We start from the raw sequence: 140,032 nt of genomic DNA, 5'->3' as shown, positions 1-140,032 counted from the left end.
CTCGTCTAAACCGCTATAGGCATGAGTTATCCAGGAAGACAGACAGGACAAATCAGAGGTTGATGTGTTTGATAAGGCATCAGATCAGTGTCCGCTTGGGGGGACCAGTAGAGACCAGCCTTCACAGGGAAAAAGACGCTGCGGGGCCAGGCCGGGGAGGAAGGCGCTCGGTAGGCTGGCAGCGAGAGGGTTAGCCGAGCGAGCTTCCTCCCAGCCTCCTTGGAGTCTCTCTCGGGAGGCACTGGCACTGCTGTTTGTTACCCAACCCTCGAGAAGACGCTGCAGGGGGGAGGGAGAGAGCTGAAAGCCTTCTCAATTATTCAACAGTTGGAGCTTCCTGCTGCTCCTGTTGGAGCCAGGGGAAGGCCGGCTAGAGCCCCCGGGCTGGGTCTGGCTGGCTTGGGGGGAGGGCTGGCTGTCGGAGGGACAGGCAGCCTGGACCTGGGCCGCAGCCCTCACGGTCCCACTCCTGCCCGCCCAGCACCGTCTGTGGGGAGAGGCGGAGGGGGCAGCCGCGCCTGGCAGGCAGGCTTGGAGCTGTCTCCTGCCCTGCAGACTCAGACTGTGCTGTGGAATGGAGGCAGCGTGTTGGCCAGGTTCCCAGAGCCAAGGTGGGGTGTCCGAGGGAAGCCAGGGAGGAAGGGCACGTCCGCTGTCCGCAGGAGAGGGCCAGGCAGCTTAGCCGGCACCTGCGTCCTGGGCACCCTGTCCAGCCCCCCTGTATCTCAGACACGTGGGGCTCTGAGCTACCCAAGAACATACTGGCCAAGCTGCTCCCTGTGGCTGGAGCATGCTCCCCCTTCTGGTTCATCCTACAGAACTCTGCTCAGGCATCACCTCCTCCGTGAAGCCCTCCCAAACTTCCACTGGCGGAGGCGCCTCTGCAGTGCTCCCAGAGCCTCACCCTGAGATTCCCACCCTCAGTGTTTACCTTGCTCTGTTGTGACCATGTGCCCCCTGACCTGGTGAGGGCTATCTAAGGGCAGGGACTGGGTCGTGTCCATCTTTGCGCCCCTATTGCCCAGCACAGAGCTTGTCACAAAGCAGCCATCTGTGAGTATTTGTTGAAACCCAGCCTTGATGGGGAGCTCACTACTTGTTTTTTTTTTTTTTCTTTTTTTTAACCCCTTCCATCTCTGGGGACCTCAGTGGCAAAGGTTCCTGGTTACCACTCTCATTATGCCCAGATTTTACATGTGTTTATATTTGCAAAGGCCACATGGTCACGTCCTTGGGAAGCCCTGGAGTCCAGCTCTGTCACTGAATGGATAGGAAGGCCCTGCCTGGCATGTAGGCTCCTGCCCATCAGCCCTGGGCCCTGTCTTTGCTCCTGTTGGCTCTGATTTGAGTTCCTAGAGCAGAGGGCCTGGATGGCAGGTCCCCAGGGACAAAGAGGCCTCAGCTGTCTGCTCCTTACAGAGCGACCCACAGTAAAAGCAAGATAGCCTAAATGAGACCGCTGCAGACCACTGTAACCCAGGACAGGCCATAGAGGAACCAGGAGTTCAGGTTAGATGCTTGTTCCTTGGAAGAAAAGCTATGACCAACCTAGACAGCATATTAAAAAGCAGAGATATTACTTTGCCAACAAAGATCCGTGTAGTCAAAGCTATGGTTTTTTCACTAGTTGTGTATGGATGTGAGAGTTGGACCATAAAGAAGGCTGAGCACCAAAGAATTGATGCTTTTGAATGGTGGTGTTGGAGAAGGCTCTTGAGAGTCCCTTGGACTGCAAGGGCATCAAACCAGTGAATCCTAAAGGAAATCAGTCCTGAATATTCATTGGAAGGACTGATGCTGAAGCTGAAACTCCAATACTTTGGCCACCTGATGCGAAGAACTGACTCATTTGAAAAGACCCTGATGCTGGGCAAGATTGAGGGCAGGAGGAGAAGGGGATGACAGAATGTGAGATGGTTGGGTGGCATCACCGACTCAGTGGGCATGAATCTGAGCAAACTCCAGGAGATAGTGAAGGACAGGGAAGCCTGGCGGGCTGCAGTCCATGGGGTTGCAAAGAGTGGGACACAACTTAATGACTGAACAACAACAAAAATGCAGGGAACCCAGAGACCAATGCAGACCAGTGGAACAGAGAGCTCACAATACTGGTCACTGAAAACAATACAGACCAGTTCAACCCAGGAAGCAGCCCGTATAGACCAGTACTGGTATCAGACAAGCAAGCTGTGTTTTAGTCTCCCCTCCCCTGTGTTTTAGTAGAACAAAGGAATCCCTGCCCCCACCCAGCCCGCTCTATTTCTTTTCACGGCCCTCAGTGGCCTTCAGAGAACTGTAGACTTCCAGACAGGGAACAGAAAGCCACAGATTCCCTGTGGCTGCCTGAGCGCGAATGGAGATTTGGGGTTGCAGGGAGGAGGCTGAGAAAAGAACCTTATCATGGCTGAGCTGTCACTGGTGGCCTGGGCTGCCAGGGAAGTGGTGACGTCTGTGTCCTGGGGAGGGTTCAAGCCAGATGGCCTTGGGGTAGCGTCCTAGAGAGAGCCACCTAAGGTGTCAGGACACCATGTTCTCCGAGGACTCTCCCAAGCTGGCCTCTGGGGCTGAAAGTGAGAGTCGCTCAGTTGTGTCTGAGTCTTTGAAACCCTATGGACTAGACAGTCCGGGGGGCTCTCCAGGCCAGAACACTGGAGTGGGTAGCTGTTCCCTTTTCCAGGGGATCTTCCCAACCCAGGGAGCGAAGCCAGGTCTCCCGCACTACAGGCAGCTTCTTTACCAGCTGAGCTACCAGGGAAGGCCTGGAGTAAAACCAGAGGTGCCCCGAGTTGTCATCAGCTTCATTATTTCCTTAACCCGCTTCTTCTCCCCACAAAGGTCAGACCCACCCTGGTTCACACCTGAGAGCTAGGTTAAGGAAAGGGAAGATGGGCTAGAAGCTGCATGACCAGATCTCTTTCCCTTTTCAGGCTTCAGTTTCTCCATCTGGACTAAGCACTGGGGCCTGGATACTGGTGGGGCCAGGGCAGGGCTGGGCTCTGAATTCTTGGCAGCCCAACACTTGGAAGAGTCCAAGCTGGGTGGTGATGTACCCCATGCCCCTGTTGGAGCTATCAGTAGGAAGGGTATGTGCTGGACAGACAGACAAGCCCCTTCCACCCACTGGGGAGGGTAGAGCAGGGAGACAGGGCAGCTGCCTCTGCTGCCCACACAATCTCATTATGGAAAATTCCCTCTATTGACTCAGCTTTAATCAGGCAGGCTGCCCTGGGCATCCCCCCCAGGTTTCTGCTGGGCCGGGTGAGATCAAAGAGAGAGTCGGGCTGGGGGCTGGAGCCTCGTCTGCCATTCCCATCGATCCAGATGCACCTCTCGTTGCTAGGCAACCGCCTCCAGTCTCTTCTGGTCCTTCCTTCCCCAGGGGCTGCAGGATCGGGCAGTAAAGGGGGAGAGAGACCCCACATTCATTCTCTAAGTCTTCTTACCATGCTCGAGACCTCTGTCATCAAGCCAAGAGCCTTCCTCATGCCCTGAAGGACCCCTCATCCTGGGAGCTTGACTCTCCCACCAAAATGGACCTCCTTTCTCCCCTCACATTTGTATTCGTCTCCAGACTACTCGAAACCCACACCTCCTATGCCCCCCGTAAGCACATCAGGAAGCTAGGCCAGGGATTCACCAGAGAGGGGAAGGGACCCTCTGGAGTTGAGGGGGTCAGTGAAGAAGTCCAGACATGGCTGCAGGCTACCGTCTTCCAGCCCAGCATTGGACTAGATGTGGGAGCCATTTAATCTTGAGAGAATGGCTTTGAAGACAAATTCACACTTTCAGTTTTGAGTGGGTTGCCTTTTTTTTTCTTTTTCCAAAATGTAGGATGCATTTCATAGTAGTTTTTTCTTTTTTGTTTCAAGTGCTATAATTTAAAACTGTAAGTTGTGTTTTAAAACAGGTATAAAAATGTACTGTGGGTTTTGGGGGCTGTCATTGACTAAATAATGCAAATCGGATCATTTTATCGCAGTTTAATATTTTATATCGTTGATCTACCCTATACTGCTTCATCTTTCCCTTCTTAAAAAACCGAATGTGTGTACATCATCCCCACAGTTGTTAGGTGGTGACCTACTTACATCACGGCTTATTTAGGATTTTAAGGTCTCTCTCCGCTCTGACGGAAAGTACTCACTCTTGCCTCTGGTACTTCATCAGACTTTTTTTTTGTTTGTTTAAATGCAACTATGGGAAAGGAAGTGGTAATGCAGTTCCTAAAGCATGAAGACCCAGGACTCAGGTGTCCGAGGACCGTCCCCCTGGGCTGCCGGGAGAGGCACCACCTGGGCAGCCGTCCTGTGCCCTCCATCCTGCCCCTGCCTGCTGCCTGCTCCCCCAGCTCCGCAGGGCACTGACAACTCCGCCCCACGCCCCTGCCCAGACCCAGTCACACGCTTCAACTCTGAGCGGCACTGCTTTCCAGGGTCCTTGACAAATGCTAGCCAATTAATGTCAATTAATCTGATTAGCCTAAATAGTTAATTAAGCAGTTAATTAACAACATCATTGACAATAACCTATGGCTCCCGAGGGATGGTGGGTGGGAGGCAGGGATGGCAGGGGGGCAGGGGGGCCCTCCTTGCTCTGGGAAAAGACAAGCCGGGTAAGTTCACAGGGAGAATGGGGGGTCACTCTGGCAGCTGTGGCCTCTCCGAGTCCCCACCCGGCTCTGCCTTGGGCCCCAGAATCTTCATCAGGGGGTTCGACCCCACCCCGGCCACAACCCCTTCCCCGGCCCCCGGCCAGATCTGAGAGAGTCTGATTCTACGAGAGGCTGAATCTCAGCACAGCAGAGGAGGCAGAAAGGCATCCTATCCGGGACAATGGTTCCACCCCAAACTCGGAGCGAGGAGTTTCCCCCGCCCCCAGGCCCTACAGTCAGGCTCTACATGGGCGGGCCCCAGGAACCTGCTGTTCACGGACGGTTCTGGAAATACCGAGGCCGGTACTCTGCACCTGGAGACCATGGCTGCCGCGGTTCTGGGTGTCCCAGCTGCGGCAGGGGCGGTCCCAGGCCACGTGACCTGTGTCCTGAAAGCATACCGCTGGCCCCCCTGTTCACTCCATCTGTCCAGTCCTGCCTGCCCTTCAGAGATGACCTTCCCGAAACTGCTCTGGCCATGTGCTTACCTGCGGGAAACCTCCCTTGGTTTCTCTGCTGCCTGCCAGAGAAAGGCCAGACTCCGCAGCCTGGCATTAAGGCTCCTCATGAGGTCTCCCTCTCCAGCCTGGCCCCACGTTCCTTAGCCTCTCCGGCCACCCTCTTCCCCAAGTGTCTGGGGCTCTTCCCTCCTCCAGGGCTGTTGTTCAGGCTATTCCTTCTGCCAGAAATGCCCTTCCCCTTTTTCTCCCCCTGGAAGACCTCCTCTGGGGACCATCTGTGAAGCTGGCTCCAACATCAACCAGGTGGGCCACCCTGGCCCCAACACCAGTGCCCCAGCAGCTCTCTGGATGGTCCCACGTAACCCATATTCCATCTCCAAATATTCACCAGCTCTCGGGCCTGACTCCCCACTAGACGGAGGGCGGCTCCTCCCTTTCTCCAGTGCTGAGCACGGGGGCTTGGGGATGACAATGATAACTGAGTGTTTTAGTTCAGAGGGGCTGCTGAGCTCATGTTTGATGAATGAATGAATGACCGTCCCTACTTTCTGATGTATGAGGAGCAGAGGAAGAGAGAAATTGGGAGGCAGGGAAGAGGGGTGTTCTGGGGTCAGTAACGGATGGGTCATAAGGACAAGGAAGCACGAGAGACTCTGTCAGGCAGGGAGGGGGGACAAGGCTGCCTGGAGGCAAGACCTGCTGCAAGTCCCAGCTTCCACTCCATCCCGCTCTGGCTGCCCGCTGGGAGAAGAGGTGGCTGGGCCCCTCTGCCCAGCCTGAAGCCCACTTCCCCATCCTGGTTCTTCGGTGCTGACAGCTGTGTCAGCCACTTCCCCCCACCCCTCACAACCACTCTGACCCTACCCAGACCCCTGCCCCCTGGTGAGCCTGGCCTAGATCCACCCCTGTCAAACCTCCTGGGGGCACATCCCCCACACCCACCCCACTGCAGCTGTGCCCCACCCTGACCCCGACCTCCTATCCTTGGTCTCTTCTCTCCATTGTCCTCCCCGCCAAGGCAGCCAGAGGGGGCTTCCTTAAGTGTGGGTCTGATCATTTCATGACCCTGCTCCAAAGCCTTCCCTGAATCCCATCCCTTTCCAAGCCAACTCCCAGCACTAACAGTGGTTTTCAAGGTCCTTCAAGACCTGAGCTGTCTGGCCACACCCCTGGGGTTGCCCTCTACCTTCAGGCATGCCATGGCTAGGTTAGATCATCGGCTATCCTCTTAGTTCACTGGGACTTCTCATCCCTGGGGGCGTGGCCCCGCTGTGATCAGGAGTGCCTTACCTTTACTTCTTCTGTCTGGCACCTTTTCTGTTTCTCTCCAAAGCCTAACTTCAAAGTCTCTCTCCCTAGCACCTCCTCTGACTGTCCACATCTCTGTCGACATCTTAGTCCCTAGCAGAACCTCAACGGTCATCACTCAGTTACCTCACCCCTCCCTTGCCCCCTAGCGTGGGAGCTCCTCAAGGTGAGGGTGGGTGTTGGCTTCATGGCTAAGTCCCCGGTGTTCATACGATGCCGGGAAAATAGGAGGCACTCGGTGGCTGCTAACGGAGTGGTCTCACACACTCGAATGACCGCCACCTCTGGGCCGTGCAGTGGGCCTTGTCCCTCCTTGGGTGCCTTCACACTCACCACCCGAATCACTTAGCAGTGTGCACCTGGTGTTATTAGGCCCATTTCACGGGGAAGGGAAACAGACCTGATTGTGGAGGTGGGGGTCAAGATGCGATCAGAGCCCAGGAGATTGGCAGTCACCTGATTCCCAGTTCTGAGCTCCCTCTTCTAAGGTCTGAGTGGGTCCAGGTTCTCACCCCACCCAGGGGATGTAGGACTGTCTCCTGCTCCACCTCCCCCAGCAGCCTTGGCCCTCCCCCACCGTGGTCCCTGGCAGAGGGAGGCAGCACCCCCCACCCCCACCGCCCCAGTCCCCAGCTGACCCTGGCACAGTCCCCAGAGTTATCCTCCCCAAGGGAAACCCATGACCAGCAGCCCCCCAAGGTGTGCCCCACCCAAGAGGGTAGAAGAGCAGGTCCCCCACCCCACCACCGCAGCTCTCCCTGGCTCCCCGGGAAGCTGCGCGACCTGTGCCCAGTGTCCATCTGGCCTGAAAAGTAGGCTTTTTGCAGAATCTTTAAGGATATCAGAGAATTCTCACTATAGAGTGAAAAATAGCATGTCAAGTTCGCTCAACAGGGTGTTCCCAGTTATTTAATGCTATGTATCTGTGAACACACGGACAAAATCCTGGTAGGAAGGACCCCTTTGTTCACTGTGGCTGCCTCTGGGCGGTGGGACCGCACGTGCCCTTTCTCTCCTCGGTTTTTCTATCTCCTGAGTCTAACCCGATGAGGATGCACCATTCTTAACATCAGAAGAATTCAACGAAAGTTACTTGTCTCCATCCTAGGGAGTTTGGGGGGTATGGGGGTGGGGAGGAGTCTCAGTCCTAGGAGAGATCTCAGAGCCACAGGCCATTCTGGATGCTAGAAACAGGCAGGCTAAGAGCAACCCCCCCACCCCACCCCACCCCAGCTCAGTAAGGTGCTGGGGCCTCAGGGTCCGGTTCCCTGGGCTCAGGGCCCCCTCCAGTCCTCCCAGGCCCCGGCAGGATGCTCCAGCTGGCGCGGCAGCCTCTGCAGTGGGCAAGAGGCCAGGGCGGGGGCGGCAGGATGCTGAGGCCAGGCTGACTGCCGGGGAAGCAGCGACGCAGACGGATGGGCGGGCGGCTTTGGGCTATAAGCGAGGAGCCCCTGGGGGTTAGGGGACTGCTCTGGAGCCCAGGCACTTGTGGCCACCGAGGTCTCTCTCCTGGGCACAAGGGGCAGCGGGGGCCTGCCTGGCTCGCTTGCCCAGGCCCCCTAAGAACCCTGTCCTGGATGATACAGAGTCAAGAGAGCTGACGCCCTCCTGTTCTCATGATCCAGAAGAAGGTGAAGGGAGGGGAACCCAGCGGTGTCAGCAGGCACAAGGCCCCAGTGAAGACCTCGGCTGGGCCAGGCTGGGGTCTGTAACTGTCGGTAACGTCCCTCCCCATCACGGGCTCCTCCTGTGCTCTCACTCCGCCCCCTCCCTTCTCTAACCCCCTCCTCCTCTCTGATCTCACTCCCCTCTCCTGAGCCCCCCTCCCTTCTTCTAACTCCTCTCCACTCATGGTTGCCCTCCTTTCTCTGACTCCCACCTCCCTGCACCGCCTCCCCCTTCCTGAGCCTCCATGACCCACGGAGTTGCCTGCCTTCAGCCGGGGCCTCTTCCTTTCTCTCCTCAATCCCTTTCCCCTCTCGCTGAGCGCAGATGTTGGAATTGAGAAGGAACTCCCCCGTGTCTTGCCTGGCTGTTCCTCCCCCAACACAGCCTGAACCAGAACCAGTGGCCCTACCAGCCCACTCCCCCGGCAGGGTTCTGCCTCCTTTCTTTAGAGCATCAGCTGCAAAGTCTCTTCCTCTCCCCAACACTCTAAGAATAAGCCTCCACCACTGTACCCCAGCTGCTCCCCTGGATGTACGACCCATGTACATGTGGTGGAGCCTACTTTGTGAACAACTCCGGGAGGAGTGTGGAGAGCATCTTTAGTGTCTCTGCAGGTCACCTCAAATCTCGGTCCGGGAGGGCTCCATCCTGGCTTGGCCATAGAAGCACAATCTCCTCATGAGCCACTGGGCCTCTTCTAGCCACATTTTCCTCTTTTGAGTTAAGACCCCAGGTTTGTAGTTAGGAGAGATGTGGGTGCATGGGCTAAGTCACTTCAGTCATGTCCAGCTCTTTGCAACCCTATGGACCATAGCCCACCAGACTCCTCTCTCCATGAGATTCTCCAGGCAAGAATACTGGAGTGGGGTGCATGCCCTACTCCAGGGGATCTTCCCAACCCAGGGATAGAACCCACATCTCTTATGTCTCTTGCATTGGCAGGCAGGATCTTTACCACTAGCACTACCTGGGAAGACCCCAGGAGGGGGATGGGTGAATTTTAAATCTCAGTTCCAATGAATAAACCAAACCTTCATACACTGGGGATGGATTCTACCTCTGCTGATGGAAACACAGGCTTCCTGACACACAGATTTATGGAGCAGAGAGATCTTAAAATCCTAGTGCTGGCAGGGCCTTCAGTGGGGGGCCGGGGGTGGGGGTCACCTAGTCAAACCCTTTTATTTTATGGTTGAGGACACTGAGGCCTGGAGACAGGAAGGGACCTGTTCAAGCTCACACAAGGAGCAGAGATGGGCCCAGAAGGAAGATCCTTGAACTCCATCACATGCCCCTCTCCCCCGTCCCCCCATCCAACCCCTGCCAACCCCCAGTGCCCTGGCTGATCCTCACGCAGGAGAGCCTGGGGAATAGAGGACAGAGTGGTATTGTGGGAGCCACAGTGGGCCCCTGAGGCAGTAGCCTAGGATTGCCCCGAGACCTTGCTCTGTGACCTTGGGAACATCACGTCCCTTGCAGGTCTCGTTTTGCTCCTCTGTGAAAGGGAGACGGTGGCAGCTTTGGCACCCGGTTATGTGAGGATGAAATGAGATAATGCGTGAGAAGTGACAGGCCTGTGGCAGGGGCTCAGAGTGTGTGTAGGAGTTAAGGAAGGCGATGGGGGGGGCTCTCCCCCATCACCTCAGAGGCACCTGGCTGGCTGCTGGGACGGGAGGAGCTACAATTCTGCCCCACCAGCAGCAAGAAGCAGGCAGAGGAAAAGCCCGTGGGGGAGGCCGACAACAGCAATGCTGGCAGTTGCTCTGGACCATGGCCTCATCACAGGGGTGAGGGCTAACTGCCCAGAGAGGAACAGGCGGCCACCAGCTTGCCGAGGTCAGCAAGAGGCTGGCAGGCAGAGAAGGTGAGAGTGGGTGGGGCGGTGAGCAGATGGGCCTGCCAGACCCAGGCTCCCCCTCTGGCAGGTGTGGCGGTGGTGGGGCTGGGTTGTGGTGGGGGCACCCAGCTGGACAATTCAAAGCAAGTTCCACCTCCAAATATCCCAGTGACCTTGGGGGAGTCGGCTCCTCACTGCATCACACCTCCTCACCCATACGCCTCATGCTTCTCACCTGGAAAGCTGGCATCATGAATCAAGAAACTGACATTTAACTGGGTCTTGATATCAAGGGGCCATGACAGGATATCAGCTCCACTCCTGTTCCAGGGAAGACAGCTTGGGTGGCTTCATGACCTTGTGAAAGTCATTCAAGTCTCATTTCTCAGTTGTGAAATGGGGACATTGATGGCTTCCTTGTTAAGTTTTCATGAGGATGAACTGAGTTAACTGTAGCCTAGTATGGAGCCTGGTATGAGACCCTCAGCCAATATCTACCCACTCTGAGAAAAGAAAGATGTGCTTCAAACAATACTGAAAACATTCCCCCTTTGCGTAGCTTCTCCTTAAAAATTCTTACTTGTGTTTGATTTACTAAAACTTGCCCAGCATTGCATAGCTTAAAATTAGTTTCCTAGCCAATAAATAATTGAATTATTTCTTTGACCACCAAAGTAGATACTGTTAATGCTATACCTGTTTTACAGATTGGGAAACAGGCTCAGAAAGGTTAAGTGGTTTACCTGAAGTCACACAGCTTAGATGTGAACCCATGTCTCTCACACTTCAAAGTCCATGACTTTCTACCCACTCAACTCCACCTTTTAAAATCCAAACAACTCTTTATTCACTCTTCAAGAATTCCTCCTCCATTGCTCACAGGAGAGTGGGATGGGGCATAAAGTTAGGGAACCGAAAAGCTGATGTTGTGTGGGAGCAATTTCTGAGCCAGCTTGGTCCTATTTCTGGCTGGGTAAGGATCTGACACCTGCTGAGACCATGACCTTAAGATGCCCCCTCTACAGAGAAATTCTCCAAACCCTGCTCAGGTCTCTATCAAAGTACCTGCCTTTTCTCTTGTCATGGGACAAAAGGTCAACCCAGGCCTCTTGAGCCAGAGGTGGATGAGTGAGTGAGGTCTTGGGAAAGTGAGAAGTTATGGCTGGGATAGAGCACAGACACTGGAGTACCAGGTCAGACCTGGGTGCCCTTCTCTTGCTCCCCTTCAAACACATCCCCACAATGGACCTGCCGCCAGGAGCAGGAACTGCAGGAGGCTTCACACTGTCCAGGCAGGAGCTCTGGGAGGGAGGGTGAGGAGGAGGCAAGAAAGAGGCTGCGTCTCTTCTCTCTCTCTCTCTCTCTTTTTAAACCAAGAATTTGTTGTGGGGTTGGTTGGACTCACTGTGAGCCCCAAAAACCCTCCCTGGGAACCCAGAGAGACCACAGAGAACCACCCCCCCAACTCCTAATGGTTATTATCTCTTCTGTGTCCTTCATTTTCTCCCCAGTGAGAGAGTAAATGCCATCCTGTGTGAGACCCAGTTCTTGTTGCCAGCTTATGCCTCCCCAGGGGCATTTGGGCAGCTGGGAAAGGGGCCAGACTGTCCCTGATGCTGCCAGCCTGTGCTGGACAGAGGCCCAGCACTCAGGTGGGGGCCTGCTCCCTTCATCCCTCCCAGCGACCAGCATCTCCACAGAGTCTCTTCACTGGTCTTTCCCTTCCCTAGGGAGCAGGTCCTTCTTCTCAATTGCAAGAGGGCAACTGGACTGCAGTTGGGTGCTTCTCTAGCATCCTTATGGACCGGGCCGTGGTCATTTAAGCTCAGTGGAGTCCTGCCCGTGACCCGGCAGGGTTCTCACTTTCTCCATCCCTCTCAGTGAAATGAACAATGTTCCTCATCTCTGTTCCCCAGGTGCCTCGCACCCCCCGACAAAACACACAGACAGTCCCCCACCCGCTACCGTCCTCTCTGGGTTCCGTGGACTCTGGGCCCTGGCCCAGCTGGGGAGGCCCAAGATCCAACCCAGCCCCAACCCCTCTGGGAAATGCCCCCGCCCCAGCCGGGGCTCTCACCTCCCTGCTGACTGCTGCTCCCCGCCGGGTGCTGGAGCCAGGCCCTCTGGTCCCGCTTGTCTGGGTGGCCTCCGGGCCGCCTCCTCGGCTCGGCTCGGCTCGGCAGGGTAGCTCCGCGGCCCCCGCGGCCCCGCGCCCTCCGTCTCCCCGCGGGCGCCGCCGCCTATTGCTGAAATGCTGGACAGCGCACCACCATGGAGGCGGCCTCCCAGCCCGCCGCTTGCCGGCCAGAGCGGCCCAGCACCTATAGCGCCCTCCACAGGCCTGGAGGTCGCCCGCAACCGAGGCAAGGGACTGGGCGTCTGTCGTGGAGGAGGGGGTTGGGGGAAAGAATCTCCACTGCAGTGACCTGTTCCACGACTTAGGGGTCGGGGGCGGAGCAAGAGATCCCGCTGGGATGCCCCCTTTCATCGTGCATCCTGGTAGCCTGACCGAGCCCAGGCGGGGTGGTGGGAGACATCCCAAAGGAGGGAGATTTTTGAGAACGGAATCGCTGGACCTTCCGTGGTGCTGCGTCGGCTGTCTGGAGTCCTGAGTTCAAGTCCCCCTTTGGTTATTCTCTTCGTGAACTTGGAAGCCTGTCGTCCTGCAGCTCCCACCTGCGTTTCCTCTGCTGGACAGTGAGCCGGCTGAGTGGAGGGAATTCAGGGGTGGGGCAGACTCTGCAAGGAGCACTGGAAACACAGAGACCTTTCTGTCGTGGGAGGAGGCCAGGGAAGAAGAGGCGTTTGCTTGGAGCCACGAGCAGTGACCCTGTGCTGTCTTAGGAGGCAGGGCTGAAGTCCCAGAGCAGGTCGGAGGCTGCGGAGGGATGGGGTGAGGCAAGGGAGGAACCTGGGGTGCAGATTATAAGAAGGCCTTTGCGGGACTTCCCTAGTGGTCCAGTGGTTAAGAATCCGCCTCACGGTGTGGGGGACCCGGGTTTGATCCCTGGCCAGGGAACTAAGATCCCACATGCCCTGGGGCAGCAAAGCTGGTGTGCTGCACCTAGAGGCCGCGGGCCACAGTGGAAGATCATCGTGCTGCAACTAAAACCTGATGCAGCCAAAATTTAATAAATATTAAAAAAGAAGAAGAAGAACACCTTTGCATGACCCTGAGAGTCATCCAAGTAAATGTTTGTTGTGAATCTTACAAACCCATCTGTATATATGTGTGTCTGTTTCTATATTCCGTCTGTACCCTCCTCCCCTCCCCTCTCCTTTCCCCCAAGTTTCTTCACCTACTGTATGTCTTTGGAGTGTATGTCGGGGTCTGTGTGTGAGTGGTTGGGATCCAGGCACTGCAGGCCCATTGGGTCTGCAGAACAAAGCTTGGGGGTGGGGGAGAGGGGTGGGGGAGAGGAGGGGTGGGCTACAGCTGCTGCCGCCAGTGCTGCAGCCTCATAGCCCCAGGGGCGAGTCCTCTGCTGGTCTCCTGCCTTCTGGCAGCATGAATATTTCATACGCTGGGGCCTTGAGCTGGCCTAGCACCAATGTGTTTGCTTCCCCTGCCTGGAAGGAGGCTGACCCCTTTTGCCTGGTGGGGACTCCCAAGACAGAGCCGGGAGTAGGCAGATCAAGGGCTGGGAGAGGGCCCCTTGCCTGGGGAGCATGGCTGAGTGTGTGGAGGGGCGAGGGTGAAGGAAGCCATAGGAGGAACAGGGGGGCGGCACCCTCCCGGGTTAAAGCCCGTGCCTTAAATGAAGTCACGTTAGTATTTTGAAACGTCACTGTACTGATTCGGTTCCTGACCAGCCCCAGCCTCAGCTCTGTTTGGGGCTAGTGCCTGGGAACACACTGCCCCAAGCTGGGCACCCCTCTTCCTGCCCTCCCTCTTCTGCCTCTGCAACCCTGCCCCGTGGATTCACAGTGGGAACTGCTTTAGTGAGAAGGGCAAAGGGGCCTGCAAGCTGGCTGCAGGCAAGCCTCCCCCGCTGCCTTGGGCCCTCTTTTCTACCAGACCTGGGATGAGGGAGCCCTGGAAACCTAGGCAGCCTCTTAGCCTGAGTCACCCCCTCACCCCTTGTACTCCCGTGCCCTGGTTCAGAAGAATAGACCTCTGTCTTGGTTTCCCTACCAGCCTGCCAGTTTTCCAAAAGGAGCTCCTTCCCTTGTGTTGCTTATTTTATCAGTGGCATCACCATCTGCGCTGGTTTTCCTCCGCTCACCCCTCTGGTCCATGCTTCTCCTTCTCTGCCCTCTTCTGGGTCTTGGGAGGCTGACCTCTGCAGATTGATTACCAGGTTCCCTTCTTCGCTACCGATTGGGTTCATCCGAGGGGAAACATCACTAGCAGAACGAAGGGTGGGAGGAGAGAAGTTAGGTGTTTATTCCCCTGCCCAGTTCCTCTCCAGCTCTGGTCCAGCATCCCCACATCCACGGCTCCATTTTCCTGGGCAAGCTCTGGCATTAAGTTCCCTCCCGGTGGCACTTCAGGCCTGGAGGTGCTAATGGCTCCCGCTGTGAGAAGTTGCTGGGTGCTTCTCTGTCCCTCACTGGTTCATTCTCCTATCCCCACCCCCATCTCTGTGTATAGTCTCTTCATCAGATTCTCTTCCATTAAACTTTTGGAAGTGCTGGCGACTTCATTCTGGGTCCCTGGCCCATCACCTTCCCTCTTAAGTCCAGTCTCTAAGTCAGAATCCTGTGAGTCTTTGAGCTTTCCAATTCCCCCTTCTCCCTCCCCCTTCTACCTCCTGGAACTATGTCTTTTCTTCACCCCCAGGGTGTCTACATGGCCCAAGCCTGGGCCCTGGATGCCAGCTAGTGCCTGTTCCCTCCCCACTCACTCTCCCCAGAAACATACATCTTTGCTTGGCTAGCACTCAATCAGTGAACCCTTCCAATGAACCTCATAAAATAGCATCTCCCAGTCCCACACTATAGTTCATTCTTATTCTCCTTTAAAAAAGTTTATTGTGGTAAAATATTCATGACATCAATTGGCCATTCTAAGTGTTTACAATTCAATGGTGTTAAGTATATTCACATTGTTGTACAACCATCGTCCAAACCCAAGCTGAAACTCTACCCATCAAACTCACCTGGTACTCACTGTTCTGCTCTCTGTCCCTGTGACTCTGACAACTCTGGGGACCTCATGTCAGTGGAATCATACAGTGTTTGTCTTTTTGTGACTGCCTTATTTCACTCAGCAGAATGTCCTCAAGTTTCTTCCATGTCGTAGCATCAATGGACTTTTGGGTTGTTGCCACTTTTTGGCTATTGTAAATAATGCCACAGTGAATATGGGTGCACAAATGTCTGAGTCCCTGCTTTCAATTCTTTGGCTTCATACCTAGATGGAATTATTGGATTATATGGTAATTCTCGGTTTAATTTTTTCAGGAACCACCATACTGTTTTCCATAGCAGGAAAGACCCTGAGATGAGAGGCCGGGCTGGGCCAGGCTCTGGTGTTTCACTCCCCAAAGTTCCAAGGCTCAGAGAAGGACTTACAGTGGCTTTGACCTCAGAATTGGCCCTGTCCTTTCTCTCTTATGGTTCCCGGGTGGCTCAGATGGTAAAGAATCCACCTGCAATGCAGGAGACCCAGGTTCAATACAGAAGATCCTCTGGAGAAGGGAATGGCTACCCACTCCAGTAACCTTGCCTGAAGAATTCCACGCACAGAGAAGCCTAGCGGGCTGCAATCCATGGGGTCGCAAAGAGTCGGACATGATTGAGTTACTAACGCTTTCTCTCTTACTCTGCCCTGTCTCTGACACCCTCTCTCTGTGCCAAGCTGCGTCTGGAATGTGAATTCCATGACGGTGCGGCTGTGTTGTGCCCACCTCCCATCACCCACTCTAGCCTGGAGGAGGCAAGAATCATTGCTTACTGAGTTGTGTTGTCTGGTTTTCTGTCTATCTCCAAGCTGCTCTCTGTTCCCCACGCCCATCTCCCACTTTAGTTTTTTGTTTGTTTGTCTCTCTACTCCTCAAACAATGGAGTCCTCCCTTTCTCTCTGGGTCTGCCTTGTCTCTTTCCATTTATCTTTCTGTACGATGTCGCAGATGAGCCCCCTGGGGGCACTTGACTTAGGAGTCAGCCCCCTCCCTTCTGGCACTTCTCAGAGCGTTTCTTCCACTCTCTGCATCGAAACCACCTTAAGTGCTTGTTGAAAGTGTTGGTATCAGAGTCTCTCTCCAGATCTACTCTAATGGTTATCTACTGCTGTGTAACAAACACTCCAAAGCTTAATGACTCAAAACAACAACCCATATTTCACAAGTTTGTGGGTCAGAAATTTGGGCAGTTCTTGACTACAGGATTCTTCTACTCCACGAGGCATTAAATGGGGACACTGGGTGGTTTTCAGCTGATGGGTGGGTTGCGGACTGGAAGGTCCAGAATGCCTTCATTCACATGTCTGGGGCCCTGGTGGGGATGGCTGGCAGGGATGAGCTCAGCTTGACTCCTCTCCTTCTGTGAATCATCTCAGGATTCTCCATATGGTGTCTCCAGCAGAGTCGTCAGACTTCTTACACAGCGGGTGAGGGCTCTGAGAACGAGTGTTCCAAAAGACAGGAAGGAGAAATTAGAGAGGAAGTAGAAATGAACTGAACTTCTAAGGCAGGTCAAGGCTCAGCAGACACAACATCACTTTCCCCATTTTCTACTCGTCAAAGCAGCTACAGAGTCCACTCCATTTAAAGTAGTGCTTCCACAGGCTTCCCTGGTGGTCCAGTGGTTAAGAATCTGCCTGCCCATGCAGGGGACGTGGGTTCAATCACTGGTCCAGGAACTAGGATCCAACAGGTGCATGCATGCTCAGTCGTGTCTGACTCTTTGCCACTGTATGAACTGTAGCCTGTAAGGCTCCTCTGTCCGTGGGGTTTTCTAGGCAAGAATACTGGAATGGGTGGCCATTTCCTACTCCAGGGGATCTTTCCTACCCAGGGATCAAACCCACATCTCCTGCGTCTTTTGCATTGGCAGGCGGATTCTTTACCACTGAGCCACCTGGAAAACCCCGAGAACCCACATGCTGCAGGGCGACTACGCCTGTGCGCCGTAACCGCTGAGCCCATGTTCTAGAGCCTGTGCGCTGCAACAAGAGAAACCATCGCAGTGAGAAGCCCGCTCATTGCAACTACAGAGGAGCCCCTGCTTGCAGCAACTAGAGAAAGCCCAGGCTTTCCAGCAGCAACGAAGAACCAGCGTGGCCAAAAAGAAATAAATAAAGATTAAGTGGTGGTGCTTCCTCACTCATAGCCACAGGTAGGGGACAGAGATTGCCCCTCGTGATGGGCAAGGAGTTGGTGGCCTTCTTTAATCTGCCAAACCTATGAGTCACACCCTTTGGGGGTAGACCCACAGTTGCGCTCCTGAACTTGAAGAACCAAAGCTATGACCCTCATCTGCCCGAGACCTTGCCCTCCTCATCCCCTGGGTTGTTCCTTTGCCTCAAGGCAGCTGGAGCACCCTGAGAGGGAGAGTCTTGAGCTGAGTTCAAAGGGTAGGTAAGGTGCGACCGACCCAGTAGGGGGAGTGGGGTCTGGAGTCAGACCCAGGCCCAAAGCCCCGGTGTGCTGCTGACTAGCTCTGTGGATCTGGGAAAGTGATTTAAGCCTCACTGAGCCTCAGTCTCCTCATCTGTCAAATGGGGCCAGCAATACCTGTCTCTGAGCATTATGCTCCTTTCCTAATTAGAGATCATCTCATGGCCACAGGCTGCATCGAACTGGTGATGCAGGTGGCTGGCCAGCGATGTTTTGCTGTCTTTTATCTGGAAAATGACAAAAACCTGGGCATCAGGATTCCGATACCATAGCTGTTCACTCTTCTCCTGATCCAACCCCAAATGCATTTCCCCGCCCCTGTTGTCCTTTCTGTCTCCTTGCTCCCTTCCTTGTCGCATGGCTGCCCCCTTGGAGCCCAGCACTCTGCTGGGTCCTCTCTGCGTTCGGGGACCACCATGTCTCTTTCTCGGTGCCTCTCTGCCTGGCCCGCGCCAGGCCTCTTCCTCTTGTCTCCCTCCCCTCCTCCCAGCGCATCACTGTCTCATTCCCTCCGCAGAGCCTGGGAAATTGAGGAGTCCCTTGCGGCAGACGGGCAGGGCTGACCTTGAAGCAGATCTTTAATAAAAAATGAGCAGAGGCGACAGCCTCCCTCCCACTCTCCCGCCTGCTTCCCCTGCGCTCCCCTCCTCCCTCCAGCATGGGCTCTCCTGTCCTTCCCCTGTAAGTCTCCCATAAGGGGCCACTGCTCTGGGTTAAGCATTGCCCTCATTATGGTCCTTTTTGCTGTTATTCAGTCGTTCAGTCGGGTCTGACTCTTTGCGACCCCATGGACTGCAGCACGACAGGCTTCCTTGTCTGTCCATCACCAACCCCCAGAGCTTGCTCAGACTCATGTCCATCGAGTTAGTGATGCCATCCAGCCATCTCATCCTCTGTCGTCCCCTTCTCCTCCTGCCTTCAATCTTTCCCGGCATCAGGGTCTTTTCCAATGAGTCAGTCCCTCTCATCAGGTGACCAAATCATTGGAGCTTCAGACTTAGCCTAAGTCCCTCCGGTGAATATTCAGGACTGATCTCCTTTTGGAGGGTGCAAGTCCCTGGGCTGTGGGAGTGTGAAAGGAAGGAGGTTTTGTTAGAATGGGTGAGGAGTCAGGGTGGGACAGGGGTAGAGGGGTAGTGTAGAGGAAGGGGGCTATGCTCTGAGTCTGTGGGCCCTGCCTGTCTCCGCCTTAGAGTCTTTCATGAGAATTCCCCTCCCTGCCGAGGCCTCACAAGCAGTGGTTCAGCCCCATCCTGGGCTGGAGTTGGGGGCCTGTCGCCAGCAGCCGAGGCCTCACCCGCAGACCCAGGTCCCACTCGGCCTGGGCGCAGGACTGAGAGGGACCTGACTTTGAGCACTGCCGTATCCCAGCGTTTGGCCTCATTACCTCTGAAGCTCCCAGTGAGCCCCTGGGCCAGGGATCACCGGCCCATCTCACAGATGACAACACGGGCTCAGAGAGGTCCAATGCTGCTCACGGCCGCCCAGCCCACGGGTGACCTGGGCGATGACGTGGGCCACCGGCCCCGCCACTCAGCTGCTGCAGAGATGCCTCCTCCTCGGTCACCCCCTTCTCCGGCCTTCAGTCTTGCCCAGCGTCAGGCTCTTTTCCAGTGAGTTGGCTCTTCCCATCAGGTAGCTAAGTATTGGAGCTTCAGCTTCAGCATCAGTCCTTCCAGTGAATATTCAGGGTTGATCTCCTCCAGAATGGGCTGTACCATGCAATGTGTAGGATCTAACCAACAACCCCTGCAGTGGAAGTGTGGAGTCTTAACCACTGGACCACCAGGGAAGTCCCTATGTATATTTTATTTTAATAAAAAATTTGTTTTAGATGCTTAGGGGAAGGGAGAGTCAGGGTGAGGAGATAAAGAGAGTAAAGGAAAACAGAAATGGTAGCAGAGGGACAAAGAAAGGGGACGGGTGGGCAGAGGACAGCCCTGCCCCTTCCCCCGTCACTGTGGCCTAGGATGTACATTTCCTGTTTCCTCAGCAGGACACCGTAGGCCCTTAACTCATCACCTGTCATCTCACCATCCCACACTTGGCGCCGACTGCATCCAGGTCCAAAAAGAATCCAGGTTATACCCGGGGGCGGGTGCCCTGGCCTGGGGTCCCTCATCCCCAAGGAGTGTGTAGTGAGCTCTTCTTAAAGCCCTTGAGCGCCACACCTGGGTCCACGTGTTCACACCAGGACAGGGTGGGTGGGCTGGGGGTGGGGAGGGCAGGGACGGATGCGGCCGCAGAGATGGCAGCTGAGGCTGTGACCCAGTTTCATCACCAGCATTTCTCTGCCAGCAGAAGTGATCCCCAGTCACCTGAACCCACCGTGCACGTCCACACAGATAAGATACACACACATCAGATACACATCTCACACGTACCCCATGTACATGCCACATGCATGCAGTCCCATACATAGCCCATTACACGTGCCCCATACACACACACACACACGCACACTCATGAACAGTTACATCTCTACACCTGGATGACCCAAACGTCAGACACACACATCACACAACTCCTGGAATACACAGCACACACATACTCCCACATCCACATGGGACCCGCCCACATATGTCCATGCATAAACATACACACAAACACTTCAGACCCTGGGACAGATGGCTAGAGCTGGCCTGTAGGATAGGAGAGGCACACCCACACTGAATCTGACACCCCTCCCCACCCCCTGGAACCCAGAGGTAGGAGGGGATCCACTGAGGGCCTCTTTTTCTTTCCATTTTATTTATTTATTTCTTAAAATTTATTTTTCAATTAATTTTTTTAATTGAAGGATAATTTCTTTACCGAACTTTGTGGTTTTCTGTCATACATCAACAAGAATCAGCCACAGGTTCACCCATGTCCCCTCCCTCCCGAACCTCCCTCCCATCTCCCTCCCCATCCCACCCTCACTGAGGGTCTTTTGATGGGGTGGGGGGCGGTCCTTAACCCAGGCCCCATTTATTTCATGGGGCCTTTCCTGGCTGTTCAGTGGCCCAAGAGAAGGCCGCAGGCCCCACCCCAGCTGGAGCCCAAGTCAGGGTGAGCTGGGGGCCGAGCGGGGAGGCAGAGCCAGGGGCCTGGACCCCTCCACATGCCCCTGCGCTCTGGGGAGGGGGCCGCTGGCCTGGGAGCGGCTGTCTGGGTGGGACAGGCGAGAGGGAGGTACTTGGGAACGACCTGCTTGCGTGTGTGTGTGTGTGTACACACAGTGGTGTGTATAAATGTGATGCATTTAATTGCACACCACCCAAAAGCCTCCCTTTTTCTCCCCCTGGCCCTGCTTTAATGATCCCTCCAGGGACCCCCGCAGCCTGAACCTACTTCCCGAATCCCGAATCCCGGCAGCTCAGACAAAGCCAGGCTGGCCCAGCCCTGCGGGGTGGCGGGGTGGCGGTGGGGGGGCCCTGCTCCTGTGCCCTTCCTGGGACTGTCCCAGGCCCCCAGCTTCCCCTCCTCCCAGCAGTCCCCACCCTCAGACCCGGAGACTCACCCCTGGGCCCCAGGAGAGCCCTGACCTCCAAGTGAGTAACATGGCAAGGATGATCACCATTTACTGAGCGCCCACTGTGTGTTGTGGGTTTATTTATTTATTTTTAATTAAAAAAAATACATGTTATTTTTTGGTCATGTTGTGTAGCATATGGAATCTTAGTGCCCTGACCAGGGAAAGAAACCATGCCCCCTGCAGTGGAAGGGCAGAGTCCCAACCGCTGGTTCCGTTCAGTTCAGTTGCTCAGTCGTGTCCGACTCTTTGCGACCCCATGAACCGCAGCATGCCGGGCCTCCCTGTCCATCACCAACTCCAGGGACCGCCTGGGAATTCCTCAATGAGGACTTTAGACACTTAATCCTCTCAGCAAGCAGGGGAATGGCCACAATCATTTCCATTTTACTAGTGAGGAAGCTGATGCCCAGAGAAGTTAAGTAATTTGCTCCAGGCACCACAGCTTTGGGGGTGGAGCGTGGAGAGGAGATTTGGGGTCTGGAGTGAGGCAACCCCTTCTTGGCCTCCAACAGCCTCATCTCCCAGGCTGTCCTTCCAGACGACACCAGTCCTGTTGGACTCTCCTTCTGGAAGGCTCTGTCACACTGGGAAGCTTGGAGTCAAATTTACAGCGTAGCAAGATGCCAGGGAAACTTCTGCAATTCTGGTCCCAGCTCCACATTTCTGTTCCTCCGAGAACCTTCTGTGCTGCTATTTAACTCCTTCTTGAAATCACTTCCTGTTTGTGCCGCGCCTCGTCTGAGCCGTGCTGTCCAGGGTGTGGCAGGCTCGACGCGCTGGTTTCCCATCTTGAGATGCTCGTCACGATAAATGTCCGAAGTCCCGTCAGGGTCCCTTGGAGGGGCCTGGCCTGGATGGTGGCCTCCTCTGTGGCCTCTTCCGCAGTTGCTGGGACAGCCCCCCTCCAGCAGCCACGGATGACCCTGCTCCTCGCCGTGGGAAAGCACCCCAGGGCTGGGGTCTCCTCACGTGTCAGGGGGGACTCGGTCCCACCTGCCAATCAACACCTGCAAGGTCACATGACTGAAGCCTCAGTTTACTGATCGTCCCACATTGTATCTGTGCCCAGGAGGTGCCCGGCACAGAGGAGCTGGCCCGTGCGTGCTGTCACTTGAGTCGTGTCCAACTCTTTTGCGACCCCAGGGACTGTAGGCCACCAGGCTCCTCTGTCCATGGGATTCTGCAGGCAAGAATACTGGAGTGGGTTGCTAAGCCCTGCTCCAGAGAATCTTCCTGACCCAGGGATCAAAACTGCACGTCCTACATCTGCAGCATTGGCAGGCAGGTTCTTTATCATGAGCGCCACCGGGGTAAAAGGGGTCTAAAGCTGCACTGGGCTTTCATCAGGGCGGGGGCTCCTGGGCAGCCCCTCCCTGCTTCCCCGATTATAACGGGGGCCTCCTCACGGCTGTGAGATGGCAGACGTGGAAGGTTCTGGGTGAGGACAAGATGCTTGGTGATGCAAGCAGGCACTGCCTGGTCAACATCAATGGGCAGTGGGAGGGGCTTGAGGGTCCCATCGCTTCCCCCTCCCCCACCCCTCCATTCCTGAGCCAGACATTTCCTCCCCCCACACCCTCCCCCAGCTGGGGCCAGGTGCACCTGCTCTCACAGGTCTCCGCTTTCACATCTTATATAGTGCCTGCCACTCAAAACACACACCCCACGTATACACACACCAGACATCTACATACGCACACACACACCACACGAAATCACCCAGGCCTGTGAAAGAAGCACTCCCAGTCACCCCTACCCCAGCCCCAAGCATCCGATCGCCATCCCTGGCAGGAGTGGAGTTAACCTAATTACCTTCCCGCAGTCTGCCTGGCACGGGGCTCCGCCTGGCTGGGAGAGCATTAGCACCAGCAGGAGCCCGGGAGGGAGCAGCCCGGCCTGGAGGAGTTATTTTTAGGCAATAGAGGTGGGGTTTGTAGTCAATCTGGGCTGGAGGCTTCAGGAGGAGGGGGCTTCACAGAGTGATGGTGGGGGGTGGTGCTTAGATTAGGGGGCGGCCTTTCCTAAGAGGGACCAGGCTGGCCCGGGGCTCTCTTGGGAAGGAGGGGAGGGGGCCCAGAGAAGGAGAAAGAGACTTGCCAAGATCTTTTACTGAAGCCGTCCCTCTGGGCCGGGTTGCCAGCTGGGAGAATGTGAAATGGCTCTAAAGTGGGGAGAAGGCTCTGTGGGAGCTGACGGCTCCTCCCCCCACCGACAGACAGACAGACAGACAGACGCACAGGGTGCGAACAGGGTGGTGCTTTCCCATCAGGCCTCGCAACAACCAGCTGGGCAGTGGCAGAGTGGGTGACTTCCCGAGGGCACACCAGCCCCTCTGTGAACGGGCCAGTCCCCTCCATCAGCCCTTGATCCCGGGTCAGTGTTCCCCCCATCCTCTATGGAGTGCCCCCAAGATCTTGCCTCCTGGGGTGGGGGTGGACATCGGGAACCCCCCCCCCCCAACTCCCCATAGGGGACATCAGAGCATGGGGAGTCAGCAACCCAAGAAATCCAAGGGTCTGGTGTCAAGACACGGAACCAGACTTCGTGTTCTAGACAGTGAATCAAGCTAACGGGCATTTACACTCAAACACAAATACATTTGGGGGAGCGGTTGTTGGTGGTAGGTTTTTTTATGGTATATGAAATCATATAATACCCATTCGTTTTCATGTAATAGGTTGTGGACCCACTCTAGTATTCTTGCCTAGAGAATCCCGTGGATGAGGGCTGCTGTCCTTGGGGTCGCACAGAGTCAGACGCGACTGAAGTGGCTTAGCAGCAGCAGCAGCAGCAGCAGCAGCAATAGGTTGTGGAGAGGCTTTTTTCCTCTCTTTTTTTTGGTCAGATCAGGGCTTCCTTGGAGAGGAAGTGTGTGCATGCTAAGTTGCTTCAGTTGTGTCCGCTTTGGACCCCACCAGTCTCCTCTGTCCTTGGGATTCTCCAGGCAAGAATACTGGAGTGGGTTGCCATGCCCTCCTCCAGGGGATCTTCCTGACCCAGGGGTCAAACCTGCATCTTTTACGTCTTCTCCTGCATTGACCTGCAGGTTCTTTACCGCTTGCATCACCTGAGAGGCCCTGGAGAGAAAGAAGGGGCAGGTAAAACTGCTGGGAATCACCCCTAGCCCCACCTCTGGACCCTGCTCCCCTGGCTGAAGCCAGGCTGCAGTGGGGGGCTGTGGGTGGCTGTCGGGGGGAGGGTGTCAGGCCTGCCGGCTCTGCTGGGGGTGGGAAGCTTGTGCTCTGGGAATGCCTCCCCCAGTCCCGCGGAAGGCGCCTCATACCACAGTGGTACTGAAGTATGTAAGCGTTGGCTAATGGATTTGGGAGACGCCAAGCTGCCAGGTGGTACCCCTTTACCATGGGGCCGACCAGAGGGGCCTGGGGTGAGCAGCAGCTGTGGATTACGTGGTCTAAGTGTTTTCCGACCAGGTCAGCTGTACTGCGGCAACCTGTCAAAGATCAGCCCGCCTGGCTCTGCCTTTCGGCGCCCAGTTCTGGGTGACCCTGTTTGGCTTCGTGAGGGAATTTAATTAGGCATCTACACCCGGGCTGCCTTAGGGAGGTTGCCCCAAGCCGTGAGCCCGCAGGCCCGGAAGACAGGCAGTGGGAGGATGTGGGTGGCCTCTTAAAGTGGGTTAATTGAAGAGATCCATCTCAAGCCCTAGGGGATTAGAAAGTGGAGCCGTTGAGAAAGGACTCTGCGGGAACTCAGAGGCAGGCAGGGTCCAGCTGCCCTTGGCACGCTGGAGGTGTCCACAGGCTAAGCCTTCCCTTCCGGCTACCCAGCGGCTCGGCCCACCCTGGGTTTGGGTTACTTAATCCCCACCCCCTCGGGGTGTTGGACGGAGTGGCCTGTCCCTACTGTCCACTCAGGGCACTGGAGATAGGTCACTTGGTTAGCGTTAAGTGGGAAGTTATCCTCGGCCTACTCCTCTGGTGGGGTGCGTGGCCTTGAGTTATGGGGTTATGGTTATGGGGAGGTGGAAAGTAGTGAAAGTCGCTCAGTCATGTCTGACTCTGTGCAACCCCCATGGACTGTATGTAGCCCACCAGGCTCCTCTGTCCATGGGATTCTCCAGGCAAGAATGCTGGAGTGAATAGCCATTGCCTTCCCCAGGGGATCTTCCCGACCCGGCGTAGAACCTGGGTCTCCTTCATTGCAGGCAGATTCTTTACTGTCTGAGCCACCAAGGGCGGGGCTGGGTATGGGTTTTCTTTAGAAACTACCCCGCCTCAGCCCTTCTGTGTCTCCAGGCTGGTTTCCAGACCTCCCTGGGCTCTCTCCCACCTCCACTACCCCTGCCCGAAGGTGACTGCCCCCTCCCGTCGGGGTGAGCAGAGCCCAGACCCACGTCGAAAACTGACCCTCCAGCCACCGCCTGACCCACAGTCCCCAGGACCAGCGCTGCAGCACCAGCCTCCAGCTCCCTCTGCTGGCAGTTTGGGAGAACTGCCTGGGAGGTTTGGCCTCTCTCCTGAGAGGTCAGGCTCATTCTGAACTAAGCTGTCACCCCCTCTGCCTTAGCAGTGGGGAGGCAAGACTCCGTTTTCCTTCTAATTACCCCACGTGGCTGGGTCTACCCGGGACTTAAAGGGCAGCTTCTTTGCAGGACCGTGCCTGTCGCCATCTAATGACCCCCTAGTGGGTGCCCCAGAGCTTCCTCTCTGCTCTCTACAGGCCGGCTGTTGGCTTCCCCCAGCAAAGACTCAGCCAGCTCATCGTGGTCATTAACACCATCCACTCAGTCCCTGGGTTTTGTTCCTTGCTGAGCCGGACGGGAGTCGTGTGTCAGGAGGCGACCAGAAGGCAGGGGCTGGCAGCCAGTTCACAGACTGCAAGGCGGATAATTGGAGCTTGAAAGCGGGGAGTGTGGTTAGTTGAACCTACGCCGCCAACGGCTGATGAACTGCTGGAGGGTGGAAATAAGGCTGGGAGGTGCTGGTGTTTCCTCCATGTCCCCGTCACCCTCTGCCTCCCTGCCACACTGCTCCGGTCCTTGCCTATTGTGCTGCCAAGTGTCACATGAGTGGTCCTTGTGGCATGTCTTTTCTTCTTAAGTGTGGCCGGCTTCAAAGACATCACCTGGATCCCTCTCCAGGCTCCTGGGCCACAATCTGTATGTTGACAAGCCTCCTCCTGGAACCCTGTCACCAGCCTACTCAGCGCCTTTGACATCCTCCCAGTTTCCACACCCACAGGACAAGGTCCGAGCTCTGCAGCCTGGCATTCAAGACTCCCCGACTCCACCCTGGTTGGCCTCACTCCCCTCGTTGTGTGAGCACTGGCCATACCTCGAACCCATCTTAAGCCCATTCTCTTCAGCCCAGGCGGCTCCTGCTGCTGCCTGCCGTGTCCAGCCTGCCCTTCCGGCCAGCTGGAATCCAACCCCCACTGCAGGGCCATCTCTGATGGCATCTCCTCCTCCTCCTGGCTATCTTGATGGGCAGTCTCCTCTGGTCCTGGCCTCTACCAAGACGTCCCTGTTCTCTTTGGAGTCATCTGGTACTTGATCTGCACTTTTCTCACTGATTCTCTCGTCCCTGACTTATCTGTAAGCCCTGAAAGGCAGGAGCCTTATTGTGAAATGCCTTAGTGAAAAGAGCTCTGGGGCAGCCATTGTCCAAAATGTGTTCACTGACCACCCCATCCCCTCAGAGTAATCTGGAAGAATCTGGAATATTATAGGTTCTTGGTACTTGCTCTCAGAACTTCTGAGGGGCGGGCACAGGAACCTGCTTTTTTTTTTTTTTTAACTTGACAGACTTCCTCAAGAATCTGTCTGCCAATGCAGGGGACACGGGTTCCACCCCTGGTCCGGGAAGATTCCATGTGCTGAGAAGCAACTAAGCCCGTGTATCACAACTACTGAGCCTGCATGCTCTAGAGCCTATGCTCCGCAACAAGAGAGCGGCCCCCGCTCGCCCAGCTAGAGAAAACCTGCATGCAGCAACGAAGACCCAGTGCAGCCAGAATAGATAAATAAAAACTTGGCCACAGTGTGTCTGGGCTCTTAGCTCCCTGACCAAGGAGTGAAAGCACCAAATCCTAACCACTGGACTGCCAGGAAATTCCCTTAATAATTATTTTTAAAAATTAAAATATAGTTGATTTACAATATTGTGTTGATCACCGCCGCACAGCATAATGACCCAGTCATACATATGCATACATCCTTCTCATATTCTTTTCCGTTATGGCTATTCACAGGATATTGAATATATTTCTCTGTCCTGTATAGTAGGACCTTCTTGTTTCTCCATCTTATATATAATAGTTTACATCTTCTGCTGTAACCTATAAAACAGTTTACATCCTAATCTCCTACTCTATCCTTCCCCCCTGGCAACAACCACCGGTCTGTTTTCTATGTCCCTGAGTCTCTTTCTGTTGTAGATAAGTTCATTTCTATCATATTTCAGATTCTGCATGTAAGTGATGTCATACGGTATTTGTCTTTTTTAGGAGGATAATCTCTAGTTGCATCTATGCCACTCAAATGGCATTATTTCATTCTTTTTTATGGTGGAGTACTATTCCTCTGCATATACATACCACATCTTCTTTATCCATTCCTCTGCTGATGGACATTCAGGTTGCTTCCCTGTCTTGGCTAGTGTGAATAATGTGGCTATGAACACAAGGGGGCATGTATCTTTTTGAATTACAGTTTTGCCTGGATATATGCCCAGGACTGGGATTGCTGTAAAGTGAAAGTGAAAGTTCCTCAGTCATGTTGGACTCTTTGCGACCGCATGGACTATACAGTCCTTGGAATTCTTCAGGCCGGAATAATGGAGTGGGTAGCTGTCCCTTCTCCAAAGGGTCTGCCCGATCCAGGGTTCAAACCCAGGTATCCCGCATTGCAGGCAAATTCTTTACCAGCTGAGCTACCTGGGTCATGTGCTAATTTTTAGTTTTCTGAGAAACCTCCATACTGTTTTCCACAGAGGCTACGTCAGTTTACATTCCCACCAACAGTGTAGGAGGGAGGAACCTGAACTTTAAGCAAATTGGAGGACGTTATGTGGTAACCACTGGTGTATGGAGATGGGCACTGACCTGACCATCTTAAACCAAGACAGCTTGCTGAGTCATCTGCACTAGGTCCTGCCTGTCAGGGTCACAAGGATCCCAGGAAATAGCAAACGCACCCCAAAGAGAGCTGGGACAGTGCTTCACATACAGGATCACCAGGAGGAATTAGTCCAACAGCACCACGACGTTCACAGCCATGCTCTTCCTAGGAGTGAAAACCCAAACCATCTGATTATGCAGCAAGAGTGGAGTACATCTCACAGTACATTCAATTAAGCAAGAGATATGGGAAAATGCATATATACTTACAGTAAAAGAATCCCATGTATCAGCTGATCTCCCAAGTTGGCTCCCACAGGACCAGGGCTTGGGGACTCAGGCCCTTGAGGCTCTTCCCACCATGGACCAGGGCTTGCCTTATGACTTGCTTAAGCCACAAGGATGTAGCAGAAGTGATGCTGTGCTGGTTCTGAGCCTAAGCCTTAATGCCAGGCAGCTTCTGCTCTTGCACTTTTGGGAACCCTGAGCCATCAAGCAAGAAAAAACCCGCACAGCCTGCTGCGGGGGGCCTCATGGGGCCCGGCTGTTCCTTCATCGCCCCCCGGTAGCAGCCATGAGCCCGAGACATCATCTTGAACGTGCAGGGCTGGCCAGGCCCCTACACCTGGCGGAGCAGAATTTTCTGGTGGAATCTTGTCAACTGCAGAATCGTGAGAAATTCTGCACAACTATACTGTGTGTGTTACACAGTAATAACCAGCAGGACAGGTTACACAGTGGCACCAGAAACATTATCTCTGCTTCTGAAATATGCAAAATTAACAGCATAAATACTATTATCAGTGACAATTTCCTGCTTTATTATTTGACTTACATTTTAGGTTTTCAACAATGAACATTATCACTTGTGTAAGAAAATGGCGATGTCATACTTGACATTTAATTGGGGGACAAGAAAGCTGCAGATAGTGTCTGTCCACTGGGCGAAGCTCGCCCCCACCTGCCTTTCAAGGGAAGGTCATCACCTGTCGTGAGGAGGTTCTTTCTCAGGCACGGAGGTCTCCCTTTCCATTTCGGAGGCCATGGCTTCTGGGGAGCAGCCTGTGTCTGAAGGGAATCGGGCCTCCCTTTAATCCCCCCACATTTATCCTAAGCCCAGCTTATGCCACAAAGCCCCTGCCGGCTACTGACGAGGACAGGAACCCTCCCGTGTCCTCGGCCCTGTGGCGGCAGCTGGTGTTCTGTCTTGGCTGTTTCTGCCCCTGCCCAGCCTTCGTCACAATTCTGTTGTCACTGCTACTGAACATGAGGGCTCAACGAGAAGAGGATGAAATCCAGCCAGCAGTGCTGGTTGCTGGGCCAGAAAAACCACGGGGCAGGAGATAGCGGCCTGGCGGCGGCCACTGACAGACAACCAGCAGGGGAGAGGACGCAGAGGAATCAAGCCTGAGTGGGCCCTTCCCCCAGCTCCCACGCCCCAGGGTGTGACCGCTCACAACGCAGGGTTGGGAGAAGCAGTTACTGATCGAGATTTCAGACCTGAAGCTACTGAGGAGACCACGATGCTTCAGTCTAAATTTTAAATAACATGGAGTTCTGACTCGTGATGGGAGAGACGCCAGACAGACACACTGCAGTAGATTCTAACGGGGAAGAAATCACAGTATTTAACTGGAGGAGACCTTGAAAAAGAAAATCAAAGCCTGCTTTTATTGATGCACCGACAGACTGACCGAGATTGGGAAGGGGTGGTTCGTTAATACAATCTTCCTCAACCAAGCAAATTGAAACAACAAAAGTATCTGCAACGGCTTTACAGTGACATGATGCCTTAATAAGTTAAGGAGACCGACTGCTCACTAAGCGCCTTCTCATTTCATGTTCTTGACAAACTCCTCTCCTTTCTTGATGGAGGCTTTCAGCTCAGGAATGGCCTCAGCAATCATCTTCTCTTCAAAAGGGGAGACCTTGCCGATGCCTAGATTCTTCTCGATGCCCTTTTTCTGAAGGAGAGAGGGGAGGTGGTAACATTTTACAATAAAGCTTCCCTGAATGAGTTTGTTACAGAAGAGCCTGCTTGTAACTTTGCCAGCCCTGCCTAGCCTGTCTACACCAGCGGCCAGCGGCTTTGGGCAGCCTGCGGAGGGAGTCACACACATCGGGGATGGGATGGGATGGGGTGGGAAGGGACGGCTGTGAGCCGTGCCAGGAACTCAGGCTTCCATCAGCCAGCCCCAGGCTGGGAGCCAGGCCCCGGAACTCGCTGTGAGCGCAGCCCGGGTGCTCACACGCCAAGTCTGTCTCCTCATCCACCTCACAGAAGGCTGTGAGGACAAACCTGGGTCAGCTGGTGCACAAAGAATTCAATAATTAGTAACACGAGTTATTCTCCCAACACAGAGCTTACTTCGGGGAGCTAGTTTCTTTCCCAAGTTGGTTAAGGACTGAAGAAACACTTAAATGTCCACCTGAACCCAATGTAAGTAAGTAGGTAAACGCTGGGTATTAGGAAGAGAGCAGCCTGGCCTCCAGGCCGCCTGACGCTCCCTGGTCGGAACCATCAGCCCATGGGCTTCAACATGCCACACCTGCTCAATGGGTTCCAGAACTAACCTCTTCAGAGTGAGTCCCGGGGACTGTGGACACCAGGGGACTATGGGAAGGGCTTCTTCTGGGCATGAGAGGAAGGCAAGCAGACACCAGCCTGAGGCCAGCAGGTGCCAACGGCGGAGACATGGAAAGCTGCTCCCTGAACACCCGGGAGGAGCCAAGCAGACCAGACAGCTGCCCCAGACCAGCCTGGCTGAAGCTGTCAACTTGACTAGAAGGGCCCTGTCTGAGCGGCCCAGGAACGCTGGCCCTGAACGTCTAACAGCGGTCCAGGCCTCGGCGGGCCCTGGGCTCAGGACAAGCGCAGGCTGGCGTGGGAAAGCCGCTACCGGCAGCCGTCCGCGGGCCGCCTCGGGACACGAGGGTCCTGTTAGGATGGCTGCCCTGGTGGTTGCTGCCAACCAGCTGTTGGAGCCGTGAGAGCCCGTCAGCCCCCCAGACAGAGGTGTCTCCCTGCTCCTGATTCGGGGGCGCCTCTACCCCCCAGGGGAGTGGGGACGGCCCCTGGTCACGGACATTCGAGTCATGGAGCGAAGGCTCCGGGTGGAGCAGCTGGCTCTCCACTACAGAACACGCTCCTCCTTCCAGCCAAGCCCCGGCCCCCAGGTACGTACCCCCAGCAGCAACGGTGTGGAGAAATACGGACAGTCCGTCTCTTGGGACTTAACGAAGGAGCACTCGACGACTCCTTCCTTTCCGTTCATCGCATCCACGAGGGAGAAGACAAAGCGGGCTCCGGCGTATGCCATGGACAGGGTGGCAGAGCCTAGGAGGATACAGGCGGGTGAGCCACGCCAGCGTCGTGACCTGGAGATCCAGGCGCGCTCCCCCGCCGGCTGAAAGTCCACCTGCATGACCTCCAGCCCTCTGGTCACCGGGAATGGACAGCAGCATTCCCTGACCTGACAGATGCAGGAACAGCACGGAATTAGCTCTGCTGACCTCAGACGCTGCTCCACGCCACCGGCAGGCTGAGCTGCCCTCTGACGGGGGTGGCGTGCCAAGCGGACAGATGTGAGACTGAGAAAAGGCCCTGCTCCTTGCCAGGTGCTCGCGTCTTCAGCACAGACTCTAACCAGGGCCCGGGGCTGCCCCTGAGACCTACCTGCTCCAGCCTTCGCCTTGACCACCTCTGTGCCGGCTTCCTGGATCCGACCGGTGAGGGTGGTCAGCTGGTCCTGGGGAAATTCCACCTTGGGGGTGCACTGCAAGCAGAAGGCACAGGGAGCACGTGAGCGGGCCCGGGCTCCAAGGCCCCATGCCCTCCTGGCCCCCGTCCCGTGGGGGCCGGGCATCGCGGCCACATGGGAACTTAAGACACTTTCTTGACAGAAAAAGCTGACTTTGTTGGGAGGTGAGGTGAGATCCCTACTCATTTTTTTAAAAAAACTTGCTCTTTTTTGGACTAATTTTAGACTTATAGAAATGCTGTAAAAATAGCAGGAAGATTTTCCTCACCCGGCTTACCCTGACGTTAATATCTTACGTAACCAGGATGCAGTTATGAAGAGCAGGGAATTAGTATCACGCATGATGAACTAGACCACAGACCTTACTCACCAGTCACCAACTGCCCCCTACTTCCCTCTGCTGTTCAGGGTCCTGGCAGGGCCCACGGCACTCAGGGATCTCGCCTCTGACTGCTCCCTCCGCCCTCCCATCTTTCATGACAGCAGTCAAGGGCACTGAATGCCCACTCTGTGGGATGTCCATCAATTCAGGTTATAAAGTGTTTCCTCAGTATCTTCTTCCGAGGTCATGAGGTGATTTATTTCGTTCCTGGGGGTGTTTACCTTGTCTCTCCTCATTTTTATTCAAGGCGGCCTTGCCTGCTCTGACCTAATCGGGAAGGCAGCGGGTGCTTCCACCAGCAGTTTTCAGCATGTGTGGGAGCTGGCCGTCCTAACACCTTTTGGCCACACTCACTCCCACAGCCCCTAGGCCATCAGGAGGCCCCCAGACAAGTGGGGTGGGGCTGCATCCATAGTAGGAATCCTTTCAAAGCCACCACGGAGGGTGAGGTCTGCCTGCCCCAGGGCCCCACCGTCGACCTCTGAAGGGCGCGCGTGGTCTGGGGGCCTCCGGGCGAGGAGACACACACGTGTGACATGCACCTGAGAGATCAGGGGGATGATGGTTTTCCCAGCGTGGCCACCGATGACGGGCACGTTGACTCGGGCGGGGTCCAAATCCTGGTCAGGAAAAGCGTGAAGTCGGATTAGTTTTTAAACAAGCACTTTGAGTGTCAAACACGTCATATGCACATGAAGCACCAACACTGGGAATATCCACAAAACTCAAGAACAAAACAAAGAAGCCGGGCAAGAGGCCGGCGGGCGACTCCCGCCGCGCTCACCTCTCCCACCACCCCCGCGCCCGCACGCTCTGACACCAGCTTGAACACGTGCAGCGAGCAGTACCTTGGCATCTGGTGAGGACACTGTGAGGCTTTCCCTCCACAACGGGCTGGAAACTGCCTCCCTGGAGGGTCCCAGCGGGTCCCCCTCGGTCTGACAGCTTCCTGGGATCAGAGGACGACAGCCCTCCTTCCCACACCTGCTGTCACGCCTGTTAGCCCAGACTCACATGCCCACAGTGTGTTCACCGTGAACAAAGCAGATTCTCTTCCCCTCGCATGAAAGTGAGATTCTAGAAAAGCCAGGGGTGAGAAGTCTGTCAACTCAGTGACTGGGACCGAAAGGAGGGAACCAAGTGGAAAGGGGTCACGACACCGCAGTTCATTAAGCGGGGCTTGTTGGGATGGCTGATTCACTTGTTAAACCTGAGGCATCATGCCCCCCGAGAATCTGCGACTCAGGTATTACTTATCACAGAAAAAGACGCTGGTGGGAGTTATGGGAGGAGGGTGAGCAGTCCCCTAATGCTCTGGCTGCTAAAGAGAGATGCCCTGAGTTAGGAACCTGCTTCACCCAGCAAGGGGAGCCCAGTCACAAGGGTGGGCGGGCCCAGCAGCAGAGGGCTGACAGAGCAGGGTGCCAGGCTGGGCACCAAGAACATGGCACCAACAATCTCACTCCAAACACACATGTGCTGAACTGGTTATCCAATCCAACTGTCTCCGGAATTGTCGTTCAGTCGCTCAGCCGCGTCCAACTCTTTGCAACCCCATGGATGCAGACTGCCAGGCTCCCCTGTTCTTCACTATCTCCCAGAGTTTGCTCAAACTCATTGTCTCCGGAATTAAAGCGTCTCTTTCCACTTCACTCCACAGAGCTCCCAGGCCCTGGGGCCATGTCTCAGTATCTGCCCCCACATGGAGAACACAGCCTGAGGAACACGCCACAGCAAGAATGACAGTGCGGGCACCGTGCCATCCACACCCCGGAGAGAGGTGCTGGGCGCAGGGGCGGAAGATGGAGGTCAAATCCTGTGCGAGCCCTTCTCACCAAGCCACGTGCATGACAATTATTCCTAACTGGCGGGAGGCTGGATGGGAACCCTCCTCTGTAGAGTCACAACAAATGGCCTGAAGCTCAAGAGGGACGTTTACTGGGGAGGGAGGAAGTGGCTCTGCAGGGTCCACAACCAGGGAGATTAGACAGCGAGTTGCGAAACACAACAAGGACTCTGGACCCGGCGCTGGTGCCACACCCACCCCAGGACAGGTCTGGCAGCTCAGGAAGAAGCTGGCAGCTGGCGGGAGGAGAGAGGAGTCTAAGTCACTGCCGGTTCCCGAGCAGGAGCGAATCAGGACACAGACCCGGGGTAACAACGCTGACACCATCTCAGGAGCTCGCCCAAGCCCTTCCTGCTTGCTGATCTTATCATTTGCCTAACGATGAGCAGGTCAATCCTGCGAAGGCCAGTTATCAGCAGCGGAGAGTATGAGGAACACAACCCGCTCCAGCCAGCGAGAAACCCCGGGAAAGCCTGCACCCTGGATGGCGCAGGGAGGCCGGGCTGGTACACGCAGGGGCCGGCCAGTCTCAGCCCACAGGCATCCGCCGTCTGCATTCCCCACAAAAATGTGAGAGCTGCTTCCCATGAAGGAGGTGAGCTATGAAGACCTTTAACACCACCCTCAGGTTACACATGATCTTAGGGCCCGGGTGTCTTCCACGCCCATCAGTGAGCCAAGGATGGACATGGAGGATCAGAGAGGCCGCGTGAAAGATGTCCGATGCAGCTCTTACCTTCAGCTCTGCGACAAAGGCATTGGCTCGGACAATGTCCAGGGTTGTCACCCCGAAGATTTTATTGGGGTTGTACACTCCGTGTTTCTTGAAAACTTCCGCTGTGATTGGGATGGTGGAGTTAACCTAGTAAATCCAAGAGAAAGGCACAATTCGCCTGCATTCTGAGAGCAGAGCTATGCGACAGAAGGAAAACTCTCATCAGACTATTAGCAAGCCTGAAGGTGCCACAATAAGTTGCCCTGTCTGGTACCTGAGCCTCAGCATGGAAGGCCTCCTACTCTAAAAGACTGCTTCGTCCCCTCGCCCCCCGCCCTGTGAAAGAAGACGCCCTTCACTGCTGTGGGCACTCTTCCCCTTGGTGACCTCCGACCCCAGTGTTCACATGTGCACGTGATCCTTCAACAGTCAACTTAAAAATGGGAGGAAGGCTCCACAGGCCAAGTTCTGCTCCAGCTGGGCCTTAGGCCCTAAAGACCATTCTTTAAAAAAAAAAAAAACAGCCTACTACAGGGCTACAAGCTCAGATGGCCCAGGGCCAAGTCCCAGCTCTGGCACTCTGCATCATAACTCTGGGCAAGTTACAGCAACTCCCTGGGACTCAGTATCTTTATCTGTAAAACTGGAAGACAACTACCTCATGAGGTTACTATGAAGGTTAACAGACTTAACACACGGCAAGTGCTTAACATATTACCTGGTACATGAAAAAAATAAGACAAAACCAGCAAGATTTGTATCAGGTAACGGTTAATCAGCTCCAACAACTTTTGGCCAGTGGCTCCCGAGGAAAGGGGAGCTGGTTGCAAAGGGCAGGACCCTCTTCTCAGAGGCCCTGGTCACAAGCTCTAGGTGCTCACCGTGGCCACGTCCCTCAGTCAACAGCACTGTCACCGCACTTTCACCTGGGTCCTTCTCGTACTCAGAGACCAGAGTCCAGATTCAATCAGCAGGGAGGGACAGAGGAGGCTGCTGTCAAATGCAACCAGGGGCCCTGCTGGGGTGGGGATGCGAGCCCTAGCTGACTTCTTGGGGGGACACAGCACCAGACCCGGAGTTTCTGAACTGAGGAACAAGCTTCCTACAAAAACCAGCGAGCAAGGCCTGGGTAGGGGCGGGTGGGGGTGGCTGTGTATGTGATCAGGTGTGAGTGTGAGGAAGGAGAGGAGGCCGGAGCAGCGGGAACTGCAAAGCCTGAGTGAAACACAATAAAAGGAGTTAACAGGCAGCCTGAGGAACGGACCTTTCTCCAGGTGGAGGGACTAAGATACCGAGAGGGGAAGTGACGAGAGGGGAAGTGACCTGCCCAAAGGCACACGGCTGATGGGAAATCCAGATTACAACTCACATGGTGTAGGCCAGAAAGAATCCTCAGGAAATAAATTTAAGGGCCTCTCAGTATTCATCCCCTTTATCCACTTCAGCACATCAACCCGCTTATTCTCCACTCTAAGCACAGCCACACACTGAACTTTCACGCGGCACTTGCGGCCGCCCATCTGCCAGTGGCGGGCACTCACCGGATTTGAGATGATGCAGATCATGGCTTCCGGGCAGTGCTGGGCACAGGCAGCGGTCAGGGTGGCCACGATCGTGGCATTGGTATTGAACAAGTCATCTCGGGTCATACCTGAGAACGATCCAATTCAATATTGTTCATAAACCACAGGATGAATTTCCAAACATGTGCCAAGTGCTGTGTGTTTATTGTTATGAAACTCCAACATGAGTGACACAGGGTCCCTGTCAAGTAAACCCATCTTGTAGGGAAAACAGCCCAGTGTGACAAGTGCCAAGACAGAGGTCGGTGCGGGTGGAGCATGGGGAGGGGAGAGAGGGGGGTTATTCCCGAGGAGGATCAGTAAGCCTTCCAAGGCAGAGGTGTGTGGAGAAAAGGGCGTTCCGTGCAGAAAACCCAAGAGACTGGGCAAGGGGACCCAGTGACCCATGCAGGGCTCTGTCTGCACCCCACAGGCATCTGGGAGCCTGGAATCTTTTCTGCAGCAGAGAAAAGACCAGCTCCATTTTTCAAGGAAAACCACATCCTCAGCTGACTTCCAGGGAGACACTAGGCAAGGCTTTGAACATACCTGGTTTTCTTGGGACTCCCGCTGGAATGACCACCACATCGCAGCCCTTCAGGCAGTCTGGCAGCTGCTCAGGTCCAAGGTAGCCTGGAAAAAAAAAAAACACTCAAGTGAGCAATTTCAGTTTCTGACCCGCAGAGGCTAGCACATCTACGCAGACAGAGCCCAGAAGGACAGCCCCACACAGGTCCAAATCTGACCACAGGCCTCAAGACAAGATGGAAGGGCTATCTGTGAAGGGGTTCCTCTCCTTGAGAACTACCACCATGGTCTGGATGACTCCAGTTTGCAGGATAGTCCCTTTCACTCCACTTTCCCCCAGCCTCTATGGCCCAGCCCCCCTACAGAACGGAATAACCATCCAAGTCAGCCACTTGGCCTTATCTGACCCAACTTGCCAGCACCTCTGAGCCCTGCTCAGCTCCCAGTAAGAGCTGCTTATTCCACGTCACGGTCATCCTAACTAAAGCTCCACTTTGGGGTCAGATCAGAAGGTGTCGTGGAGGCCAGGAGAGAGAATCCCTGCCATGATAAACAGGGACTCGACATATCGTTTACTCCTATCACCTATGGAGAAGAAGGTTCACTTTCAAACATCTCAGGGGAATTGGCTCCAATGACCAAAATCTGCTTGGATTTGACTGTTCCCTGTCGCGTGTGCTTCTGGAAACTCTAAAACACACAGCCCAAGAGAAAGCAAGCACACTAGTGCACAGGGACCTTGGCAGGCACACAAGTATGTGACCTGACAAGTCAACCTCCTGGGGTGTCTACACCCACCGAGGACACGTGCAAACACCATCAGCAGAGACGGGAAGCAGTACAAGCTTCCTGCACAGCAATCTGACATTCTACAGTAAAAGCTGCATCACAGCCGGACCTACTCATTCTACTTTTAGGATCCTAAGGAACAAAATGTAAAGATAAAAAGATGCTTATCACGGCTTACAGAAATATTTGTAATACAGCGCAACAGAAAACAGCCCAGTGGCCAACAGCATGGGTATAACAATAAATAAGCTATAACTTAGAATACCTCTTTAAAAATGATTTTACCAAGAATCTGGTGACGCAGATAAACGCTGCTGTAATGTGAAGGTTAAATGAGCAGGCTATATATAACTGTATGTGATTATGAACGACTTCTTGGATAATATACCTATGTTCATTTCAGATTTCCCTAAGTGGCTGTGCTTTGAAGAGGCTGGCGGAGGAAGCCCTGGGGTGGAGGGATGGCCCGGCCCGGAAGGCACAGGGAGCACACCAGGGACAGTACCACTTACTGCCCCACGTCCCTGCAGGAGGCTCCCCCTACCCCTACACTCCTATTATTTTAAATTATAAAAAATTTTAAATGGGAACATCAGGCCACTGTTGTTTTTCTGAAAGACACTACTTGCATTTTTAGAGACAGGTCCAAAAAGCTGCAGTAATTTATAAAATTTAATTCTAAAATGGACACGGAAACCCCAAGTCTCTGAACACCTAGTTCCACCCAAGAATCTCACTCTAAACCTGGATCCTGGACTACTGGGGAGAAGAGATGAACAGTCCATGGGGTCAGCAAGCCCAGTACCTTTCACGGTCGCTCTGGTCTCGATGTGGCTCAGGTCGGCGGCCACTCCGGGTGTGTGAGCGATATCATAGAGGGTCAGGCGGCTCACCAGAGGGCTGTTCTTCAGAAGAAGTGAAAGCGGCTGCCCAATTCCTCCGGAAGCCCCCAGCACGGCTACTTTAGCATTGTTCTAGAAAGAGGCACACAGACAGAACTTTGAAGAGGGAATCAGCATTAATAGGATTCACATGGTGAAAACCGCAGACCTTGGCCCCTGGCCTCTTTTACTGTAGTGGTACCAAATGAAGAGGTGATAGTATTCCTACCACCCCTAAGGCCTTCCGGACGTTCAGGGCATGCCTCAGGAAAATGGGGGGACCTGTGCCTCCAGATGCTGTGAGGGTCAGGGCACACTTCTCCCATACCCTCGAGAGACGAGCTAACTACTCACTCGGCTGCTGGACTGCTAACAGAAGCTTCTCCTGCAACGTGAGGTTTTTGAAACCTATAAACAAACATTTATGAAATCCTATCACTGGGCCAGCGCTTGGACCTGGGGGCTGTAGGAGTGAATCAGACCCTGGTCAGCACCTGAGCGGCCAGGCAGTGAGATGCCCAGGAGCTGAGGGCAAAGAGCTGTCCCGAAGCGAAGGCCTGCCCTAAAGCTCACTCCCCTTACACAAGAGGCACTCTTCCCTCTAGGTTTCACGCAGGGCCTAACCCAAACCCCAGCCAACTTCAGGGAGGCTGTCTCCAGTCTAGACTCACAAACGAGAAGGCGGGCCTATCCTGGCAGGCAGGCCAGGAAGAAGACAATCTGAGAAAAGAGCAGCCGTGGGCGCTCCAAGGCCGGTGCACAGTCCTGGAGGGCAGCATCTGCACCACGGCCGCAGGCTGTGTCCCACAGCAAGGGAAGCCAGCAGTAAGGGGCTTCTGTCAACAAAACCAAACCCAGCAAACCAAACCAAACCAAACCAAACTCAAAAAACCACCTGACGCACAGTGTGATCTGCTTGAAGAAATTAAAACTTGCAAGGGCATATACTACAAGTAAGATTCGAATTCAGGTTTGTTTGTTTTTTTAAGTTGGACCCCTGACTTCACAGAAAACTAGCTGGACCAACCATCCAGAACTTGAAGTCTGGAATCTCACCCACCTCTGAACCTTCAATGATCACCCCCACACCTTGTCCCGAATCCCAGGAACTCCCAGATTCCAACTCCACATCTCCAGTTCTGTTAGGCATTCCACTGGTCTCACTAACCCAACTGTGTAAATAAATTTATCCTCGCTACCTCTCCCATCCCTGTCCCCAAATGGCACCTGTGTTCACCCACAGTCAAACCTTTATTCCTATCTCCTGCCTCTTTCCTTATTGGAGACACCCAGTTAAGACACAAAGGAGCTGGCATCTCAAACATCTTCCTAACCTGCCCCTGATTTCCATTCTGATTCCACTGTCTAACTTAGGTCCTCAGCTCTACCTCTCAACCATCCTCCCCTAAATTCAAAGTTTTCATCATTGCCTTGCTCAAAAATCCTCTCAAATTCCTCATGCCCAGATTTCTCAGCCTGGCTCCCATGACTGACCAGGGTTTCAACACGGGGAGCACAATACAGTCCCCTTGGTGTGCAGGATGTAAATGTCAAAGATTATGTCTTAATTTTTATCTAACAGGTAAAGAATTAATATCTACCAAGAAATAGACAGACCTGGTGTCCTCAACTAGGGTCCTTGGATCAATCAGTCCCCTGTGACAAACAAGATGAATACAACACACTTTCAGTGGAATGAGGCCAAGTTACTTTTTGTATAAGGTTTCATCAGCTCAGCTAATATTTATAAAAACATAACTTGTAAATGATGGGATCTTTACAGTGAGATGAGAATCTCTGGTATTGCAGGACAGTTCATGATCTCTTCCTAAACAAGTCGTTGCCAGATTTGACATCCTTTTCCACTGTTTGGCACACTGTTTATTTAGCAATGGGCTTTGAAAATGGATATATAGTAACACTTCCTCCACAAGTTTGCTTTTTAAAGTCTGTATAACAGACTTGAACAGCTTGTTTTTAAATTTCTTTCTTGTGTTATATTATATATATATTAGAACAATAGTACACACAGAGACATAAATACATGGAGGTTGAATGTTCATTCCATTTTTCCTGTTAAGGACACGGAATCTAAAGTCTCTAGGCCGATGCACCATCTGGCTCAAGCTCATCTTTCTGACTTATACACCTGCCTTGTCAATGACTCTGTCTGTATGTCTAATAGGCATTTAAAACTCAATCTATCCAAACCTGAGCTCCCAATATTAATACCACACCCAACTACCATCACTCTTTTCGAGCAGTTTTTCCGACCTTAGTAACTCAACTCAAAATCCAAAGCCTTGGTTTTCTCCATGTTCCTCTTTCTCTCAATACCCCTCTTGAAATCATAGCAGCAAATCCCCATCTTATCTCCAGTTAGTTCCCTTCCCCTACTCCTCATTGTCACTGTTCAACACCTCCACTGGTCCTATGGGTGCTAAGTTTACTCACTTTTGGCATAAGTGCCGCTTCTCACTCATCCTGGTATCACCTGCAGCACCCAACACACTTCTCGGCAAGAAGATACTCAAAGGTATTTATATGTCTATTTATTTTCCAAATGAACTGAACACACAGGAGACTGGTCTGAAGGGCGGAGGGTAAAAAATGCAGAACCTCATTTTTAACAATTACCTCCCTTTTAGGCGATGTGGGCACTCCAGGGTTCTCATACTTGGGTTGTATTAGAATCACCTGGGGCACTTGGTAAAAACAGAGGCCCAGCAGGTCCTACCTCCTTCACTGACGCTCTGTCTCTGATCTTTATCAGTATTCTGGTGATTCTGACACACACCAGAGTTTGAGAATCGCTGCCCGAGACGGCTAAAAATAGCTTAGGCTTAAGTAGTCCCAGGCCAAGCCAGGCCCAGGCCTCCCACCGCAGGAAGCAGCCTTCAAAAGGTCTTTAAGAGGAAGCAGAGTCTTCGGGTTCTTAGAGAGAAGGTTTGGTGATCCAAAAAAAAAAAAAAAAAATTACAGTGGTCAGGAGAGGGGAATTTTAATCCTCTGGCCAAAAGGCTGTGTAACCTTGGACCAGTGTTCTACCCTGGGTAGCTCTGTCTGCACTATGAACTTAAAAATTACACAAGTGCTTGTACGGAAGCTCCAAGAACAAGGTTGGTCTCTCAAAATACTACGGAAGGTAAGTTACTTCAGCCCCTACAGCCCTGGCTTCTCAAGCTTTAAGGAGCACAGGTCAAGAGCAGACTCTGAGGGTGAACTGGCAGGCTCGGAGAAGCGCCCCGGTACTGGAGCTGGACTACTTCCCACCTCCCTGACTCCGGGACTTTCTCCCCCGCACCTCTCGCCCGGAATCAGGGTCGACCCAACCGACACAACTGCGGGTCTGCTCCGGGCGGCTCTGCGGTCCAAGCTGACTGACCCGGGGGTCAAGGCTGCTCGCGAGCCAGGAACACACGTGGCCTAGGCCGGGGAGCCTCCACCTGCAGGCTGCCCCTCGCAGGGCCTACCTGGGCCGAGGTGCTGAAGCTGCGGCGGAGAGCGGCGCCGGCAGGCCGGGCGAGGGCGGAAAGCATGGCTGGGGCGGGCGGGGCGCGGACAGGCGGGCGAAAGAGCTGTCAGCAGACAAGTGACTCCAACGACCTCCACACTGCACAAGACCTCCCGGCTCTGCTCCGCCTTGTCTCGCGAGAGCGGCGCTGCTTCCGGCGCCCCCACATCCCAGCTCTCGCGGTGTCTCGGCCACATCCGGGCTTTAGGGGAGGCCCGCTGAAGGGTGCTACCCGGAGCGCAGCCCTGAGCTGGGTCATAGCGCGGGTCGTGTTGCGTGCGGCCCGTGAGGCAGACGCGGTCAGAGTGGGAGGGAGAGTCCGCACTCGAGAGGTGGAAGAAGACGGGCTGTAGGCTTGGAGAGCCTTAGAGGAGCCATTTTGCAGGTGGGGCCCCAGACAGAGGCTCTGACAGGGGGACCGGCCGAGGTCAGGTCGGAGGCCCGACGGAATGGGTGCGATCTGAGCCATCCTTCCCCTGCGCCAGTTCAGCCAAACCCACCCATCTTGTCCCTGGGGACTGGAGGGGCTTCGAGCTCTGGAAAGCTCTGGAAAGGAAATGGGGGAGCGGAGGTTGAGAGCCCCGGGATTGAGGTGGAGGATGGGGGCTCCTCTAATCTGTCGTTCCTGTGCACCACCCCTGATCACACACAGTCCGCCCACTTGTCGTCTCTCCCGATGCCCAGGACCTTCTGTTAAGTTTACAAAGCTTTAGGGACACCACTCCCGAGAATGACAGAGCCTGAGCACTGACTCATCGCTAGACGTTATAGATGCGGTAACAGGTATCCAGGTGATAGAACTTGCAAAGTCACGCTGTCCCTTCACCTCTGGTCAGCCCAGCCGTGCTGTCCACCTGGTCACATTGTTTCCGCTTTAGGAGCCAAGAAACCATGTTGAGCACAGTTAAAGTGGATTTGTTCAGAGTCCACCACAGAGAAAGTCAAGACATGGTTTTTGCTCATTAGAAGTTTACCATTCAAATGTATCAGCATACTTAGAAGCTTCCTTTGCCCTGCTGCTCTTTTCTGGGGGTGCAGAGACCTCCCTGCCCTCAAAAAGTTCAGGGTCAAGTGGGGCAGGGAGGTGTGTTGCAGGCTGTTACCTTGGAGAAGTGTGCAAACCCAGCGAGGGGGAACCAATGACAGCCTACTTGGGAACGGGGAAGCAGGAGGTGAAAAAGAGCAGTTAGCCCAAGTGCTGACGAACATATAAGTAGGAGGGCGTGTGTGATGACGGGCTTACTCTTTCCTGCCTCCTTTCCATTCGTTCATTGAGCTACTAAGATCACTTGCTTCACAGGTGAGCAAGGATCCACACATTTTCTGCCTTTAAGGAGCTCACAGTCAGTCTAGTGAGGGAGGCAGGTACATTGCAAGCAGCATGACATGGGCAACACTAGAGAATTAGGAGGGGCTGTGGGAACACAAAGTGTAGGTTAAGGGAGTCAGAGAAAGCGAGGTTTGGAGAAAGAATGAGACCGATACTCTACAGGAACAGATGACCTTTAATGAGGAGAGAAGGGGCAGCAGTCAGATGAGTGCTGCTGCCCTAAGTGGAGAAAAGAGGAGGTATATATAGGCAACATAGATGCGGAAATACATTGTCTTGAGGGGTCTGTTTTTCTTCAAGATTGTTTGGATTAGTTAACTTTTAACAACTGGGGCAAGGAATTCCTGAGACCGGCCGGAGACTGAGACCGGCTGGGAGCTGGACGTAATCAATCTTAATGTCCATTCCTTCCTTCGGGGGGTGAGGGGGGGGGGCGGGGAGTTCTTTGTTCTGTATAGAATGGTGGGGAAGACCCCACCATTGGAGGGGAGTTTTAACTCCAGGCTATTTTGAGCCGTGTTGCTTTCCTTCATAAAGGAGGTCTATCTAACTCAGATTTGGGGTGGAGGTGGGGGCTATGTGAGAGAGGACTTTGGAGGATGAAACCTCTAAGCTGAGATGTAAAAGAAGAACAAGAGTGAGACCATTCAGCTCCACAGGAGGGAGAGATGCACACACATGGGCTTTGGAGTTCCCAAAGGAGGGGCACTGGGAGTTGGGCAGTTAACAATAGAAAGTGTTCAGATGAGCAAGAAAGGGAAAAAAGCCCAAAGGAAAACCTGGAGGAGGGGACAGTGAACAGATAATTTCTGTTGGGAGTTGGGACATGAGAACAGTGTCCTTTATTGTATCGCTGACAGTGTTCTCTTGTTCATTGTTCACCCGTGTATCTTACCACTAGAACTGAGGGCATCGTGCAGTCAGGTGCTTTCATCTCTTTATTGTCCAGCACCTGACCAGGTTGAGAGTGAGTTTCTGAATTTGGGGAGAGTCAAGTGGTTTTAGATACAAGACTGGAAAACCTAGATTGTGCAGGGCTTATGCCTGTTAGCTGAGTTATTCCTTGGGAAGCAAGTGTTTATCAGAGGCTTTTGTGATGCCAGCAGAACTGTGTTTGAGGAAGATTATACTGACCTTGGTATGTCAAAGATTCCAAGGGAAAAATGTGCAGGGCAGGGAGGTTGTTCAGGAGGCTTATCTTCCATAGTATTTTGAGAGACTAACCTTGTTCTTGCAGCTTCTGTGCTGCAAGAGTCTTAGGAGATGATAAATAATCTGAGTTATGATGGTAGTTTTAGAAATGGGGAAGTGGGACCAATGAAGGAGAGGGAAGAATTGATAAGAATTGTTTGTGCCCATCTGGATTTAAATAAAAGTGCTGTGGAAACTCAGCCTGAGAGAAGTTGTGTGGAAGGAGAGCTGTGTGGAGAAAAAGTAAAGAGCTCTATTTTAGATGGGCTGAATTGGAAGTGGTGATGAATTGTCCACATAAAAATATTAGTGGACACCTGGGGGATTACTCCAAGAGGAAATATGGGATTGAAACCCCTGAGAGAGGCCAGGGCTGAAGTTGTCCCTGTAGAGGGGAGAGTTGAGGCCATAGGAGAGGAACTTGAGTCAGATTCTCATGTTCACTGCTACATCTGGGGTTGGGGCTTCTCCCCATCCCTTCCAGGTCAGTCAGCCCCTGTCGGCATCTCTAGGGCAGGGAACCCCTACCTCCCATATTCTTTATTGGGCCATCCCCACCCAATGTAGAGAAGTGTCCTCATATTTCAGGGGATTAAAAAAATTGCCATGTAGTTTACATATGATACAGTATACACATCTTAAGTGTGTAGTTTGATAGTTTTGACAGTTTGTAGTCTTGTAACCACTACCCAAAACAAGCTATAGGAACATTTTCTTTATTCCAGAAAGTTTTCTTATGTCCCAGTCCCCCAGAAAATATAAATACCTGACTTCCTGATTTCTGTCACTATAGATTAATTTTGCTAGTTCTTCATTGTATGTCTTTATGCACAATATAGGAAATACACTGATACCCTCCTTGCTGCACCCCCACACAAGCCATACACATGCACATATACCGACCATTTTGTTCCTTACAATAGGCTTCGGACCACAGCCATGAGCTGTCAAATTTTTGTTCTTAGGTGCACATATTCTGTGCTAGCTTATCTTCTCTTCAACACTAAAATTGTACCACAAGTGAAGTATTTTACTCAAGTGAAGTATTTTAAATCTTTCAGATCCTTGGAGCTAAAATGAAGAATTAGAAAGATGTTAACTGTCCAACCTGTATGACAGTTTTATTTTCCTCTAGGGGCTCTAGAATATTGGAAAAAGGGGACATAAATTTTAAAATAGAACTATGTTTATATAGCTTAATTTTCAGCTGTGGCCCATACCTGCTGAACATCAAAGGATTTGGCTTCCCAAGTTCCATGCCAGCAGAGCAGCTAGGAGGTGGTGGACCGGTGACAGCAGAGGCAGCCTGAAGCTGCTGGCCAGCAGCCCCCAAGAGCGGAGATGCCAATGGTGGCAGTTCTGAGTTGGGAGCAAAGCCTTCAGTCCTCCAGGCCAGCCAGAGGTCAGGGAGTGAAAACAAAGCTGGGTTAAGAGCTTGATCATATCCAGGATCCCATGTCAGGAGCAGAAGGTGGGGCACAAGCCCGGCTGAGCACCTCATCAGTATTTGTTTTATGGTTTTATATAAAAGCTCAATATCAAAATATTCTTAGGACCTAAATGGTGGAGCCAAGAACCTTTCATACCCTTCAGAGTTTGGAGCAGGAATTCCCTGGTGGTCCTGTGATTAGGACTCCATGTTTCCACTGCCAGGGGCACAGGTTCGATCCCGAGTCAGGGAACTATGATGCCTCGTGATGCTCAGTGTGGTCAAAAAAAGAAACAAAAACAAGTTTGGAGTTGTGCTGGAAGGGCTGTTAGCTGTGTCCAGCCCTCTGCCCGCCCAGTCCAGTGGCGCTCCTCACTGTGGCTCACAGGCTGTGTCTTCTCTCAGAAGGGTGCTGCTAGGGTCAGGACAGTGCATACCCTCCTGAAGTTTGCCAGCAGGTGAGACAGATCTTGCCTGGCAAGGGAGAGTGCGCCCTTTGGGAAGGAGAGATGTCAGAAGTTGTTGTTTCCTGGGGCTGGACTAGGTTTTACCTGAAAGCCCAGAGACAGTCTCTTAACTAGTGAATGAAGAGATGGAGGTTGTCATGGGGAGAAGCAGGTGGAAGGGTGAGGATGGACTCTGAGTGATCAACCAGGTATGTTAGGAGCCAGCTTTTTGGTTGGCTTCATGAAGTTTGGGGACTGGACACAATCCATCCCCTTTCCCTGATGCTCACCACCTCCAAAATGGCCTGAGGTCAGGACTTTCAGAGGCAGAGGACCTGGGGGTATGAGTTGGGAGGTCCTGTAGGAGGGCTCTGTGTGTGGCATCTAGATATATGGCATTAGGTCAGGATGGGCCCATTGGTGAAGGCAGGAATGGTGACTAGTAATAATGTATTCGTTAAACACATGCTTATTGAGCATTGGTCTGCATCACAAGTCCTGGCTACTGTGGGGATACTGCAGTGAACAGGAAGGGCAAGGTCCCCACTCTTATGAGCCATACATCCCACTATGAAGAGACTGATGATGAAAATAAGCAAACAAGTGAGTACAGTAGTGCAGATGAAGACAATGAACTCATACTTCACAAAGATCACCCTGACTGCCATGTGAAGTTTAGACTATAGGGAGAAAGCAGAAGCAAGAAGCCCAATTGGGAAGTATTGCATCCTTGGGAGAGAGATGCTAGTACTTTGGTCTAGAATGTTAGCCCTGGAGATGGGCTTGGAATATATCTATTTAGGTGTTGCTTAGTCACTAAGTCATGTTTGACTCTTTTGGGACCCCATGCACTGTAACCCACCAGGTTCCTCTGTCCATGGGTTTTCCAGGCAAGAATACTGGAGTGGTTTGCCATTTCCTTCGCCAGGGGATCTTCCTGACCCAGGGCTCGAACCTGCGTCTCCTACCTTGGCAGGCATATTCTTTATCACCAAGCCACCGAGGAAGCCCAATATATTTAGATAGTAGAGCTAATAGGTGGGAGCTAATGGAAGGGAAATGAAGGATTAGATATGTGACCTCGAGTAACTTGGTGAATAATGGTGCTGTTTATTGAGACAGGGAAGACTAAAAGACAAGAAGATATTGGAGATGTGGGCCTCTGTAATTTAAACCTTCTTTTCTGGCCACATTATACTTGAGCTACCTGTCAGGCATCCACATGGCGTATGGAGGTCAGTGGAGAGGTCAAGCAGAGGCTATGATTTGGGAGTCATTGGTATACAGGGAGGTATTCAAGGGACTAGATGAATCCCCTAGACTCTAGGGGAGTGGTGGTTGTTGACTAATGGTGACTTTGCCCTTCTTGCAGGGGACATTTGGTGATGTCTGGAAACACTTGTAATTGGAGGGTGGGAGTTGGTACTGGCATCTCCTGGTAGAGGCTGGGGATCCTGCTAAACATCCTATGGTGCACAGGTCAACCCCACAACCAAGAAATACCTGGCTGCACATGTCAGTGGTGCCAAGGCCGAGAAGCTCTGTCTCAGAGTGAGAGTGTAGGTAGAGAAGAGGGGAGATGACTGTGTCCGAGGGTGTGCTCATGGGGAGGGTTGGAATAGGAGCCATCTGAGAGGGAAGCGGGAAGCCTAGAGAGTGGGGGTTCCTGGGAGCGGGGAGTGTTTGGGGAAGGAGGCATTCAAGTGGGTTACAGAGGAATGACTAAATGGATTAGGCAGGAGGAGTATTTGTGATGACCTTGATAAGAGCAGGTTCTGTGGTTTGGGGTTAGAAGTTCCAGGGGAGAAGTTTGTACCAATAACTAACAATTTCTGAGCACTTCCTCCCTGCTCAGAATGTCTTCCGTGTGTAATTTCATTGATCCACACACAAGAAGTACTATTATCCTTGTTCTACAGAAATGGCAATACTATTTTTAACCCCATTTTACAGAGGCAGAAACTGAGGCACAGACAGGCTAATCATTCCCTGAGGTCAGGCAGCCAAGAATAAGTGGAACAACAGGGGTTCAGACTAGAGTTCAGAGGTAGGGAAGTGGAGGCCATGTAGACACATCCCTTTTGAGAGATCTCGGCTATCAAAGGGAACAGAGACAGGCACAGAGGATGCTGGCGTGCCACTGGGAATGACCGACATGGAGACCGAAATTGACGGTGTTGGAGGGGAGGCTGAGAACTGAGGTGCTGGAGGAGGTGAGAAGGTTCCAGGGCCCAAGTCGAGGGTTTAGCCTTTCTGGGGAGCATTGTAGTGGTAGTTCTGAAGTGGACCCTAACTGTCCACTTGAGCAAGATTGTCCCTGGACTTGACTGGCCTGCAGAGGTCTGCTGGCTGCTCCTGGTTGCTCCCTCCCTGGCTAAAAGGTAACCTCCTTGCAGGAGGCTGCCGCACAGGCCCAGCCTTCCCCACTTAGTGTCCAGGGGGCCGCAGAGACAGTCGTGCCCAGGAACCAAAAGCGGCCCTGTAAGCAGGAGCCACAGCCCCGGCTGGCCAGGCAGTTCTGTCAGTACAAGTGAGCGATGCCCCACCTTCCACGAAGCACCACAATCTTTACAACAAGCCCCAAGACCTCTCATGAGGGACCTGCATCAGCCTCCCCAGGGTCTTCATCATCACTCTCTTCCCACTGTCCCAGGCTCCTTTTGAAACCTCAGGTGCTAAGTTCCCTCCTGCTCTCAGGAGTGTTCCCACCTCCTTCATCCTCTCTGTCTCCTCCACCTGCCTAAGTCTTGCCTAACCTCCTGTCTCAGCTGTCACATCTCAGATAGCCCTTCTCTGACCACCCCCCCCCCGCCAGCCCACCGACTAGGTGCCCTCCTGTGGCCACCTCCCGTGGCGCTGGATGCTGACCCTTTTATAAGGCTTTCCCTACTTAACAAAGCATTTGTTTGTCCAATGTCTGCTTTCCATGCTGGACTGTAATCCTCATAAGGGTAGGTCTAGTTGACCAGTTATTTCCAGCGCCTGGCATGTAGTAGTTATTCAGTGATGATTTACTGAAAGAAGAAATGAATTGGTGACTGTTTTACAGCCTGTTTTATTCAGATACGTTGTGTGCAACGTTTATCTCCCCTACACACATTTCACTATAAGTTTTTGAAGTTTCCTTGATCACTTTGATGATTATTTTCACCTTGAACACATGTTAAGAAAGTTTAATTTTGTGACTTGGTAGTCATTCATCTAAAATAGAAAGATGTGCTAAGCTTTTGGGCTTCCCTGATAGCTCAGTTGGTAAAGAATTTGCCTACAATGCAGGAGACCATGGTTCCATTCCTGAGTTGGGAAGATCCGCTGGAGAAGAGATAAGCTACCCACGCCAGTTTTCTTGGGCTACCCTTATGGCTCAGCTGGTAAAGAATCTGCCCGCAATGCAGGAGACCTGGGTTCGATCCCTGGGTTGGGAAGATCCCCTGGAGAAGGGAAAGGCTACCCACCTCCAGTATTCTGGCCTGGAGAATTCCATGGACTATACAGTCCATGGGGTCACAAAGAGTCAGATACGACTGAGTGACTTTCATTTCACTAAACTTTTTTTTTTCCACTAAGCTTTTATTAATACATTATTTATTCTTTCCTGTAGGATGACCGGTTTGGTTTTGTGTGAACCAACAGAGCTTTACAACATCTTGAATCAGGTCACAAAACTATCCAGATTAACTGAACCCAACTACCTCTGTTTATTGGGTAAGTACTTTATGGCTGTGCCAGCTCTTAGCTGTGGCAGGTGGGATCTTCCACTGTGGTGCGCAGACTCTCCCTTTGTAGTGTGTGGCCTTAGTTGTTCCACAGCATGTGAAATCTTAGGGATCAAACCTGCACCCCCTGCTTTGGAAGAGGGCTTCTTAACCACTGGACCACCAGGGAAGTCCCAGTTTCACTTGTTTTTAAGCCAGATAGACCATGTCTCTGACCTTTGCTCAAGACTATGCGATGAAGATTCACTTATGTTGTTGCCTGGAGCTAGAGTGTAGTTGGTTCATTTTTGTTATTAGATCATGTCAAAGATAAACAAAGGGGAAGCAGAATTTAATCGGTAGTGCACTATTGCAATAGGGAAGAGCCCAGAGTGAACAGGACTCCGGTTTGCACAGAGGCCTTTGAGATGGAGAGTGAAGGAGTAGAGAGGGGGAACGTGGGGCTCAGAGTCAGGGAAGTGAAAAACTACAAACTGGGTTGGGAGTTGGACCATGTGAAACCCAAGGGGCCTTGCTAACTGGTGCTTATCGAAATTAGGCTCTTACCCTCCTCAGAGGTGGGGGACAGGGGCCCTGTCTTCAGGTGTCAGCTGGAGCAAGCAGTAAGTTCTTTGGCGGCCTTGAGTGTCCTTAGGCAGACACTTCACAAAGGCAGGAGTCCATTTGGATGTACTCTAGAGCTGTTTCTGAAGGTAAAGATGTCTTCAGATGTCTGTATTTTTTTTTCCCCCATTGATTTGTAAGTTCTTTATAAATTCTGGATACAAGATTTTGTTAGTTATTTGTATTAGAGCTATTTTCTCTGTTTCTGGCTCATTGTTTTACTTTAACATATTTTAATGCTCTCGTTGGTCACGTGTTCCTTTGCAAAAGCAGTTACTCATTCGATACTTTTCCTTTTCAGATGTGCGGTCCAAGCGGGAGTATGATGAAAGCCACGTGATTACAGCCCTCCTTGTGAAGAAGGTATACCGACAGAGCCCGAATGTGGGGCAGACGGGCTACCTTACTGGAGGGCTGGAAGAATGGGAGATTTTATCCGAGGACACTGTGGGCGGCAGAGGCAGGACCCCGTGCGTCCACCACGAGGGTCTCTGACAGTGTCACACACTCCCTGAGGTTTCTCCCTGTCCCCATGGTCAACAGCTTCATTAAGCAAATGTTGATTTAATTCTTTGATGTGCCAGGCAATGTTACGGACCCCGGGGTTGTGACTTTTGTCCATTCAAGCCTGTCTGCTTACTGCCCTCTTCATGGCAGATTTTGGATTTGGTCTCCATCGCCCACACCCTTCTGCAGAGGATGTCAGTAGTTCAGGCAGCCACGGTTACTCTCTCAGCACTTGTGCCAGGGCTCCTAATCGGCTGTGGGCTGGTCACTAGACCACTGTTCTTTGGGAAGGCTATCATCTCTGGTCCAATCAGCCGTGGACAGCTTCTCCAGGAGGGACTGTGGGTGTGGAAGACTCTTGGAACATGGCAGCCTCTCTGGTCCACTCTCAGGGCTTCCGGGCCTGTGTGTGGTCAAGGAAGGGGGCGCTGTCCCACCTTGGCTCCTCCCGGTGGTGGAGTGCAGGGCGTGTGGGCTTAGCCTAACCCACCCGCCAACAGGCTTCTCCGGTGGTTTCTTTAGAGGGCAGGCAAATATCTAATCCCGGAATCTGTGGATCTGGAGTGTGTGGAATACTGTGTGGTATACGATAACAGCACCATCTCCCTGGAGCTAATGCTGAAAGACGAAAGCAGTGACGATGACAACGCTGACGATGGCAAGCACAGTGAGTCTTTACCAGAGCAGCAAGAATAAGAGTTAAGTTATTGAGCGCTTTTGCCACATGCCGGGAGCTCTGCCTGGGCCATCTCTATAGAACAGCCCTATGGGAATGGCAGAGTCAGAACCAACGTGGGAAGGGTCTGGGATGTTTCCTTCTTTGCAAGGTGACAAGTGAGCCTGCCATGGTTTCATGGATGCTGGCGCAAGACCTGAGGATCCTGGGTCATAGATAAAAGACTTTATTTCTCAGAGCAATGGAAGTAGCCAGAAAGCAGTGGGTGGTATTGTTCGAGAACTCTGAGCTTAGGGGGCCTAAATCTTTTCTAACAAACATGCAGACAGCCTGCCTGCCCTTGATTCTGGAGGGAGGAACTGTCTCTATCATCCAAGGCTGTTTATTACAGATATCCTTGAAAAGTCAGTGCCTTGGTTCAAAGGACTTGTAGAAACATGAAAGACCGTGGAAAGTTGGCTCCTAGTAAGTAATGTCTCCATTTTATAGAGGAAGAAATTGGAGTCCAGGAAGGTGAAATAACTTGTTCCCCATGTTTGGGACCGTGGGTTTCTACTGCTGTGTAACAAATTACTCCCAAACTCAGTAGTTTAATACCATAATCATTAGTTGTCTGTTTGTTTCTGTGGAATTCGGGAGCACTTAGCTGGGAGGTTCTCACCTGTCCTGAGGCTGTAGACATGATGTCAGCCAGACTGCTGTCCCGTGAAGGTGAGATGGGGCCAGGACGATGGGCCTCCGAGATGGTCACTCCCGTGGGGATAGCCAGGAGTCCTGCGTTCCTCACTGCGTGAACTTGCGCCGAGGGCTGCTTAGACGGCCTCACGACAGGGCAGCTGCTTTCCCCAGAGAGAGTGGGCCAAGACAGGGAGAGAAGGGGACAGCCACACACCTATTTATGACCTGGTCTTGAGACGGGAATACTAGAAGCAAGTTCATTAGAAGCGAGTCACTGAGAACAGCCTACCCTCAAGGAGAGGGGAATTAAACTAAAGGGAGGCATTTGAAAGCGTTTGTGGGAAAAGTTTTTAAACCACCACACCTAGTAAGTGGTGGGGCCAGGATTCAAGCCTGGGCTGTGTCTGGTCTCCCACGGCCTGAATCCTGGAGAACGGTGCAGTCACTGCATCCTTGAGCTGGGCTGTGGCCAGTCCCAGTCTGCTTCACTGAGGCTCCACTGCATTCTCCATTCAGCCCCTGCTTTGAGCTGGCCACACATTGCTGCTGCTTGCTGGCTCAGTGACTGATATGGGTGGATGAGTTCCATGGGCTGGGCATTCATACCAGTGGCCACTGGGTGGCGTTAGGCTTCTACCTGTAATAAAACTAGTTTTCTTAGGAGGTCCTTAGCCAGGAAATTGTCCCCTCTTCTCTACACTCATCCCTGGTCTGCAATCCTAGGATTGTCAGCTGAACCCTGAAGTCCTAGGAATGGTGGTCGCTAAAAACAATCCCCACTGTGCTCTACCTGACCTCACTTTTGTACTGTGGAGCTGCCATCCTCACTCGGAAAGAAATCACAATCACAGAACAAACCCCCAAAACCACACACTTATAATTTGCTTACTCAGGGAAGATTGCACAGTCAGGAACAACTGCAGTGGCCAATGGCTTGATGGCCACAGTGTTCTTTGTTTACTGATATGGCAAGCAACATTCTTTGTCCATAGTATATACCAGAGAGAAATTAAACATGTGCATGTAAAACCCTGTACATGGGTGTTCCTGGCAGTCTTATAATAGCCACAAAATGGAAACACCTGAAATATTCATCCACAGATCAGTGGATAAACCAAAGATGGAGAGCCATGCAGAGGAATATTATTCGCTATGAAAAAGGATGGCGTGCTGACACTTGCTGCAACATAGATGAACTTTGACAACATCATGCCCAGTGAAAGAAACCAGACACAAAACACCACATTTGTCTAATTCCTTTTCTATAAAATGTCCAGAATAGGTCAATCCATAAGAAATTAGGTTAGTGGTTGCCTAGAACTGAATGTTTTCAGGGAAGTGAGAAATGAAACCCTCTAAATGGTACATGGTTTCTTTTGGAGGTGATTAAAATGTTCTGAAATTGACTGCAGTGATGGTTACACAACTGCGAATATATTAAAAACATTAATTTCTATACTTTAGATGAATTGTGTGGTATCATTTACGATATTGTATATACACATATGTGGCTCAGCTGGTAAACAATCCACCTGCAATGTGGGAGACCTGGGTTTGATCCCTGGCTTGGGAAGATCCCCTGGAGAAGGGAAAGGCTACCCACTCCAATATGTTGGCCTGGAGCATTCCATGAACTGTATAGTCCATGCGGTTGCAAAGAGTTGGACACAACCAAGTGACTTTCACTTTCATATACACATATGCATTTCACTTATGTTGGATCGTCCTTCCTTGCAACAATATGGAAACGAAAATGAAATCTTGGCATTTACAAAGATCAGCTTACTTGGCAGTGAATTGCTTTTTAAATTTTAGTTGTGGCTTTCATCTTTGTTTATATTCATTCAGTTTCCTCGATAATTGTCTTTCAGAGTGGAGTGCCTGTCCACTGGGCCTCCAGGCAAACAGTGAGCACACAGCGGACAGTTGTCTCTTTGGTCTCTGCTCTTAGGAATAGTGCTTGGAGCGGCTGTGGAGTGTGGCAGAACCCTAACCCACCTCACCCGCCACCCCATCCTTATCCTGAGAGGAGGCTACGAGCACTTCTCGGCCAGGTACCACTTCTTCCGGACACAGAAGATCATCTGGATGCCTCAGGTAAGCTGGGCACTGAGCACAGGCAGGCCCGGGTGGGAGCGTGGCCTTTCCCTGGGGACCAGAGGGGAAGGGGGCAGGGCTGGAGAAAGAGGAGGGGACAGATGATGTGGAAATGATGGAAGAGATGTTGACGATGACTTGGGAATGAACTCGGGCAGCCAGGAGGTCCAGTCCAGTCCAGTGTGATGAATTTATAAGTGCCAGATGGAGGCAGAAGCCAGCGTGGTGTTTCATCGATGAGGCCAGTTGAGAGAGCAGGGATCCGCGGCGGGGGGTTCTGGGTGATGGGTTGTGGTCAAAGCCACACAGGCAGGGCCATCCTTAGCCGTCTGGCCTCACAGACCCTGGCTGGGTCCAGAGGATACAACGAAAGGGTGAGGTAGCAGCCCCTGCCTACAAGGAGTCCTTTGTCTGATGGGGGAGGCAAGGGTTATAACAAGGTGTGGCCAAGGTGTTACACAAGGTGTCCGGAGCCAAACCAGAGGGTGAGTAAGGTGAGCACTGGGGGGCAGTCACAGGCAGACAGGGGCCGTCCTGGGGGGAATTTTACAGCATCTGGTTTCTTGAAGAGTCAGGAATGAAATGGAATGTGAACCTGCAGGGGTTTCATTCTTTCCAGCAATTACTTCAGCTGTGCTCTCACTCTTGCCGTGGGCAACATCATGGGCCGATTCCATACTTTCAGACCACTCTCGGTTATGAAAAATTTCAGTTTCATCATATTATAAAACAACTGGAGAAATGTGCTATGAACTGGAATTTGGTGATAGTAAGGAATTCCACCTGATGCGAAGAGCTGACTCATTGGAAAAGACCCTGGTGCTGGGAAAGATTGAGGGCAAGAGGAGAAGGGGACGACAGAGGGTGAGAGGGTTAGATGGCATCACCGACTCGGTGGACATGAGTCTGAGCAAGCTCCGGGAATTGGTGATGGACAGGGAAGCCTGGTGTGCTGCAGTCCATGGGGTCACAAAGAGTCAGACAGGACTGAGCGACTGAACAACAACAAGGAATTATTGTTACATTTTTTTTTAGGTTGTGATGACATTATTATGGTTATGTTTCTGAAAACATGAGTCTTTATCTTTTAGAGATACATAATGAGATATTTATAATTAAATAACATGATGTCTAGAATTTCCTTCAAAATAATCTGGGGAGGGTCGGGAAGTTGGAGGCATGTATGAAACGAAATGGGCCATTAGTTGATAATGAATGTTTGCTGAAGGGTGATAGATCCAGGAGTATTTTACATTACTTTCTCTACTTTTGTGTATTTTTGAAATAATTTTTTAAAAGGGAATAAAACAGACCAGTACAAGCTAGGCTAGTTTAACGTTCTAGTCTCAACTCAGGTCTTCTTTCCTCTCCCTTCGCGGAGCTGGGCAGCCTTCCACTGTCTGGGGGTGGGGACTGGGAGTGGGGAGGAGTGTAGGGTAGCTTCAGGGATACCTGCTTACTTCTCCTCTTCTGGTCCTGGTCCCTTTGGTGCTGGGGGTCCGTGTGGGTCCTGTCTTGTGTGACTGGCTGCTTATCAGTGGTGGGGATGTGCCCTCTTCTCACTCTGCCCCGCCTGGTTCTGTGTGCCACAGATGACGGCCTTTGAAGCTGGTTTCCTTTCCATCTGTTACCAGGGATCCTTCAGAGAGAGCCAGCCGAGAATTCCTGACAGGCATACCCCCCAGATCCCTTCCCTTGGGAGCTCACGACCTCCCACCCCATCCACATTCCTTCACCCGAAGTCCAGAATGAGCCCCCCGGAGGGTGTGACGGTGGGGATGAGGCTGCTCCTGGCCTTGCTGGCGCGGCTGCTCCCACCAGCCCGTGTGAAAAGGCAGGGACCCACACCTGGGGTCATACCTGTCCCCAAACTCAGGGTGTACGTGTGACGCTCTCCAGGGGGCTTCCTCACCTTCTTCTGCTGAGCTGTGATTCTTAGCTCAGCAGCTGTACAGCGGTCTTCCCGGGTCCCTCCAGGCACCCCTCTTTGCTCCCAGAGGAGTGTCCTTACTGGCTTTGCAGTGACGGGAGGGGGTCTTTCTTGTCTGCAAACATCACATGCTCATAACTCACCTTCTTTCTTTTTCTTTTTTAAAAAATATTTATTCATTTTTGGCTGCACTGGGTCTTCGTTGCTGTGCATGGGCTCTCCCTAGTCGCGGAGAGCAGGGGCTACTCTTGTCGAGGTGCTCGGGCTTCTCGTTGCAGCGGCTTCTCTTTTTGCGGAGCACGGGCTCTAGGTGTGCAGGCTTCAGGAGTTGCAGTGCATGGGCTTAGTTACCCTGTGGCATGTGGGATCTTCCCAGACCAGGGATCGAACCCTTGTCCTCTGCAATGGCAGGCAGATTCTTAACCACTGGATCACCAGGGAAGCCCCTTTATTTTTCTTTTAAAGTTTTAGGAAGGTGGAATTGGCATAGGTTAAACAGCACATATTTAGGATGTACAATTTGGTCACTTTTGACATGTATACGCCTGAGACTGGTCCTTGCCCCAGTTTTAAAGTAGTTTGGGAAGAGGGATAGGGCGGTGGCTGGTGGTATCTAGCAGGGCCTGGACAGGTGAATTCTATGCTGCTTGTTTGAGGCCCTTGTAGGATGTACATTCCTAGATTGGCTTCTCCCTACTTTGGGACCTTTGTTACTAATTCAGGAGCAAGAGTGAAAGCCCCACTCTGTTCCTGTTACGTGTTCTGACACGTGAAGCAGCAGTGTCTCTGCTGCTCCCCAAGGAACTCAGGGGGATGGAGGCACAGAGTTTGGACTCTGAGATGGCTCCTCTACTTTAGACTGAGTGACTTCTAATTTCCTGTTTTGTATGTTGTTATTGTTTAGTCGCTAAGTCATGTCTGACTATTTGTGACCCCATGGACTGTAACCATAATTGGGCAGTGGGCTCAATTTGGACATGTTAGTTTGTGATACCGGTTTCTTTTACATTTGTCAACATGGTTGTCAAAACTGTGTCCTCTAGAATTAACCGGCAGTAGCTGTTTAGAGAAGAGTATGTCACACCCGCTCCCCTATGGCCCTTAAAACCACTGGGAAAGGAAGCTGGTTTGAAAGCATCAGGAAGAGCCTTGACAGATGTGTGGTGAGATTGAGTGAGATTTTCCACATGAAACCAGGAGGAGTTCACTTGGCTGCAGCAAGCTGGGCATCCTGAGGGAGTGGTCACCCTGAACCCTGGGGAGCGCTCTGGGTCACATTTGTGGGTAGTGGGCCTGCCTGCCTGCACATGGAAGGGCCGAATGTCTCACAAACTTGAAGGTTGACTTGGAGTGGTGTCTGCTAGTTGATAAAAAAGCTTTTGAGGTTGACAGTTTGGGAGGAATGTGGGCTGGTGGTGGGTTCACTGGGAGGGGAGGTGTGCTGAAACCAGAAGGCGCTGGAAGGCTCAGGTGGACTGCACACTAGCTTGAGGTACTTAAGGTGTTGTTTCTGGGTCAAACTTGGAGCCAGAGGTGGTTTAGAACTGGTTTGACCTTGGAAAGTATATTGGTTAGCATTTCCTATGGAAAACTGATGAAAAAAAGGGGGTTTCTAAACAGTTTGAACATTCTTTGGCGTTGCCCTGCTTTGGGATTGGAATGAAAACTGACCTTTTTTCAGTCCTGTGGCCACTGCTGAGTTTCCCAAATTTGATGCTGAAGCGGAAGCTCCTCTACTTTGGCCAATGATGCAAACAGCCAACTCATTGGAAAAGACCCTGATGCTGAGAAAGATTGAAGGCAAAAGGAGAAGAGGGAAGCCGAGGATGAGATGGCTAGATAGCATCACTGACTCAATGGACATGAGTCTGAGCAAACTCTGGGAGATGGTGAAGGACAGGGAAGCCTGGCATGCTACAGTCTATGGGGTCGCAAAGAGTCAGATACAACTCAGCAACTGAACAACCACTACCACCAGATCATATTCTATAAACATCAGTTTATACAATGTTAGTGGATTTCTTTTTCTTTTTTTCTTTTGAGGTTATGCCTAGGTTTTATTTTACTAAATATAACAAGTAAGTTTTCAGTCTATGCCAACAATAAACAAGTATCCACTGTTTTATTACAGATATCTGAACTACAAGAGGTCACCCAAGGAACCATTAGAGAAATTTTCATTAGTTCTGGAGGCATGCTTTGAGAACAATCTTAGACTGGTGTGCTTCTCTGACTGTTTTCCAACTTGTTATAAGTCTCATTAATAATTGTTTAATAATTATTTTTATTAATATTTTTATTAATAATTGTTTCTAACCACCTGATGGGTGCTATAATAATCTTTCCTTGGAAACACTCAAATTTTATAATCCACCCCCCAGCTTTATTGAGATATAATTGACATATAAGACTGTGTAAGTTTAAGGCATACAACATGATTTGATACACATATATGTTGCAGTTTCCCTGGTGGCTCAGATGGTAAAGAATCTGCCTGACATGCGGGAGACCCGGGTTTGATCTCTGGGTCAGGGAGATCTCCTGGAGAAGAGAATGACTACCCACTCCAGTATTCTTGCCTGGAGAATCCTGTAGACAAAGGAGCCTGGAGGGGCTACAGTCCATGGGGTCCCACAGAGTCGGACAGGACTGAGCAACTAACACTTTCACTTTCACTTCATATGTTGCAAGATGATTACCATAGTAAAATGAACACATCCATCACCTCACACAATTACCATTTATGTGTGTGTGAGCGATGAGAACATTTAAGATGTACTTTCTTGAAATTTTTCTTAAAATTTCAAGTATATAATACTGTGTTGTTAACTGTAGTCACCATGCGGTACATTAGATCCCCGGAACTGATTCGCCTTATGTCTGGAGGTTTATAACCTTGGCTAACGTCTCCCCATTTCCCACCCCCACAGCCCCTGGAAATACCATGGGTTTTGCTTTTTCAGAGTTCCACATGTAGGTGAGATCATGCAATGTTTTGTTTTGTTTTTACTTATTCACTCAGCACAGCACCCTCAAATTCCATTCATGTGGTCACAAATGACAAGATTTCCTTCTTTTTTATGGCTGAACAGTATTCCATTGTATATACATGCCATATTTTCTGTATCATTCATCCACTGATGGACTTCTAGGTCATTTCTGTATCTTTTGTGAATAATGCTCAAATGATCATGTGGAGTGCAGATATATCTTCAAGATGGTCATTTCATTTCCTTCAGATATATACCAAAAGTAGGATTGCTGGATCAAATGGTAGTTTTGGTTTTAATTTTTTTGACATAATTTTTTAAATTAAATTTTATTTTATATTGGGATATAGTCACTTTACAATGTGGATGTGGTGTTAGTTAAAGGGGTACAGCAAAGTGGCTCAGTTATTTGTATACATATATCCACTCTTTTTGAGATTCTTTTCCTGTATAGGTTATTATAGAATACTGAAAAGAGTTTCTTGTGCTATTCATTAGGTCCTTGTTGATTATCTATTTTATATATTGTAGTGTGTGTATGTTAATCCCAAATTCCTATTTATCCTTCCCCCTACATCTTTCTCTTTTGATAACCATAAGTTTGTTTTCAAAGTCTGTGAGTCTGTTTTTGTCTTGTAAGTAAGTTCATTTGTATCATATGATTTTTTGTGTGTATGTGTGTGTTTTTTTGTATCATATTTTTAAGATTCCACATATAAGTGATACCATATAGTGTTTGTCTTTCTCTGACTTATTTCACTTAGTTATAATAATTTCTAGGTCCATCCATTGTTGCTGCAAACAGCGTTACTTCATTCTTTTTTATGGCCGAGTAATATTCCATTGTATATATGCACCACACCTTCTTTATCCATTCCTCTGATGTTGGACGCTTAGGTTGCTTCCATGTCCTGGCTACGTAAATTGTGCTGCAGTGAACATTTGGTTAGTCTCATTCACTATCCCAGATTGCCTTTCTAAGCTTGTTTGCTGAGCCGCATTTCAAGAGACAAAACAAAAACAGCTTCTTCTCTGGGGATTATTATGACAGCAGGCTTTCTCCATCCCCTCCTCAGGAACTGGATGCCTTCCAGCCATACCCTATTGAGATAATGCCAGGCAGGATCTACCTGGGAAATTTCAAGCAAGCCTGTGACCCTAAAATTCAGAAGGATTTGAAAATCAATGCACATGTCAACATCTCCATGGAGACAGGGCCATTGTAAGTAGAAATACCATTGATTTTTTTTATATTAGTATTATTTATTTATATAAGACCTCTAGTGGCATGCACTGATAGAATTGAAAGGGCTTTTAGAAGTCAGTATACACTGGAATGGGATCTGTGTTGTTTTCATCTATTCCTAGCCTGCGCTTGACTTCCTGGCATGAGCATCGCATCCTCTGCCCCAGACTGAAACCCGACACTTGCCCCACACCCTGTACTTAAATCTCACCAAAAGTAACGCTTTTTTGGTGCTTTGACATTCTGATGCAAAGTCATCCTGGTTTACCCTGCTTTTCCTGTCTCAGGCCCTCTGAGAAGCGACCCCTCTGTTAGTCCACCTGGGCTGCTGGAACAGAATACTGCAGACCAGTGGCTTACGAACAACGGGCTTTCTCACGGTGTGGAGGCTAGGCAGTCCAAGATGGCAGATTCCATGTCTGATGAAGGCTTGCTGTTGGTTCACGGATGGACTCTTCTTGCTGTGTCCTCACCTGGTGGAAGGGGCAAAGCTCTCTAGGGGTCCCTTTTACAAGGGCACTAATCCCACTCATAAGGGTTTCTATTTCTGCCCTCATGAGCTAATTATCTCCCCAAAGCCCCACCTTCAAATACCATCACTCTGGGAATTAGGGTTCAACATATGAATTTTGGCAAGACACAAACATTGGATACAGCAACTGTTATGCCTCAGATTTTCCCTGATGCTAGGGACACACACACACACACACACACATACACACACACACACACACACACACACTCACCATTGTTCATGGAGCAGGAAAGTTCTTTACAGCCTTGCTTGTCAGCCTGTGTCTTCCCAGCTATGTCCAGTCACGATCACCAAGGCCTCCACTTCCTCTAGTTCCTAATCAAAAGCTAATAAAATTCAGCTCAGAGAGAATTTATATAACACAATAGTTCAGTGAGACATCTGGTAATAAAAATTACTCTATGAAAATCAATAAATCTAAAGAAAATCACATCAAGGCACTTAGTGAGACTGCTGAGAACGAGAGAGAGAAGTGAAAAGAAGCAGGTAAGTAAGACATGACTTTCAAAGGAACAGTAATTAGACTGACGACTGACTCAACAGAAATCAACGAAAGGGAAATATGGAATATGTCTTTGCAATCTTTCTGGTGACTCCCCACCACCTACCATTCACAGCATTTGGGCCAGATTTACTGAGGTGCATTAATGGATGGAATAAAGCAGAAGTGATGGGCTGTCACTTCTGGTATTGGGTCACAGAAAGACCGTGGCCTCTGTCTTACCTTGTCTTGCTCACTCATGCTGAAGGAAGTCAGCCACCATGCTATCAGACCTCTGGAGACAGGTCTGCATGGCAAAGGCCTGATGGTTTTCAGCCAACAGCTAGTGATGAACTGAGGCCCTCGGTCCAAGAGCCTGTGAGAAACTGAATCCTGCCAAAAGTCATGTGACTTCCCTGGTGGCCCAGTGGTTCGGACGTGGCACTTTCATTCCTAGGGCCTTGGGTTCAGTCCCCGGTGAGGGAACCATCTCGCAAGCTACACACTGCAGCCAAATAAATAAACAAAATTTAAATTTCTGATTGTTGCTAGTATGTGGAAATCCAGTTGATTTTTATACGTTAACTTTGTATCCTTCAACCTCCTCCTTCCAGATGTTTCCCCCATTGTTAGGCTTTCCCCAGCTCCCTCGACTTTGCCCGGCCCCTCCTCTTCAGTAGCACATGTAGGTCTTTATCCTAAAGCCTAGCCAATTGGATTAGCCATTTGTTTGTGTGTATACCTCTCCCATCAGGGTGAGAGCTCCTTGAAGCTCGGAGAGGCCCTATTTGATTTATCTTGTGTCCACTAGGGTCCAGCTCAAGGCCTGGCACACTATAGGCATTGAGCAAGTGTCTGAGGAAAGAATGAATGGTTGGGGATAGATGGATGAATGGATGGTGGGTGGGTGGTCGGGTGGGGAGGGAGCAAGAGAGGAAGGGGAAGGGAAGGATGGATGGACAGAATGAATGAATGCATGCATGCACGCATGCATGGTGAATTGTGCTTGTATTTGTCACAGCAAGTGCTCATGCAGAAACTAAACCAGAATATTTTTATTCTTGAATCTACTGCACCTTTCTGCATGCCACAGTGAATGACCAGTAGGCCGTGTTCTTCATAAATAACATTTACCAAGTGCTCACTGCACACCAGGCATTGTGCCAAGCTCCATCTTCTCAATGAACGGGCCACAGGCCTCATCTCCCTCTTCTCTCTCCCTTGCTCATAAAGCTCTCACCACTCTGATCCCCATGATGTTTCTCAAGCATACTAAATATCCTGGCCCTCGGAACCTTTGCCCTTGGATTCTCCTCTACCTGGAACACTCTTTCCTCAGATAACCGCCTGGCTTGTCCTGTCACCTCCTTTAAACCTCTTCCCAATATCACCTCCTCAGGAAAGCCTTCCCTGACCACCCTATCTAAAACAGGAGTCCCACCACTGTCCATCAGTCTTGTCAATTGACTCTCTGTCAGTCTTGCTTCCTCCATTTAACATAGCAGACTCATTACATATTTCCATCCTCACCATCTGCACTGTGTTCCAGGAAAGCACCAGGTTTGGTTAATAATAACAACATCCCATTTATTGAATACGGTGCCAAGCAGATTGCTAAATGCCTTACATAGATGAGTTGATTTAATCTACACAACACCCCTCTGAGGCAGGTGCTCTTTTTCTGAGAGGGTATCATTTATTTGCCCCCATCTCCCTGCTGCCAGCTCAGCATCCTCCCCTTGCAGTCCTGTTGCTGTGGATGAAGGACACCACAGCCAGGCTCCGGGCGAGTCTGCCTAATTACGTGCTTTTCTTCTGTTTAGTTTTGTAGGTGATGCCGACAGGCTTCTGCACATCCAGATAGAAGATTCCCTGGAAGCAAGCATTACACCCTTTTTACGCCTCCTCTGTCACTTCATTGGTAAGGGGCATTCTTCAGCCAGGCCCCGACCGGCCTGTGCCCGGGGAGCAGAGGGGGCCGTGGCGCCTCGTACCTATTGCTGCCGGTGACTCCCAGCTCTCAGGAGAAAAAGGGCAGGGCTAAGCACAGTGCAGAACCTCGTGAGGCAGGCAGTATCCCGTTACCACATTTTCCAGATGGAGAAACGGTGGCTTCGAGTGCCCAAGCCCCACAGCCAGTGCTCACTGGTTGTGGTTCACATCCAGGCTACACAGCCTCTGTCAGCACCCAGCTGCCTGTTGGGTACGGTCCTTCCATCCCCACGTGGGGAAGTCAGCCAGTGGCCGACCTTCCTGGGAAGGAAGCACAGATAGCTCAGAGAAAGCCTCTGTATGATGATGCTAAATGCATCATTTGCCAGGCAACGAAACAGTATCCTAGCGCTGTCACGTGACCTGCCTAGACCATGGTGTGCTGGTTCTGAACCTACTCATGGATCCACTGAGGCCAGTCGTCTTCAGGATCCTCAGGGAAAGGAGCCACGCACAGCCTTCCACCTTTCCTTCCCTCCCCAGACATTCACCTGGAGCTCAACTCCGTCATCCTGGTCTTTTCCACCTTGGGCATCAGCCGCAGCTGTGCGGCCATCCTGGCCTACCTTATGCATCGGAACGGGCAGACCCTGAAGGTATGTATTCCCTGGTCCAGGAGGTGAAGTCAGAACTGCACCTCAAAGGAATGGGTCCCCAGCACTGCCTCGGGACATTAATTGATGGTGAGGGGTTGAGAGAGAAGGGTCAAGGGCTTTACCTAACATTCCACACCCAAGGACAGGGTGCCAAGACCTGGGCTAGAGGCCTGAGGCTGGGCACCTGGGGCAGGCCAGGACCCAGGCTGGGCAAGGCTGTGGCCAGCAGCGCCATCTGCGTGACCCCCACTGCTGCCCATCTCTCTACTAGCGTTTCTTCAGGGTTCTCTAAGGGAGGTGCGTTTTGGCTACTGCAGTGTACCTGTTGGCCCTCTGTATGTCTTCTTTGGGAAAATACCTATTCAGAATCTTAGCCCTTTTAAAAATCAGATTATTTGGACTTTTTTTGTTAGGTTTTTTTTTTTTTGCTGTTGAGTTGTATGAGTTCTTTATATATTTTGAGTATTAACCCATTATCAGTTATACAATTTGCAAATATTTTATCCCACTTCTTAGGTTGCCTTTTCCTTCTCTGTTCAGCTCAGTTCAGTCACTCAGTCGTGTCCAACTCTTTGTGACCCCATGAACCGCAGCACACCAGGCCTCCCTGTCCATCACCAACTCCCAGAGATTACCCAAACTCATGTCCATCGAGTCAGTGATGCCATCCAACCATCCCATCCTGTGTCGTCCCCTTCTCCTCCTGCCCCCAATCCCTCCCAGCATCAGGGTCTTTTCCAATGAGTCAACTCTTCACATGAGGTAGCCAAAGTATTGGAGTTTCACCTTCAGCATCAGTCCTTCCAGTGAACACCCAGGACTGATATCCTTCAGGATGGACTGGTTGGATCTCCTTGCAGTCCAAGGGACTCTCAAGAGTCTTCTCCAACACCACAGTTCAAAAGCACCAATTCTTTGGCGCTCAACTTTCTTTATGGTCCAATTCTCACATCCATATATGACTACTGGAAAAACCATAACTTTGACTAGATAGACCTTTGTCAGTAAAGTAACGTCTCTGCTTTCTAATATGCCATCTAGGTTGGTCATAACTTTTCTTCCAAGGAGCAAGCATCTTTTAATTTCATTGCTGCAGTCACCATCTGCAGTGATTTTGGAGCCCCCCAAAATAAAGTCTGTCACTGTTTTCATTGTTTCCCCATCTATTTGCCATGAAGTGATGGGACCAGATGCCATGATCTTAGTTGTTTGAATGTTGAGTTTTAAGCCAGGTTTTTCACTCTCCTCTTTCACTTTCATTAAAAAGCTCTTTAGTTCCTCTTTGCTTTCTGCCATAAGGGTGGTGTCATCTGCATATCTGAGGTTGTTGATATTTCTCCCTGCAATCTTGATTCCAGCTCGTGCTTCATCCAGTCCAGCATTTCACATGATGTACTCTGCATGTAAGTTAAATAAGCAAGCGACAATATACAGGCTTCTTTGTAATCTTTTTTTTTTTTTCCTGACTGCACTGCACAGCATGCAGGATCTAAGTACCCCCACCAGGGATTGAACCTGTGCCTACCTGCAGTGAAAGTGTGGAGCCTTAACCACTGGACCACTGGGGAAGTCCAGATTGCCATTTTAATTTGTTGATGGTTTTCTTGGCTGTGCAGAAGCTTTTTGATGTAGTTCCACTTGTTTATTTTTGCTTTTGTTTCCTTTGCTTTGAGTGTCAATTCCTAAAAGTCACCACCGAATTGATGTCAAGGAGTTTACTGCCTGTGTTTTCTTCTAGGAATTTAATGGTTTCAGGTCTTCTATTCGAGCCTTTAATCCACTTTGAATTGACTTTTGTGTATGGTGTAAGATAGTAGTCCCATTTCATTCTTTTTTTTTTCCTTTGGCTGCATGGCTTGCAGGATCTTAATTCCCTGACCAGGGGTTGAACTTGGGCCCCCAGCAGTGGAAGCAAAGAGTCCTAACCACTGGACTGCAAGGGAATTCCCAACGGTTTCATTCTTTTGCATGTGGCTGTCCAGTTTTCTAGCACTACTTATTGAAGAGACCGTTCTTTCACCATTGTATATTATTAGCTTCTTTATCCTAAATTGACCATATATGTATTGGCTTATTTCTGGGGGTTCTCTTCTGAGCCACTGATATATGTGTCTATATTTTATGCCAATATCATACTGTTTTTATTACTATAGCTTTGCAATATAGTTTGAAACCAGGAAGTATGATGCCTTCAGCTTTGTTCTTCTTCCTCAAGATTGCTTTGGCTATTTGGAGTCTTGTTGTTCCATACAAATTTTAGGATTGTTTGTTCTATTTCTCTGAAAGATACCATTGGGATTTTGATAGGGTTTGTGTTCAGTTTGTAGATTGCTTTGGGTGGTATGGACATTCTAACAATATTCCTCCAATCCATGAGCATGGAATATCTTTCTGTTTACTAGCGTCTTTAATTTCTTTCGTCATTGTCATGGTTTTCAGTGTACAAGTTCATCTCCTTGTTAAATTTATTTCTAGGTATTTTACCCTTTTGACACAATTGGGATTATTTTCTTAATTCCTCTTTCTGATAGTTTTTTTATCAGTGTATAGAAACACAGCTGATTTTTGTATATTGATTTTGTATCCTGTAACTTTACTGCTTTGTTTATTCATTCTAACAGTGTCTTTGTGAAGTCTTTGGGGTTTTTATATATAGTATGTTGTATGCCAAGAGGGACAGTCTTACTTCTTCCTTTCCGGTTTGGATGTCTTTTTCTTACTCTGTCTAGGACTTGCAAAACTATGTTGAATAAACGTGGTAAGAGTAGGCATCCTTGTCTTGTTTCTGATCTTAGAGAAAAGCTTTCAGCTTTTCACCGTTGAGTATGATGTTAGCTGTCAGCTTGTCATGTATGGTCTTTATTATGTTAAGGTATGTCCCTTGATACATTTTTGAGAGGTTTTTTTTTAAAGAGGCAAATGCACACTTGTGAACATGCTTTTTATTACCATGTTCTCCAGATATGTTAACACATGGTTACTATTTGTGCAACTTTGCCCTGCGCCATCTGGCCTCTAAAAGGTTAATTTTTGGCCCATGTGGGAGATTAGGGATTCCACTTCCCCATGTCTACACTTCATATCAAAACAGCATGCATCTCTCTACTTGTGATGAGAACACCTTATTCTGCTTTCTCCCACCTTCCTCATATTTTCTCAGCATTTCCCCGTAGTAACTTCTGCCACAAAGCCTTCCACACTGCTTTGAAGCCCACTCACTCACTGTCTCCCCACTACCCAACCTTCTGGAAGCTTCTTCCTTTCTTCCACCCCCTGCTCATTTTGGTCCCTGTTGCTAAGAATTTTATTCTTTTGATGCTAGCATAAATGAAATTTTCCTAACTTCCTTTTCAGATTGTTCATTGTTAGTTAGATACACAACTGATTTTGTATCCTGCAACTTTGTTACATTCTAACAGTTGTGGGTTGTTTTTGTGGTTTTTTTTTTTTTGTATTTACTCTTTAAGGTTTTTTACATATGAAATTCTTAAGTTCATATCAGCTGCAAACAGAGCTGCAAAACTTTGTATTTTCCAATTTGGATGCCTTTTCTTTTCTTTTTTCCTAATTTCCCCAGCTAGGACTTCCAGTACAATGTTGAATAGAAGTGGTGGAAGTGGGCACCTTGCCTTGTTCCCCATAGTCTCAGAGGAAAAGCTTTCAGTCTTTGACCGCTGAGTATGATGTGACCTGTTTGATATGTGACCTTTGTTATGTTGAGATGGTTTCTTTCTGTTCTACAGTCTGCTGAGGCACCGCTTTTGCCTTTTGCCTTTTTCCTCCATCAGATGGAGACCAGCTGATGACCTTCCTTCATGAGATAACCTTTCCTGTATTTTGTGATGGGCACTTGAATGAAGGCAGCTTCAGTTTTCCTTCTTCAGAGAATTTGCCCAAGTTCTCTTCTTCTTTCCATTAATTTACCCACTTCCGATGCAAACCGTTGTTTTTATTTATTTATATCCTTTTGGGCTGTGCTGGATCTTTGTTGCTACCTGAGGGCTTTCTCTACGTGCGGAGAGTGGGGCTTACTCTCGGTTGTGGTGCATGGGTGGGCTTCTCACTGCAGGGGCTTCTTGTGTTGCTACAGAGGGGCTCTAGGGCACGCAGGCTTCAGGAGCTATGGTGCACCGGCTTTGTTGCTTTGAGGCATGTGGAATCTTCTGTGACCAGAGGTCAAACCCGTGTCCCCTGCCTTGACGGGAGGATTCTTAACCACGGGACCACCAGGGAAATCCAGAGCAAATCTTTTTGAGGCAGCACTGGGTGGCAGGCATGGGCATGGTGCTTCCTCGTCCACAGTAGGCTTCACATGTTTTCTCAGCCTTCACGGAGCCATCTGACAGAGGAGTGACTTCTGTCTCTGCATTCAGTAGCAGAGGTGCAGATGGGCTTGCCCAAGGCAGAGCCAGCCCCTTGACCCCTACGCCCTAGTCTAACCCCCGGCTGCTGCTGTTTCTTTGTCCTGCCCTGGGCTGGACAAAGCAGCTATGCTGCTGGCCCCTGGGCAAGTGTCTCTTGTTCCTCCTGAGCTGGCTCTCTTCAAGGTGAAAGGGGTCCAGGTCCAAACCTGAACTCTACTTTTCTCTCCTTGGTTCACAGAGGTCCTGGGCCTACCTCAAGAAGTGTAAAAACAACATGCGCCCAAATCGGGCTTTGGTGGCTCAGCTGTCAGAGTGGGAGAAGGTTGTCCTCGGAGACATCGTCACGGACATCCAGAATCCACCCTACTGATTCTGTGGTCCAGCTATGGGGCCAGAAGAACCTGACTTGGGGGCTTTTTGTGGGTAGTCGGCCAGGGTGTATAACCCAGGAATAAGAAGGCCTTTGTTGCCTGGAGCCTTGTGTCAGCCTCCTGCAGTGGTTCTTCCCGGGTTCCTCATTGGTGCCACATAGAAGGTGTTCAGACTCAGCAAGAACCCATCCCTTGGGCGTCTGGATCACCCCCACTGCACTCCCAAGGCTGCCTTGGGAGGAGCATCTGGCTGCCAGAGCAGCTGCCCCTCCTGTCTCCCATAATGTGGTCCTTTGGGAGGCTGCCCCTAGGCAGCTCCAAGTTTTCCCCCAGCCTTGTGTTGCTCCACAGGGGGTGTCAAAATGCCCACCCACTGGAGGAGATCCCCAGCCCCAGAGATGCCAAACCCAGCCTTGGCTCAGGTGCCAGGCTTCACAGCTTTGAGAGACTCATGGCACAAGGGCATCTCCTTGCCTCATCTCCATCACTCCGCAGTGCTCCCACTGGTCCATTGCTTGTGGGCTGGATCTTTCCTTTTGTTGCTCCCCACTCATTTTTGCCTGGCTGTGTTCACCACGAAGAGATTCCCACCCTCCCATCCCCCACGCCAGTTCAGTTCAGTTCAGTCGCTCAGTCGTGTCCAACTCTTTGCGACCCCATGGACTGCAGCACACCAGGTTTCTCTGTCCATCACCAACTCCCGGAGCTTGCTCAAACTCATGTCCATTGAGTCAGTGATGCCATCCAACCATCTCATCCTCTGTTGTTCCCTTCTCCTCCTGCCTTCAATCCCTCCCAGCATCAGGGTCTTTTCAAATGAGTCAGTTCTTCACATCAGGTGGCCAAAATATTGGAGTTTCAGCTTTAGCATCAGTCCTTCCAATGAATATTCAGGACTGATTTCCTTTAGGATTGACTGGTTGGATCTCCCTGTAGTCCAAGGGACTCTCAAGAGTCTTCTCCAACACCACAGTTCAAAAGCACCAATTTTTCGGTGCTCAGCTTTCTTTATAATCCAATTCTCACATCCATACATGACTACTGGAAAAGCCATAGCTTTGACTAGACAGACCTTTGTCGGTAAAGTAATGTCTCTACTTTTTAATATGCTGTCTAAGTTTGTCATAGCTTTTCTTCCAAGGAGCAAGCATCTTTTAATTTCATAGCTGCAGTCACCATCTGCAGTGATTTTGAAGCCCCCCAAAATAAAGTCTCTCACTGTTTCCATTCCAACCCCGTGCCAGGGTTTCTAGAAATTCCTCAGGTCTTAAAGGGAGTTTTCCTCAGAAATGCGATTCCAAGTGAGGGCAGCACCCACCGAAAAAGCCTGGAGTCAAGGGACAAGGGGACTGATGGAGCATTTAACATGTCTGTCCACATTCATTAAGCAAACATTTCCACCACCTGGACAGGGCCGAGGCATACAGGTGAACGCCATGTCGCCTGCTAGGACTCTACAGAGGGTTGGAGGAGCACCCCCGCACCCCCTCCTCCCCGCACCCCAAAAGAAGCCTATGCCCTCAAGCAGTGGCTTTTTGCTCAGGGGTAAGGGCTTTTCAGGCAGTATAGGCTTTAGTGAGCACTTGAACTGGAGCGGAGCCTGGGATGGCTGCAGATCTGTGGCTTAGGCACCTCCCGGTAAGCAGGTCAGAGCCACCGGCAAGTTTTCAGCAGGGACACGGTAGGGATTGGCTTTGTGTTTTAGTCAGGGTAGCCTGGTGTCTGTGTGAAGGGGCAGTACCGGTGAACTTGGAGACAGGGAGACATAAAGAGGCCCTCGTAAAAATCCAAGCAAGAGAAGAGGCTCGGAATTGCCTCCCTGCCAAAGAGCAGCTTCCCCAGGGGGCAAGTGCTTGAGGCAGACTGCCACCTCCCTGGGCCTTGGTTTACTCCCGGCGTGACCGGCAGGGACACTGCTGGCAGCACCACGCAATTGGCATCCCGGGTAGAGCCCCGGCGGGGGGCTGCCGCCGCCCTCCACGCTGGAGCGGCCAGGCCAGCGGCTCGCGGAGCATGTGGCCCCGCCCCAGCCCAGTCCCGGCCCCGGATTGGCTCTGGCGGGGGGCGGGGCCAGCGGGCTCGCGGCCCCAGGCTTTTCCCCATTGGTGGTTGCGGCGGCGCGAGCCCGGAAGCGGACGGGGGCGGAGGCGGCGGAGGCGGAGGTGCCTCGGGCCGGCCGGGGTTGTGGTTCTGTCCTCGACTCTCGGCTCCTCCGGCCCGCGGCCCGGCCGCAATGCATCCCCCGCCTCCGGGCCCGCTGGGCGACTGCCTACGGGACTGGGAGGAGCTGCAGCAGGACTTCCACGGCATCCAGGTGAGCGCCAATTCGGGCTCCCATTGGTTCCGAGCCGTGTCTGTCTGGCTCGGGGTCAAGGGTCGGGTAGCCCCGGGTCAGGCTGCGGAAAGCTCGGGGTCAGGGGTGGGGGACCCTGGTGTTGCTCCTGACGGCAGCGAGGCCCTGGGTCCCGGTGTCCCCGGTTGGACCCTCCTTTCGGCCTCAAATCAATGTCCGGCGGTGGTATCTTTCGCCCGCGCAGCCGCCGCGACTCTGGAGTGACCCTACTGACCCGGGCAGACCTCCGGTCTCTCGTGAAGACCTCGGAAAGAGGCCCCCACTCCGACCTGGACCCCTCCCAGGAGAGTCAGAGCTAACCAGGGCCAGTCTTGGGTCAATCACCGAGCCAAAGCGCCTGGGCGCTGGCCGGCCCGGCCTTCCCCTCCCTCGGGCCGCGCGGTCTGGGCTGAGTGTGGCTGGGGAGCAGGACGGGAGGCCGTCAGGCCTTGGTCCGGGGAAGTGGGATTTAGGTGAAGTCCCTGGATGGGGGCGAGGCCGGTCCAGGGCACAGGACAGCTTCCAACCACACAGGACCACGTGGCTGCTGCAGAGAGTGAGGGGAAAGTGGGTGGGCGGGGCCCTGCCAAGAGACCTCAGGGGCCTGACAGGGATGGGAGTCTCTCTGAGACCAGTGGAAGCCGAGGGTGAGGGGGGTGGCGGTATTGTCTGGATCTGGCTGCTATGGGCCGCTGTGCTTTTCCGTGGACAGGTGGACAGGGGAGTGTGTGGCTGGGGGTAGGCCGAGGTGGCCCCTCCTTGAGCAGGAGAAACAAACCCCAGCCAGGGTAGAGCCCAGGCCAGCTGGGCACTTGATCAGGCCTTTGCCTCTCTTGGACTGGCTCCAGCCCTTTCCTGTCCACATTAAGCCTGACTGCCCCCTGGCCTGTCCTGGCCAAGCCACTATCATTCGTGCTTCTCCCCAGGGCCCTGAGCAGAGCAGACCCAGGCTCCCGAGCCTGGGCACCACCATCCTGGCCTCAGCCCCTGCCTGACCTTCCTCACACTGCCCCTTGCCCCCCATCTCCAGGCTGCTCCTTCTCGAGACTCACCCCAGGGGGCAAAGTGCTCTGGGAAGCCCTGGGCCAAAGGTGCTGGGGGGAAGGGTAGAGGAATGAATGGTCTTACAGCAAGAGGTCCAAGGGCTGAAGCCTGGTGACCTTTAACCCGGGAGGAAGATGCTGGGAGTCCCAGAGCTGCAGTCATATTGGACAACCTCAGCTCTCCTCGCCCTTGCAGGCTGTCTGGACGAGAGGCTCTGAGAAGGCGAGGGATGGCTTCAGGCCGCCTGCTTGGTCCAGACTGTGGACCTGTGGGCTTGGAATGCAGACTCAGGATGGCCAGAGGGGGTGGGAACAGCTAGTAGATAGGCTGAGACTAAGAAAAGCTTCCGAGAACGCATCTGTTTCTGGGGCCGACGTGCTGGGGGGCTCCTGGGCTTGCTGGAAGATCCCTGTCTCCTTGCCTGCCTTGGAGAGAGAGGACCCTTGGGGCGTTCCTGAGGCTGGCTCAGCTGGCTGCCGCCTCTCCTGCTGAGACCCTTTCGGGGAGCCCTGGGCGAGTCTGTGCCCCACCCCCTTCCCAGCAGGCTCTGGCTCAGGGGTCCCCTAGCCAGCCTGAGCCTTCCTCCTCCCTGGTCCCCAGGAGACCCACCGGCTGTACCGCCTGAAGCTGGAGGAGCTGACCAAACTGCAGAACAACTGTACTAGCTCCATCACTCGGCAGAAGAAACGGCTCCAGGAGCTGGCCCTTGTCCTGAAGAAGTTAGGACCCATCCCCCCCACAGGGCCCCCCCCCCCGCCCCGCCGCCATGCCCTTCCTCCTCATACCCCTGGCCGTGGACCGGGTGTGGGTGTCGGACCTGGTGGGGTAGGGAGCTGGTGCTGACTCGTAGGTGTCCCCGGGCACCACTTCTCCCCTCTCTGGGCTGCGTCTGCTCTCCTGCCCCCCTAGGTGTCGGGTGTTCTGACTCTGGCTTTTGCGGCCCCACCTGCAGATGCAAACCCTCCCTCCCGTCAGAGGCCGAGGAAGCCGCGCAGGAGCTAGAAAATCAGATCAAGGAGCGACAGGGCCTCTTCTTCGATATGGAGGCCTACTTGCCCAAGAAGAATGGGTGAGACTCCCCTCCTCCAAGCTCGGTTCACAGCCCCGTCTTCCTCTGCCTGGTTTCCTGGACCCACTCGGGCTGAGCTGTCAGACCCGGTGCTCCCTCAGGGACAGCCTCAGTGACAGCACCCGCTGTGATGACGGGTGCTTTGTGCGGGACGTGCCGAGAATCAGGGAGAGCACAGATGGGTACCTCACCACTTGGGAGGCCGGAGAAAGCCTCTTGGGATAGGTGACGCCTGGGCTGCGTCATGAAGGATAAAGAGGAGGGAGCCGGCTGGACCTGGAGAGGTGCAACAGCAGGTGTCACGTCCAGAGCACGGGGTAGGAGGTGAAAGGTTGCGGAGAGACCAGAGCAGGAGCCAGCCTGCGGCGCCTCCCTCTGGCCCAGTGTGCAGGAGAGAGCGACAGCTCAATTATGCACTTAGATCAGCCGCAGTCACAGCAGAGGACGTGGCAGAACCCGGGGCTCTGGGAAAACAATCCAGCAGAGAGACAGCTGGCAGTGAGAAAGCTGGGAGAAAGCATGTCCCAGAAGGCAGGGGAGGAAGGAGTGGCCCGTAGCCTGAGATCAGATGGCCCCTGGGGGCAGCATGGGGGGCTGGTCAGAGGTAACACGGAAGGGGAATGTTTCCTGGAAGTCCGGGTGACCTTGGAGAGAACCACTTCCAGGAGGGTGGGGCTGGAAAGGTGATACTGGGGATGACAGAAGAGCCGAGGAGACAGCCAGGTTCAGGCCACGCTTCCGAAGCTTGGAGGTGAGTGGAAGGAGAAACTAGTGCCTGGAAACTAGCAACTAGAGCTCATCGTGAGGGTTGAGGAGTCGCTTCTGTTTGGGGGTGTGAGTTTGTACATAGGAAGGACGTGAGCATCGCTGCCTGCTGAGAGGTGGGGCCTGTGGAGGGCGAGACCGCAGGGAGGCTCAGTATGCAGTGGAGGGAAGTCCCCGGGGCCGTGGGAAGGGGTGGTCTGGGAGGAGGGGCGTGCAGAGAGGAGGGTGGGGAGGCAGCAGGGAAGATGTCACCTGCCTGAAGGTTTGGGGGAGGGCTGCCCCTGGGAATGGGAGAGGGAGGAGCTCGCTGCGCGGGGAGAGGCAGCCTGGCCTCTGTCCCATGCTGTGCCCTGTAACCTCTGCGTGGCCGCAGGCCGGCCTCAGAACCGCTGTGAGCCCTGGCCTGGGGCTTGCATGCGAACACGCAAGGGCCTGTATAGGTGCTGCCTCTTGGTACAGGGCTGTGACTCTCAGACGAGAGGAGCTTGGATGGGGTGGGTGATGGCACCCTTCAGGGTTGGCAGGAGGTCGAGGTGTGGTCACGGGTGTGGGTGGCTGCGGTGGGCCTGGGGCTGAAGGCTACCTCTCCTCCCCCAGATTGTATCTGAGCCTGGTCCTGGGCAACGTCAACGTGACACTCCTGAGCAAGCAGGCTAAGTAATTTGTGGTCACCAGGCTCCTCCCTGCCCCCTACTTCCCACCCGTGGGTCCCTTCCAGCCTGCCCCAGCCTCCCTGGCTGAGCCTGGGGCTCGGGGGCCACTGCCCGATGGCACCACAAGCAGCCCGTCCGGAGGCCTGGGTGGGCCCCACCAGCACCCCAGCCTGTCCCACGAGTGTGTCCCCCCAGGTTTGCCTACAAAGACGAGTACGAGAAGTTCAAGCTCTACCTCACCATCATCCTCATTCTCATCTCCTTCACCTGCCGCTTCCTCCTCAACTCCAGGTGGGTGTCCAGTGGGGGGTGGGGGCTGGCCCCCCGGACCCTCTCCAGGCGCCAGCATCCGCCCTCTGCACCCCTCCCCGCAGGGTGACAGATGCTGCCTTCAACTTCCTGCTGGTCTGGTATTACTGCACCCTGACCATCCGCGAAAGCATTCTCATCAACAACGGCTCCAGGTGGGCGAGGGTGGGGCCCAGCCCCGGGGGTGGAGGGCGGAGCGCCCCTGGAGCTGCCCTGGAAAGTGGGGGCAGGGGGCGCCACGGCCCTCTGAGAAGCAGGGTGGGTACTGGCTCCTTCCCACTGCAGCCCCACTTCCTGCCCCCCGAGCCCTGATCCTGGGGCTGAGGAGACAGGGGTGACGGTGGCTTCCTGACACAGGATCAAAGGCTGGTGGGTCTTCCATCACTATGTGTCCACGTTCCTGTCGGGAGTCATGCTGACATGGTGAGCAGGTCGGCTTGGTCCCAGGGCCTCCGGGGGAGCAAGGGGCAAGGAGAAGGGGGGGTGTCCCTAAGTGCCCACCCCGCCCTCTGCTCTCAGGCCCGATGGCCTCATGTACCAGAAGTTCCGGAACCAGTTCCTGTCCTTCTCCATGTACCAGAGTGAGTGTCTCCAAGGTCCCTGCTCTGCTTAGGGCTCGCCCCCCAGGGAAGGGCGGGCAGGGACGTGGGACTCCAGCCTTGTCCTGATGCCCGCCCCTGACCCCGCCAGGTTTTGTGCAGTTCCTCCAGTATTACTACCAGAGCGGCTGTCTGTACCGCCTGCGGGCCCTCGGCGAGCGGCACACCATGGACCTCACCGTGGGTGAGTCGGGCGAGGCCGCCCCGCCCTGCAGTCCTGACGGAGCCGGGAGGGCCTGTCCTTGCCTCTGGCTCAGGGTCTGAGTGACGGGTCCTCTGCCCGCTCTGCCCCTGCAGAAGGCTTCCAGTCCTGGATGTGGCGGGGCCTCACGTTCCTGCTGCCCTTCCTCTTCTTCGGACACGTAAGTTGTACCCGAGCCCCCCCGTCCACCTGGCTGTCTCGAGCAGGGACCGTGTGTAAGAGCCCGCTCCCTCCCAGTTCTGGCAGCTTTTTAATGCACTGACGTTGTTCAACCTGGCCCGGGACCCCGAGTGCAAGGAGTGGCAGGTGAGCTGGGCCCCCGCCTGGAGGGGCCGAGGGGAGGGCAGGCCTGGCCTCCGTCCTGACCCCGCTTGCTCCTCCAGGTGCTCATGTGCGGCTTCCCCTTCCTCCTCCTCTTCCTCGGCAATTTCTTCACCACCCTGCGGGTCGTGCACCAGAAATTCCACAACCAGCTGCATGGGAGCAAGAAAGAATGAGGCTGGGCCCTCCCTGCCCGACGGCACCTCCGGCCTGGAAGGGGCTTCTGAACCTCTGTGTGGAGGGGGTGGGGGCTCCCCATGTCTGGGAGGGTCTCTCCGTCCTCCCCGGGGTTTTGTGGGCTCTGTGGGCCCTGATGGCTTTACTGGAGAGGAGGACCTGGGCCTGTGTCCCCGCCCCGTGGGAGCTGGGCGCCGGTGGCCTGAATAAAGGAAAAGGCTCCGAGAGCCTCGGTGTGTGTGCTCCTGCGGCTGAGACGGGCCTGGGGGGCCTGGGGGCTCCCAAGGTGTCTCTGGGGTCTGAGTTCAGGAGACCCAGATGGAGGCCTCAGATCTGTGCAACCACTACCCAGCAAATACAGAAAACAACTTTATTCCAAGGACCAGAGGTTATTTAAAATTATTTACACTCATTGAAAATCATGGGGAGGGGCCAGGCCTCACTCAGCTGAGAGGCAGACCTCTGTGTTCAGCCACCGAGGGCCAGGAGGCGTTCACATCACAGCCTGTCACCCTCGGCTGCGCCCCCAGGCTGATGGCCGGAGGGCGCAGGTTCATGGGAGCAGCCTCTGTCCTGGGCCTGCCTCTGGGGCAGGTAAGCACCCGGCAGAGTGGCACCTGGCAGAGCCACCCAGGAGACCACAGAAGGGAGTGAGGCGTGTGATTACATGATGGGGAGGCAAGTCTGTAGGGCGCGAGCGGCGGAGCAGGGCGGGCAGCCTAGCTCCACACGTCCAGGGAGTAGCGGCCCTTGGTCATCAGCTTCTTGACGTAGTCCACAGCCTGGGCGTGCTCCATGGCGCCTTGCTCGGCCACGATGTCGTAGAAGGTGTTCTGCACGTCCCTTGCCATGTTCCGAGCGTCCCTGCGCACAGGAGGGAGGTGGCACTGAGGAAGGGCCTCTCCACGGGCAGGACAGCCCCCCTGCCCCTCCTTACCCCTCCTCTGCCCCCCTCTGCCCCACTCACCCCTCCTCTGCCCGTCTTCTGCCCCCCTCACCCCCCCTCTGCCCCACTCACCCCCCTCTGCCCCACTCACCCCCCTCTGCCCCTCCTCTGCCCCACTCACCCCCTACCTCTGCCCCCTCACCCCCCTCTGCCCCCCTCACCCCTCCTCTGCCCCACTCACCCCCCTCTGCCCCACTCACCCCCTACCTCTGCCCCCCTCACCCCCCTCTGCCCCACTCACCCCTCCTCTGCCCGTCTTCTGCCCCCCTCACCCCGCCTCTGCCCCCCTCACCCCTCCTCTGCCCCCCTCACCCCTCCTCTGCCCCACTCACCCCCTCCTCTGCTCCCCTCACCCCTCCTGTGCCCCACTCACCCGCCTCTGCCCAACTCGCCCCTGCCACTCACCCGCACACGTAGATGTGGGCGCCCCCCTCATGGATGAGTTTCCACAGGTGCTCCTTGTCCTTCTTGAGTAAGTGCTGCACGTAGACCTGGGGGTTGGGGTGCCTGTGAGGAAGGCATATCGCACTCTGCATACCCCCCACCCCCGGGGCCTGTCCCAGGCCTCACCTTCTGGGGCTGCTCCCGGGAGAAGGCTACGTTGAGCTGGGTGAGGGTGCCGTCCTTGTGGAAGCCGGCCAGCTCCTCACGGTACAGGTAGTCCTCGTCAGAGCGCCGGCAGCCGTAGTAGAGCAGCGTCTCACCCACCTCCTTGCCTGGAGCAGGGGCAACAGGGGTGAGCGAGGAGCCCCAGGCCCGGCCCCCTGCCTGGAGCCTGCCCGGGACCCCGCACACTCACCCTGCTGCCTCAGCCAGGCCCGCTCCTGGATGAAGCCTATGAAGGGGGCAACGCCGGTGCCGGGGCCCACCATGACGACGGGCGTGGTGGCCTTGAAGGGCAGGCGGAACTGGGACTTGCGCACGAACATGGGCACCAGGGCCCGGCCGCCGTTCTCCCCGGCCGGCTCCTTGGCCCGCAGCCAGCTGGTGGCCACGCCCTTGTTGATGCGGCCCGTCTTGGTTTCGTACTCCACGACCACGGCGCAGATGTGCACGGAGTTGGGGTGCACCTGGGGGTGCGCAGGGGTGAGCGTGGCGGTGCCCGAGGCCCCTTCCCTCCTGCCACCCACCCCGTCACGGGGTCTCTGCTCAGGGCCCCTTCCTGGCAGCCGGCCTGACTGGCTCTTGGCACCAGGGCCGGAGGGCAGGGTGCGATCTTACGGTCCAGCCTTCTGGATACACAGCCCGGGAGTCTTGAGCAAAGTGCCCATGGACTTGGGGCAGAGCTGAGGCTGCGGCCCAGAGACCCCGGGCTCTCTGAGAAGCCAACACTGTCTTCTCTAGGGGGGCGGGCCGGAGCCCCCACCTTGGAGGACGAGGCGATGGAGTAGTAGCGGGCCTGCAGACGGGGCAGCAGCTCGCACAGGTGGTCGATGGGGGGCCGCAGGGACGGGCAGTCCTGCAGGATGGCCAGGATGTGCCGCCGGGCCTCCAGCACCCACCTCAGGTACAGCTCCTGGGGGCACAGACGTGGGTGAGACGGCGAGCGGCCCCGGGGCCCAGGCAGCCCGGGGAGTGGCCGGGCCGGGGGGCTGGCGCTCAGGGCGCCGGGGGCAGGCCCACCTTGCCCTCGACCGACGAGGAGGCCATCTTGCGCAGCTGCTCCTGCTCGGCGGGCTCCGAGGCATACTGGGCCAGCTCGTAGAGCACGTTGGTGCGCGGTGGGTTGGTGATGTCCAGGTAGTAGGTGAGCGCCGTGCGGTAAGAGGTGGGGCAGGGGAAGGGGTGCTTCTTGTTGGACTCCTCTGCAAGGAGAGGCAGGGTTCAGGGTGAGGGGCCTCCCGGGGCGGGTGGGCCAAGGCTCGGTGGGCAGGAAGCAAGGCCAGCTCTCTCGGGGTCTTCCTTGGCTTTGGGGCAAGGCTTGAGGCTTTCGGCTGCTGGATAGGCAGTCTCATCAGAGGCAGGATGCTGCTGGGGGCGGCCTGTCACCATCCCCATCCAGGACAGTCACTGCTCAGACAGGGTGGCCGAGGGGGAGCCCCCCAGTGGGGCCGGCCTGCCTGCCTGCGGCCTGGACCTGGTCCACTGTTGGGACGCCAGGCTCTGACAGTGAGATGCCAATACTGGGCCTTCAGCTGTGATGACAGGCCCCCTCCAGCTCAGGTTTTATTCTTGGACACAAGCGGAGGTCGGTGCATGGGGCGACCACATGCCAAGCGTCTGGGGCGGCATCTTGTACACTCAGGCGCTCCGCCAGCCCTTGCTGAGGGGCTTCCACTGCCACAGTCAACAGGCCGGCCTTACTGACACCTCCCCTCGTCCAGGCCCGAGCAGGGCTGGACCCCGGAGTGACTCCACCTCCTACAGGCACGACCGCACGGGTGTTGGCTCCTGTGCACCAACGAGCCCCAGAGAAGCACAAGGCTGGCAAGCCACCCAGAGAGGAGAGGGCCTGGCCCAGGGCGGCTCAGCCTGGAGGGCTGTGGGCCTAGCTTTGGGGGAAGGGTTGAACTTACTGAAACACGACCTACATAGGGTGTACAAGTCACGTGAGCAGTGCCTGACGGATTTTCGCAAACTGAACGTCCTTGTGTACCCAGCGCCCACATCAAGCAGCAGGTGTTCCCCGCGCCCAGGCACCCTCTTGTGTGGGCTCAGAAGCTGGGGCTCAGGCCTTGCACCACGGGGCAGGTGTGGGCGCTCCTTCTGAAGTCCCACTTCTGCCTCGCGTTCTGAGCCTCCTCAGAGCAGCCCTTGGCAGAGAAGGGCCCCCCACCACAGGGGCTCAGGCACTCCTGGGAGAAAGTGAGCACCGACAACCCCCCACCCCAGAAAGGTGCTGCTTCAGAGGCACAAGGCCTCCCCCAACCCCCACCACTGCCCCCCCAGTGAGAGGAAGACCGGTCCGTGGTCCACAGGCCACCAGGTCCCCTGCCAGCACGAGGAATTCCGGTGCAGATCAGCCCCTTTCCTGTCCTCTCAAGGCCGACTCTGGAACCCTGAGAGGTGCGGAGCAGCAGCCCGGGCTCGGGTCACCGAGGACACGGTGAGCAAGCGGGCAGGGCCAGGCCGAGTTGCACCCCAGGTCGGTGGGCAGTGCGGGGCGCTGGGGGTCGCAGTCAGAGGCTCAGGCGGGGCGGCCTTGCCCTCGGCAGGGTGCAGGCTGAGCACCCTCAGTGGACCTAGAGTCTGTCAGGATTGCTGCCGCGGGCCCCTGGAGCTGGAGGGGCCTCTGGCCACTGGCTGTGGCGCTCTCCCCACAGGACACGGGCTGTGCGGGCAGCCGGGCCTGGCTCTGTCTTCGGGCCCCCGTCCCCTCAAGGGAGTACGGCAGCGAGGGGTGGAGAGCCCGGAAGGCGGCCTGCCTTCTCCCCTGCCTCCCGGCCTGCTCTGCAACCTGCCCCCCGTGTCTTGGGTGTGAGGGCTTCCAGGACACCAGGCTTTAGGTCCAAGCAGAAACTCAACCTCTGGGCCTTGTCAGGGGGCCCATTCCCACCAGCACCCTCAGGCCCAGGTAGGGGGAGGCCTGGGACCCAGGACTCACCGTCAAGGTTGTTCAGGGACATGATGACATCCAGGTCGGCACCCAGGATCTCGCCAAGCTGGTTCACCAGGGCAGAGTCATTAGCCGGATAAACAGCCACATGGTCCCCGGACTCATACCTGGGGGTGATGCGAGGCTCAGGGGGAGGGTGGAGGGAAGCTCTGTGCGGGAACAGGAGGCCTGGGTGGAAGGTTTGGGGAGGGGGGTGGCAGCAGCTGGTACCTGATTTTGGAGTCTGAGATGTCTAATTCCAGGTGCATTAGGTGTCGCTCGGTTCCCTGGTTCAGCTTCCGGTTGGTGGTGATGACAGCCAGGAACGGGTTCTTGGCGTCGAAGGGGCTGGGTGGGGAGAGCAGTGCAGTGAGCCAGGCCTCCGGTCTGAATGTCCGCACCCACAAGGACCCTTCTGACCACACAGAACATGGGAACCTCAAAGCTGGCCTCCTGGGTCAGGAGGAAACCTCTCCAATGAGGTACAGGGCTTTCCTAGCTCCCCCCAAGGCGGTGATCCCAGCACCCCCAAGGGGACAAAGCTGGGTTATCAGTGTCCCTGTCTACAGACACAGATACTGGGGTTGGTCTGAAACCTGGGGGAGCCTCCGCCCCTGGTACCCACTGGTGGGCAGAGCACAAGGAGGGCCTGGCCCAAGAAGGTGGTTCCGTAAGACGGAGCAAGGGCCTGGGTCCTGAGTGATGGCCTGGGACTGAGCGAGGCAGGAGCCAGGCTATCCCCCTGGGAAGTCACTGCAACGGGCTGTCGGCTGCAACCGCAGTGGCTGCCTAGAGTGGGGCTGCTGGAGGGTCAAGGAGGACCTTCCTGGGCGGCTCCAGCAGGAGTCTGGGTGGGGCCCAGGTGCAAGTGAGGGGCCCCAGAGAGGAACACTTTGGACAAAAAAGTCCAAACATGGAGGCAGATTTGAAGGAAGCGAGCCCTTTGGCCAAGGCTCAGCCTAGACCCAGGGCTGAACTTGCTACGTCCTGGTCCAGGAAGCGGTGGGCATCCCCCACCCCCGGATATTTAACAGGCAAATGAAGTACAAACTGAGCAAGTGCCAGTCTCTCCAAGGCCACGCTCTGGATCAAAGGACCACCAAGAGGGGAGGGGTCCCCAGGACCCTGGGCTCGGAGCAGCCCCCCGTCTCTCTGCTCCGGGCTTCGTGCCCTCCTCTGGGTGGAAACGGACGTGTGGGTGGCCCCAGCCAGGGCCCCTCCCGGATGGGGGGATGAGGAAGCCCATGGGATGGGGCCTGGCAGGAAAGGCCTGCGGAGACACGCGCGGCCAGCCCTGGCCGGCCTGGCTCTGTACTCACGGTTTCTGGTTCTCGTAGCTCTTCAGGCGGCCCATCTCGCCCGTGTACACCTTGGCCCCGTCCATGTCCGCATGGACTACAAGTTCATACTGACGGATGCTGGAAGAGGCAGACCCAGGGTGAGGCCGAGGGCTGGGAGAGGCAGGAGGCTAGGGGAGGGTCCCCAGGAGGGAGCGAGGCTGCGAGGCCATGGGGCACGCCTGGGCGACGTGGGGCCAGGCGTGACCCACAAGGAAGGAGATGCGTGAGTGCGGGGCAGGCAGGAGAGGAGGGGCAGCCGGGCCAGCAGCCCTGAGGAGGCCAGGAAGCCCACCCTGACCCTCGCGTGCAGGCACAGCCCAAGCACCTGGGCCCAGGCCCCTTCCACACCCCAACTGAGCCTCCCCCAGCCCCACTGCACCCACCGGGCCGGTTCCCCACCCACGGTCCCAGGTGCACGCACTCACCTGGACTCCTCTCCCGTAGCTTCCACCCCGAAGTGCTCGCACACGGCCGGCCAGAACTGCTCTCGCCACGTGATGAAGTCCTCCTCCAGGCTGCGGACCAGAGGGGATGAGCCCGGGGCCAGACGGGGCTGCCAGGCCAGCTTGGACCCTCTGTCCCCTGGCTCACCCTCCAAGTTCGAGGGTTCATTTCACACCAGCCCGCCCAGTGATGTAACCCAGGGCAGCAGGAAGCGTCCAGAGGGTCTGCAGTAACCACAGGAAGCCCCGTCTGAGCTGGGTGAGCCGGGAGGGTGTGGACAAGCAAAGAAGGTGGGCCTGGTGGTCCCCGGTGGTGAGGCAGGTCACAGGGGTGAGGCGACACCACGGCTCTGTCCTGCCCTCCTGGGCCCCGGCCAGCCTGAACCTGGGGCTCCCGACACACGATAGCCCAGGGGGTGCTGAGGGTGGCTTGGGGTGGGGGGACTCACTTCCCGTCGTCGTCGCCCAGCCCCAGATCAAAGATCCGCTGGGCACCGAGCTGCTCCAGCCGCTTATCCACGTACTTGCCCATGGCGTTGAAGTGCTCATAGGTCTTGTTCCCGAGGGCAAACACCTGTGTGCGTGAGGGGCCAGGGTCAGCACGTCCGGCCAGACACCTCGTACCTCCGGGGAGGCCCCAGAGTGGCTCTGTTTCATGGACCCACAGCTCGGGCTCCTCCGCGGCCACCTCGGCCTGGATCCTGGCAGCGGCAGGGTGTCCACCCCACCCGCTCCCTTGCCCGGCCGAATCCTGGTCATCCTTTTGTCTCTAGAAGCTGATGCCCCGGGCACGGCGGGGCTGGGACACGGGAACGGGGCTCTTAGTGCCGGGCCGGGCAGAAGAGAGGGTTACCCGTGAGCCCTCCCCGGGACTCCCGCCTACGAGCCCCCCGCCAGGCCCAGGCTCAGCGGTCGAGGTGGGAACAGGAGGTGCCCTCTCGGACGCGAGCTCCTGGAGGGCGCACGAGCCCACCGGGTGACTCACCGCGTACTTGACCCCAGAGAGGTCCGCGTCCGTCTCCTGCAGCCAGTCGTAGAAGTCCTGGGCGTTGTCGGTGGGGTCCCCCTCACCGTAGGTGGCCATGCAGAACACGGCCAGGGCCTTCTCAATCTCTGGCAGGCTGCTCAGGTCGGCCTGGGGGACAGAGGCAGGGCCCAGTGACTGTGACCAAGCCGGCTCCCGAGTGCAGACGGGTGAGTCCTGGGCTGGTGGACAGAGTGCATCTCAAGAGCAAAGGGGCAGCAGGCCCAGGAGAACACGGTGAGGCCTGGGTGTGGACGGCAGCAGCGGGTTCCAGGCCAGGAGTGGGCACTCGGAACACGGTGCCACCTCTGGAGCACCCTACAGAGTCCCAGGGCGCCTGAGTTCATGGGATTCCTAACCAACTGTCTGCCAACTCGAAACCCAGGTCCTAAGACAGAGGGATAGTGGGCCATCCCCAAGACCAAAGGATGTGTGTGGGGGGGTAGGCGGGGGCTGGTTTGGTTTGGGTGAAGGAGGGGCACAGGTGGGAAGCAGCTGGCACTCAGAAGACAGGGGTTCTCAGGGGAAGTTCATTCATCACGGTGGAGCGGCAACAGCCCACGTGATGACTGGCAATGACCCTGCGGGGGTGATGCAGGAAGGTGCTCCCTGGGGCGTCTTCCCAGGATGAGCTGCTCTGTCAGCCCTGCCTCTCCTGGGGCCTAAGGACCACTCCCCCTTCTCTGCCCACTGTGTCCCCAGGGGGCTGCTGGCCTGGCTGTCTCAGAGACAGGCAAGCAGACTGCTGGAAGTTTCCTGCACTTTGGAGAGATACGATTGGCAAAGGAGCCAGTGCCGGGAGGAGAGTGAGCAAGGTGAGCTGGCCCCCACAGCCTCAGAGACGGGCTGGGTGTGGCTGGGGCCAGGAGGTGGGGACTGTCTTGCAGACAGCGCTGTGTGGGCCTGAAGGAGTCACGTGCCGAGGACGGCCGAAGGAGGAGACGGGGGAGGAAGGATCCTGTAGCCCCAAGTGGGGGCTTTTCCCTCAGTGTCTGGGCTCTCCTGGGCCCTCCCCAAGCCCAGACACACAAGTTTACAGCCTCCGTGCAAAGCTGAGCTGCCGGGTTCCTGGAAATGGCTCATCCAACACCCTCATCCCCTCCCTGTAGACGAGGCCCCCAGTGAGGCCAGGTCACCCAGGCAGTCGGGGGAGTGAGTTAGAGTCCAGCTCCCCTGACACTGCAGTCTAGGAGCGGGGGTTGAGGGAACACAAGAGACAGTTCCTCTCCTGACCTGCTGAGACCCTGTCCTCTTTTAGGCCACACCCAATCCACGAGGTGCCCAGGCCCCTTCTGGGGGCACCTGCCCAGCGCCTGTACAGCCTGAAGCGTGGAGAGCTGGGAAGGGAGCGCACACGCACGCACCTGGGCCAGGCGTTCTCCATGTCCAGAGGCCACCTGGCTGCCGGGACAAACGACAAGAGATGCCCAATCCTGCCTGTGCCTTTGCCTAACTCCACCTCTGTGTCTCCACGACGCAGACACGCCTGCCTTAACACCCTGGAACTGCACTGCCTGGGAGGAAGGGGTCAGGGCGCGGTGAGCACTCACCAGGTCGTACTCCTCGGGGTCAGCTGCCATGCCCCGCATCCCATAGCGGTGGGCGTCCTTAGACAGGCGGTTGGCAAACTCCTCAGCAGTCCCCGTCTGGGAGCCGTAGAACACAATGATGTTCCTGCCCTAGGGATGGCCGGACACACGGGGTCAGCGAGGGGCCAAGAGCCACAGGCTTCACCGGAGACTCAAGGTGACCACAGGGGCAGGCAGGCCCCTAAGGGCGCCCTCTTTCTTTCCTCCTTCAGGTCTTTCTGAGTCACCCTCGGGCCAGCATCTCACTACCACAGCCACTGCGGCAGGTGGGGTCAGAGGCTGCTCAGCCAGCTCCAGCTGATGCCATCAAGGTAACCCACACACACAGCTGCTCAGTTACACTGTGGACACATCTTTAAATGACACTTGAAAAAAGCAGAAATAACGTTTCATAAAGAAAAAAAAAAGTGACCAAAGACTATGTATAGCATAATCCAATTTTGTTACATACCCACCCGACCTGTGTGCACAGCTTATACACATTCACGCAAAAAGGAAAAAGAACAGCATGAAATATACCAAGAGTCTCTAAGTGGGAAAATATGGGTGAGTTTTCACGGATGTTTGTAAAAGTAATAACACATGCTTTATAAAAACCTAGACAGTGGGGAGAGGTACCACATCTAGACTGGCTCACAGGTTCTGACTCTGCCCTCCTCCCACGGCACCCTCTGCTGCAGCTCTGGAAAAGCCCAACTCCATCCCCTAGGCTCCCTGCAGTCAGGGATGCAGCAAACTGGTCCAGCCGACGGGATGTGCTCTGCAGCATCCGGAAGCGAGGCACAGGCCACGTTCCGGTTGGTCCCTTTCTGCAGACCTCAGCAGCAGACTTTCCAGCGCCCAAACTGCCTAGAGGGGTGTCTGGTCTGGCATGGAGCCCTGACTGACAGGTGCAGGTGACGAAAATAAAACGTAGGGATTACAACTGCTGTATGTTGTTCTCATACCTTTTTCATTTCCTGAATTTTCTACAAATCATTTCAAAATCATTTACAAAGGTATTTTAAAATGATGCTTATGATATCAAGGAAAGGAAAGTAAACATAATATAAAACAGTAGCTATGGTAGTTATGGTAGCATCAAAATATATAAAGAACTTTAAAAATAAGCCAAACCAGAAACACGTAAGAAGCTACTGAGTGACAAGGGGCTTCCCAGGTGGCTCAGTGGTAAAGAATCCACCTGCCAATACAGAAGCTGCAGGAGGCTCAGGTTTGATCCCTGGGTCGGGAGGATCCCCCTGGAGAAGGGAATGTCTACCCACTCCAGTATTCTTGCCTGGGAAATCCCGTGGACAGACAGCCTGGTGGGCTACAGTCGATGAGGTCACAGAAAAGTCAGATATGACTTAGTGACTAAACTAGAACAATAACAACAACTGAGTGACAAAGGGCCCAACCGAATGGAAAGACCCTCTGGTTCTGCACAGAGAGATTCAACATACAGGGTGCCAGTCCTCCCTCTGTAATACAGAAATAACACAGTCCTAATAAAAACTGGAACAGCTCTTTTTTTCCTTCAACAACATGATCCTAAAAAATCTTGTAGAAAAGTAAGTATGAACCCACTGCTGGAACACCATTTGGCAGCAGAAAGGAAAGAAGTGCTGGCACTTGCTACAGCACAGATGAAGCCTGAAGACATGACGCTGAGTAAAAGACGCCACCAAAGGCCAGGTACTGTATGATTCCACTTACATGAAACGTCTAGGAGAGGCAACTCTATAGAGACAACAAGTAGATGAACAGTTGCTTAGGGCTCAGGGTGGGGAAACTGGAGTGACTACTAATAATAAAGTGTTTCTTTTGGGGAAGATGAAGATGTTCTAAAATCGACTGTGGTGATGGTTTGTGCAACTGAGAATACACTAAAAAAAAATCACTGGTGTGTAAGCTTTAAATTGGAGAACTGTATGGGACATGAATTAAATCCCAATAAAACTGTTACCCAAAATAAGTGAATACAGATGAAGTAACAGCTAGGAAAAGTGAAAAATAAGAGTGATGGGGAGAGGGAGGAAGTGCTTAGTGCTACAGATATTAAAACAAGTTATAATAACTAAACAGTATGATATTGTTTATACATAGACAACTGGATCAAAGTATCAGAATAGGAAAATGTAGAAATAGACTCAAATACCAATGAGAATTACATTTATGACCAAACTAGTGGGGACAAGATGGACTTTATTACATGGAATTTATACAGCTAAGTAAAAACGTGTTGGACCCAAACCTTACATCTTACACCAGGATAAATTCCCAATGGAAAACAGAAATCATAAAGATACAAGAGAAAACATGGAAGAATTGTTTTATCTCTTTAGAGTGGGGAAGGCTTTCAAATGATGACTCAAAGTCCAGTAGTCATAGAAAGAAAAGTAAAACGGACTATGGAATTTTTACATGGCAAAACAAACACACAGTAAGCTGAGTGACATACAAACTATCAACTGGGAAAAATATTTTTAAGTCATATCACAGACAAGTGTTAGCTTCCCTAATAATTCTAAAGAATTTCCTGAGAAAGATCAATCCCAACAGAAAAAGTGAGCAAAAGAGCTGAACAGAGAATCTATTAAAAAAGAAAAAAGAAAAGCCATCCCATAACATGAGAATTTGCTTTAACTCATTCATAGAAAAAATGCAAATTAGAACTACAGAGATAAATCTTTTTTTTAAACTAGAAAATGGGCAAAATCCCAAACTCTTGATAGTAGACTCTGTTGGCAAAAGGTGTGGGGGAATAGATTTTCTCACACCCTGCTAGTGACTGCCCTCATGTGACCCCTGTGGGGTGGGGTACAATTTGGCAGCTTCTATCACAAACAAATGTACCATTTGATTCAACAGTTCCACATCTGGGACTGTAGTGTATTTGCAAATATGCAAACTGATCTATGTGGTCACAGCGGCTCTCTCTGTAAGAGCTAAATGAAAGTCATTCTGTCGTGTCCGACTCTTGGTGACCCCATGGACTATACCGTCCATGGAGTTCTCCAGGCCAGAATACTGGAGTGGGTAGCCTTTTCCTTCTCCAGGGGATCTTCCCAACCCAGGGATTGAACCCAGGTCTCCCGCTGAGCCACAAGGGAAGCCCAGGGGAAGCCACAAAGGAAGTGCTAAAGATAAGCAATATTCCAAATGTCCATCAACAAGGCAGTGTTAAAGCAAATTATAGTACTTGTGGCCACGAGTGGAGTCATTATGCAATTATAATAAAGGATGAGGGAGGTATCTCTGAATTGCTTTGAGGCAATCTCCAAGACGTATCATTAAGTAAGAAAAAAAAAATAAGGTCTATAGCAGTGTATGTAATATGCCACCTTTTGTGTTTAAAAAATAAAAATTAAAAGTCTATTTGTTTTCATTACATGCACAGAAAGAAGTTCTAAGAACGGTGATGGGTGACAGGGACAGGAGAGGAGCTTTCCACCTGAACAATTTGTGTTTTGGATTTAACTACATGAATGAAGTACCATGTCATAAAATTTGATACTTAAATGAACAAAAACAAAGAGAGAGAACTGTAGCTGCGCTAGGACCAGAGCCACGTGAGGTGGGCATCTGCTTGTGGACACAGCCTGGTCTGGGAGGAAGGAGACCGGTGGCATCTGAGTCAGAGGGAGGGTCGGTTCCTACAGTTTGGTTTGTTCAAGAAGTAAACATTGAACAAGCAGAGTAAACTGTCCTGGCAACGGCAGAGCAGCCTCAAGGCTCTGGTTAGACTGGAATGTACACACGTGGGAACTGAGTCTGGTTCCCACCCGCCCTCTCTCCTCCCGTCCAGCGAAGCTGGCCTTCTGCTGGACATCCCCACCTGCCCACCAGGGCCGAGCAGAGAGAGAGAGAACTCACCGTCTTCTTCATCTTTTCCACGAAGCTTCTGTCTTTGACAGAGGAGGTCCTGAAAAATAAAATTGTCTGATGGGTACGGGAGACACCGCGGTGCCCACGCCATTAGCTGCCTCCAGTCCGGTGCCGGGGCTGGAAGAGGCAGGACCCAGGCTCCCGGACCTGGTAAACCCAAATCCAACACCTCGAGGGGCCAGGGCTGACCCGTGGGTACATGAGAGCATGAGAATGAGGGGTCAAGTTCACTTCCCGGACCCTCACCATCCCATGGTCCCCTGGCTTTGTCTCACCTCTCAAGACAACCAGGAGTCTCCCGAATACGATTCTGAACACACTACTGCTGCACTCTAAAACCTTCCACGGCTCCCATGACCCACAGGCTGGAGGCACACAAGTCCCTTCAGAATCTGTCCTGGCCTCGCCTGCCAGCCCCCTCCCGAGCCCACCCCTCCGTGACGGTCCCTAGGGTCCTGTCACCACCACTGCCTCCTGTCTGGACGTCAGGATGGCTGACAGACACACCCTAAGAGAGACCCACAGCAGAGAAGCCAAACTAAAGAAATGGGGCCCTCCGATTCAGAATCCACCCTCCTCCGCCGTCTAAACGCTTGGCCACAGTGACCAGCTGGCCGTCTCCTAGCTCCTCCGCGCCCTTGGACCCACGGCGCCGTGGCCTAGAGCGCCCTTCCTTTAACCCTCTTCCCACGGACTCCTGCTTATCCCGAAAACATGAGGCCCAAGCTCCCCTCCAGAGCGCCTTCCCTGCCACTGACATGAGACTGTCCGTTACCATCTTCAATGCGTCTTCACGCCTCCATCCAAGCACTTCCTTCAGGGTGTTCTTGCTCAACCCGAGGGCTGGGTGTCGCAACTGGGGGGAGCTGCCTGTGTGTCTCTTTGCAGTCAGCAGGAGCACTGAGTGCACTTGGCCCACGAGGCCTGATCGGCTCTGGGTGCTCGGTCCTGAGTCCTCGCCCGGCAGGAGCTTGGCTGGGGTGGCCTCAGAGGCCTTTGGAGGCTCCCCACCCACCTCAGGGTCTGACATCAGTGGAAAAGCTCTCACCTCTCAAAGGACAGAGGCTTCCATACAAGCTCCAGCTAAGTGGACTTGAGTCCTCACTGAAGACAGGGACTGGGGCACACCCCCCACCCACTGAGCACCCGGCTGCCCGTCCTCCACCTCCAGGCGACACGGGCCAGCCAAGGGCGGGCGGGCAGGAGACTACACGAGGTGGCCCCTACCTTCCCAGGGCCTGTCACCAGGCTCCGAAAATCATGGAGGAAGTGGAGGGGCCACACCTCAGGAGCAGAGAGGCTCAGGGTCAAAGCCTGGTTCTTCTACTAAACGGGCCCCCGACCGGAGAAGGCAGGCCTCTCGAGGCCTCGGACTCCTAGGTTGAAAACCCTGCATCTCCACCTTTGCAGCCGCCCCGGTGGGGTGCTCTGCACTGGGAACTTCTCTAACTCTCAGGGATAGAGAGGGAAGAGGAAAGTATTTGGGTGGCTCTGTGATTTCAGCAGGGTGAGGTGTGAGAAGACCAAATGGATGGGGCGTCCGCAGGCCACAGGCTCCAGAGGGAGCAGGCCCTGTGCCCGGAGAGACAAGAAAAGCCTGAGGAAGAACTGGGCTCTAGTCTCAGGGAGGAAACGGTTCCCGCGAGGGAAAGCCGCAGCAGCTGAGGGGCTCCTGGATGCGGCCCAGGCAGCCGGCAGGGATGAGCTCTGGGAGGAGGGCCAAGGAGGGGGGAGCTCCCCGTGCAGCTGCAGGGAGCGGGCTGTTCCAGGCCGGCAGGGAGGGGAGAGCGGCCCTCTATGCAGGTCTGGCTGGGGGTGTCAGAGGGCAGGCACGAGGTGCTAGGAGCCCCCACCCCCAGGAAAAGTGCACAGGCGTGCACTTCTGAAGGCCAGCACTGTCCTCAGCTTCAGCCCCTGGGGAAAGATCACGCCCACAGAGCCACAAGGGGGACGGGAAACCCGAGGAGGAGGGGGACACCCTGTCCGTGCCTCCAGTCACTGCTCGACGCGGGGCAGGCTCTTCACGCTCCCACCGCTGACACCTGGCTGCCAGGCCCTGAGCAGGGCCACCCCTGGGTACCCTCAGCTGGTCTCCCCTCTCCTGACCTCTCTGCACCGGGATTTGCACTTGGAACCTGATCTTTCATGGGGCGAGGAGTGGGTAGGGAGACTGCAGCCCTCCTGGTTTCTGATCTAAACCACTTTCTTCGGAAGCAGAGACAGGCAGCCTGCAAACCAGGACTGCGGGGTCCAGGGTGGCCGTGCCCCAGCGAACCCCTGGGGGCCCTTGAGGCCGTGCCCTCTTCATGCCTCCAGACGTCCCTGCCTGGGAGCAAGTTCCCTCCACACCCCAGTGGGGGTGCCCGGACGCTGTCCGGAACTGACCTCGGGATGGGCTCGTCCTGATGAGCTGAGTAGGCGCACCCCATGGCTTCTCATGCCCAGCTGCTCTGGACTGCGGGGTCAGGCAGAATGCTGCGCCCCTGGACGTGTGCGGGGGGCCAGCAGCTAGCAGGTCGGGCTCCGTCCATTCTCTACCAGTGCTGGAGGTGGGCAGCCCGGCCCGTGGATGCCGCACATCCTCCCAGACGCTCTGGTCCTCTCGGGAGCCCCGCCGAGCCCCTGCTGCCTCCGATCCCAGAGCCTGGGAGAGCGGCCGCATCTGGCGGGCCCAGCGGGGAGGAACTGGGACTCCCGGCTGGAGCCTCCCATGAGCCCCTGCGTCTGGCACACACCCCTCCTCCTCCTGTATGGACCAAGGGAAGGAGGAAACCTCCCCAGCCCCGGCTGGGGTCTCCTTGGTAACTGTTTATAGCAGAGCCCTTTCTCCCCACAGCCTCCCCCTTTTCCACTTTAAGAAAAAAAAAAAATGAAGTCGTGCAGGCTGAACAAAGCTCCTCTGGACCCTGGGAGGCAGTGGAGCAGGTTGCTATGTGTCCCCATAAAGGAGCCTGCTGCCGGCTGCCCTGGGATCCTGTTAAATTACATCTGACTCCCATCTCCCTCCCTACAAAAGAACTGTGGGTGACACAGCCTACGACCCTGGGTCCAGTCACCTGGGGTAGAGGGTCCGTGAAACTAGCACATCTTGGCCCCTCACTGCAGTGCAGGGGACGCCCAGCAGGGTGGGCTAAGATGGTTCCACGTGGGGAGCCCCCCTTTGAAGGCACCCAAGTACACGGCCATCAGGAGAGGCTGCGGCTAGCCCAGGCGCGGGGCTGAGACCACACGACTCTGGAGCACAAACGGTTCCAATTAGGCTCCCCACCCCCAAACTGGGAGCAGAAGTGTCTCTGGTTTCTGAGGTCAACTACAGCGGGGGTGGTGGGGGGACTGGATTGGCCAGAGGGAGGGTGGACAAGAACACTGAGTCACTTGGACCAAGATGAACCACCAGGGCTGGCGTGATTCATTCTCTTTCCAGTCCCAGGCCACGCTCAGAAGGGTTTCTGAAATTTAATTTTCAGCAAAGCGGAACTGATTTCTTCTGAGACTTTCCCTTGCTCCCGGCGACATGTGGGGCAGCTGCTTTCGAGTGGCTCCCTTCCAGAGCCTCATGGGCAGCGACAAGTTCTCAGGCCCCAGGGCGGCAGGCCAGGAGAAGGGCCAAGTGCTGGGTGACACCGATGGTGGCAGAGCAGGTGGTGGAAGGCGGCAAACCCACTGGAGCCTCATGGCAGAAAGCTAATGGTTGGGAAAAGCTGCCTAGGGTGAAAACAAAGTGGCTCCCTGGAGCTTAAACAAGAAACAGCAGCCTTCTCCACTGCCTGGGCCCAGAGCGGGAACCACTGCAGGCAGAAAGCGGCGAGGCAGCAGTGTGGGAGGCCAGGGGTCAGAGACAAGAAAGGGGGGGACCCCTGCTTACAGAGCGCTCCTGTCCACTTCCTTTTCTGCTTCAGGTAATTGCCCCGCCCACCCCCACCGGGAATGGGGAAAGGATTCTGCCCGCTTTGACTTTGGAGGGGAGTGAAGCCTGGGGCTGAAGCAGTAACTCCAGGCCCAGGAAAGCTCAGAGGAACCCTGGGTCTGCTCCCCCGCCCCCAGCAGAGCAAGGCTGCATCTCTCCGGCTGCCCCGGCGGTCCCCGTGAACACTTCACTGCCCTTCCCAGGGATTCCTCCATCACTGAGGGTGCTCTGAGCCTTGGGGTGGGGGGGGGGTGTTGTTCCCCTGGTGGACCCCCCGGCGGACACCATGGGCCCTGGTCAGCAGGATGCCTCCCGATGACCGTCCTCCAATCCTCTCCAAACTGCGTCCCAGGACCAGACACAAACCATGACTCTCGGGGCTGCCCTGGCACCAGCCCTCCCCTCGGCTCCCCATAAGGGTCAGATAAAACGCCAAGGCCTCACGGGCCCCTCCCCGGCCTCAGCTCTCCTATCTCGGCTCCCTTCAACACCCCCGACTCCCTTGGTGACTTACACCCAGGCCCTGCCAGGATGCGCCTTCCCCAGAGCAGGCCCTGTTCTTCTAGTCCCAGGGTCAGCACACACGGCCCTCTCCTGGCTTCCTACTCAGCCTCCAGACTCAGCTTGGGGGGCACCTCCCTGCTGACATCCCCCCCAGTGGTGCCTCGGGCTGTTTGAGCCTTGTCCACTGTACCACCCTCGTGTGTCCCACCTACCCGTGAGGGCCTGAGGATGCCCCGTGTCCCTGCGCCCTGGTGCCTGGCCCCCAGAGATGAAGCCACCAGCACGAGAGCCCGGGTGACGCCCAGTGAGGTCAGAAGGTCCACTGACACTCGGCCCTGTATCGCTTTCCCAGACAGGTCACGTCTGAGCTTTGGGACACTGGCTAGAATGGCGAAACCTCCCCAATCCCAGGAGTGGTCCCTCGTGGTCAGGTGGAATCAAAAAACCCCCAACTCCGAGCACAGGCGTGGCGTGAACGTCCTGAGCCCACGTTCCTCGCCACGTCCCCCACGGATGCAGGTGGCTTCGGGCACGGTCCACCCTCCATGGCCTTTCCTCGTGCTTTGCTCTTTGTAAAACCCGTTTGCGTTTCCAGAGCCAAGAACCCCTGTCTAGGAAAGGCGGCCCTAAGCTGGGTGTGCAAAGAGTCAGCAGGCATGACAGCACTCGGAGACAGAGAATGGTCAGAGATGGTGCTGGTGGCCTCGACTCCTGGTCCTCCTGGCCTTTCTGCTGAGAGCAAGTTGTCAAACAAAGGTCAGGGAGGAAAACGAGCTACTTTGTGGCTTTGCAGAAGCAATCCCCAGTGGAATGCAGTCAGTAAAATCTGGACCGCGGGAAACTTGGGGAAGCAAATGATCTGGTTTCTTCAACAAAAAATGCTGTGAGGGAGTCACAGGGGTGGAATGAAGCCCTTGGACCGAGAGAGACCTATCACCGTGTGACGGGGAAGCAACCAGGCATAAGAGGCCACAGTCCCAATGAGCATGACTTTCCAGAAAAGGCAAAACTGCAGGGACAGAAGTAAGATCAGCAGTTGCCAGAGGTGGGGGCTGGAGAGTGCCAACTGTGAAGGGACCTGGGGTGGAGGTGCTTCTTGGGGTGCGGAATGTCCTCTATCTTGACCATAACACTGGTTACACAACTGCACACATCTGTCAGGACTCATCAAACTGTGCACTTTAAAAAGGGGAATGTGCATGGCAGAAACCAGCATGATACTGCAAAGCAATTATCCTCCAATTCAAAATAATTTTTTTTTTAAAAAGGAGAATTTGGGGGATTTCCCAGGTGGTCCAGTGGCTAAGACTCTGTGCTCCCAATGGAGGGGGCCTGGGTTCCATCCCTGGTCAGGGAACTAGATCCCACATGCTGTAACTAAGACTCAATGCAACCAAATAAAATAAATGAAATATATTTAAAAAAAAAAAAAAAGGAGAGTTTTACTGCATGTAGACCTGACACCTCTGAAAGACAGACTGAAAGATTGAGTAATCAATTGTGATGTATGGTTTTAGATCCTGAATCTTTAAAAAAAAAAAAAAGGGTTTAAAAAAAATGGCTCAGTCACTCAGGGAACAATGAGCAATGCTGGCCGAGTATCCAATGATACTCAATGTGGACTTGAAGGGGTTGGAGGGAGGTGGTGTGTTAGGTTCAGAAAGGGGAAGTCCTCGAATGTGACAGAACTGAAATATTCTCCTCGTTCAGGTTTCCGTATAGTTTCACAGGAGATATTTCTAATTTCCTATGAAATCATGTGATTTCTTTATTCATAATTGATACGAGTTACAGGATTAATGATGAAATCATATGCCAGCTTTAAGATAATCTGGCAAGAGTGGTGAATGGCCAGGAGCGGAGAGCTGCTGAAACTGGGTGACGGGGGCATGGGTTCCCCTCCATGCTTCGGTGTTTGCTTGTAACGTTTGGTTAAGAAGCAGCTTTGTTTCTCCTGAAAGCACTCTTAGGCGCCACAAGAGGAGCAGGCTGCGGGGGTGAGGGCTTCCCAGGGCTGTGAGCAGAGCCGAGGGGAGCACGGCCGGGGTTGGTTGGGGGTGCAGGCTGCCGTGTGGACCCCCTTGACATGGGTGGCCCTGCTCAGCCCCAGCCCCTGCTGGCCATGGTCACGGTGGGCTCACAGCGTGGCTGGGTCCTCTGGGCTGCTTTTTTTTCCCCTGTTTTTCAAAAAAGTCTATGTAGAAGTAAGTTTTAAGTGAAATTGCTAGGGCTTTCAATGTTGTAAATTTAAAAAAAAAAATGTAAGGCACACCCAGCCTGTGAGCCAGTTTGCTGGAGAGGCAGACACACATGCAGATTTTAGCATTTACTAAGTCAACGGCCTTTCTCCAAGCATCTTCACTCCGACAGGGCTGAGCTGGAGACCCAGAAAGAGGACAGGACAGGAATGGGACACTACCTCTGCACCATGGGAGGAGGAAAGGAACAAATTCCCACCCAACAGGAAGGAGGCTGTATTATATGTGCGAGCAAAGTGCATGCAGGCACAGAGCTCCAGACCCCACCCTGGGGTCCCCCCCATTGGGAGTTGCCCTGGCCCCAAGTGCTCTGCCCAGAGGTACAAGCTGAGCAAAGGGGGAGGAGTGAGAGGGAGTAGAGATGAAAGAGGGTTTATTACTATGAGGATGCCTTGTAACTGCTCTCTATTACAAGTCTTTAATTGCTATTGTAAACTGTTCAAAACATCTCCCCAGGGGGGTAAAACCAGGTTCTCGGATTAGAAGGCTCAGGCTCAATACTGGAAGAGGCCAATTAATTGAGAGATTTGATCCAATCCCAGCAGGGTTTTTTTGTTTCATTTGTTCTGGTAGACATTGACAAACTGACTCTGAAAGTTACATGGAGGCAAGTCCCTACAAGTCCAATGGTTAGGACTCTGCACTTTCATTGCTGGGGTCAGGGTCTGATCCCTGGTTGGGGAACCAAGATCCCACAAGCTGAGCTTTGGCCCAGTTAAAAAAAAAAAAAAAAAGTTATTTGGAAATGCCAAGGGCCCCCAAAAGCCAACAGAATCTTAAAAGAACAAAGCTGGAGGACTTGGACTACCAGATGCCAAGTCAACAGTTACTATAAAATCATAGAAAACAGTACAGTGTGGTACTGGGGAGAGGACAGAAAACAGATCAACGGAACAAGGAGTCTAGAAGTCAACCCCCATCTATCTGGTCCCCTGATTTATAGCCACAGTGATGATGCTTTAATGCAGTGAGAAAAGGATGACCTTTTTTATTGTAATACATGGTGCTGGACTGAATACATGGATATCCGTAAAGGAAAAAATGAATCTCAAAGGGCCCTGACAATTTGCGGATACCCAATCAATTTCAGCTGGATGGCAGATCTAAGATAAAAACTACAAGAGTGACGCTTTCAGAAGAAAATACAAAAGACAAGCTCCATGACCATAAGATAAAGTTTCTTAAACTGGACACCAGAGCATTAACCATAAATGTGAAGGCCAACCAAAAGTTCACAAATTGGACGAGTTTAAGAACTTCTGATCACAAAAAGATAGATACTATTAAGAGAGTTTAAAAGGCAAATTACAAAAAGATACTGACAATACGTAAATATCCAACAAAGGACTCGGATCCAGAATACATGAAGAACTGTGACAAATGAAGGTCAATAACCTGACAAGAAAAAAATGGGCAAAGTCTTGAATGACCTTCACAAAAGATACCTCAGTGGCCAGTAAACATGAAAAATCACTGAAACGTGATTAAAACAGGTACCACTACATGCCCATTAGAATGGCTAAAATTTTATTGTTTTTCTTTTTAATTAAAAAATTGTTTTTTGCCTGTACTATGCAGCTTGTGGGGTCTTAGTTCGCTGCAGTGGTGGTGGTGGTGGTTTAGCTGCTCAGTCGTGTCCCACTCTCTGCGACCCCGTGGACTGCAGCCCACCAGGCTCCTCTGTCCATGGGATTCTCCGTGCAACAATACTGGAGTGGGCTACCACTTCCTCCTCTAGGGGACCTTCCTGACCCAGGGATCAAACTTGGATCTCCTGCATTGCAGGAGAAACCAGAAACCCCTTAGTTTGCTGACCAGGGATCAAACCCAGGCGCTGATAGGGAAAACAACAGGTCCTAAAAACTGGACCGCCAGGGAATTCCCTAGAAAGGCTAAAATTTTTTAATTGACGAAAGTATTGGTTTTGGTGAGGATGGGCAGCAACTGAACCCCTGCATGCTGGGGGCAGGACTGGAAGCTGGTACTCACAGGCTGGAAAACTGGCTGTATCTAACAGAGGTACACACGAGCCTTCCTTCTGACCCCACGTCCACGTCCACTACACACCCAACAGAGCTACGTCCACATGGGAACTGTGTCCACTTATACAGGTGTTCCCTGCAGGACCGCTGGTAACAATGCCCTAGGCTTGAAGCAATCTAAAGTGCCCTCATGACGGAAGTGAATAAGTCATGGTTTACTCCCACAGCTGAATGCCATGTAATGATAATAACGAGAGAACTATCACTACACATGACATGGAGAAACCTCGGGAAAAATGGCGAAATGCTACACATCCTGGGACACAGCTGACACTTGTCAGCGAGAAGTCAGGAGAGCAGGCGACCTGGGGGCGAGACTGGTGGGGGAAGTTTCTCACATGATTATGTCCCTTTTGTGACAAATGATCAAACCATGTGCTTAAGATCTGTGTACTTTTATGTCTGCATGTTATGCAGTTCAATAAAGAGCTTATGAAAAATACCACGGAGGCCTTCTAGAATTGACCTTTCCTCGAAGCCCTCCCTGGGCTCCTGAGGTTCTGAAGCCCAATCCAGCCTTGTGGTGAGGGCCGCCCGGAGGCCAGCATGCCTGGGAGATTCACCTGCGGCCATGGGGTCTCCTTGGGGATTGCCTGCACCCCGAAGTCCAGGGTCAGGGGGCTGTGGACACGCATCCTGTGCTTGCTGTCAGACACAGCCGCTCCCACTAGCTTGGATTTTATAAAACATCCCAAAGGTCTGGACTCACTATCCCAGGTGGTGACGGCCTGAAAAGGCCTTAAAAGACCAACTGGAAGGCACTGGGAATCAGTGAGAACTCCTGATCCAGCCGTGGGCTGCGGACAGTCCCCACACCACTGGCTCTCTGCGGGCCTGGTGGGTGAGGGAGGCACCGAGCTGGGGCTGGAAACATCTGCGTTCACTGGAAGCACAAGAGGGTAGGGACACCACGGAGGTATTCACAGCAGGAGGCCAGCCTCGTGGCCCGGGTGCATCAGCGATGTGACCTCTCTGAGTCTCAGTTCTCTCACCTTTAAATTGGGATATTAACCACGTCCTAAGAGACAGAAGGCAGCCTGGCAAAGCGGGGAAAAATGGGCGCTGTGGAATCTGTAGATTTGGGTTTAAAAAAAAAAACAGCTCTGCTTCTTGTTAAGTTAGGTGACCTTGAGCACACTCGATCGCTAGCACCTCAGCTTCCTTCTCTGCAAGACAGGGTAATGATGGTGTTCTGGAAGGTTCCTGTAAGACTGGAGATGGTATTAATGATGAGGGCTCGTCAAGCACCAGGAGCTGGAAAAAGAGCTCTATGACAGAGTATGTCGGTTAATTTTTACAGCCATATGAGGTCAGTTCTACGGTTATCTCCAATTTATAATTGAAGACACAAACTTCAAAAGATTAAGCGAGGGCAAATGTCACAAGACTAATACAGGGTGGGGTGGGGTCAGGACTCAAACCTTCATAACCACCGTCAAGGCCCAGACCCTAACCACTGCTCTATGACAGTTTCTCCTTACAGTGCACACGTAGGACCCTGGCCACAAGGTATTCAGCGTGATACCTTGAGGGACGAGAAGGGGACTGAAACATGTAGGGTGAAAATTTTAGGATTATGAAGAGGGAAATAGAGTTTCAGCACTCTGGCAAAGAGAAACTATTTGAGTCTACAAATCTGTGAGGTCTAGGAGTTCTGTTTCAAGTCCATCTAGTGAGCCCAGGGACCCCGTAATGGGAGAATGGAGGCTCCAGGCTCTCTCGTGGCACAGCGTCCCTCGGGGGCAGGGGTGGGGACACGCCTGCATCTTACAGATGAGCAGACGCAGGGCCCCTTTAAACTGGGACCTGGGCACTGGTCCTCTTGAGTGCCATACCTTTTCACCAAGAATACTCTGCCACACCAGGAATGTACCTGTCCAGCTGCAGGGGCACAGGCTGGCCTCTGCGCGCCTGCCAGGCCTCCCCGCCCAACTCTGGCCTTCTGCTGGCAAAGCACTTGAAGTCTGGGAACATGGCCCCCTTCCTACAGCACAACTTTCTGGCCTTTCCGAGAGGGGATGCCTCAGTAGAGACCCCCAGAGCCTGTGTCTCCCGCCTGCTCACCTCTCCCTCCATCGTAAGTGATAAGGCCACCGACCCTGCTGAGCTGAAAGTGTTTCAGGAACCACTTTTTAAAGTACATTTCCACGTCCTGACTTCTTAGCTTCTTCAACATAAAGGCCAAACTTGTGTACCTGTGGCGTCCAGCTCAGTGCTCGGTACACACACTCTGGGACACAAACACTTAAGCAGCCGCCGAGTAGCAGGGCTGGAGCGGGCTGATGCCACAGACGCCACCCACAAGAGCCCCGTGAGGGTGGGCTCGCTGCGTTTAGGGTTACTGACCTCCAGGGAGGGGAGCGGGCCTGGAGGCTGCATTAATGCCCAACAGTCAATGATTTGATCAATTATGCACACACAACGAAACCTCCACAAAAACCCAAAAGGATGGGGTTTGGAGCGTCCTGGAGCTGCTGACGACATGGAGGGGCTGGGCAGGTGGCAGCCCAGAGGGGCAGGGGAGCCCCGCGCCCCTCCCCCACACCCTGCGCTGCACCTCTTCCATCTGGCTGTTTCTGATTTCTTTTATTCTTGCTAAATAACACTAAGCGGGTGATCTAGTGAGAATGATGTCTTCCTGAGTTCCGTGAACCCCTCTAGCAAATTAATCAAACCCAAGCAGGGGGTTATAGGAACTTCTGACCCAGGTGGTTGCTGGCACCTGGACTGAGGGGGTGGGGGGCGCTCCTGTGGGGCTGAGCCTGTAACCTGGGGAGCTGATGCTAACTCAGGAGACAGCGTCACACCCAGCTGGGGTCCAGAGAGCTGGAGGACTGCCTGGTCAGAGACGCGTTCAGTCTGAGCACTGAGGGTCGGGGAGAAAAAAGCAGCTTTCCCCCATGCTGTCACCACCACCCGCTCCGACCGCAACCAAACGCTAAGCTCCAGGCTCCTCTCTTCATTTAAAAAGAGAAGGGAAATCATCCTCCAATTAAATAAATTTTAGAAAATAAAATAAAAAGAGAAATGAGCAGCTGTTAGGCGATAAGGACATGCTAAGGCAGCATCAAACTGCAAGTCTCTCCTTGTCGACAGTGAAAAGGATGCAAGGGAATCCCAAAAGGACCGGTTACCTTGCGCCCTGGCTCTGAGGATGGTGCCTCGGTAAGCCCGTGTGTTTTCGAAGGGCACGATTGGGGGCCTGAAGTGAGATGTTAACTGGCTGCCTTGTGCTAAGGACCTGGTATGTCCAGAGCATCAGGTTACCTGTCGGCGCGCGGTGACTTCTGCTCTGACTGGTTCCTGTGACGCCTGAATACGAGACAGGCATCAAAGGACCTTGACCAACGTGCGGTGCAACGTACACAGAAGGGCTTGTGAAGCTAGACCAGAAGCAGAGCCCACCAACCAGGCAAAACCCAAGATGCTCAAGGGGCCCCTGCCCTCTCAGCCGGCTCGCTCCTGCCTGAGCACCGCTGGGAGGATGGCAGAGACATGCTCTGCGGGGGACCCTGAGCGTTGTCACTTACGTGGTCTGAATCTTGGTGAACTCGGGGACTTCTTCTTTTTTCTTCCTGAAGAGGAACCAGTATGTCATGACACCCACGATGAGAGAAAACAGGATCATGTCCGTCGTGCTGAAAAGGGACACTTCTTCAGCCACCGTCTCAGACACGGTGGTGCCGGCATCCATGTTGGAGTCTGCCATGTTCATCAGGAATCTGTCGAGAGAAAGAACGACAGATGTCAGCCGGGGCCGCCTGGGGCCTGCTGGGGAGCCCCCTGAAGACTTCGGTCTGGGCTGCACACCCCAAGGGCTACAAGCAACAGGCGGAGCCCTGGGGCCGGAGCTGTAGCTGGGACGAGAACTGAGCAAGCATGCAACCCGCGTGGTGCCTGCTTAGCCCCAGGTGCACCAGGGCACAGGCTGGAACCAGGACTGGGATGCCCCGAATCTGGCACGCTCCACAGGTCTTCAGGGACCTGCCCTTGGAGAGCTCCAAGGAAACAACCTCTGAGCCCCTGGAATGTGCTGCCTGATAAGAATGTCTTCGCATACCTGAGACCTTGGGTCACCCAGACGGTTTATGTTAATGGTGCGGTTTAGGGGAACACCTGGGGCTCTGAGTCACATCGTACTGCTAGGACCTCTGGGGTGCTGGAGATTCAAGAGGTGAGCTCAGACATGGGGGAGCCCCAGGCCTTCGAGACTGATTCTCAGTAAGAATACTGGACGCCAAGGCTCAAGGGGGCCTCGCCGGCTGGCAGCACTTGAAACACATGGCCACACGTGGCTACCGGCGGAGCACGTCGTGTGACTCCCAGTGGAGAGTCTGCCCACGGGCAGAGAACACCTAGAAGCTTCTGCCAGTTCCTACTAGACTGTCGTCTCGAGTCTTCCTCTGCGCTTTCGGTCTGTCTCCCGCGGCCACAGTCAACCATGACTGGAGTAAAGCAGCTCTGCCAGGTCCTGTGAGTCCTGCTGAATCACCGAGCCAGACGGTGGTCTTGGGGAACCCCCACACACACACACCACTGACTAACTTCCCAGATGGTGTTCTTGGGGACTCCCCCCACACCAACCTATTTAGTCTCCTGCAGAAGGGCTCGACTGGTCCTTCCACCACTGAAACCTCGCAGGTGTGTACAGGTGAGTCAGCAGAGGCCCAGACACTCACGCGGCGCATTTCTGCCTCTTGTCACCAAGGCCGGGCCGGCTCTGCAATCTCCCTGCGCCCTTTCGCAATCACTGCTCCTAGCCAGTGGCGTGCTCTCAGCACAACCATGGCTCCAGGCTCAGTCAGAAACGCCTGAGTCACAGCTCAGGAGGAGGGCAGTGGGCGATTACTTCACACATGACTTCCATCAGCTGTCACTGCTTCCGGGAACCATGGTGGGGGGGGCGGGGGGCCCCGGGTCAGCTGAGGGCTGGGAGCAGGCCCCTCAGGGCGGCCCTCCAGCCTGCTTCTCAGCTTGGTCACTAATCCGAGGTGCTAGTCTCAGGGGCTGAGTTCCTGAGATCACCTCAGCTCACCCTTTTTGATATCTGTTGTGAAAAGACAGTCTTAACTCGAGTACCCAGAAGTCCTGTTTAAAGAACTGACTTATAAACACAATGAATGTTTACTCAGGGTTAGTCACGCCTTTCCACCCGACCTGGCAGTGGTGTCTGGTGTGCCCCCGAGACTTCTGCTGTGGAGGGGACCTGGCCTTATGGTTTCGGAGCCCGCCTGGGGGTCCCGTCAGGGCTGACGTGCTGACCCAGGAGAGCCCCCGGCAACGACTGCCAGCTTCCTGTCCCACCGCCTTTCTGACTCAGGCCGCCTGGCCCCCTTACTTTACCGAGGGGTCACTGACACTCACAAAACTAAATGACTGCTTCTTGCCACGCGCGCAAGTCGACCACAGCACTCAGACCTGGGGTCTCCACAGCTCTGACTCTGAGATGTAAAATGTCAGACAGACCAGAGCTGCAGAGGGTGGAGGAAAGGACCCTGGAGACCATCTGATTTCCACCGGAGGGCGGGAGGCTCCAGGGGGGTGAGGTTTGCTCGCCACTCACCCAAGCGAGGGGACGGAGTGGACACATTTCTCTCTGTTCTGTCCCCAGTTCCCAAGAGACGAACAGTCCCCCCAAGACATCTGGGTATCTGGCTTGTGGTGAGAAGGAAGGGCTGGCAGGCTGGCAAGGAGGAAGTCAGGAAAACCCTTCACCTCATGCTTCCCAACTAGGATCAGAGCGACGTGCCTGGGGGGCTGAAGCCGAGAACAAACTGTTAACCACCATCGTCCCACTGAGGTGTACACAAACCCACCTGCCCTTCTCTCCAGCCTGCGTCCCTGCCCCCAGGGCCCTGACCAGGGCCTGGGATGCTCTCCTTCTCCCTGCTCCCCACTCAGTCCTCAGTCCTTGGCTCAACCGTCATTTCTGGGGGGGGGGGGGGGCGGGGGGTGTCACCCTTTCCCGGCACAGTGCTTGGCACGTCATCTGCTGCTGCTGCTGCTAAGTCGCTTCAGTCGTGTCCGACTCTGTGCGACCCCATAAATGGCAGCCCACCAGGCTCCACCATCCCTGGGATTCTCCAGGCAAGAATACCGGAGTGGGTTGCCATTTCCTTCTCCAAGGCGTGAAAGTGAAGTCGCTCAGTCGTGCCTGACTCCCAGCAACCCCATGGACTGCAGCCCACCAGGCTCCTCCGTCCATGGGATTCTCCAGGCAAGAGTACTGGAATGGGGTGCCATAGCACATCATCTAGGGCTGGAAAAAACTTCTCATGGAATGAAAAAGGTCAATGAATTCACCAAAACACACAGCATGTATCAATTGCATAAACCACTGACATGAAGACGGCAGACTGAAAAGAACTTAGGGGCTGGGAGCATGCCCATGCAGTGATCCTTCAGGACACAGGTCCCCAGACTTCCTCGGCTGGTTAGGCCCCTGGCATCTGAGTAAATGGTATCCCTAGAACAATAGACATACTAAAGAGTTCCATTTAGGAGTAGCTGGATCCCAACAACTTCCAAAATCCCAGCTTTGCAAAGACACAGAGTGTCAAAAGGAATGCAGACGACCTCACACTGGACCTCACACTGGTACTGAGAAACACCCCAAGCTGCGCTCGGGGGCACAGACGTGAAGTCTCTCTGAGCACCTCTGGGCACCAGCAATGACGCCCCAAGGCACCTCAGCAAGGTCAGGGAATCGAGACCCCGCTGCACAAAACCACTCTGCTCTGCATGTGAAACGTTCAGGTGGAAGAGATCTGACCATCCTGCCTGGCAGGTGTTCTCCATTCCAAGTGTGGGGGGCTGACCATGGACAGTCTGACGTCCCCACAGGCCCTCGGGGAGACGCTGGGAGCCCTGTGCATGCTACCTTTCCATCATTGATTCTTTTGCACTTAGTGGGAAGCAGGAAAACCAAACGGTACAGAGCTCATGGGGCCAAAAGCAACATCTGTCAGCAACAGAAGAAAATAAAAAGGCTGTGAGAAAATAGAGGAAGTTCTTAACCAGACCAGGCTCTTGCCACAGGCCTGTCGCCAGCTAGGCAAATCCCTTATGGGCAGGAAGGAAGCTTTCATGTTTATACATGTAAAAATTAGACACAGAAAAAAACGGGGTTCATCAAAGACCAGCCAAGTAAGTCTCCCCCACCTCAAACAGAGCAGGTCTGATTCAATCTTTTATTATATATTAGGTAGGTCTGTACCTAAGTTTTCACTTTTATCATTAAGACAGTGTACATATGGAAACGGGCATAGATAGATAGGTGCTATTCCTCCTTTTGATTGCACCAGTGAGCCAATTCCCACTGATGCTGACGGTCAAGGGCAGCAATGCCAAGGCTTCCCAGGTGGTGCTAGTGGTAAAGAACCCACCTGCCAATGTAAAAGATGTAAGAGATGTGGGTTCGATCCCTGGGTTGGGAAGATCCCCTGGAGTAGGAAATGGCAACCCACTCCAGTATTCTTGCCTGGAGAAACCCATGGACAGATGAGCCTGGAGGGCTACAGTCTGCGGGGTCGCAGAGCGTCGGAGGTGACTGAGCAGCAGTCCCCGGGGCAGCCCAACAGCCTGCAGAGCAGGGTGAACAAACCGCTGGCCACCCAGGGCCAAGGATGTGGCAAGAGCTAAGTCAGCTTTTGCAGGGACAAACGTGGTCAAAAGAGAAGGGCTCTTTCTCCATCCAGCTGTTGACAACACCTGATGTCTCAGATCGTCCTCCAGAAAGTATTGGCAGCTTTGCTCTCACCGTACGTAACTTCTCGTCAGTAACTGATCAACTGAGCTGGCGCTGACATCACAGTGAGTTGGCATGAATGCAGCAAGAGGAAGGAAGGAAGGAAGGAAGCCAGCGAGTGGTTTACGCGACCCCTTCGCTGTGCACATCACCCAGGCAAGCAGGCACTGTTGCCTCCAGGGAGCCCAGGACCACCCCTCCACCCACCACCCCGCTGCAGCGGGGGGAGAGGCTGCTCAGGGTCACAAACCTCTGCCAAGGTTCTTCAAGATAAGAGAGAGAGAATCCTCAGGGAAACCAAGCCTGCTCTTGCCTAACAGCTAATCCTCCAGAGCCTGAGCGATAAGTCAGGGCCTCCCCAGCACAGCCTGCTGAGACCACTGCTCAAAAGAGCAATGGAACACACTCCCCTCTGGCTAGAGTGTCCTTTTAAACCCACACAAGGCCGGTGAGGCTTTCTCTGGGTTCATCCTGTCTGCCATTCACTCAGCTTCTTGAATCTGCAGGCCTGGGAACTTTTCAGCTATGTTGTCTCCAAGTTCTTTCTCGGCCCCACCCTCTTTCCCTTCCCTGAGTGGGGCTAAGATGACCTAAGTGTGTTTTGGTGTCCCCAAGTCCGAGAGGCTATGCTCAGTTTTATCACTCTGGCTTCTCTCAGACTGGGTAATTTCCACTCTTCTAAGTTCACTGGTGGTTTCCTCTGCCAGTTCCGCCATGGTGCCATCCATGGAATTTTGGTCTTTTCTTTTTGCTATGGTATTTTTCAGTTCTAAGCTGTCTGTCCGGCTCTTCTTTATCTTTTGTATGACTGCTTTTTCTCATTCAACTTGAGATTTTTCCTAGTTCTTAGGATGGTGAGTGATTTTTTTTTAATTGGATCCTGAGCATTTTGGGTATCATAACACTCTAAATCTTATTTAAGTCCTCTCTTTTGTCAGGCCTCCTCTGTCACCACGCTGGTGGGGGATGGAGGGTGCCAACCCATTTCTGACACTGTAGGCATATTCCAGTGGTTTCAAACCACAGAGGGGCCACACGTAGGGGAAAACGGAGCTCTGAGGAAGAAGGGAAGATGGTCCAAACAGTCAAAGATGGGTCGCCCTGGGACCAAGCTCTGAGCTGGGGTATGAACAATGACCAGGGTCCACCAGTCAGGTAAAGGAGGGAAAAGTTCCAGCTGGAGGAAGCATGTGCCTCCTGATAAAGCAGTAGTTACTCACTTGTAACCACTGATACAAAGGATAAAAGAGCAGTAGTTACAGAATCTAGTGTGACTCAAGTGGTAGGACAAGATGCATTTGTATGTGAGTATAAGGGTGGTTGAGTAAGAGGCTGGCCTTTAAAAGGAGATTTAAGACCAGCACGTGAAGGAGTGTTCTACGTGCCTAAGCCTTTGAGCTCTGAGTGGCAGTGATGACAGGGTGAGGGTGTGGCACGGTTAGAACCAGGTGGCAGGGTGGTAACCCCAAATAGTGGTTGCACCCACAGGATCAGTGCAGACGTGGAGCCATGACCAAGGCACCCTAGGCTAGAACTCATGCAGGTCCACATTCCCCGCAGATGCCCAAACGCCCTGGCTGATGACTTTTCCCCCGATTAACAGGGCTTATGGGTGGGATGTGGAGACATGTGACGGGCACTGTGTCTGATGCAAGGACACGAAAGAGGAAGGCAGCCAGAGAAGCTGGATCTGTGAAAGCATGACTTGGCGAGAAGTAGGCAGAAGAGCGAGCTAGCATCACTCAGCATAAACGGAGCTGACAAAGTCCCAAGGCCGCTGACCCCCGGAACTGCAGCCAGTGGTAGACAGCCACGTGCACTTGTTTCTTCTATCGGTCTCTCTGGGGCCTCAGCCACCTGGCCTGAACCCAAAGCAGTGTGAACCCACAGATCCCCTGAGCCCTTGGCAATGAACTCTGGGGCATTCTGAGGGTACAACTTAGTTAACACTACTAAAAGTTAGCAAGGGCAATTTATGGGTACAAGAGACTTCATACGGGTGCTGTGAGATAATAGAAAAAATACATATACATACATACAGTGGCCTCTGCCCCCTGTTCCTGGCACAGAGTTTCTATCCTAAAACTCTTGGAATTTCTTAAAGTGATACAAGCACCAGGAGCATCTTCTGTTCCAATGTAACTGTGAGTGGAATCCTGCGTGGGGGCCGGTTACCAGGAAGACCAAGCCATGAATTTGTTGTTGTTATTTAGTTGCTCAGTTGTGTCCAACTCTTTGAGACCTCATGGACTGTAGCCCACCAGGCTCCTCTGTCCACCGGATTCTCCAGGCAAGAATACTGGAGCGGGTTGCCACTTCCTTCTCCAGGGGATAAGCTTGGAATTTTCAGTCCCTGCCCCCAACACCGTCTCCAGAGAGGGGAGAGGGGCTGGAAACTGAGTGAATAACTGATCATCCCTACAGGAGGAGGCCTCCTTCAAATTTCAGAAGCACGGTGCTCAGGGAGCTTCAGGTTGGTGAGCACAGCCACGCGCTGGGAGGGCGACCCTAAGTCTACAGGGACAGAAACTCCTGGGCTCGGGATCCTCAGGATCTGCCCTTACCCTACGGGATCTGACTCTATCTCCAGGTAGACAGTATCAACATGGAGTTAAATTGCAGGGCACCCAGTTGCCGTGTTTGGTGGGGGAATCCCCTACACATCTGACATGAGATGTGAAGAAGAGACCCAGGAGGAAGGGCTGGGCTTCTCTAAGCCAAGTTCATATGGCTCACCCCCTCAACTACAAATCGGCACTTGTCATCTACCCCTACGGGGATTAAATCACGGGCTACTGCAGCTGCTGACCTTCAACACCCCCTGAAGGGAGCTCAGGGTGGAGAGCAGAAACGAGGCATCTGTGCTCAGGAGAAAAACTGGCAGGACAGGTCTCCAGATAGATATTTTCAGGAGCTGATTTCATGAGCCCAATTCTTATACCTAGAAAAGCATGAAAATCCTTCATGGTGATGACTGCTCCTCATGGCTAGCAGAAAGCTTCACGAGATGAGCAGAAACCTTCTGGAAAAATCTGTGCCTGATTGCATGTATTTCCCCTTTACCAAAATCATATGCATACTGTCCTTCCCCACCACCCCCATCTCTCTGGAGCAGTTTCTCAGAACTGAGGCGCTGTCTCCCAGGCTGCAGTCCTCATTTTGCCCCAAATAAAACTTATCTCACAGCTCTCATGTGCATCTTTAAGTCGACACCCTCCTGACCACCTTTGCCTTCACTGACTGTAAATACAAATACGGAAAAGAGAAGCACAGAGCTGCAGGGCTTGCCCTGGTTTACTCAAGGTCTGGGCAGACCTGCTCCGAGGTCGGCTTCTGCCTCTAGTGCCTGATCGGGAATAAGGGGTGTTGGTGTGATGAGAACCCCCAGAGGGCCATCAGAACCGCCCCATCCCCAGCAGGGCATGCCACCATTCACTGGGCACGTTCACACAGCAAGCCTGCAAAACAGATCCTATGCCTCTCTTTCCGAGAAAAGGGAATGGGATGGGCCAGAGCCTACGGGGCCTTCCCAGAGTGGACCTGCACTAAAGGCCCACTGACAGGGTTACAAACGGTTACAAACAAAACACAACACAGGAGAAACCAGAAAGGAACCAGAGAGGTTTACCCTGAAGAGAAGATTGAGAGGCAGCTGATCCCTGCTTTGGGTGGTCAAGAAACAGAGGTGGTGGCAGCCCTGGACTGCAGAAGTGGTAACGAAGGGACAGAGGTTCCCACGCTCTCCAGGAAGAACTTTCTGACCAAGATGCACAGAAAGAAAATGAACCGTGGTGAGGCGTGCCCCACTCCCATCAGTGGACATGGGTCAACACAAGGCTAGGTAATCCGCGCTTAATGACAGACTGCCTGCCACACTAGGGGCCCAGGACACAGACCTACCAAGTTCATGATCATAAAGCTGAACCAGCTGACTGGTGACAATACCAGGAGGAAAACCCTAGTCTCTAACCTGAGTTAACACTTCAACACGGGTTCCTGACCTTCTTTCCCTTCTTTCAAAGGCTTTGAAACACACACACAGACACACACACACACGCTTCTAGCTCACATTAAAGAAGAGCTATGGAAAGCGAAAGCAGACAATGACGCAGTGATACATGATCCGCCACAGTCTAAGGACTCAGGCGACGGGAAGAGAGACCGGGAGGCGCAGGACAGACTCTGAAAAGGGCAGGAAGGGGGAGGAAGTACTAACTCTCCTGATTAATCAAGATCACCAGTCCCAAGCTCAGTCCGTGCTTCCCACTGAGCTGGGCTTTCCGCTGTGAAGAGGGGCAACCCGAGGGGTTGACTAGTCTTTCAGCCCCCTGAAGTCACACAGCTGGTGAGGGGTGCAGCTTGAATTAAAACATGTGTCTTGGGACTTCCCTGGTGGTCCAGTGGTTAAAACTCTGTGCTCCCAATGCTGGAAGGCATGGGTTCAATCCTTGGTCAGAGAACTGTATCCTGCATTCCGCAACTAAGACTCAGCACAGTCTAAATAAATAAATATTTTCATAAGTAAATAAAATGTGTGTCAGTTACCAAGGGCCATTCTGATTCCTTCCCCGAATAATAATAAGAAAAAATATTTTTAAACAAAAAGTTTTCTCTTAAAAAAAAAAATCCTTAAATTCTCAACTATACTAGAATTTTTAGAACTCATGATATATACATTGTTCTCAAATAGATCAACCTCAGGCAGAATGACCAGGAGGAAAAGAAGATATAAATCACCAACATAGGGAATGAAAAAGAGGACATCAGTAGATTCTCTAGACATTAAAAGGGTAACATGGGAAATTATGAACAACTTTATGTCAACATTTGATAACTTAGATGAAATGGACAAATTCCTTAGACATGAACTGTCAGAGCTCACACCAGAAAAACAGATAAGCTGAAGAGTTCTCTAAAAGAATTCAAATTACTAGTTAAAATCATCACCAAAAGTGAACTCCAGGAGCAGATAGCTTCACTGATGAATTATATCAAACATTTAAGGAAGAAATTAGATCAATTCTGTACAAATTCTTACAGAAAATAGAAGGCTTCCCAACTCTTTTATGCCTGTATTACACTGATACCAAAACCAGATAGAGATAGCACAGAAAAGAAGACCAAAGACAAACATGCCTCATGAACACAGATGCAAAAATCTAAAATATTAGCCAATCGAATAACACAAATGTAAAAAGGATACTACATCATGATCAAATGGAGTTTTCTCCAGGAATCAAGGTTAGCTGAATATCCAAACATCAATGTGATTCACTCTATCAATAGGCTTTTTTAAAAAACCTCATGTGATCATCAGTGGATGGAGAAATAGCATCTGACAAAATTCAACATTCATTCATGATGAAAAAATTCGGTACACTGGGAGTAATAGGGAACTTCTTTAACTTGATACAGAGACAAAGACATGTTATTATAATAATATTAATAGTAGTACCCACTTCACTGGGTTATTCTGAAGAATAAACAAGCACCAAAGAATTGATGCTTTTGAACTGTGGTGTTGGAGAAGACTCTTGAGACTCTGCTGGACAGCAAGAAGATCAAACCAGTCAATCCTAAAGGAAATCAGTCCTGAATAGTCACCGGAAAGACTGATGCTAAAGCAGAAGCTCCAATACTTTGGCCATCTGATATGAAGAACTGACTCATTGGAAAAGACCCTGATGCTGGGAAAGATTGAAGGCAGGAAGAGAAGGGGATGACAGAGGATGAGATGGTTGGATGGCATCACTGACTTGACGGACGTGAGTTTGAGCAAGCTCCGGGAGTTGATGGACAGGGAAGCCTGGTGTGCTCCAATCCACGGGGTCGCAGAGTCGGACACGACTGAGCGACTGAACTGAGCTGAAACAAGCTGAAATTGTAAAGGATTTAGAACGGTGCCTAGCACAGGGTTATGTGCTGTCATAAACGTAGCTGTGACTACTATGGAAAGTCTTAATGATAAGAAGTAAACAACAAAAGATAAGTACCCATGACCATGATAAAGAATGAACTGCTACTACCCACAGTAACACAGATGAATCTCACGGACACGATGCTGAACGAGGCAAGCCAAACACAGGGGAGGACCTTATTAAAGGATTCCATTTATGGCTGAACTTCGAGAAGAGGCAAGAGCAGTCAATGGTGACAGAGCTCAGAACAGTGGTTACCTTGGGGTCAAGGGTCATGAGTGGAGGAGGAGGCACAAGGGAACCTTCTGGCATACTAGGCAATGTCCAGTGTCTCATCTGGGGCAGCAGTTCCTGAGAAGTTTATGTAAAAATTCATCAAGCTGCGTATTAAAGACTGTGCACTTTATTGTACGTAAGTTACACTGGAAAAATAAGTATCCGCAAAACAGCACATGTACTCTAGGATGTAAAATATTTATGCCTGCATATGCATAAGATATGTGAAAGGAGAGCCAAAATATTATCTCGGGGGGAGATTTTTTTCCCCCACTTTATTTTTAATGTATGACTTGCTTCTTTAAAAATAATGAGTATGTGCTATTTACCTAACTGGAAAAATATTTTTAAAGCCTTTTTCTTACAGAAAAAAAAAAAAAGTCTGGTGACTTTCTTCCTTGACTGTGTCTCTCACTGAGTTCAGCACTGCCTGCACCAGCCCCTGAACTGGGGGCTTATGTTTTCCATTCCAAGTAATGCGATGCTATACAATAGTTAAAAAAAAAAAAAAGTTATGTGGAACTAATGGTATTCTCATTGAAATACTGTCATTATGTATACATAACACAGAAGGCAGTGACAGTCTCATTATGAAACCACTAGTGAAATAAAAGAAAAATTAGATAGTTCTCCAGAAAAATGATCCAGGAGGATATATATAAAAGTGATTTCCTCTATGAAACATCTAGAAGATGATGGTGGTGGGCAGGTGTCTAAAAGGTCCTTTGCTTTGTCTATTCTTTATAAGGAGATGACTGTGTTACTTATGATATTAGATTTACAGGAGCTGGATTTCTTACTGCTGATGGAGGAAGGTACAAATATGGGAACAGAGATCAGGGAATGAACGCTGTGGGGTTGGACTGAAACTAGAGATATCAGTATACACAATGGTTTCTTCATATATGAAGATGAACACAGAAATGCGTGTGTGTTTGTGTGTATTTCCTAGTTTTGTCTGCTGAGAGGAAGTAAAGATATCCTAGGAGCAAGAAGCCATTTAGCATCCAAACCTTGGCTTCTCAACACCATTCTCCAACCAAAGAAACTAGGGCTCCTTGGAGAGATGGCTGACTCAGGAATAAGGGCAGGAAAAGCAGTAGATGAACCTGGATCACTTTGCTGTGTTAGAGTAAGGAAGGGCTTGAAGAACAACTGGGACATGTCTAAAGAAGGCAGGAGTTCACCTGAAGGGGATCCCACTGGGAAATCCGGGACAACTTGAGCATCAAAATAAAAACTGTCAGCAACAGATTAGAACCCATTGGATAAAAGAATGATGCAAGAGTCAATGCTGAAATAAAAAAAATAAATGAATAAACACATGAGTGAGAAGGGAAAGTTCCTCCTTAGAGTACAAATGCCAGCTAATAAATGCAGGAGGAGTAAAGAAAAGGATAGAAAATCACCAACTGGCAACCATCAGACTAATAACTGTTTCAGACAAGAACCATGAGTGCTAAAACTTGTGGATAAGTGTCTGATGATAAACTTAAGGATTATATACGAAAAAAGAGTTTTATGGTGGAGAACCTGGCTGACACCACCATAAGCAAGAGATCAAAGTTCAATACTGGGACAAAGTAAAAGCACCCGACACAGTGCTTTAAGGACAAAAGGCCATTTCTGTGACATCCCACCCGAAACATATCTGCATCATGTCAGGAGGAAACAGACAAATCCACACTGAGGGACATTCTATAAAGAGATGGGCTGACTTTTTGAAAAATGTCAAGGTCACAAAAGATAAAGAAAGACTGAGGCACTGCTTCAGATCAAAGGAAAGTAAAGAGTGGGTGGCTACAGTTCAGTGCAATTTTGGACCAAGAAAAAAAAAAAATTTTTTTTTTTTTTGCTATAAAAGACATTAGTGTTAAGTTTGAAAAAAAAGTTCTATGATTAGACAATTAACACAGAATATCAGTGTTAATTTCCTGATATTATTAAACCATGGCTATGTAAGAAAATGCCCTTGAATTTTGAAAAGAAATACTAAAGTACTTAGGGGTACTTCATATGTCCGTATGTATTCTCAAAAAGATCAAGGAAAAATACGACAGTGAGAGAGACAAGCGCTGGTGTGAATGTAGCAAAGAGAATCCTTGTGCAGTGTTAGCAGGACTCTAACTTGCTGTGGCCACGATGGAAAACACTATCGAGGTGCCTCAAAAAATTAGAAATAGAACCATCATACGATTCAGCCATTCCACTTCTGGGTATTTCCCCAAAGAAAATAAAAACACTAATTTTAAAAAACACAGTGCACCCCTAAGCATTCTTTACAATAGCCAATATATGCAAGCAACCTAACTGCCCATCCACAGATGAACGGATAAAGAAGATATAGTATATGTATAAAATGGAAATTTACTCAGCCATAAAAATGAATGAAATCTTGCCATTTGTGACAACACAGATGGATCTAGAGAGTATTATACCAAGTGAAATAAGTCAGACAGAGAAACAAATACCATATATTTCATTTATTTGTGGAATCTTAAAAAAGAAAACAGAAATAGATTCAGAGAACAAACTGGTTCCCTGAATGCCAGAAAGGAAGTGGCGGGGGCAGGGGCGGGGGATAGTGATTAATGAAATAGTTTAGGGAAATAAACAAACTTCCAGTTACAAAATAAATGAGTCATAGGGATGAACTGCACAGTATGGGAAATAGAGCCAATAATACTGTAATGTCTTTGCATGGTGACAGACGGTTACCAGACTGATCATGGGATCGTTTGGTAACAGAGAGAAATTCTGAATCGCTGTGTTGTGCACCTGGAACTAACAGAGATGCAGGTGAATTACACTTCAGTTTTAAAAGAGAAAGAGAGGGATTTCTCTGGCTGTCCAGTGATTGAGACTCTGCACTTCCACTGCAGGGGGTGAGGGTTAGATCCCTGGTCAGGGAACTAAGATCCTGCCTGCCTCACGGGACAGCCAAAAAGTAAAATATTAATAATAAAAGGGAGACAGAAAGAGAGAAAATAATAAAGTAAAATGTTAATATTCGGGGAATCTGTGTAAAGAGTATTCAAAAATTCTTTGCACTATTTGTGTGACTTCTCTGTAAATCTGAAACTATTTCAAAATAAAAATAAGTTAAAATATATACAAGCTTATTGAAGAAAATGTATTAAATTAAAAACCAGAAAGAAAACACAACCCAAATGTCTGTTTCTGTCCCACCCATTTTTTTACATGTGTACTATAAAATATATTTATTTTTAACATTATTGGTTTTATACTACAAATAATTTTGTCCTGCTTTTTTCATTTATTGTGAACATTATAAAAATCTCAAATGTTCTTCCAGCCTATGACTACACAGCAGCTTACTGGATATCTTCACTATTACAAATACCACCATGATAAACATGATGACTGATACCTTTTCAAGATAAAACTTTGTGCACCTCTGATTATTTGCTTAAAATAGGGTTTCCAAATATATCTTAGAAACATTTCTGAATCAAAGGGAATAAAGATTTTTAGGACCCTTGACTCACTTTCAAATTATTTTCCACAAAGCAATTTCTTTTCAGCATTCCTCTGCAGCTTGCCCTTTGCATGTTAACCTGGGGAAGAGGTAGTAACTCCACAAAACACTGCATCCCCATCGGTGTGGGGAGGAAATGGTAAAAAAAACAAAAACAAAAAACCCTACTGATAAGAACCCGTAAGGACTCCAGGGAGGCCAGGACACTGGTACCCAAGAAGGGCAGTCTTTCAACCATTCTTGATGGGCTTGCCTTGATTTCCGACACGAAAACCTTAACTTTCATGGGGACAGAACGTGGGTATGCACACAGGCCCCGGAAGCTCCTGCAAGGAGACAGGAGACAGGTGTGTGGCAGAGGGCAGACCCAGAGGAGAGCTCAGACTCAAAGAGGTGCCGCAGCAACTCTTCTGGGCTTTAAGAACACACAGGTAGGAGTCGGAACCCCTGCCAAACCCTGATAGTCCTCTGTCTGCACTTTTCTACCATCAGCAGACAAGGTCAGTGAGGTCTCTGTCAACCTCTATCGGTCAGAATGGAAAGACGAATGACACGTCTATTCAAGCTCACCTGTCCACTCTGGTGTGAGGAGTAGCCTGTCCTTGTTCCAAACCATCTCACCAGGAAGATAAACAAAGGAAACAGAAACCTACCTATCTCTATTTATTCCTTCACAGTGTTAGGGACTATGGGTAGGTTTTTGTTTACTTTGTTTTGTTTATATGTCAATATTTATAGTATTATGTCAAATTTCCAAATGCCCCCATTCTAGTATTCTCTAGAGAAAGCGAGTAACTACTTTTTCACCATCTGGTGACTCTTGAACTCCTACACTTCAGTCACATCAAAGGAAACCAAGACTACTTTCCAAAAGGAATATCTGAATTGCAACCCTAAAAATTGTGACTTTTCTCACTAGGAGTGGTTTCACAGAAGAGGGGCTAAAACGCAGAGGGGAGTAAAATAACCCCATCTTTTCTTTGATTTCTCTCTAGTCCACTGCTTTATGAAACAGAAAAACTGGGGCAGAGGGACACAATGAAAAGCGTCTGGGACTTGGCAGTTTAGTGAACCAAACCTGCAGACGGGTTTTACCACCGCCAGCATGAATCACTTCTCATCTTAGTCAACCAGGTGGCTTATTAGTCCTTGTTTGGCTTTTACATAAAGGAAGCCTGTGGTAACAAGGCAAAGAACCACAGAAATACTGATGGTGATGTTGATCTGAAGACAACTGTCCAGAGTGAAACTGCACTGAGGGGGAACAGCTCCACTCATAACAAGAGTGGGTCCTCCATGCCCACGTACCCAGCACCATGCTAACTAAACAGGAGAAGACAAACTAGGTCAGGAGATGTCCTCCTTTCTATGGCAAGAGATAAGACACACAGTTACTTCCCTGCCAAAACGAACAGTGCAGGTTCTGGCCAGCGCAGTTCACGGTTGGGCAGAGACTGGCTTAGGATGGCTTCCTGATGGGAGAGGGTACAAAATGGCAGAGATGGAGGAACTGGAGAGGGGGTGAGTGAAGAGGAACCAGAAGGGCCTGCAGGTAAAATGGGGTCCTAGCTCTAAATCAAATGAGTTCAAAATTGCTCTGCCACTTATCGTTCTGTGACTGTGGGCAAAACTTGACTTCCCTCAGCTGCTTGCCCATCTAAAGTGGAGGATCATCATCATTAATAATTCCAAAAGGGCTGCTGGAAGGATAACATGGGTAAAACTGCAGAGAACGCATGGCAGGCGCTCAGAGAACATCGGTGGATCACTTCTTCAGGGCAGAAGCAGATTACAAATAAACTGCGTCGGGAACTCCCTGGTGGTTCAGTACTTAGGACTCCATGGTCTCACTCCCAAGGCCCTGGTTCAATCCCTAGCGGGGAACCAAGATCCCCCAAGAGTGGCACAGGGTGGGGGATGGGGCATCCTCTCTGCTGCATCTACTGTGGGGAGGAAGCCCGTTCTCAGCAATCAGACCATCAAGATCCTAGAAAAGGCTGACATCGCTCTGAAGGGATGCACAATGATTGTGAAGGGCTCCCGGGCCACCCTGCGGAGGGTCTTCAATCACTTTAATGTAGAACTCGGCTTCCTCAGAAAGTTAAAGAGGCTCCGGGGTGATGAGTGGTGGGGAGACAGGAAGGACCTGGCTATCACTGGCATTATCTGTAGTCACACACAGAACAAGATCAAGGGTGTCGCACTGGGCTTCCATTACAAGATCAGGTCTCTGTACACTCATTTCCCCATCCATGCCATCACTCAGGAGACTTGCTCTCTTGTCAAAATACGAAATTTCTTGGGCAAAAGATAACTTCACAAGGTCTGGATGTGGCCAGACATTGCCTGCTCGGTATCTCAAGCCCAGGGAGATGAGCTAATTCTTGAAGGAGGTGGCAGCGGAGGTGCATCAAACTCAGCTGCTTCGATTCAGCGAGCTCCAACAGTTAAAAAGCAAGGATATCAGACACATCTTTGGATGGCATCTATCATTTCTGAAAGAGGAACGATTCTGCAGACTGATGAATAAAATCTAAGCTATTTGGCTACAGAAACAGCGAGTCCATGTCTCAGCTTGGGGCTGTTATTATGAATACTGCAGACTTAAAACAACAAGCATTTATTTCTCATAGTTCTGCAGGGTGAGAAGATCTTGGCATCAGAGCATGAGCAGACTCCATGTCTCGTGAGAGCCCACTGTGTGTTTTGTAGACAGCTGCTTTCTTATATTCTCACATGGCAGAGAGCAGAGAAGAAGCAGTTAATCACTTTCAGGGTTAGGATTTCAACACTGAATTTTACGGGGACACAAACATTCAGTCCATAACAGACCGACTTATCTGCTTTTTGTTTTTGTTTTTCCTTTGGTTGCTTGTGATTTGGTGTCATATCTAAGAAACCATTGCAAAATCCAAGATCATGAAGATTAACCCCTGCTTTCTTCTAAGATTTTCACAGTTTGGCTTTGACATTAAGATCTTTGATCCATCTTGAGTTGATTTCTGTATATGGTGTGAGGCAAGGGTTCAGCTTCTTTCTTTCATATGTGGATATCTGGTTGTCCCAGCACTATTTTTTCCCTATTGCATGGCCCTGACACCTTTGTCAAAAAGAAAAAAAATCAATTAATCATACGCAATGTGTTAAGTTCTGGAGGCTCCACTCTATACCACTGATCCACCCATTATCTATCCTTATAACAGGACCACACTGTCTTAATTATTGCAGCTGTGAAACAAGTTTTGCAATTAGTATGTATGAGTCTTCCAAGCGTGATCTTTTCCAAGATTGTTTGGGCTCTTTGGGGTTCCTTGAAATTCTATAGTAATTTCAGAATCAGCTTTTCCATTTCTGCATAAAAAGCCATTGGGATTTTGATAGAGACTGCACTGAACCTGTACATTGCTTGGAGCAGAGTGAGGATAATGCCACTTTAATATTAAGTCTTTCAATCCATGAAGAGGAATATCTTTCCATTTAAGTCTTCTTCATTTCCTTTCAGCAATGTTTTGCAGTTTTTAGTGCAAAAGACTGGCATCTCCTTGTTTAAATTCATTCCTAAGTATTTTGTTCTTTTTGATGCTACTATAAATGAAATTATTTTCTTAATTTCCTCTTTGGATTGCTTGCTGCTAATGGATTTTTAACCGTAGGACAAATAAACATTCCATGCGTCCAGATATAAAAATGGGAGAGAAAGAACAAGCCTTCCTCACAGTAGAATTCCAACTAATAAATGTATTAGAAGGAACGAAGAAGAGACAGGACTACCATCAGAGAAACACCACAGTAAGAACTACTGCAGGTAAGATCCACCAAGGGATGTGTTAAAATCAGTGGGCAAAAAGTTCCGAGGAAGGGTAGGGTGGGGAGGACAGGATTTACATAGTCTCAAAGTTATCTCCTCCAAGATACCTAAAAAACTGCAAACGGAAAAAATAAAAACTTCACAGTGGAAAACCGCCACAGACACCAACCTAATCAAGAGGTCAAGGTAGGCATCATCAGCAATGGACCCCTGAGACAAGACACTGAGAAGGACACATCACTGGTTTTGTTGTGCTCTTGCCACAAATGCATAACCTCACACCAATCACAAGAAAGCACTGGTCTAACCCAAACCGAGGGGCATTCTACAAAACAATGGACTGGCCCTCTCCTAAAGCATCAGGGTTAGGAAAGGAGAGTTGTTAGGGACTGGAGGAGACTCAGGACACCTGACAACTCGGGGCATTGTGGGATCCTGGGTGAGAGCCTGGAGTGGAGAGAAGATGAGTGGAAAGACAAGTGAAATTCTCATGAGGGGTGGAACTTCATTCAGGGACTGGCAAACTACGGTCTTCAGGCCACGCCCAACTTGCTGACTACTTGTGAAGATAAAGTTTTACTGGAATACAGTCATGCTCGTTCATTTACAGATGATCTATGGCTGCTTTCTTGCTAAAGCAACAGACTTGGTAGCTGGGACAGAGACCTTCTGATCCATAAAGCCTCAAGTGTTCACTATCTGATCCTTTATAGAAAAAGTTTGTCGATCCCTGGTTTACAGTTCATGATACCGTGCTGATCTTAATTGCCTGTTCTTGCTAGTTTTATTATAATTTTGTAAGATGCTAACATCAGGGGAAGCTGGGTGAGGAATATAAGGAAACTCGCAACTATTTTTGCAATTTTCTGTAAGTCAAAAATTGGTTAAAAATAAAAAGGTTTTTAAAAAAATCCAGTAGTATCCTATGAGGCCTTCCTATCAGCCCCCCAAAACACACCTGCTACACTGCTGCCTGTTTCTGCTTCACTGCCTTCCCCCCAGAGGATGTTCTTCCTTTAATTTCTGTAGCCATCAAAGCTGTCCCTTCACAAGTGCCACTTCCTCCAAAGATCCTTGGCTCCTGGTTTCATGGCCACACTCAGCTCTGGCACATGGCAGCCTTTGCCTCAGGTTATAGTCACCTCCGTATCTGCCTCTCTCACCAGATTACGAGCTCCTGGAGCTCACATTAAGTCTTACTCATCATCATTGGACTTCTCCAGCCAGTGTTGAGAATCTGACAACCAGGAGTCCTCATAACCGCTGAGCAGCAAGTGTTAATACCTCGACCCTCAAAAAGCCAGCCTGAGCACCGCAGGGGACAGAAAGGCTGCAGGATCCTCATCAGCGCCTCGTGCACTGCCTGCCTGCTCAGCTGGCAGAGGGCAGGCCTAGAGACAGCACCCACCCAAAGGGCACCGTGGGCCAAGCACCACGCTGGGCACTTCATACAAGCTCTCTGGCACTTATGATTAGCCTGTTTAGGCAAATACTTCACCCATTTCACAGACACAAACCTAAGGAACCAGCAAATTACTGAAGGTCCCACAGCCAGCAACTCAAAGAGGGAGATTTAAGGGCCGTGTGAGATCCTGTCACTGCTCTAGCCATCACTGGCTACCCACAGATGAGCAACGGAGAAGCCCAATCCTGGTTCACCATCCTCCCAGGTGGTTCCCAGGCTGGCTGGTCACCCCAGGTTCAGCCAGCAGTAGATGGTGCCTTTTTGTTCAAAGACTGACTCTCTGCCAGGGCAGTGAGGACCAGGCAGCCACACAAGGCCACTCTGGGCAGCGGCTCCGCACCCAGTGATGGAGGCGCTGACGGAGGCCAGCGTTCAGAGACGTGGCCGTGCGCTTTCCGGGGGCCAGCTTTTATCATGAGGTCAGGCTCGGGCCTCAGGTGGCATTGTTTTGATCCCCAGCTCTGCCTGTATTTTGCCCTGACATTAAGCCACTGCTGCCCATTAAAGGCCTTTGTTGTCAATCAACAATACAACTTGTTGTCAATCAAGTTGTATGAGCACAACTGAAGGTCATTTCCATGATCTCTGCCTGCCGAGTCACCACGCTTTCAGGTGGCAGGGTTTGGGCAGGTGGGTTATCTAAGGTTCACAACAGAACAGCATGAACAAGTCGGGAAGAATCAGTCCTCAATCCCGTGGGGATAGAGGACTGTCTCCCAGTGTCTGTAAAAGCATCCATGATTATTATACCACCTGCACTAAACCATGAGCTGCTGAGCTGTGGACTGCCTGACTGTGTTCTCTTAATAGGAAGAAGAAAAATCCAGCTTATTGGTCTGATTTTTTAAAGCAAATAGTATTAATATTTTCCTTTTAAAGTTTTATTTATGTGTTTATGGCTGGGCTGGGTCTTCGCTGCTGTGGGCAGGCTTTCTCTAGTCTTGGCGAGTGGGGACCATGCTTGAGTTGTGGTGCACAGGCTTCTCATCACAGTGGCTTCCCTTGTAGAGGAGCATGGGCTCTAGGTATGTGGGCTTCAGCAGCTGAAGCAAGGCGGCTCAGGAGTCAGAGCACACAGGCTTAGATGCTCTGAGGCATGTGGCATCTTCCTGGACCAGGGATTGAACCCATGTTCCCTGCACTGGCAGGCAGATTCTTACCCACAATATAATTCACACACTCCCAAATTCACCATTTTAAAGTGTATGATTCAGTGGTTTTCAGTATGTTCACCCGCTGTGCAAGCAGCACCACTAACGACCTCCAGGACATTTTCAGCCCCCCCCCCCCCCACAAAGGAAAGTTGTACCCATTAGCAGGCACTCCCACCTCCTGATGTGTCTTCTCCTCTTTGTTCCAGACATCAGGAAATTCAGGACAAGGCCAAACAGTCTCCAGCAGCCATACACTAGCCTTATTCCTAGGTCTCATCATTTTCTATTTACCTCATCTACTTTTTCCCCTAAATAAATATTAATCGTAACAACAGTTACCAGGTTATGAAGCACATACACTGGGACTTTCCACTACTTATTTTCCTCCTCACAGAAATGCTCTGAGGTTTAGGAGCTATAACTAGCACAGTGATCAGAGTACTGTGTCCAAAGTCAGGGAACTGATAAGCATTAGAACCAAGATTTAAACCTAGACCAACTGGCATCAGAGCCACTCGATTATCCACTTGCATGTCCTTCACCACCTTTTAAGGACAAGGCAAAGCTTAAAATGCTATTAATATTATGCAGGGGCAGTACACAAGTTCTTTCCCTTCTTCAATTAAAAAACAATTACTGAATCAAATACCAGAAGCAGGAGGAACTTGAAACATTTAAAATGTCACAACTAGATGGAAAACTAAAATTGTACCAAAAACTCATATTATATCTTAGAATAATCTTAAAAATACACAGATCAGACCCAATACTGGCATCTCAGTCAATATGCTGCAGAAAGTTTGGCAAGACACTTGGGAGAGAGAAATCATAGGCACTCATCCTCCACTCATCCCATTAGTGTTTCTGAGGGCTTACCACATGCCTGGCACTGTTCTATGGGCTGGCTGACATATGCGGAAATGGTGGGGATTTCTCTGTCCCCGACAAATCACATTCTGTTCCAACCACACTGCCATTAGGGAGAGGGAGAATGAGACTCCTTTTATTATAAGCTACTTTCATATTCGGGCTTCCCAGGTGGTTCAAGATGTTAAAGAATTCGGGCTTCCCAGGTAGGTAAAGAATCTACCTGTAATGCAGGAGATGTGGGTTCAATCCCTGGGTTGAGAAGATACCCTGGAGGAGGGAACAGCAACCCACTCCAGTATTCTTGCCTGGAGAATCACACGGATGGAGGAGCCTGGTGGGCTATAGTCCATGGGGTCGCAGAGAGTCAGACTCGACTAAAGCAATTGAACACTTCCATATTCGTGGTGGAAGCAGATGAAGAAGGAAAAATAAAGAGAAAACATCAAGACAGTGAGACTGTATTCTTGAGCAAAGGAAGGGTGATAACGAGCAATGGTACCATGGACAGATCATGAGAAGTGATGGGGAGGAGCAGGAGGGAGAATTATGGACTCAGAGAGGCCAATTCAAGGGCTGGCGAGGCAGGAAATGACAGGGGCCACAGAAAGACCACAGCAGTGGAAGGGGATTCAAAGGCTAAAAACTGTCGGGATGGAGTGCTGGTGGCAACCCAGAGTGAATATGAGGGGAAAGTGGAAATGTCGTCTGTTCCTAGAGCTTCAGCGACCAGAGGATGGTGAAGTCACTAGGAGGGGCAGAGGCCTCACTGGTGAGGGTTTCGGGCGGGACAGGCTTGCCCGTCTCTGCTGTCACGCTCAGTGACCTTTCAGAGTTTGCAAATCACATTACATAAGTGACTGTGTCCAATGTGTCCCGGCAACACCGTGTGGTTTCATAATCACCAAGGTTCTGCAACCCTAACTGAAACCGACAAATGCCCTTCTTCACAAGACCACAAATTCCTAGTGGGACACTTTTCCCTGCCTGGAATGCATACCTCCCTAAACCCCACCCCTGAAAGAAGCCAGGCACAATTGGCTGATCCACTGTCCTGTGTTTGTAAGAATCGCCACCCCTATTTACAGTGTTGAAAGCCGACCTCAAGCAACCTACAGATAGAGAGTCAGCACATGGGGTTCAGGGGTGAGCACAAGTTCATGTGTTCCTACCCAGCCCTCAAACCTTTGTACAGACCCAGCCTATCCGGCTCAAGGACATGGTGTATGCTGCGGGACCAAAGTTTCTTGAGGTCAAGGTGCTCTTAAGGTGCTCTTACCTGACCAAGGTGCTCCAAGGTGATATGAAAGGCTAAGCTCAGGCAAAAGGAATGGGGTGGACAGGGCCAAGGGAGAAGGCACTGGAGATAAGAACTCGGGGAGATTTTTTTAAAAAATGACTAAACATCATTCGTGACTTTCACTTAGAAGCAAATTACATAACCCCACATGAGAGTACCCTTACAGAGTCTGTCTTCCTCTCTGATTATAACCAGGGGACAAAAGTCTGCTTTTTCCATTCTATTCTCCTACCACAGGTCACTTCCCAAAGAATCCATAGACTGAGAAACAGTCTATGGCTGAGAGCACCACAGTTTCGCCCATCCCTTTGTTCTAGTTTAGCCTTGAAACGGATCAATTTCTGGGAAGCACGTGTACAATTCTCTCAGCTCTGTACAGATCAGAATGCCTCACCCTCTAGCAGTCCAATGAAAGGATAATTTTTAGATGTTCACCCCCCACTGGAACCCCTCTTTATAAATGAAATAAACAAGCCCCCCATGTCAGTGGCTTTCTCTACAAGCCACCCAGAAAAAGGACCAGGTCCCCCAGCTGCTTTGTTCACAACATCCCTGAGCATGTTGCCATGCCAACCAGCAACAGGCATAACAGGTTGATGAATTTGGCTCCAAAGGACCCAACCAACAGCAGCCACAAGCCTTCCAAGAGCTATGGTCTGCACAGTGGCACTCCTCTGCCACCATTACACACACCCCCCGCAGGTGCACGGCTATTGTGAACACCTCACTTGGGGAAAAGGATGGGGAAGAAAAAACACTTTTGAGGATGTAGAGCTCTAAAATGGTATGATACAGATTTAGGCAGAGTCAGCTTCCTAAATGATGGATTCACCCAGAGGGAAGTTAAGAAGGTCCGGAAACCCAAGACAAGAATACACTGTTCTGTGCTGGCCACATCCCTGACCTATTTAAAAGCCTTCCTATCATGTAGCATGGTTCACAAGACCCCTTCAGATAAGTCCCGATCACTTCCAAGCCTCAGGCAACCTACATCCTTACATGCCCCAGATCGGCTCAGAGAATTCCTACCTAACCTCCAAGATCCAACTCAGATGCCCCCTCTTCTGCTGAGCCTTGCAGGATACCCCACATAAAGAGAGCTTGTCCCAGGTACTTCCCTGGTGGTCCAGTGGTTGAGAGTCTGCCTTTGAACACGGGTTCGATCCCCAGTTGGGGAATTAAGATCGACACATCGATGGGCAACTAGAGAAAGTCCGTGTGCTGCAATGGAGACCCAGGGCCGCCAAAAAAAAAAAAAAAGAAAAGAAAGGAAATTCTCTGAAAAAGAGCTCTTCCTGAGCACTCCCCAGGGCACAGTGGGCTCAACACCAAGAGGAAATGCCTCACACACCTTAAATCCAGAAGGAGCTCAACACATCTGTCATTGGTGTTTACTTCTGTTTGGTCCCCTCCCCATCAGCGTTTGCCAGGGCTGAACCAGACCCCAGAGGCCAAATGTGTGTCTTTCAAGTGTCCCTCCTCAGGGATGGAAACGTATCCAAGAACATAGAGAATTCACTGCCCAAAATAAACACCTCTTGAGCTGTTCCAGGAGGCAGTGGGGCTGGGACTCTTTCCTCTGCTTTATGGATGAAGAAAGTAAGGCCAGCTGTGGGCCTGTATAAGCTGGTACCTATTAAATATAAGCTGGAATGCTACCTCAGATCTGAGCTTTTCTCCACCTGCTCCTGAGCCTACATTTCCATCACCTGCCAGATAATTGTACAAGAAAACAAGTTTTGTCCTCCAGTTTGATCATGATGATGACGATGATGATAATAATAATAATGATGATGATGATAAAAGAACTGGCTTCATCCATCTCTGTGTGAGATACTCTCATGTTTCTTACACTATAATGAGATGCATGGTGAGACATATGAGATGCACACACTTGCACATTGCAGTAACAGAATCGAGGAAGAACAATCATATTACTCAGTAATACCATGTGTTAGATTTCCTTCCACTCCCCCCACAAAAAATGTCCTCTACAGTCAGAAAATGAGATAACAGTGCACAAAGAGAGGAGGGAGGGCTCTGAAGCCGAACGGCCCTTCGTGAGGCCTTAGTTTTACCCTCATGGACTTGAGCAAGTGATTTCATCTCTGAGATAGCCTTCCCAGGGGTGAAGTGGGTATGGAAACACCAGGCTTTGTGATCATCAGAAGAACTTGAAAGAAAGAGAAAAACATATACACCTAATACAAACTTAGCACAAAGTGTCTTGCACCTACTTTTCCTGAAATATAAGCATCGCTGCTGTTAGTGGCTAAAGACTGGCCTTAGAATTAGGAATTAAAAAATGACGCGTCTTTGTTGGTGGGAACGTAAGATTAAGATTTTTGGAGGGAAGTTTGGCAATATCTACTGACATTTAAAGTCATACCTTTTTTTTTTTTTAACAAACACACATACTCCTTTGTACTATTTTTTCCATATGGAAAACGTCTCAGTGTAAGGCTATGAAGAATGTTCTCTGTCTATACTGCACATTTCTGTAATTGTCTTTTTTTCTTTTCTGGCTGTGCCACTCAGCTTGCAGGATCTTAGTTCTCTGACCAAGGATTGTTAACCCATGTCCTCTGGAATGAAACTGAGGAGTCCTAACCACTGGGCTAGCAGGGAATTTCCTGTAATAATAGTCTTTTCATAACGAGCACTGAATATTTTTGTAAACAGAAAAAATACACTTTTAGAAAAAAGTCATTTCTCCACTTCACTTTTTTTCTGATTTTAATTTTCAAATGGAACTGACATATAATTAAAAGTTAAGTCTGAAATTACATCATCATTTGACAAGCCATGTGTCAGATCCACAGAGGACCTGTGTATTTTCTTCACTGCAATAGGCTCGACACCTCAAATAGCACCTGTATAACTGTAGGTAGTCACTATCTGTTAAATGAATACTTTTATTTTATTTATTTTTTTTTTATTTTTATTTTTTTTTCCAGTAAATGAATACTTTTAAAAGCTCATAAATATTCTAGCTCTTCCACTTCTAAGAATTCATTATATAAAAATATTTGTCCAATTGCCAAGAGATAAAGAAAAGGCTAATCCCTGTAGCAGAATTCATAAAAGTAAAAGGCCTCAAACAACAAATTTTTTTCAATCATACTGGTTACTGGGCTACTGTCATTTTTAATAGGGATGAGGTTTTAAAACAGAAATGAGGTAGCTATTTACATCGTGTTATAGAAAGACATCATGTTAAGTAATAAAAAGTAAGACTCACAATAGCATGACTAGTTTCATCTTAATTCTCTGTCTTAAATTTCAATAGTAAAAAATTCCTGCTGTTTTAAGTAAAAGAACAAAACCTAGGTAATAAGTGCTTTTATATTTAAGGAAAAATATCTGGAGAATATATATTACATGACTAGCAGTAACTTTTTTGTCTCAGTGTAAGGCTTCCTGCCTGGAGAATCCCAGGGACGGGGGAGCCTGGTGGGCTGCCTTCTATGGGGTCACACAGAGTCGGACACGACTGAAGCGACGCAGCAGCAGCAGCAAGGCTATGAAGGATGTTCACTCTTATATCATTATCATATTGAGTATTTCTATAATAGTATTTTAAAAAATAATGAGCACGTAGCATTTCTGTAAACAGAATAAAATATATTTTTATAAAAACCATCACTTCTCTATTTCACTTTTATTCTGGTGTTATCTGTGAAATGAATCTGACACATAAGTTAAATCCCATACCACTAAACTGAGGCCCCTGGGCGGTTTGGTGAAAGGCGCACAGTGCTCGTGCCTGAGCTGGGACTCAGTTTCCCCGATACTCCTGGCCCCCACCACCCCATCCAGGGCTCGCCCCCTTCCAAAGTGTGAGGAAGCAGAGATGTTGCAATGGCAGATGGGCTGTATGGAACCATAAAGTTCTGCAATTAAAGAAGCCTCCCAAAGGGAAAGAAACTAAAAAAAAGAAAAACCAAAAGGGATTGTTTAAGAGCTACATTTTTTATGAACTTGAAAAGTTTGTGAGTAAGTGTGCTGAATTTGCCAAGCAGTTCTGATTTCAAATGGTCTCTCTCCTAAGTACACATGAACTTTATTTAACTCAGATTCTGATTTTCGAAGAGTTAAGGGATCAATTCAGAGTGACCAGCAGGTCCTAAAATTTCTGGCTTGTCCAGAAACAAACATCTGAAATATCTCATGAATTGTTTACAAACTCACTCAGGAGTTTCACCTGCCTCACTCATGCAGGCTTTGGTCAAGGCTGCTGTTTCCAGGTGCTGAAGTACATCCCTGGGGTTCCTTTCACCTCAGACCTACCTGTAACATTTTCAAGTGCTACACACGAAGGATTTGGGAAGAGTTACCATCACTGTGAAGCTGTCAACACTACAGCCCAACTGGAAGCCAATATTCCATTCTCTGAAATGCAGACCTATTTTTTTAGACATGATTTAACTAGGTATTATTAAAATCACGAGGTCAAGAACTGACCACTCCTCAAAAAGAAAATGAAAATTCCTTAGAGGGACACAAAGAAAAGAAAGTGATTTCTTCTGGGTTCACTGCTTTACTAACTTAGACTTTTGGACTTTTTTCTGATCAAGACAACCCCATAACCACTCAGAAGGGATTTGTGTAGATAGAACTTACGAGTGGTTAATGAATCAATGTCTTCTCCCCAAACAGGCCGGCCTGTGAATTATAGCAACACACAGTGAGGATACTGAATCACAGAGGTTAGTTAAATGTTCACTTAGGTGCAATGTCACAGTTCTCAAAGTCACCCTCCAAGACCCTCTCTTTTGAATTTCAACCTGGTTGGGGGTGGGGGGGGGTGGCTAAAAGAGACTGTAAAAACCTGTGGTCCTGTCAAGATGCCAAGGTGTCAGACCCAGGACTACCCATTCCAGCCCCATCTCCCTTGGTCTTAGCACTATTCTCCACTCCCGCCAAGCTCAGAGGGAAGGCTGTAGTTTGCTGGTCTTAAGAGAGGAGGTAGCCACGTTCTTTGAAGTTGCCCCGAACTTCACAGTGTGGTCACCGACTCACACAATGGTGACTCTCGTGGAGAAATGAAAAAGCAAAAAAGTCGAGGTCAAGTGCCCCGGCCGCCCAGGAGACCTCCCCCTTTAACCCAATTGCTCCCAAGAGCGAAGAAGGTCACGGCTGCCCAGCAGAGCCCGGCAAACCCCTGCCCGCGAGGAGCACTGTCTCCCAGGGATGCCGCCGGCACCGAGAACGTTTCCCAGGAGAGGCCGGCCTTGCGGGCTCCCCTGAGCACTAGCCTGAGCCCACCTGGTGCTGCGCGGTCAGGCTGGGGTCCCACCCACACTCGAGCGCGTCCTACGTGACTGAACCCAAGAACTGGCCGCCTCCTGAGGCCCACTGTACAGACGGAGAAACTGAGGCTCCGAGAGGAAAAGTGGTTTAGCCCGAGGATGAAGGCGTGAGGGGCTGGAGCCCGAGTTTTCTCACGCCGAGACCCAATTCTCCGTCGAAGGGGCCCGTAGTGCGCCCTCGGCCGTGGAAACGACGACCCTCAAGCATCCGCAAGAGGTCAGCTGGGGGTGGGGGGGAGGGTCACCCCCAGGAAGGGCCGAGATGGGGGCCGCGCTTTCCGCGGGAACGGCGGGCGAAACAGGCAGCCAACCCGGCCCGAGAGCCCGCCCCCGCGCCGGGAGCCCGGGCGGCCGAGGCAGCCAGGCGTCGGGCCCCGGAGCCTCGACACCCGGAACCCTGGCGCCCGGACCCCACCAATCCCACCCCAGCGAACGCACGCACTCACCACAGGCGGCCGGCTGTACTCGAGACATCTGAGCAGGACGCAGGCCCACACCACTGAGGCGCTACCACCGCCCGCGCCGGTCACGGGGGTGGAGGCGTGGCCGGCGTCGGCGCCGCTCCGCCCCAACCCCATGCGCTCGCTTCTGGGGGCCAGGCCTCCCCCCTGCGAGTCCGCGCTCTTGGTACGGCCCTGGCGGCCACGCCCCCTTAGGGTCCCAGCTTTGCCTAGAGGCCTTGGGAGCCCGGCGCCCTGTTCCGGGCCGGGCTGCAGTATCCTGGCAGGCGGCGCCAGCGCGGCCCACGGCGGTTCCGCAGGGTCGGTGGCCAGTGAGCTTCGCCGTCTGGCCTCCTCCTGCCGACCGCCGATTGCCTGTGTTCGTGGCTTTTTCTCATCCACGGTCCTCAGCTCCCTCGCTTTCGAAAATGGCGAGGCGAGTGTCGGGGTCAGTCCAGCCTAGTGTTGGAATGCTGACCTGCTTTCTGGGTCGGAGGGCAGGAGGTGAGCAAGCGGGGGGCCAGGACTGGACTGAAGAGGCGGGAGGGGGCAGAGGGCGCCTCTGGTTTGGAAAGTCTGGCTTCCTTGGTTGAGAGGTAAGAAGCCCACCTATGCGTCCTGCTTGGTTACTATGTTACAGGGTTATGAGGATTAAGTGATGTAACTCATGTTCGTAAATAGTTTAGCTTGGTGCAATAGTGCTCTAGAAATATGTCATTATTATTATTACTATTATTGTTATCATGCAGCCCCTGCGTTGGAAGCAGCGAGTCTTAACCATTGGACCACCAGGGAAGTCCCTATTATTGTTATTAATTTCAGGCTCTGCTACGAATTCCTCTGGGAACAGTTGGGGGGCAACTCACTTGTTCAGAACCAGTTCTCCATCTTTAAAAGTGGGACCCACCAACAACAACCAAGCATGAATACTTTGAAAATTGTAAAAGCCTGTATAAAGAGAGGATCCTTCTCGTGGCCCCAGTTTTAGGCTTCCTATCCTTGGAAGGAAAGTTATGACCAACCTAGATAGCATATTAAAAAGCAGAGACATTACTTTGTCAACAAAGGTCCATCTAGTCAAGGCTATGGTTTTTCCAGTGGTCACGTATGAATGTGAGAGTTGGACTGTGAAGAAAGCTGAGCGCCGAAGAATTGATGCTTTTGAACTGTGGTGTTGGAGAAGACTCTTGAGAGTCCCTTGGACTGCAAGGAGATCCAACCAGTCCATCCTACAGGAAGTCAGTCCTGAATGTTCATTGGAAGGACTGATGCTGAAGCTGAAACTCCAATACTTTGGCCACCTCATTCGAAGAGCTGACTCAATGGAAAAGACCCTGATGCTGGGAGGGATTGGGGGCAGGGGGAGAAGGGGATGACAGAGAATGAGATGGTTGCATGGCATCACCAACTCGATGGACATGAGTTTGAGTAAACTCCTGGAGTTGGTGATGGACAGGGAGGCCTGGCATGCTGCAATACATGGGGTTGCAAAGAGTCGGACACGACCTAGCGACTGAACTGACTGACTGACTGATCTTCTAGTCTGTCCGGAACTGGTCTGATTCACCGCAATAAACCAGTCCCGCCTACAGGTTGTTTAAATGCCAGAGCCTTCAGGGTGGGGCACATCCGTGTCTAACTAAGGGACTGAATGTATAACTCTTATATTAGGCCCTCAAGAGTCCTTGTTTCAGTCACTAAGTCGTGTCTGGCTCTTGGCAACCCCATGGACCCGCCAGGCTCCTCTGTCCACGGGATTTCCCAGGCAAGAATACTGGAGTGGGTTGCTATTTCCTTCTCCAGGGGATCTTCTGGACCCTTGAGAGCAAGAGGGAAATTCATCCCCCAGATGTCTGATACTCTGTCTCACCTTTCCACCGGCTTTGTTGAACACCTCCCCCGTGCTTCCCAAAGAGGCTTCCATGAATCCTTGCACTCTGCTAATATGAAGCCAAGACACTGAACACTCAGTTCTCTTTCTCTCTGCTAATGGCCTGCCTGGGGCCAGAGATAGATATCTTCTTTTTCTTTTTCTGATTGAGCCCGTAACTGAGTCCTATAGATTCCTTCTCCAGGACCACCCTCCCCAACGTCTCTTCTTTCCTGCTGTCCCTGCCCTAGTTTTGGCACACCTGGGTTCACCTTTCCCCTGGATGATCTCAACAGTTCCTGTCTCAAACGCCACCTCCAGCTCCTTCTCCACCTGCTGCCAGGGAAACTTCCTCTTCTACTGCTCTGCTCACTGCCCGACCTTGCTGTCCCTTATCTTTTCCTTCTCAAAACACACTCTCAGGAGCCAGCTGGGGAAAAATGTAAGTTGGATACACACTTCACACCTTACACTAATATAAACTTCTGATAGTTAAAAGATTTGAACAATTTCTAAAAAGAAGAAAAAGGAGGGACTTCTGGGGTGTTGCAGTGGTTAAGAATCCGCCTACCAATGTGGGGGACATGGTTTTGATCCCTTTGGTCCAGAAAGATTCCCCACGCCGAGGGGCAACTGAGGCCATGGACCGAAACAAAAGAAGCCACCACAACGAGAAGCCCAAGCACCATTACTAGAGAGTAGCCCCCATTCGCCACAACTAGAGAAAGACTGCATACAGCAGTGAATACCCAGCGCAGCCAAAAAAATTAATGAATTAAAAAAAAAAAAAAAAGATTCTCTGAGCCACTAATCCCAGTGAAAGAAAAGAAAGGAAAAGTCCTGCAAGAAACCATGGGAGAATTTGTGTCAATCTCCAAGACACCTTTCTGAATTCTTAATAGAACACAAACCCCTGAAGCCATAAATGACTGAAAAAACTACCTACATAAAAATCAAAACATGATGAGTGACAAAGACCTACAGGCAAAGTCCAAAGGCAAAGGACAAACCAGGAAGAAATATTTGCAATTGTTAATAATCAATAATCAAAGGACTACTTTCCCTAATACATAGCCCCTACTAATTAATAAGAAAAGGACTGATTAATATAAATGGGCAAAAGATGGGAACCATCAGTTCACAGAAAAAAAAAAAAAAACCAAACACATGGCTCTTAACCATACGAAGAGTTTTTCAACCCCACACATAGAAGAGATGAAAATTAAAAATTGACCAAGATCCCAGTTTTCACCTACAATGACAACAAAATCTGAAAGTTTGATGACTCACAAGGTTGGAACTGAGTAAAAATAGACACGGTCATTTATTGTTGCCACATCCAGACATGAATACCATCCACTTTGTAAAGACAAACAAGGAAGCTCATTGCTAATAGGGAACAATCTCAGATCAACTGACAAAAGGAAAATGAAAAGTGATGGCCAGTGGGTAGAGAATGTTTTCATCTGTGTTTTAAAAACTATTCTGTGAGAGAAAGTGGAGGGGGAAAAAATGTACATACTGTGTATCTGTATTTGGATGTATATGTATGAACTCTCTGGAAAGAAAAAAAAGAGATAGCCTTGGTTGTCTCTAGAGAACTGGGACCAGAAGCAAAGGAAGCGTCATTGTGCTCCCTTTGTATCTTTCAACTTTGTGCCTTATGAGTGTTTTATTTATTCTAAGTCATACATGAATACTTTAGAAGATTACCCAGACAGCCTCATCACTGGCCAAGGAACCAACTCTTTTACTGGCTCCCAATATGTAAAGAATAGTGACTGTACACTTCATTTTTCTTAAATCAAAATTAAACATGTGTGAGGAGGGACTTCCCTGGTGATCCAGTGGTTAAGACTCCTCACTTCCACCACAGGGGGCATGGGTTCAATCCCTGGGCAAAGAATTAAGATCCTGTAAGCCGAACTGCATGCCCCCCCCCCAAAAAAAAAGAAAGAAAGAAGAAAGTGTGGGGTTGCGAACAACAGTTTCCTGCCAACTCTCCTGTTTCACCTCATCTTCACTGCCCAGAAAGAATCAGCTTCTTAACTCATTTTGGACTTGCTTCTGGTCCTTATTTACATGCTGGCAAATAAATGTTTTTGTGGCTGGCTGTTGTCTGAAATTTTAGGTGTCACCTCTAGAGTTCTGCTAATGATGAGTCAGGTTAATAAAACCACAGCCAGCCTCCCCTGCCCACATGGCAACATAATTATTTGTGTACCTGTTTTACATCCTCCATTAGTCATTTTTATAATTGAAGGAATAGCCTGGGACCTTTATTTCTTGAGTCTTCCACCGCAAGCGATATCTTTTCACGCCATACAGCGAAGCAATCAGCAGCGAGTCCTCCCCGTTTCTCTGAACCCCTGCTTCTGCCTGCCCATTTCAGCTGCCTGAATATTTTCATTACTGAGCTTGAAAGCATTTGCCTTCTACATAACATGTTCTTTGCTTTGTTTGTCCCTTGAGCCTAAAAGTCAAGTCAGCACGCGGCCTTAGCAGTGTCATCGCATTCAGCTGGACCACCCTTATGATTACACGGCTCTTCCTGTGTGTCCTCTTCCCGAAAGTACATTTCCCCTCTGCCAACATGATTTAAAAGAAACAGATTCTCAAGTCTCTCCATGGATTTGGTAGATCCAGATTTTTCCTGAGATTCCCACCAAGGTTCCCCGGCACCCCCAACTCCCACCCCAGGTTGATTACTGTAAAGGATGAGACTGAATTCCTATCTGTGTTTCAGTTCTTATAAAGGGGCGCGACCGTTTGTGGAACGGATGGATGGCTGTAGTCTGGAATGCGAGAGGAGAGTTCCAAACCTGGCCCTAACTTACCTTTCCTGCTTGATCTTTACAACTTTCTTCCACAAATTCTACACTGGAGCAAAACTGGATGCATCCAGTTTTGTCCATGCTGTGCATTTTTATTATTCTGCTGAGCCACTAGGAATGTTGTTCTTTTCCATGTTTATGTAATGTGTCCACCTCCCACCAAAGCTCCCACCTCTGGAAGGTGCCCTGATCCCTCCAGAAGCGATGGCTACTCACTATTGTCCAGCTCTCCAAGGCCCGGAGCATTTCCTGTTTTAAATCATAACTTCAGAGTATCTGTCGCCTCATCAGTCTGGAGTCCCTCCAGGGCAGGTCTCTCAGAAGCCTCCTCTTTCTGCCTCCCTGCCCCCATGCGTGCGAGCGTGTATGCTCAGTCACTCCATCGTGTCCAACTCTGTGCAACCCCGCGGACTATAGCCTGCCAGGTTCCTCTGTCCATGGGATTATCCCGGCAAGAATACTGGAGTGGGTTGCCATGCCCTCCTCCCGGGGATCTTCCCGACCCAGGGATCGAACCCAGGTCTCCTGCATTGCAGGCGGATTCTTTACCACTGAGCCACCTGGGAAGCCCCTCCCCTTCCCCAGGTTCTGCCAAGTGAAAGCAGCATGGAGGTATTTGCAGGATGAGCCTTAGAAGAGTCCGGAAAGGCAGCCTGGAGTTAAGGAGCTTGGACCTGCGTAAACGAGAGTGAGGGATGGGAGCCGGAGCCAAGGCTGGGGTGAGGGGGAGACAGGGGACTGGACAGAGGTCAAGGCAGGACAAGGATTCTTGTGACCTGTCCTGACAGCTGCTCTTGGTTTTGCAAGGACTGTGTCCCCTGAAGAGAATGGGAGAAGATTTGTCCGGGTGAAGGTGTGGGTACCACCGCATCAAGGACTCATCAGGAAGGTGTGATCTTAGTCTAAGGGAGAGACAGGGACCATTAGTATAGTGGGCCTTTCTCTGCTGTGGGCAGTGCTGTCCCACAGTCTGCAACCCAAGGTTCTTCTGAATGTGAACAGCCTGAAAACTCTAGGCACCTACGCTAGACAGACAGCCTAGGGGCTGGGGGAGGGGGCAGAAACTGGCCCTTAAAGCAGAGCTTCTCTTTGCAGCAGAAGTGTTTAAAACATATATATTTATTTGGTCATGCCAGGTCTTAGTTGTAGCATGTGGGATCTAGTTCCCTGATCAGGGATCGATCCCAGGCCCCCAGCATTGGGAGTACAGAGCCGTAGCCACTGGACCACCAGGGAAGTCCTTGCAACAGAAACGTTTACATCCCACAAAGCCAAGGGCTGTACCTCGCGTTCGTACCTTCTGATCAGTCTGATCCCTTGAAGCCTTCCCTTGCTCTACAGACCCGAACATTTGCTGAGCCCTTGCAGTGGGCTCCCACTTGCCACGAGATGGAAGGAAGAGCTAATTCCTATTTACTGAGCACCAACTAGATCCTAAGCACTGTTACCACAAATCTCAAGTGTCCACTATGATCCCCACTGGACAGATGAGGAAACAGAGGCTCAGAGAGGTGAAAGGACTATCCCAAGCTCCCCAGGCTCCCACAACTAGTAAGTGACCTGGGCCTTGTGCCCACCAATGATTGCATCGTACGTGGGCGCGTGAGTACATGCTCAGTCGCTCAGTCGTGTCTGACTCTTTGGGACCCCATGGACTGTAGCCCGCCAGGCTCCTCTGTCCATGGGATTCTTCAGGCAAGAATACCGGAGTGGGTTGCCATGCCCTCCTCCAGGGGATCTTCCCAGCCCAGGGATGGAACCTGTGTCTCCTGCACTGCAGGCAGATTCTTTACTGGTGAGCCACTGGGGAAGCCCCAGTGAGTGTGTCAAGCACATCTAAATCCACCCAGCTTCACCCCAACCCTGGGAGCCACCCTTCCCCTGGGAAAACTCTCCCAGCCTGGTGGGAGCTGGGCGAGAGGAGCTCTGTGCCACTCTCACTTCAGAGTGGTGCCATTCCCACACTGGTGTGGGCTCCCCTCATCCTCTCCCAGGGCAGTGCCTGCCTCAGAGGGTTCAGTCGACTCAGAGGGTTCAGTTCTCTCTCCAACTCCAGCTTCCTCCTTCGTGGGTGCAGTCTCAGACTAGCTCCAAGTTCCTGCTTTACAGGAAGGAAAGGAGTTTCTTGAGCGGGAACTCTCGCCAGGCACGTTCAAAGGAGCTGCCCTGTCTACCTACAGGGCCAGGGATGAGGCGGTCACCAAAGCACAGATGTACAGGCTTCCCTGGTGGCTCAGCAGTAAAGAATCTCCCTGCAATGCAGGAGACGCAGGTTCAGTCCCTGGGTTGGGAAGATTCCCTGGAGGAGGGCATGCAACCCACTCCAGCATTCTTGTCTGGAGAATGCCCATGGACCGAGGAGCCTGGTGGGCTACAGTCCATGGGGTTGCAGTCAGACACAACTGAGTGACTAAGCTCACACTTGCAAGCACGCACACACACACGCGCGCGCGCACACACACACACACACACACACACGCCCTCCACCACAACTGAGTGACTAAGCTCACACTTGCAAGCACGTGCACACACACACACACACACACACACACACCCTCCACCCCCAGATTAGGAGTCAAATTCTGCTTCGGCTGCTTACCAGATGCCTGGCCTCCTTAGATAAGAAATCAGTTTCCTTCTCAGCAAAATGAGGAGGAAAAACCCTGTCCCGCCCCCTTTTCCCTGGTGTTCTGAGGTTTTTTTTGATGTTCAAAGGATGGATCTGTGGCATCAGGGCAGAAAGCAAGGACACAGGTGAGCCCTATCATCAAAGAGGAGCAGGAGAAGGAGCCTGAAGCCCCAATTCTGCCACCTCTAAGCCCCTGGCCAAACCTCTTGCCTGACCTCTTGCCTGGGGGGACTCTGAACTTTCTGAAAGTCTCTAATGAGCACTTGGTCTTGGCCCCATTTTACAGATGGGAAAACTAAGGCAGGGAAATGAAGCAGCCCCATCTGACTGGTTCATCCCCCAAATCTGATCTTTCTCTGGTCAGTGGGATGATCCTCTGCCCAAATCTCTTTTACAAAGGGCAGACATCGTAGTTCCTTCTGATGTCAGGGGCAGCTGGCACAGCCTGACCAAAGGCTCTCTGGCTGCTCAGAAGCCAGATCTTTAGAAAATAGATTGGAGGCTTCAGCTGTGGGGTTTACTAAGCCAGTTGGGTGTGTGGGGGCCTGCTGGCTGACCCGCTGGGGGCAACTGTGGACATGTAGTCTGAAGCCAGTTCGGCAACAACATGAATTGTTCCCGGGGGAAACAGCTAGGAGGAGCGGAGGGCAGAGGCAGCCAGGGAGCTAGAATGAGAAATCACTGAAACTAGGGGCTTCCAGATGGACCGTGTAGGTATAGGAGACAGAGGAGGCCCTGGCTAGATGACTCAAAGGGCACCAGTCCCCTCCATCAGAATCGTCATGGGCCTATTAAAACTGCCAGTTCCTAGGGCATCCCCACCCGCAGCCGTTGGATAAGAATCTCTGGAGGCCAGGCAGAAATTGACATTTTAAATAAGCTTCACTTTGTTCCGCATTGGAATATGAGAACCACTGCCTTAAGGGGTTAACGTGACCAGAACAGCGCGGGGGGGTGGCGTGTCCACCACACGGCACAGGTCAGGTCGATCCAAACACAAAAGCAGATAAAGGAGGAAGGGACAGTTGTTTTGAAGGGAGAAGCCAGGATGATGACTGGCCTGGCTCCCTGGGGTGTTAAAATTTCCCCAAACCTTTCTCATAGCCTCCCTGCCACCCCCACACTCCTAGGTCCTCTAAACCACGTCCAAAGTTCAGCAAAGAGGCAGTCCTGAAATTAAAGAACAAACTTGGTCTTTGGCAACAGCAGATCAGGTTTCCAATCTGGATTAACACCAAGGCCCAGATAGCTGTGTGACCTTGGACGGGTTCTGTGGATCCTTATAAAGGCGGCCCCTTGGGGTTTGGGTGAGGATGAAATGGGATAATGGGTTAAGTCGCCGGGTGTATATATTGGTTCTCAGACCAGGATTCCCTCCTCTTTCCTGTTTCCTACGGACGACCTCCCTCCCAGCCCCCTTCCCTTTGTTCCTTTCTCTGTTATGCAACCAAAGTTTAAATCCTTCCCAGTTTGGGGCCAGCTGCCAAGCAGATGGGAGGGTGTCTCTGTAACGCGAGGTTTTGAAAGCCCCATCTTCCCTGCCTCCCTCCACATTTTTGTCCACGTGCAGCTGGGACAAGACCTTTGCCTGCTCTCCTCAATATTGCAAAAAACACCAGTGTTTACCTTATCTCCTGGCTTCTGCTCCAGCTGTCGCCATGGCAACTAGAACCCAGTGCTAGCCATTGAAAAAGAGTCTCTGAGGAGGAGCATGCTTGGTTTGCATTAACATTCAGTTCGGACAGCTCTTGCTGAGAGCATCTGCCATGCGCCTGTGCTGAGCAATCACTAAGCAGAAATGGGAGTGATTTAGAGCTGGTCCCTGACTTTGAGGGGCTGGTGGTCTCCTGGCCAAGATATAGAACCTCTTGGTATAGTTCAATGACTCTCAAAGTGTTAGCCCTCAAACCAGGAGCTTTCCCATTACCTTTGAATTGGTTTGAAATGCCACATTTCAGGCTCCTTTCAAGGTCTACCTGAATCAGAAATTCTAGGGTGGGTAGAGGGGGTCCTGAAATCTGGGTTTTAACAAAAGCCCCCCCACCCCGTGATGGTGATGGAGGCTGGAGTTTGAGAACCGTAGATCTAATTAAAACCTCACCCCATCCCAAGAACTGGGAACTATTGTTCTCATGTCACAGATGAAAGACCAGAGGCTCTGCCTGCTCTGTATGCAGACAAGCTGAAAGCTTGTGAAGGCGTTGGGTTCTCGGATCCCTTCCAGTGTCAGATTCTACCTCTGCAGCACCTGTGATAAGGTAACGAGCAGATATTCTTTTTCCTGGATCCTGGCTGGAGAAACACAGAGGTACCTTATTCTCTGTCCAGCAGGGTCCGGGCCGAGTGACAACGCAGGTGGAAATGGGAAATCACGCCGGAGGGGAGAAGAGCTGGGAGTAGGGTCAGAAAGAGCAGCAGCAGCCCTGGTGACAACCACCCGCCCCAAACGTGGAGACACTGAATTACATAATACCCTGCTGCTCTCATGGCCGAGATCATCTGGGCTTTTAAGCCGGACCCCCAATCCTCAGACCTCCTCTCCTGTGTTCACTCACCTGCACGCTCAGTTGGTCTCTTTCCACGCTTTTGCCCCCGCAGGCTCTCAGGGTCCCCTCTTACACTGCATCTGCCTGAACACCCTCCTCCCCAAAGCTGGAATAGCCTCTTCGGCAACCAATGGCCTCCAGCCTCTCTTTGCCCACATCCCGTGACTGGGCGCTTCCTGCCTTTTCAGGGAACCCATCCAC

General features: G+C 51.9%; 4 protein-coding genes and 1 pseudogene across 11 annotated transcripts; 3 read left to right on the top strand and 2 right to left on the bottom strand.

Annotated features, from left to right (window-relative positions):
* Positions 1 to 29,725: 29,725 nt before the first annotated feature.
* MDH2 (malate dehydrogenase 2) lies at positions 29,726 to 42,204 on the bottom strand. Its single transcript, XM_061153460.1, has 9 exons — positions 42,019 to 42,204; positions 38,470 to 38,638; positions 36,897 to 36,980; positions 36,327 to 36,436; positions 34,807 to 34,932; positions 32,767 to 32,844; positions 31,758 to 31,857; positions 31,267 to 31,418; positions 29,726 to 30,045 (listed from the first exon to the last, which is right to left on the bottom strand). Exons 1-9 carry the CDS (start codon positions 42,082 to 42,084, stop codon positions 29,914 to 29,916), a joined length of 1,017 nt encoding a protein of 338 aa, XP_061009443.1. The 5' UTR covers positions 42,085 to 42,204; the 3' UTR covers positions 29,726 to 29,913.
* On the top strand, positions 39,233 to 69,711 carry STYXL1 (serine/threonine/tyrosine interacting like 1). 6 transcript variants are annotated; one of them, XM_061153464.1, is made up of 9 exons: positions 39,233 to 41,081; positions 50,057 to 50,160; positions 51,076 to 51,137; positions 51,804 to 51,948; positions 54,587 to 54,732; positions 60,729 to 60,874; positions 63,738 to 63,835; positions 64,390 to 64,502; positions 69,105 to 69,711. In XM_061153464.1, exons 2-9 carry the CDS (start codon positions 50,058 to 50,060, stop codon positions 69,234 to 69,236), a joined length of 945 nt encoding a protein of 314 aa, XP_061009447.1. In that variant the 5' UTR covers positions 39,233 to 41,081; position 50,057; the 3' UTR covers positions 69,237 to 69,711. The 6 variants fall into 6 exon arrangements, with proteins under 6 accessions (XP_061009447.1, XP_061009445.1, XP_061009444.1 ...); XM_061153462.1 differs by lacking the exon at positions 39,233 to 41,081 and adding an exon at positions 41,535 to 41,690; XM_061153461.1 differs by lacking the exon at positions 39,233 to 41,081 and adding an exon at positions 42,291 to 42,444 and having other exon boundaries at positions 69,105 to 69,710.
* A 1,649-nt stretch (positions 69,712 to 71,360) lies between these two features.
* Positions 71,361 to 76,933, top strand: TMEM120A (transmembrane protein 120A). Its single transcript, XM_061153459.1, has 12 exons — positions 71,361 to 71,551; positions 73,214 to 73,332; positions 73,566 to 73,682; positions 75,045 to 75,104; positions 75,296 to 75,391; positions 75,475 to 75,564; positions 75,767 to 75,832; positions 75,929 to 75,990; positions 76,100 to 76,192; positions 76,306 to 76,370; positions 76,448 to 76,516; positions 76,594 to 76,933. Exons 1-12 carry the CDS (start codon positions 71,471 to 71,473, stop codon positions 76,705 to 76,707), a joined length of 1,032 nt encoding a protein of 343 aa, XP_061009442.1. The 5' UTR covers positions 71,361 to 71,470; the 3' UTR covers positions 76,708 to 76,933.
* Positions 76,934 to 77,064: 131 nt separating this feature from the next.
* Positions 77,065 to 130,091, bottom strand: LOC133063732 (NADPH--cytochrome P450 reductase). Of its 3 annotated transcripts, none has more exons than XM_061153455.1 (16): positions 129,959 to 130,091; positions 101,697 to 101,888; positions 89,444 to 89,492; positions 85,547 to 85,675; positions 83,958 to 84,107; positions 83,422 to 83,546; positions 82,955 to 83,044; positions 82,509 to 82,607; positions 81,421 to 81,537; positions 81,199 to 81,317; positions 79,278 to 79,459; positions 79,021 to 79,170; positions 78,454 to 78,724; positions 78,225 to 78,370; positions 78,060 to 78,145; positions 77,065 to 77,572 (listed from the first exon to the last, which is right to left on the bottom strand). In XM_061153455.1, exons 2-16 carry the CDS (start codon positions 101,879 to 101,881, stop codon positions 77,428 to 77,430), a joined length of 2,043 nt encoding a protein of 680 aa, XP_061009438.1. In that variant the 5' UTR covers positions 101,882 to 101,888; positions 129,959 to 130,091; the 3' UTR covers positions 77,065 to 77,427. The 3 variants fall into 3 exon arrangements, with proteins under 3 accessions (XP_061009438.1, XP_061009439.1, XP_061009440.1); XM_061153456.1 differs by lacking the exon at positions 129,959 to 130,091 and adding an exon at positions 128,824 to 128,843; XM_061153457.1 differs by lacking the exons at positions 101,697 to 101,888; positions 129,959 to 130,091 and adding an exon at positions 91,841 to 92,106.
* LOC133063237 (large ribosomal subunit protein uL6-like) lies at positions 117,228 to 118,298 on the top strand (annotated as a pseudogene).
* Positions 130,092 to 140,032: the final 9,941 nt, after the last annotated feature.

This window comes from Dama dama, chromosome 10 (assembly GCF_033118175.1).
Source record: "Dama dama isolate Ldn47 chromosome 10, ASM3311817v1, whole genome shotgun sequence".
In the NCBI taxonomy this organism is placed as follows: Eukaryota; Metazoa; Chordata; class Mammalia; order Artiodactyla; family Cervidae; genus Dama; species Dama dama.
Note: the sequence above shows the minus strand (reverse complement) of the source record. Positions and strands in the feature narration are given on the sequence as shown.

Bases quoted from the DNA above. Each gene is read 5' to 3' on its own strand.
- MDH2 (XM_061153460.1), bottom strand. From the start codon at position 42,084: ATGCTTTCCGCCCTCGCCCGGCCTGCCGGCGCCGCTCTCCGCCGCAGC. The intron at 36,981-38,469 runs GTACTGGGCTTG...TTTTTTTTCCAG, and splicing joins GACCAGAGCGACCGTGAAAG to GCTACCTTGGACCTGAGCAG. The intron at 36,437-36,896 runs GTATGTTCAAAG...GATCGTTCTCAG, and splicing joins GGGAGTCCCAAGAAAACCAG to GTATGACCCGAGATGACTTG.
- STYXL1 (XM_061153464.1), top strand. From the start codon at position 50,058: ATGACCGGTTTGGTTTTGTGTGAACCAACAGAGCTTTACAACATCTTG. The intron at 54,733-60,728 runs GTAAGCTGGGCA...TCCCCTCCTCAG, and splicing joins AGATCATCTGGATGCCTCAG to GAACTGGATGCCTTCCAGCC. The intron at 63,836-64,389 runs GTAAGGGGCATT...TTCCCTCCCCAG, and splicing joins CCTCCTCTGTCACTTCATTG to ACATTCACCTGGAGCTCAAC.
- LOC133063732 (XM_061153455.1), bottom strand. From the start codon at position 101,881: ATGAACATGGCAGACTCCAACATGGATGCCGGCACCACCGTGTCTGAG. The intron at 84,108-85,546 runs GTGAGTGCTCAC...TCTGTCCCCCAG, and splicing joins ACCCCGAGGAGTACGACCTG to GCCGACCTGAGCAGCCTGCC. The intron at 83,547-83,957 runs GTGAGTCACCCG...TCACGCACACAG, and splicing joins TCTCTGGGGTCAAGTACGCG to GTGTTTGCCCTCGGGAACAA.
- TMEM120A (XM_061153459.1), top strand. From the start codon at position 71,471: ATGCATCCCCCGCCTCCGGGCCCGCTGGGCGACTGCCTACGGGACTGG. The intron at 73,333-73,565 runs GTTAGGACCCAT...CCCCACCTGCAG, and splicing joins CTGGCCCTTGTCCTGAAGAA to ATGCAAACCCTCCCTCCCGT. The intron at 76,371-76,447 runs GTAAGTTGTACC...GCTCCCTCCCAG, and splicing joins CCTTCCTCTTCTTCGGACAC to TTCTGGCAGCTTTTTAATGC.